General features: G+C 41.3%; 6 protein-coding genes across 7 annotated transcripts; 4 read left to right on the forward strand and 2 right to left on the reverse strand.

The window, feature by feature from the left end:
- The first annotated feature begins 18,629 nt into the window (after window positions 1–18,629).
- On the forward strand, window positions 18,630–25,849 carry LOC133966582 (intraflagellar transport protein 88 homolog). Its single transcript, XM_062401558.1, has 18 exons — window positions 18,630–18,698; window positions 19,326–19,421; window positions 19,972–20,074; window positions 20,221–20,567; window positions 20,761–20,828; window positions 21,103–21,189; window positions 21,649–21,748; window positions 22,137–22,223; window positions 22,404–22,590; window positions 22,917–23,025; window positions 23,190–23,340; window positions 23,591–23,706; window positions 24,077–24,129; window positions 24,559–24,624; window positions 24,728–24,825; window positions 25,048–25,120; window positions 25,440–25,538; window positions 25,773–25,849. Exons 2-18 carry the CDS (start codon window positions 19,377–19,379, stop codon window positions 25,847–25,849), a joined length of 1,866 nt encoding a protein of 621 aa, XP_062257542.1. The 5' UTR covers window positions 18,630–18,698; window positions 19,326–19,376.
- An 11,842-nt stretch (window positions 25,850–37,691) lies between these two features.
- opn3 (opsin 3) lies at window positions 37,692–47,224 on the forward strand. Its single transcript, XM_062401789.1, has 4 exons — window positions 37,692–38,143; window positions 42,833–43,152; window positions 45,776–46,027; window positions 46,421–47,224. Exons 1-4 carry the CDS (start codon window positions 37,825–37,827, stop codon window positions 46,691–46,693), a joined length of 1,164 nt encoding a protein of 387 aa, XP_062257773.1. The 5' UTR covers window positions 37,692–37,824; the 3' UTR covers window positions 46,694–47,224.
- A 2,134-nt stretch (window positions 47,225–49,358) lies between these two features.
- Window positions 49,359–66,285, reverse strand: LOC133966749 (kynurenine 3-monooxygenase). The gene is made up of 15 exons (XM_062401790.1): window positions 66,129–66,285; window positions 65,843–65,912; window positions 65,627–65,724; window positions 64,991–65,080; window positions 64,296–64,344; window positions 62,587–62,674; window positions 58,944–59,109; window positions 58,767–58,838; window positions 57,438–57,559; window positions 56,814–56,961; window positions 56,678–56,735; window positions 52,899–52,981; window positions 51,750–51,851; window positions 51,603–51,662; window positions 49,359–49,635 (listed from the first exon to the last, which is right to left on the reverse strand). Exons 1-15 carry the CDS (start codon window positions 66,189–66,191, stop codon window positions 49,492–49,494), a joined length of 1,413 nt encoding a protein of 470 aa, XP_062257774.1. The 5' UTR covers window positions 66,192–66,285; the 3' UTR covers window positions 49,359–49,491.
- Window positions 66,286–67,265: 980 nt separating this feature from the next.
- Window positions 67,266–92,300, forward strand: ide (insulin-degrading enzyme). 2 transcript variants are annotated; one of them, XM_062400452.1, is made up of 25 exons: window positions 67,266–67,394; window positions 69,006–69,190; window positions 69,908–70,115; window positions 72,029–72,198; window positions 73,344–73,466; window positions 74,274–74,386; window positions 74,492–74,654; window positions 74,991–75,083; window positions 75,198–75,289; window positions 75,627–75,707; window positions 76,139–76,242; window positions 76,949–77,051; window positions 77,161–77,283; window positions 77,666–77,748; window positions 78,303–78,447; window positions 80,743–80,853; window positions 81,072–81,192; window positions 82,136–82,227; window positions 83,097–83,208; window positions 85,904–86,071; window positions 86,531–86,803; window positions 87,836–87,897; window positions 89,917–89,989; window positions 90,081–90,148; window positions 91,281–92,300. In XM_062400452.1, the coding sequence occupies exons 1-25, from the start codon at window positions 67,309–67,311 to the stop codon at window positions 91,374–91,376; spliced, it is 3,048 nt and encodes a 1,015-aa protein (XP_062256436.1). In that variant the 5' UTR covers window positions 67,266–67,308; the 3' UTR covers window positions 91,377–92,300. The 2 variants fall into 2 exon arrangements, with proteins under 2 accessions (XP_062256436.1, XP_062256437.1); XM_062400453.1 differs by lacking the exon at window positions 78,303–78,447 and adding an exon at window positions 79,111–79,255.
- A 1,412-nt stretch (window positions 92,301–93,712) lies between these two features.
- marchf5 (membrane-associated ring finger (C3HC4) 5) lies at window positions 93,713–121,561 on the reverse strand. Its single transcript, XM_062400454.1, has 6 exons — window positions 121,126–121,561; window positions 112,160–112,362; window positions 98,472–98,602; window positions 98,069–98,252; window positions 96,904–97,070; window positions 93,713–95,475 (listed from the first exon to the last, which is right to left on the reverse strand). The coding sequence occupies exons 1-6, from the start codon at window positions 121,167–121,169 to the stop codon at window positions 95,359–95,361; spliced, it is 846 nt and encodes a 281-aa protein (XP_062256438.1). The 5' UTR covers window positions 121,170–121,561; the 3' UTR covers window positions 93,713–95,358.
- LOC133966662 (uncharacterized) lies at window positions 108,764–111,323 on the forward strand. The gene is made up of 4 exons (XM_062401672.1): window positions 108,764–108,857; window positions 109,488–109,633; window positions 109,876–110,144; window positions 110,313–111,323. The coding sequence occupies exons 3-4, from the start codon at window positions 110,012–110,014 to the stop codon at window positions 110,780–110,782; spliced, it is 603 nt and encodes a 200-aa protein (XP_062257656.1). The 5' UTR covers window positions 108,764–108,857; window positions 109,488–109,633; window positions 109,876–110,011; the 3' UTR covers window positions 110,783–111,323.
- Window positions 121,562–121,896: the final 335 nt, after the last annotated feature.

A 121,896-nucleotide genomic window follows, 5' to 3' on the forward strand; every position in this document is an offset into this window, starting at 1 on the left:
GTTGGTATCTGTGTGTATACCTGGTCCCTCATTAGTGGGAGGGGTGGGCTTGCTGGCCCCCACACATGTGGTGGCTAATGGAAGAAGAGATTTCATTCCTCTGAGTTTTAGATGTCAAGGTGGTATTCCGTGGTTGTGGCAGTTTTGCAGCTGAGTCATCTTCAGTCCGGTGGTCTGATGGTCTTTTTCTTTTTTTAAATGTTGTTGAAAAGCAGTGATCTTACGCACCTGGGTAACTCTGCCTCTGGAGACCAGTAAAGCTTCTGCTTCGTTTTGCTCTTCTAATGTTTCATGCTGTCCCAACTCCCTGCATTTGGTTTGATAGTGTGAACTATCCAATAAAGTGTTTTCACATTGCAAACAATCCAAACCATGATTCAGTTTGATCTGAACTGTGACCAGCACTTCTGGTCTGATTAAACATTTTCATCGTTGGTCCAGGACATGATCCAAGGCACCCATCACACCTGTTGTTTTTGTCCGTCTTCAGTCTAAAGCTATGTTACAATTCAGGGACCGCATCCTTTTGAGAAGCTATTATCTGGATCCAAAGCACTTAGAATTAGAAATAGTTATTTTGCTGTATGTCAAAGAAAGGTGAACTGTACATTTCAAAGCTCTCATCTTGTGAGTGTAATAAAGCCGCCAGCTCTCAGGGTCCAGCACTTCACCGCCAGTAGAATTGCATGTCCAGTGCTCGTCACATGACGTCTTCAGCAAATCGGAAATTTGTCAAACCCTCAATGAAAAGCTAAGGGCCGAGGTCTGATTCAGTCTGTCATTACCAATTCCTGTCACGACTTTGCTGTGATTGTCACATACCTCATTTAAATTCATCACGCGCAAACAGCATCTACACTGGATTTTTAAAGCCGGAGACGAAGACAGACCTCAGATATGGTGTCACTCTGTCCCTGTTTTTATCACATTAGCCTTATGAACACTGTTTTGTTGAATAAAAAATGAGCTGGAGATGGCAATCAATTTTTTTTTTTTTATCCCAGACTCTCACAAAAGGAAGCGCAAAAGAAGAGGCTGGACATAAATAAATGAAACTTCTGGCTCCCATGGTGACCACTACTCTGATTGCCCCCCCTGTCTGTTCATTTTCATGGATATGTCCGAATGTGGTCCACAACATCTGACAAAATTTATATGCTTTTGATGCTTTACGAAATTGACCATAAAAACGTTCGCCAAAGATTCGTTAAACTCATTATGAGGGCAACTTGTAATGACGTCTTAAGCACAGAATGTTTTTGTAAAAATGTATTTGTTTGACTTTACTGACACACAGCTGACTGCCTTGAATTATCACAGCCTGCCAATCCGTTGAATTGATTTTCATCTGCCAATCTCCCACACGTCCCATTTAGACACTGCGCTGTCACAATATTTCATCTGTCAAATACAGTGTTCGCCTGCAACACGAAAGCTCAGAGTGTGTTTGAGTTTTATTAAGACAAACTGATGTACACCTCAATACATGAAAGGGAAAATAGAGGGATTTAACTCTTTCAGCCCCAGTGCTTTCTTTGCGATTTTGTCATACTTAATATGTCAAAATGTCCAGCTATTGCTTACCAAACCTAGACAGCATCATACTTACATTATTGACAATATACCTAATTATTTATATAGACTATAAAGTCACCTAGGACATGCAATGCCCTACATTGCTGGTGGATTTGCATGAAGAGAAAAACAAGCAATTACTTGTAACAATGGCCTCTTATAACCAAATATAAAAATCAAAAACAACAGCCATCTGGAGGCAATGAAAAATGCGTTTGATGGATCACTTCTGAATTGCAGCGATAACAGCATGTTCTAGGCTGGATGGGAAAAATGTCTCACTCAAAACAAAGAGCGTGAAAATTAGGGTCAAGTTTAATAGCTTGCTTTCGAGCTGCGGAAATTTGATCAATAAATGTTTTTGACATGGACATGATTTATTTGCTTCCTTTATATTTTCATGTTTCAACATTGTGTCAGAGGACATTCTGCAGTGGATAAGCTGGTTGAAAGGTTGGTGAAGGACATAAAACAAGAGAGCAGTGTCCCCGTGGGCTTTAAAGACTGAAACAAGTCCTTCGGCAGCCTGTCGCTGGGCTGCGAGGTGAAGAGCAGGACCAGATAAGATCATTTAAACAGAACAGCGCTGATTCCTTGCTTCTCGGGATTCAGCTGAGCAGAAGCACTTCAGGAGTGATGGGGTCAGCAGCACCTGGGTTAGAGGTTCACACAGAGTTGTGAGACAGTTAGGAGAGCTAATCGACAGTTCCAGGGGAAATGCCACAGGATCCTCAAAGCTGCTCCTTACCACCATGTGCACCATCAAGTGTGACACAGTATTGATGCTGCTTCTCTTCAGAATTCATTGCTTTTGATTAACTGTCAAATTTGCATTCAGCTTACGTCTGTCGTACTTCACACGTCCTCACAGATGTTGCGGAGCCAGGTGCAACACCGAACCATCACCTTGTAGAAAGTGACGATGTTTACCTGATATTTCTCTAGGCTGGGATAACACTCGTAGCATAAAGTAGGTCTTTATTAACATTGAAAACCAAATTGAGGGACTTACAGACGGATATAAAATGATGTGGACATCATCAGAGAGAACAGACATATAGAACTCTAGTCCAGGCTTTCTTCAGAGTTTGCCTTTTACTCATAAACAACGCAACACGACATCCTCCCCTCAGACGTGTTCACAACACAGAAATCTTGGGAGAATTCCGGTGAGGGCTGGTGCTGCAGGCAGAGGCATTACCTAACTTATTAATTCCACTGTGGACATCACATGTTTTTAAAAAAACGAATCTTTGGCATTTCAGCCCTCATCATCATGCACCCACTCGCAGTGATTTCTGCAGAGGATATTCCACTGTGTACTCCCATCGCTCATTCAGGCATAATCTGGAGTTTTCTCTCGGGAACTGACAGGAGAAACTCTGGAGAATGTCTGGAGCCTCTCACCCAGACATTTGCGTTCTCACGTACAGTCCTTCTGGAGAATGTCAGGAGATTATCAGGACTTCATCACAAGTCAACACCGGTAGCAGCACACATCTCTGCCCTTTCTGAGTGACATTTCTCAGTGGATGTCTGCACACCACCAGAAAATTTACCTTGACAAGACTAGACTACTATTCCTTGCAGGGAAAGACTCTCCCATCCACAACCTGACTATTGCCTTTGACAACTCTGTGTTAACCCCCACTCAGACTGCCAGGAATCTGGGTGTGACACTCGACAGCCAACTCTCCCTTACTGCCAACATTACTGCAACAATACGTTCCTCTGGCTTCATGCTGTACAACATCAGGAGATTACATCCCCTTCTCAGTCAGAGGGTGGCGCAGGTTCTGGTCCAGGCTCTGGTCAGGTCACTAGTGATGGATCTTTTTACCGTGTCGGTCCTTTGAATCTCGTTCACTAGAATGAACGAATCTCTTTTTGAGTCATTCGTTCGATTCAACGGGGGGGGGGTGCAAACGATCCAAAGACTCGTACCCGGCAGATGAACGAATCGTTCACCTCCCGACCGTGTCTTCAGATCAGTGACTCGTTCTTCTGCCAACAGAGTCTTCGAATCAGTGATTCGTTCATCTGCCGGATACGAGTCTTTGGATCATTTTCCACGTGACCTGCAGCAGCCTATGCAACAGTCCCGACGGCGGCCACTAGAAAATGAACGAATCACTCTTTGAGAGGACTCGTTACTCCCGAGGCCTTGTAACGATTCGTTCAAAACGAACGAATCGTTCACGAACGACACAACACTACAGGTCACGCCTACACTGTAACTCCCTCCTGGCAGGTCTACCTGCTAGTACCATCCAACCTCTGCAGCTCATCCAGAATGCAGCCGCTCGACTGGTCTTTAACCTGAATTCACTCACACTACTCTGCTCCTCCGCTCCCTTCACTGGTTACCACTGGCTGCCCGCATCCGTTTCAAAATATTAGTACTTGCGTTACGTGCTGCGAACGGATTGGGTCCAGTCTACATCAAGGACATGGTTATTACCCAGCCCGTTTACTCCGCTCTGCTTTCTCTGCTGTCCTGGCTCCTAAATGGTGGAATGCGCTCCCCATCGACATCCGGACTTCAGAAAGTTTACACATCTTCCGCCACAAACTAAAAACACACCTCTTCCGACTAAACCTTGAATACAATTTTGTTTTCAAGTTTTTTCAATTTTTTGAAACTAGCACTTTAATGGCACTAACTTATAGCACTTTGTACTTTCTTGCTTCTTGTTGTTCTTGGTTTGTACCCTCATGGTTGAATGCACTTATTGTAAGTTGCTTTGGATAAGTTGGGATGGTCAGCTAAATGTAATGTAAAGTCTGAAATTGTAACATTTAATAACATGAGGCCGCAGGCTCCCTGTAAACTTCATGCCTTGTGAACAATGTCAGCTATAAATATAAATAATTATCTTGTTTGTTGACCATATGAGTGATAAATAATAACAAGACTATTTAAGTACATATTGCTGCCTTTGAAAGTAAATAGATGTTTAGAAGTGTGACGGATGGGATGGACACTGCAGCTGTGTCAGCAGTGGTTGAATTTGTCACAGTGTGACGAGTCCTTCCAAAAATGGCTCTGGTGTTGCTGCTGTTGCAGCACAATTTCACATGCATCGTAAGGGCAGCAGTGACAATTCTGTAATATAACCCAGGGCATATAAGGTTCACACATCAGCAGGTTCCATCCTCCGTCCTGACGTATGCTGAGGTTGCTCCAAAAGCTTGACTGCAGTCCCAATGTAAGGTCTTTTGATTAGAATCCAGCTTAACTGCTAAGAAAATCAGTATATTGCCATTGAGTTGATGGATTATGTGGATTAATCTGCCCATGACAAAGGGATTATGGTTGTATTGCACATCATATTACCTATCTTTAAACTATGTGTAGCATTAAAAGTGTCATTCACTCTAGGACCTATCTGCAAACGAATATTAAACAACTTTCCAGTTTCTCTTGGGCCGGGGGTCTTCAACCTGAACACACACTAACCAATGAGAACTTGTCTTAATGTGGGGAAAGAATGAGAGCTTCTCATTCTTCTCATTGTGTCTGTGTCTGTTTTCTCAGAGCACTCCAGCTTCCTCCCTCGGTATAACAACATGCAACTGAAATTGAGGTAAGGTTAAGGTTTCGACAGGAAGAGACAACTTTCTGAGGGTTAGGGTTACGCCCTGTAATAATTCCTCTCCCTTGGCCCTTACCCTGGATATGAAGTTCCCCTTCACTGGGAGAGTCCCCCCTCATCAGCTGCCAACCAACATTATTACAGTGACAGATGGGACGGACTGATCAATACATATACATTCAGAAATGTTAATTTACTCCACTGTTTTGAGGGGGGTCCTGAATAGAGGAATATGGTAAAAAGGGTGTTGGAAGGGCTAGATGGCCACTAGCCCTACATCACATACAGAGAGGGAACAACACTACCCCAAGTGGTACAGCTAACAAACGAATTGGGACAGGGCATTAGTTGTGGTGGTTAAGGTAAGGGTATGTATTATTTTACTAAATGTCTGTCATGGAGTAAGTAAAACAAGTTTAGTGTGAGTATATCTACTTGTTAAGTATATCGCTGATTTAAAAAAAAAATCCTTTAGCAACTCTTCTAGTTTACATAGCAACCCAATCTCAAGTCTGACAGACTGGGAAAATATTAAATTTGAAGGGGATTTACCTACAGCCATAAAATGAACACAACCCATGGACACTAGCAGTCCCTCATCAGAAATATATACAGGTGTCCAGACAACAGGGGTCAGCAACTATGAATGTTCCAGATGAGCTGCAGCCGAGACAACAGCAGATACAAGCTGTGGCTTGTCAGCTCAACACTTGTCCAGTGGGCTGCAGGTGGAGGAGCAGTCTGTATTGATCTGCAGGCCCCACTGGGCATCAGCTGCCAATGCCCTGCATATCAAACACAGGTTAGCACCATCAACATTATCTTGCACTGTTTGCTGCCTGAATCCTGAATTCATCTAAACAGACCAAACTGTGTCATGCGTCATCATGTCACATGTTGCACTCCTTCATGTTTTAGTGTTGTTAAAAAAGACCACAAAGCTGTGCTATACAGGGCGGTGGATTGATTGCTAAAGATAACTGCCCCTTAACTCACAATGTTTTCAAGATTGTGGTCTGTGCAGAATGGGCAAAGGGGAAGTTACAATAAACAATTCTTCTCACACAAGTACTGTGTTTGTGTGTGTGTGTGTGTGTTAGTCACAGTGTTGGTCAAGTTACTTCTAAAAAGTAATTAGTTACAGTTACAAATTACTTCTCCCAAAAAGTAATTGAGTTAGTAACTCAGTTACCACATTGTTAGAGTAATTAGTTAATCAGCAAAGTAACTGTGGCGTTATTTTTCATGTTTTATAACGCTGTTACGTTCTGTAACATCTTTAACGTCAAAGATGTTTATATTAACTGATTGAAGAATAAAAACACTATATACAGTATTTTAGAACATTTGGTATTTATTTGAACTCAATAGATTGCAGCCTGCCATATGATGCATAGAATTAAAACATATAAAAATAAATATTGATGTGTTGAATGTGTGTAAATAGCGTGTTTATGTTTACGGGGCCGCCATGGTTTGCGGGCTCGAGCACGGGGATATGTGGGATTGATGTGGGTTTTGTTTAAATACACTTATAATACGCAACCTTTTTGTGTCGAATTCGTTTATATTTATATTTATTTAATTAGGGGTTAGACCGATAACAAGGTCATCGGTCCAACCAGGGATCTTTCGTTTATAATAACTTGGTCGGGCAGCGCGCAAGGTACACAGCGGGTCGAGTCCGCCCGTGTCCTTAAAATTAAAAGCGTAGAGCATTTCCCCTGGAGGTTTAAACAGGGTGATTTGTTACAACCGCACCCTTCATTCAACCAAATTGTAGTAACGCGCCACTTTACATTATCAATACTGATAACGGCATTGTAACGATGACAAAAGTAATTAATTAGATTACTCCGTTACTGAAAAAGAACTCCGTTAGTAACGCCATTATACTTAAACGCCGTTACTCCCAACACTGGTTAGTGTGTGTGTGTGTGTGTGTGTGTGTGTCAATGCTTGTTACAAGTGTGAAGCAGGCAGCGACAGCAATCTGTCTCAGCAGTGCATCACTCTGCTTGTGCCGATTACCACCTCCACTAGAGTGTGATGAAGGAGGAGGATCATGGGAAGGGAAAGGAGGGAAAGGGAGGAAAGCCAAGGTGGCAAAAGAGACGGAAGACTGAAGACGGAAGACTGAACTTCAAACTTCAGAAGGATGAAAAAAAGGAATGCAATGAATAATGAATGCAGATGAAAAAAATATAACTGCATATGTCACTGACCACAGTTACTCATCTACACTATCAACAACAGCAGTGAAAAAATGCATATGAGGCTTAGCGGACTCTTTTCTGCCATGTCAACATAGAGTTCCCTGATGGCTGTCACCCTCAGCTACAGTGTTGGCCTTAGCTTGAGCCTGTTTGGCATTGTTTATTATTGTTGCCATGTAGCCTTGTTCCCTTTATATCTTTCTTTATATTTTCTTCATCCTGCGACCTCTTCTCTTAGTAGGGGTTTGGATCATATTGCAATGCCCAATGCGTTCACTCTAAACGGATTTGTGCATGCCCAGAGTTTATGCACCATCTGTGGAGGCCAACATGAGTATAGAAAAGTTACACTGAAACAAACTTTGTTTCTCTTGCTTTGCTCTTTCTCTCAGTGCACCTGTCTATTCAGATGGATACAATTTGTGAGGCTTGAATGTAGCAGCAGCAGTAGCAGCACTATTGTTCTCCTCAGGGTACACTAAGACAGTGTATGTTTTGCAGCGAGCCTTCAGGAAAATGAATGCGTTCCAATCGATAGCCTGTCTGCACAACAACCCCTCAGAAAGGAGACAGGAGAGACGGACTCTCATCGACATTACGAAAGAAATTAACATCAGAAAGCAAACAGTGCTCAGTCAAATGGCAAACCATGGGTTATCTTGCATAACTTTAATTATGTTCATGTTATTAATGTTAATGTTGAATCAGTGAAGCCTGATGCTGACTGAGTTACATGCTGACAGAATGGAAGACTGTAATTATTATCTTTCATTTAATTCCCTGATTCAGACATTGAGATTTGAGTTCAGACACTTGCATCCATTGCAGCTATGTGAGGCTTACACAAAGCTTTTAGGAATAAATAAAGACATATATAGTCATGTTTATATAATGATAAGAATGGCAATTTGATACAATGCTCCAAAACTCAGGGGCCTGAACTTTATTCTGTGATTTACCTTAATGTATGAAAAAAGTTTCTTGCTGTTTCCTTAATTATTTTGTCTTTCAATGTATGTTTAAAGGCCTAAACATACTCAAAACTCACAAAACTTTGCACACAGATCCAGTCAGTGAAATGAAGCATCACTTTAGTACATGCAGGACACAGTCCGATTTGCACAGTAAATGGTTAAGTCATGACGAAGTGTTCCTGTCTGAAATTTGATATATTATGGCTTTCAAGTATGAGTGTGGAGAAATTACTCAATTGCGCCCCCCCCCCCCCCCCAAAAAAAAAGTGACCAATCAAAGGAAGGGAACATTAGAAACTATCTTCCACTCTGAAGTCTCAAACTTAAACAAAAACAATATTCACGATTTTGGCTCAAGCGAGTTCGATTTTTACATGCATGGAGACTAAAAAAATGTCATTAGTATCAAAACTTTTATAGAAGCCAAAGCCAGTGGCAAAGGGAGTCATTATCTTCCAATTAAAACACTGAAGTCGCTGTAACACCTCATTAGCCGTTTTGGCAATGTTGCCATATAAACCAAAGAGGAAGAGGATGAGAGTTTGACAGTTGACTCCATCGGCAGCTGGGAGGCAGAAAAATGCCAACTTTTTGTAATATAAAGACCTTCAATCGTACAGGGGATATTTACCATCTTGTCCTATATTCTAAGATGATTGTAGCTGGATGCATCCAGTAAGCGTTATGAACAGAATAGCTTACAATAAGGAAAAGAATCGGCAAAAGTGGGGGCAGAAGCTGACTAACTAATGGACCACATGGGTAATGATCCTGGAATGGAAATAACAAAGAGGAATGCAAGCACAATATAAGAAGCTAAAACAGCAGTCTCTGACAAGAAGCACCAGATATGTCCCTGTGGCTGGGAGGAAATCAATCAATCAATCAATCAATCAAATTTTATTTGTATAGCCCATATTCACAAATTACAATTCATCTCATAGGGCTTTAACAGGGTGTGACATCCTCTGTCCTTAACCCTCAGCAAGAGTAAGGAAAAACTACAAAAAACCCTTTTAACAGGGTAAAAATATGTAGAAACCTCAGAGAGAGCCACATGTGAGGGATCCCTCTCCCAGGACGGACAGAAGTGCAATAGATGCCACGTGCAGGAGAACATCATCAATAATCAAAGTCTCTAGCAGCATTGATGAAGCACAGTCCATGCTCAGCAACCATCTAGACCACGATCCACCATCCAGACCAGACGCCACTTCAGTCCTCAGTCACCGTCCACCGCCGCCCACCAGGAGGACCCATCACAAGCCACCACTGCGGTCCTGGTCCACCGCCCGTGCCCAATGCCAACGCGACACAGGGTCCGCCACCAGCACCACGATCAGCCCACATGACTCAGAATCCGCCACACTGGATCCAACACTGCGACCCCCGGTGCGCGATCCACAAACCGTAATCCATGGTGCGGCCACAGAGGCCCTGGATCTGCGGGTGATAAAGCAAAGGGATTCCGGGGAAGGGGGATAGGGATGGAGAAGAGGAAGGAGAAGCTGGAAAGAGAAGCTCCGTGTGTCATGTGTCATAAAATAGAACAAGTAACGTTCTGGCGCACTAATTAGCTCTAACTATAAGCTTTATCAAAAAGGAAGGTTTTGAGCCTACTTTTAAACGAACAGATGGTGACTGCCTCCCGAACTGAAAGTGGTAGATTATTCCACAGCCGAGGGGCTTGATGGCTAAAAGCTCTGGCTCCTACTCTACTTTTAGAGAATTTAGGGACGACAAGTAGGCTTGAATTCTGGGAGCGGAGTGCTCTAGTGGGTTTATAAGGTATTAACAGCTCTTTAAGGTATAAAGGCGCTATATTATTAAGGGCCTTGAAGGTGAGGAGGAGAATTTTAAATTCTATTCTAGATTTAACTGGAAGCCAGTGTAGCGATGCTAATATTGGAGAAATGTGCTCTCTTCTCTTTGTTCTCGTCAGGACACGTGCTGCAGCATTTTGGACAAGCTGTAGAGTCTTTTACGACTTCCTGCTGGAGCCTGATAATAATGAATTACAATAGTCCAGTCTCGATGTAACAAAGGCGTGGACTATTTTTTCTGCATCTTTTTGTGAAAGGACATGTCTAATTTTTGAAATATTACGCAAGTGGAAAAAAGCGGTCCTAGAAATTTGTTTTAAGTGACTATTAAAGGATAAATCAGGATCGAAGATCACTCCCAAGTTCCTGACTGTTTCATTGGAAGCAAGGGCAATGTCGTCTAGCGCAGCTATATCATTAGATAATGCATCTCTAAGGTGTTTGGGGCCAAGTATTATAACCTCTGTTTTGTCTGAGTTTAATAAGAGAAAATTGCGGGTCATCCAGGTTTTTATGTCCTTGAGACATGTTCGAAGTTTAGTTAATTGATTACTTTGTTCAGGTTTTATTGACAAATATAACTGGGTGTCATCCGCATAGCAGTGGAAATTTACCGAGTGTGTCCTGATAATGTTTCCTAGTGGAAGCATATATAATGAGAATAAAATTGGGCCGAGCACAGAGCCCTGTGGAACACCATGATTAACTTTGGTGCGCACAGATGACTCATCATTAATTTGCACAAATTGGGAGCGATTAGAAAAATACAATTTAAACCAGTTAAGGGCGGTTCCATTAATGTTAATTAACTGTTTTAGTCTTTGTAATAAAATTTGATGGTCAATTGTGTCGAATGCTGCACTGAGATCTAACAGAACGAGGACAGACACAAGTCCCTGATCTGAGGCTATTAAAAGGTCATTAGTGACTTTTGCCAAGGCTGTCTCTGTACTGTGATTGGCTCTAAACCCCGATTGAAAGTCTTCATATATATTATTTTCCTGGAGAAACTCACACAGCTGATGGCTACCACTTTTTCTAAGATTTTAGAAATGAAGGAGAGGTTAGATATTGGTCTGTAATTGGCTAAAACCTCTGGGTCTAGGGTGGGTTTTTTGAGTAGGGGTTTGATGACAGCTATTTTAAAAGACTGTGGTACATAACCTGATGATAATGACAGATTGATAATGTTAAGTAACGAACTATCAATTAGGGGCAGAATGTCTTTAAGTAATTTGGTAGGAATGGGATCTAAGATACAGGTTGTTGGTTTAGAACCTGAGATTAATTTGGTAAACTGATCACGGGTGATCAGAGAGAAGCTGTCTAAGTAATGGGTAGGAGTTGGGAGGAGATGGTTGATTTTATTTCTAATAGTTTGAATTTTATCATTAAAAAAGGTCATAAAGATATTGCTATTTAGGGATGGAGGAATACTGGGTTCGGTGGAGGTGTGACTCTCTGTCAGCCTGGCTGAAATGACATTGGCAAGTTGCTTGACCGAACGAAAGCAACAGTATCGTATTGATCAGTACTTTCTGTACGAAGTCAATCAAGTCAGTCGAGTGAAGTCCAGCGACCAGACTCAACTCAATGTTTGCAGGACATCAGCCCCCCTGCATTTGAGGAAGTCAACTCAAGAACAGAGGCAGTCGCAGAAGACAGTATAGAGCCCCCTCAGCCAGGCTAACCAAAACGTGAGAAGAAGCCTTTACATTACATTACATTTCATTTAGCTGATGCTTTTATCCAATACGACTTACAATGAGTGCATTCAACCCTGAGGATACAGATCCAGGACGACAAGAATCAAGAAAGTATGATTTCTTCAAAATAAAGCAAAACTACAAAGTGCTATAAGTAAGTGCCATTTAAGTGCTACTAAAGTGTTAGTTTCAAAAAGTTGTGAGTATATATATATATATATATAAATATATATATATATATATATATATATATATATATATATATTTTTTTTTTTATTCAAGGAATAGTCGGAAGAGGTGTGTTTTACTAACCTTAAAGCTTCAGAACAAGCAAAAGGGCCATCAATGCAAACCTAAGAGGTATCCATGACAAGATAGAGGTCAGAGTTGGGACAAAGCTTGAGAGGATTGGTAACATAATCTAAAACTACGGAGCAGAACATTTTGGGGTGACACAGAAAGAACTGTTACCACCAACCCAGTCCAGAGGGCAGTTGGAAATATAACACTTGGTACAAGAGAGGAGGCAGCTTAAAAAGTAATGAAAGAAAGCCTCAGAAGTGCAGAAGGGGGGAATTAACATACTGCAGGAGAACATCAAGAGCTGACTGACAACCTTAAGGTGAGCAGAGCACTTAAGAACAGCTCAGAAAAAGAAAGAGCAAGAACTTGTTTCTTTATAGACCCCTTCAAGTTCGTGAAATCTCTCACCACCACAAAGAAGGGAGGAACCCTGTGGACTTCAAAGCAGGACTTGGAGGAGCACCTGGAAAGAACACACTCTGATCCAAATGATCTGATAGCTATTCCATCTCATATTCCACCGATTGAGGAACCAGAACACCAAATGAATATAAGAATGCTCCTGATGAGAAATTAATGAGAATTGCATGGGTAAAGCTATTATAGCCAAAGCCTGGCCTTGAGCTGGAAGAGTATTGATACCAAAAGAGGGAGAATTCTCAATCATCAGACAATTTCGGTCCAGCAGTCTCCTCAGTGTAGGGGTTTTTTTTATCCGTTAACATTGTATCCTATGTTGTCCAGATGAGAGACAGATTGGATAAAATGAGTGTGCTTACCCAATCACACATAGCAGAGTCCTGGTACGATAGAGGTAATATGTCTGATCTACTGAGTGGGCCAAATGGCTCATAAATACAGATCGCAGCTAAACGTGGAGAATGATCTCCGAGTGGCCGTCTTCAAAATAAAGCCCAGAATTGACTTGCTCTCCTCCATGCATATTGCCCACCAATCTCATTAGTGAGTTTAAGAAATGAGAGTAATGTGTAGGCTAAAATAAATAACCCTAAAGTGTCTGCACATGGCAGCAATAAGGTGTGTGCTGCTCATTATGCATACAATCAGACAAGCACAGACAAACACAGACATAATTTGCTTGTATACTTATATGTTCACTCAGACCTGCTGGTTATACAGGGAGATTCCCTGTATTCTGGTTATATTTTATTTCTTAAATAACTATAAAATAAGATCATGGCTGTAAGGCTGTTGTTCTTTTGTATTAATGTCTGTGTGTGCATAGGCCTAAATGTGCATGTGTGTGGCTATGCGCAACATTATATACCACTTCCAGGGTCAGTGGGGTTCGCTAGTCTCAGGCACCGTTATTTTGGCGGTCGTGGCCAGAAAAGTTTAGGAACCAGTGCCTTAAAGCACTGACCTGTACCCTAAAGAACTGACCTGTCCCCTAGAGCACCAACCTTATCAATGTGTATGTACATGCACTAATTGGTGAATAAAGGTAAAAAACAAAAACAAATTAAATATGACACTTTGTTGTTTTTAAACCTCAGGAGCACATCGCTGATCCTCCGACCATTGCAGAGAGAAATAAACTGCCAGAACTTTTATATTTTACCTAAAGACAATGTGACTTGCTCTATATAATGTTATGAATAAAAACAGCTGGATGGAAGGTTGAATTAATGGATGCATGCATGATAAAATGTCCGCAGCTGAGAGGATCATTAAGGCTTTGCTTGCATCCCCTCACACAGCTTGCGGCCTGCTGACAGAACATGACGGATTGATGCTGTGGTAAGATTATCTTCTCTAACGTTTAAATTGATTCTGAATAGCAATCAAGCCCTGTAACATTTGCTGTGGTAATTACTGTGAAAGAAGTAATCCTTCCTTCAGAAACTAAGACTCAATCTGAAATGACACTGCAGTGTGAGGTGAATACCTAAAATGAGAATTTGGAGGGATTATTGTCAATGTCATTATATCAATACACAAGAACAAGGAAGCTAAGAAATAAACTGAGCAAAGACACGTTAAAGTCAACAGGACCGTTATGTCTTGAGGAATTAATGCATTTCTAAGGACAAAGAAATGCATTAATTGATCACTGCTATCACATTCGACATCTATGTTTAACATAGCTGTGCTTCATGTATCAGTAATTTCCTGCACAAACTGCTATTATTTATCTGAACTGCTGGGAAATCATTAAGTAGAAAACAGGATGCACATTCTATCCAGCCCTGGACTCACAGCAAGATGCTGAGAGAGTGCCATTTAACTCCACCAATTCTATACCACCTTATTTAGATGTCTTTGTAGTGAGTATCTTCCACCGTGCGCACTTGCATGTTTTAATGAACATGTAGTAGTATTTCTACACATCAACTAAATTGCTGTCGAGGTGCAAAACTGAAGGGATTATGTGTTGATCCCTGATAAACTTGGGTGACCTACAATATATACATATTTTGTTTTGAACTTCTTTTTATTTCCTTTTATCAAATGCAATTATACACTACATCACATCCAGTCATTTTTAACATGAAATTAGGTGCAACAGGTACAAGTCTTAGGCTAGTGGGGTTAACCGTCCATGGATGGCTTGGGCTCAAGCCATCAGGATTCAGGCATATCAGAATTGAGTTAAACATTAACATTGTCCACAAACACAGTACATCACACATAACAGTATTCCGAAAGAGAAAGGCCTGCAAGTGTCCATTACTTAAAAGGAAAAAGAAAAAAAAAAGAAAATAAATATAGCTATATATTCTGCTTATCATATCAAATGGAAGTGTAGAGCAACACGGACCAGATGTAAATATAAAGTATTTAAATATAAAGGGCCCGTTTTACGGTAAATCAAACAATAATTCACTTTTAGATGACTACACACACGGGATAACATCACTAGGGTTCTTTTATATGAAATTTCTGCCAATAGTTCCCTTGAACCTAACTCTTTGACACGAACTTTACTAGAAGTAACAGTAGAAGTACCTATTTTTGTACATGCATTAAGTTTAAGATTAAGATGCATTTATTAGTCCCAAACACATGCACAGACATGCAAAGGCACACTCATGCAGGTAGGGAAATTTAACCTCTGCTTTTGACCCATCTGGTGCAGGACACACAGAGCAGTGAGCGACCGTGAACGGCGCTCGGGGAGCAGATGTAGGGGGAGTAAGGTGCCTTGCTCAGCGGCACTAGACAGGGTAGAGAGACTCTTGAATTTTTGGACAGATCAATCCAGGTTCGTCTTTTGTTGTCTCTCCGTGGAGTCGAACCAGAGACGAACCAAAGACCTTCTCTGCCCATAGTCCAAGTTTCTGCCACTAGACCACCGCCTCTCCAGTGGTAAGTATCTACAGTGACATCACATGTCTTTGATCTTGTCAATGTGACATTCCTTTGATATTTGTTCATATTTCTGGCATTTTCACATGCTGTCTTTTATGATCGTTTGACCCATTCCTTAGATCTTTTTAGGGGGGTTTAATATTTTGTTTTAATTCCCCAGATTCAGCAGCACTCTTTGAAAGAGTCAAATATTGTAGGACTTCAGCTCGATTCAGCAAAGCATTGCAGCAGCTTATGATTTGCAATACATTTCATCCTCAACGAAGCATTTCAGCATGTTCGTATTCACATGACATTTTTTGTCAGGAAATTCATTTTCTAGTCATACTTGTAATCCACGCCTCTTCACACGCCTTGCATGAATTGACAAGCAGATAAACTCTATCCCAAATTTAAGAAGAATTAAAAACTCGCACTAGGGTAAAATTGACAAATAAAAATAATAGCAGCAAATAAATACGATGTTGATAACTATATCATGCACTGCCTTACTGAAATCTATTAAAAACATTTGGCCACGTGAACACAATGTGTATTTTAATCTGCTAATAAGCTATTCGAATGTCTCTGATCTGTATATGCATATTATTGAATGAATTACAAACCCAAATTTGATCAATTTTTACGTACCAACAATGCTTTCAAATGCCTGAATGTTTGGATGCTGTCCAATAAAAAAAGGCACAAGCTTTCCCTGGCCTCTGATCTCTAATGCCCAGTCGTGGACACAGACAGATGTGCCTTAAATTACTGCTCCACAAATCCACAGATTATAATTAATAATTCATAAATTACCTGCCTAGTAAGCAGTACAATTGCAATTTTTCAAGAAGTCAATTAACAGATCATATAAGTTATTATTGATGACTAAGTTTAGTTGCATGACTAAACATGACGAAATCCTTCTTACATACCTTTTTCTTATTGTTTTATCAGGTCTCACAACCATAAGCACAATTCAGTGGCCAGTCCCATGACTGAAGCTGTGAAGGTAAGAGGCATTGACTCAAGTGTGTTTTTAAGGTCTAATATGCATCAGTTTGTGAACTGATGAATATTAATACCAAAACTAACTTGTTCAATGTGCATAAAGTTTTAATTTAGCAAACAATTTTGCAAACGTTTTCATCATTATATTAATGTATTCATTTAAAACACTATTAACAACCTCATGTATTGTGACAGAGTGGAGCCGACCCGCTAAACACTGCCTCCCAGCCAATGATACCCTCTCGTCCAATGACTGCCCCCCAGCCAATGACCCCCTCTCGGCCATTGACTGCCTCCCGGCCAATTAGTGCTTACCGGTCAATGCTTATCCACCAGCCAATGACTGTCGTTAGTAATGCAAGCTGCACCTCCTCAATATGTTATGGTGAGTTCTACAAAGTCATAAGCAAATTTAGTTTTTTTTCAGTTTTTGTTTGTGACTCATTCTTTCTACATATATGTTTATGATATGGTTATTATGTGATCTTGTATTAGCTTGTGATTCAGGGGCTGTTCATGTGAGTGTGTCTACATTGTAGAAGTTATTCTACAACAGAAACAGATAAAGAGAAAATTTGTCAGTGTGGTTGTCAGAGTAGTTAGTTGGTTATTACTTTATTTGTTAATTTCTTCCACCCACTGATTTCCCTCTGTCCAATAGTATTAATCATCAATAAAAGACTGTTGCTGTCTGACTTTGTAGTCAGTTTGGATCTTGCATTTCTAGATTCAACTAATGACCCTTCTGACAAGAACCCTTCTCTTGAAGCCGAGGATGAGGACATGTGAGTTGAACTTTCCAACGTTCTTTGAAGATAATCACTGTATAACCCAACCCAGCAATATCTCTTCAGTTAATTGTGAATTTAAAAAGTCTAGATATTAATTTATGTATCTGCCTTGATATAATGTGCATTTTTTCAAGAAGGCAAATGCCAGATCATCGAAGCTATTATTGATGAATAAGTTTAGTTGCATGACTAAACATGACTAAATCATTCTCACATACCTTATTCTTATTGTTTTATCAGGTCTCACAACCATAAGCACAATTTAGTGTCTAGACCCATGACTGGAGCTGTGAAGGTAAGAGGCATTGACTCAAGTGAGCTTTTAAGGTCTAATATGCAAAACTGATGCATATTAGTACTAAAACTAATTTGTTCAATGTGCAGAAAGTTTTGATTTAGCGAACAGTTTTGCAAACTTTTGTATCATTAAATTAATGTATTCATTTAAAACACTCTGAAAACCTCATGTATTGTGACAGAGTGGAGCCGACCGGCTAAACATTGCCTCCCAGCCAATGATACCCTCTCGGCCAATGACGGCCTCCCAGCCAACAAATGCGTCACGGCCAGTGACCCCCTCTCGGCCATTGACTGCCTACCGGCCAATTAGTGCCTACCGGTCATTGCGTACCTACCGGCAAATGACTGTCGTTAGTGATGTAAGCTGCACCTCCTCAATATATTGTGGTGAGTTCTACAAAGTCATAAGCAAATATAGTTTTTTACAGTTTTTGATTGTGACTCATTCTCTCTACATATATGTTTATGATATGGTTATTATGTGATCTTGTATTAGCTTGTGATTCAGGGGCTGTTCATGTGAGTGTGTCTGCATTGTAGAAGTTATTCTACAACAGAAACAGATATAGAGAAAATTTGTCACTGTGGTTCTCAGAGTAGTTAGTTGGTTATTACTTTATTTGTTAATTTCCTCTACGCACTGATTTCCCTCTGTCTGATTTTATTTATCATCAATTAAAGACTGTTGGTGTCTGACTTTGTAGTCATTTTGAATCTTGCATTTCTAGATTCAACTAATGACCCTTCTGACAAGAACCCTTCTCTTGAAGCAGAGGATGAGGACATGTGAGCTGAACTTTCCAACGTTCTTTGAAGAATATCACTGTATAACCCAAACCCGGCAATTTCTCTTCAGTTAATTGTGAATTAAAGAAGTCTAGTTATTTATTTATGTATCTGCCCTGATATACTATGCATGTCACTGTATTTTGAAGCAGGAGAATACGTTGTGCTTTCCAGCAACATTATCACACGTTGTATATCTGTGTCTGCGGTCTTACAGGTCTGAAATGCATAAGATCCTGGAGGAGGAAGTCAAAGAATTGATCAAAGAGAGCTGGCTAGAACAGAGCAAGGGAGACTCAAAATTGGTCAGATTCTTTACTACTTACTCTACTACTATAAAATGCAATAATGTAGGAAAGCGTCTGCTCATCCAATAGATGTTTAAAACCTTAAAAAAAGCTCAAAGGTTCAGTGGATAGAATTGAGTGACATCTAGTAGTGGAGTTGCATGTTGCATCAGAATACCCCTCACCTCGCCCTCCTCTTCCAAACATGAAGAAGAACCTGTGGCAGCCTGCACTTTTCCTAAAAACTCAAAAGGTCTTTAGTTTGTCCAGTCTGAGCTACTGTAAAAAAAACATGGCAGCCTCTGTAGAGAAGACCCATCCCTTATGAAAATATGCAGTATATGTATATATATATATACATATATATATATTTAAATAAAATGGCCCCTCTCTAGGCTAAAGAAAACAACAATTCATACAAAAGGTGATTTCACAAGTGAAAAATTGATTCCTTTAACCTAAATCTTACACACTGGACCTTTAAGTATAATTCCAATGCTTCAGTGCAGATGAACTGTATTTTTCAGCCAAAGGACAAAGTTAACTGATTTGGTATTGCTCAGTTTGGACACGGATGTAGATGTCTCTTCTGTTGGTGTCTCTTCTAATGACCTGTGCATGTATTTGTGTGTTGTGATTCTACAGGCTCTTGAGAAAGCCATAGAGGCAGTGAGGAATGAGCAAGCATTGGTGAAAATGTCTGGAAAGGAGTACAGAATCAATGTCGATCTCAACTTCAATGTAAGTTAGGCTGCTGTACCTCATTGGCTGCTGTAGTGCCTTTAGGTTATATGATGGAGTTTTACTTCCTGTAGGCCTACTCTAAAATTATATACCTTAAAGTTAAAATACTATCTTGGGTAACCCTTAAAATCTGGTGTTTAGTTGTCACATAAGAAAAGGACAATACCTGCCTTTTTCTTCAGCTAATGGCTCAAGAGTCTGGTGATTTAGTATAAAATGAGAGCACCTCTCATGTACAAATGCACCTAGGAGGGCAGATTACATTATTTGCATCTATTGTATGTGGCAGGGGGAATTTTCCCTCCGTTTGTTCGTTAGGCGTGATATCAAATTTAACTTTTATGATTAGTTTTCCCTGTAAATACGTCAATTTTCTTCAGAAGATAGTGGCAAATCTTATTTCATTTCTCATTTTATATAATTAATTTGTTATTATTTCCATGTTACAGGAAGATACATTAAATTAACTATATGTCAGGGTTTTAGTTTATTTAAATTAATTGACTCATTACTGTAAATATAAATATCATATTTCCATCATTACTAGGTTTTGTTTAACCTTGCACACCAGTTCGAGAACAACAAGATGTACCTAGAGGCCCTGAACACCTATCGGGTTATGGTAAAGAACAGGCACTGCAATAATACTGGTAAGCAGACTGCTATCTTAAACCTGTGAATGCATCCACCATCAGTAGTTGAAATATCCCCAGATACTTGGGAAATACTTGTGCACTGCTTTTTATATCAGTCGTACTAGATTTTTCTTAAAACTTTGTCTGTGATGTTCATCCAGGCCTACTGAGACTCAGCAAGGCTAACATCTATGTCAAACAAAAGAACTACCCCAAAGCCATCAAGCTCTACTGCAAGGAGCTGGATCGGACCCCAGGCTGTCACAAGGAGAGAAGGATGAAGATCAAGCAGAATATTGGCGTGGTCTTTGTTCACATGTGCCAGTACCGTGATGCCATCGGCTGTTTTGAAGAGGTCATGAGAGAGTACCCTAACGTCATCGTGGGCTACAACCTCGTCCTGTGCTACTACGCCATTGGTGACAAGAAGATGATGAGGAATGGGTTTGAGATGCTACTTTCGGCACCTCTGGGCACTGATGATGAGGCCAAGCAATCCCTGTCTGAGGTGCGTAGCAGGAAGAGATGTGTAGTCAAAGCAATTTCAATAAGTTGACTTAGACAGCACACCAGGAATAACAAATTCAAGTTGTTTGCTGTCTTTCAAGGATTACTCCTTTCTTTTGTTGGTCACTACAGACGATGCACAAAATACGATGCCAAACGTCTTAAATCAAACCTTGTACTGTTGACTTTTCCAGGGTGACAACTGTCCAAATGTGACCATCAAGTCCATGAACGACCAGCTTCACCAGACGAAGGAGGCACAGTAAGAACACAATGTCCGCACACTTGTCTTGGAACAAAACACTGACTCATTCACCACACAGCATTTTTATTGCAGATTTCACCCTTGATCTAAAGTTTCAGTGTGTAGAATTCTAGTTGTGAAGTAGCATATTGCAACAATTCGTACAATTTAGATAAAACATTTCTGCCAGTAGATCCCTTTCACTTAAATCTTACATACTAAACGTTTAATTTATGTTTTTATTCTACCCTTAATTTCCTGAATTCGTGTGCTTTCCTCTTTCCCTACATAGAGAAAAACAAGCAGAAAAGTACATCGTGACTGTTGCCAAGCTCATTGCTCCGGCTATGGAGACTTGTGCTGCAGCTGGACTTGACTGGTTGGTGACTACTGTGCTTTTGTTTCACATCTTACTGTTAATAGCAGATGACATACAGTGTATACAAGTGAACTCAAGTAAAATCAGCAGTTTCTGAATCAATATTTTCAATTTTGGTTCTGAAATCAAACGTGTATATTGCTCGATGTTTCCTTTTGGTGTGATTCTGCTTTTCCAGGCTTCATATTGGCATAAATTCTCCATGCAGCTATGTCCCTGTGCAAGCAAAAGTGAAAACAATAGTTACTGCTGGGTACTAGTGTAAAGTTTCATTTTGTGCACTGTTGAAGGAGCAGGCAGCAAGTTTTTTAAGCAGGAACCAAAATAATTTGTTACAATTGGGCATTTTTCTCACTTTTTTCTCTCTGCTTAGGAGGCATTGATTATTCATGTACCATTTTTGGTATAAAAAAAACAACCTAATAATCATACTGTGTTGGTTGTTTTCTTTTGTTTTAGGTGCATGACTAAGGTGAAGGACTCTCAGCATTCTGAACTCACCAGTGACCTGGAGTTTGCCAAAGCCCTCGCCCAACTCAAACAGAAGGATTTCAAATCAGTGAGTGTATTGTTATCATTTTTTATGCATTTTGGAAATAAACTTGGAAATAGGTGCATATTATCAAAATGTATAATATAGTTTTTAGATTTATGATGATTTCGGATCATCTTGTTTTTCAGAATATATATTATAATTCCACATTAGTCAAAGTTTGCTGATTAATATTAGTTAAACAAATATATTTCATAATTCAATGAGCAAGTGTAAATGTAAGTTTTTTTTAATTCAAAGTTAATAAAAACATGGGTTATAATGTTTGGAAGTATACTGCATGCTGGGGAAACAGGCTTTAGTCACAGTCAGTATAATAATATAGAGATAAACTAGACAAAAGCCATGGTCAAATGTTTTACGTATGTTTTTTTTTGTGTATATATCTTATCAGGCATTTGAAATCCTGAATACATTTCATTTGAAGGAAAACAGAGTGAAGGGCACAACAGCCAACAACCTCTCTTTTCGTCACTTCCTGGTAAGACTCTTCAATGACTAAACATCACAAACAGGACAAGGCTTGTTTGGAGATTATGCCTTATGCATTAGGTCAAATAGTTTTTCTACAAAATTATTCAAGTGAAATTTATTTAAGAATTACAGCCTGTGCCAAGCTAGTACCAGTACATGATTCCCTCTGATCTTTAACTTCTTACAGTACAAGAACTATGACAAGGCGGAGGAATACGCTAATCTCGCCTTGAAGGCTGATCCCCACAACCCGGCATCACTCATCAACAAGGGCAACGCACTGTTCGGCAAACAGGACTATGAGAGGGCTGTGGAGTGCTACAAAGAGGCCCTGTGGAATAATTCCACCTGCACAGAGGCCCTCTACAACCTTGGTAACACATCCATTTATGATATAGTGGTGGTACAAGGGTGGATTTATTGTATTGTAATTGTTAACTGAAAAAATTGAAAATTGCTTGTTGTGGCTGATGACTACGGCAGTGAAACAGTGAATTTGATGGCCGCACAAAAACAGTTGAAAAGAGTTGAACGTCACTGTGAAGCTTTTCATAGCAGAGAGGAGCTTTAACATTGACACATTATCATCAGACTTTCTTTTGACTCATCATTATGATACAAAATATTAACAGTAGCTGATTTAAATTCGCCCTTGAGCAAATGTTAATCAACAACTTTCATCTCCCTCTTTTTGTACCAGGTCTGTGCTATAATAAGCTGACTTGTCCGGAGGAGGCTCTGCACTGCTTCCTGGATCTCCACTCCTTTCTGAGGAATGACAACCAAGTCATTTATCAGCTGGTCAAACTGTGTCCTCCTCATAAGAAGTGTTTGTGGATGTGCTTGTGTTATGAGGTGTAGCTGCTTCAGTCAGTTATACCTCAGTGGTTGTTGCCTCATGTAGGAATTCAAATCTGCCACTCGCCCTATCGCCATAGGTGCATCTCTTGGTCCTTGACTCTCTGCGCCTCAGATATGAGCTTCTGGGGGATCACGACCAGGCGATAGAATGGTTGATGCACATCATCAGTTCAACTCCCACCGACCCAAGTGCTCTGGCCAAACTAGGGCAGCTGCATGATGCAACAGGAGACAAGTTGCAGGCTTACCAGTACTACTACGAGGTACAAGGTTTATGACCAAGTTTTTTTCTAAATTGACATTTCAGCTCTGGTTACATGAAGCCTCGTCCACTACAGAAATCTACCGACCTGTAACCTGGATATTCCTGTGGGTAAACACCTGGCACCAATGGGTGGATGCCCAGATACGGGCCAGGAGGCTCTGTAGTTGAATAGGTGTTGAAAAACCATAGGCACACACAGACAAACAAATGGAAGTGCTCTAAAATTGTTGTGTTATGTTGCTGTTTAGTCCTTTAAGCTCTACCCGTGCAGCGTGGAAATGATTGAGTGGCTTGCGAGTTATTACATACAGACTCAGTCCTTTGGGAAGGCCATCGAATCCTTTGAGAGAGCTGCAGTCCTGCAGTGAGTAACCAGTATTTACTTAACTTATGAAGACACGAGCATAAACCAATTATATCAATGTAAAATTTATAATAATTTAGGGATCATCGCCATAATACCAATTTATCCGGGACTATTTTTTGGTCCTAGGATTTCTTCTTTCATCTTTAATTGTTCTTGTTGGAAGTCTTGTGTAGCAATGTTCTCTCATCAACCACACAAGAGGAAGACATCTTTTTTACTCAAGCGAAAATGACAGATTATCTGCTGCTTTTGCCTCTCAGCTCATTTCAGAATTGGATAACAATTTAATGTCAACCAAATAAAAACATTTACCGTGCAGGATTGTGTGTTCGTACTCAGCAGACGTCTTTCTGTTTTGTTTTCTCAGACCGAAGCTGGTGAAATGGCGGCTCTTGGTGGCAGCCTGCTACAGGAGAAATGGTGAGAATGATGTTTTCTACTGAAAACCTCATCATTTAAAACTCCTACAGAATATAATCTAGGTACAGTTTACAAGATGTAGGGGAAAAGGATCTTTGGCAGAAGGTTAATATAAAATAATCCTACTGATGTTTTCCCATATATATATATATATATATAATTTGTACAATATATATATATATATATCGGGAGCGGGTCCTCTATGGAGCCCGCAATGTTTTTACAATAGCCCAAACTGGACAAAATAAAAACCTTTTGAGTTTTATGACTCCTGAAGACACCAGAGGTTCTCTTTCGAGTGGTAGGATGAGATGAGGTCACTCAATTTTACACACTGAACCTTAAAGTAGTCTTCACAGATTATGAGGACGAGCCGCCTGTTTTTAACTCAACATTTCAGAAACGTGCCTGTTTTTGCTTTTTTTAAAGGAGACTACCAGACAGCTTTGGAAAAATACAAACACATCCACTGCCTGTTTCCAGAGGATATAGAATGTAAGAAATCCGGTTTGTTTGCACAACTTTTAACCGGACAACACCACACAATCCACTGATGAGAGTGTAGAGAAGATAGCAATATGTTAATGTTTGTGTTCAGGTTTGCGTTTCTTGGTGAATCTGTGCATGGATATGGGACTAGAGGAAGTCAACAACTACAAGGGCAAGTTCCAGAGGGCAACGAGGATCAGTGAACAGGTACAGTATATATATGTTATACAGTACATCTCATGAATATCGCAACTCTATACTTTACTTTTAAGATAAGCATAGCCATTGTTGTCAAGTTGTCATGTAAAAAACCGTCTGTTTTGCAGTTGTGACCCTGATAGGGTTTCACCCTGTAGCTAAATTATTCACGCTTTTAAGCGGTTTTGTTCAGATAATACGTAATCAAATCCTCTTTGTCTCTTTCTGCAGAGGCTGAATTCCGGACAAAGACACAGTGTCCATGGCTGGAGAGAAAGCACAGAGGGTAGCGTTGCCAGTGCTGGTGAGTTGGTGACTATAAAGCACAAGATTCGTCCTGTTGCAGAAACATATAGTCCAAAACACCCAACACCTGTTTCCACACTTGGAATGTTTTTTGGACCTGTTATCTTTGAGAGTGCAAATCCAAAAATAACAAACATGTTAAATCAATTTTTTTCCTTTATGTGCACTTTCACACTGTGCATGAGATAGAACATGTTTTTTATTTTGAAAGTCAAACACATCTAACAGCCCTGCACATGTCATATGTGCTACCTAATATATATGTTTACATAAATTACCAATCACCAATTGTGTGTGTGTGTGTGTGTTTTGTGCAGACTTCAGCAATAGCATCAAACAACATAAGCGGACATCCATGATAAGGTCGATCACTACCTCCAACGAGCCCTACGAGGCCAGCGCCCCAAATGAACTGGGTAAGGGAAACTTTATTTTCATCTTAACCACTTACCTATCTGAAATCAATGTCATGTTTAAAGCTGTGTTGCTTCCCTTTCCATTGAGCCAATTTGTGTTCTCGGGGTTCCAGGACAACCCTGAAAGGTGTGTACAAACCAAAAATGCTCTTCATCACTAAGAATGATTGTTAAAAGGTTATAGAGCCCAGTGCATTTCATAATGATTAACTCTCATCTTGCTGTCATGTGTAGATGCGTTCTATGTGGATCCACTGGGGCCTCAGATGGGAAGACCAATGACAGGAGGGAACATGCTGTCGGCTGTCTGAATGTGGTCGGCCTCAATGCTGAAGTGGTGGGAGTAAACCTCCTGCCAACATCATAATAAAAAAAGGAATTTACTTATTTATATAGGTTTGAAGGTGTTTTACATGGGAATAAAACAACAGAACAAAACAAGGCAAAGCTAAAATGGAGAAGATCACAAAAGTAAATACAACAACTAGCAACTGATGGTTTGAAGATATTGGATTTCAACTTGGAGCACAGGGAGTTAGTTGCTCTCTAATATAACTTTGGGCCAGACTGTGCTGGGCTTTAAAAGTTATTTAAATAATCTTTTAATCAATCCTCAATTTAACTGTTCTACTCTTGGTGTTGGTTAAAATGTGAGGTGCAGCATTATGTACAAGTCGAAGCCGAGACACTGAGGATTGAAGTAACAACATTTAAAATACTTATTGATATGAGCTGCAGAAAGGTAAAAGACTTCAATTTTTATATTCCTGTGACACATTCAATTCCTCAGATGAGATTATTGTTTAAAAGAAAAGTTAACTTGCGCATCTCCTTCGTAGCAGTGATAGGAGGCTCCATTTTTTTCCTATTGGAAGAATATTACGGGGAATCTAAATTGTACCGTCAGAGCAGCTGATGATATAATTTGATTACCAATAGACACTCTGTTTCTTTCTTTTATAGTTATCTATCTGTAAAATATGAATGAAGCCACTGAAGGGCAGTTCCAGATATAGAAGTAACTTAATCTATTGAGAAGGATGTTATGATCAGCAGTGTCGTAAGCTGCACTGAGATTGAGCAGCAGTAAAAATGAGCAGTCACCACTGTCGGAACTCATCAGTGAGTCAGTTGCAACCATTGACATTTGTGAGTTTAGGAATAATCTCAAAGAGGACCACATGTTTTTTCAAACCTTTGATCTGCTCTTCTGCAGCTTTTTCATAACTGTATAAAATAGTTGTTTGGAGGTTTGACATGAGAGCTAGATCTGAGTAGAATTAGAGCAATGCCATCCAAGGTTTATTGGTAGAGTTTGATTTTGAAGGACTATCGTCGTGATCCTGAGACTCGGGTGTGTTCCCATAGTCACATTTTGCTTAGGAAGGTTAACTGAGCGAAATTATATGAAAATATATCAGTGGGCGCGGTAATAAGTCATTCAAATTTTCTCAATTTCCAATATGTCCTTTAGCATAGGAAACACTGGACCATCCTTTGTGAAAAGAAAGGAGAGAATGTCTTCCCCTAATTCAGAGCGGTAGCAGAATTCACAGTAATACAAGGTCTAGGCGCCTGGAAAATATAGTTTCATTCTCCTGACACGATCCGAAACTTATGGAAATCCTCAAATGATTGTCTGAGCTTCTGATTTTTGTTCTAATTGTCTTTTATCTTTGATGCTGTGTCCTTAGCTCTGGTATCAACATGCATCTGGGGTGATCTGATCACAAATAAACAGCTCTACATTTGTCAGTACACACCTGGTCCTGGAATGCGAATTTTGATCAGATTTCCCCTCCACACGGAAACGCAAATACACACGTACGTTTTGAAAAAGACCTGAGATGTTGTTGTTATGATATAAGGCCTTTTGCATTTGTTTGTGTGAGTCGTTGAGTCAGGCAACGTATGTCTACACACACAAGGAGTTAATTAACATCAAATAAGCTCAGCCGTTACAAGCGACGTCTGCTGGACATAATGAGAGCACCGGAGTCTTGTCTGTCCTTTGCCCTCCCTGGCTGACAACTCCAGCTCCCGCTGCTTTCCGAAAACAAAAAAATACTGAGGGACTCCTCCCTGCCAGCGCACCACCTGTTAGACCTGTTTCCCTCTGGCCGACGAGGAATGATTGTGTATGGTGTTTGATTTTTATTTTCAATTTAAAATGCATTAATCTTGAGGAGCACTGTTGTGTTGTGTATCATGTCAATGAAGCTTTCCATCTTCTATCTATCTATCTATCAAAGCACTGCTCACAACTGTATAATGCAACTATAAATCTAAACTATCCATGTATCCCCCAATTATATATAGCGCTTATACTTTGAGGGTCACCGGGGGAAGCTGGAGCCAATCCAAATGACATTGGGAGGTAAGGTACACTGTAGCCAGTACACTGTGTTTTGATGATGTGCGGATGTTTTTGAAGGATTATAGAACTCCTCAGGGACTTGAAGGGTAAAGTAATTGCCCACCACTCTACTGAAATGTCACCGACTGCCAGCAACTGTCTTTCAATGGCTGCAATCACATGGATCAAAGAGTTCCAACCTGCGAAAATCCCACAGTGGGAGTAGGTTCAGGAGAGCCGACATCAAAACACTGTCTGATTTGAAAGATTTTTATTAGTTGAATTGAAAAAGGCTTACAAACGTTAAACATGTGTGTTTGTGTGAATGACTTCACAGTCACAATGGACGCGTCTGCTATTAAGAAACACACAAACGGAGCAAACGTCAAAGAAGCCTCCAAACCTCCTCCTGAAAGGTCTTAGTCCTCACCGATTTGCCGAAGACGAGACCGGATTCCTAATCAGCAAACCGATTTCTAATCAGGTTGGAAGACTTCAATCAAGGCTCTGACTAAGCCCTGCCCCTCAAAGACGACAAGTGATGCATTAAAGATGAATGGAGCTGATCTGCTTCCGTTCTCTGCTTCTCATTTCCAGACCCATTCACAGCTCCAAAGTCAGCCCTTTGACCCAGCTCTTTGCTTCATTCATAAGATTCCTGGGAGGGGATGATTGAAATACCGTCACATGCCTTTGTTTGTATCTGATTTTCAGCATTAGGTAACCAGGACCACAAAGACAAACGTGATAAAATGAAGAACCACACATATGCAGACTGTTGCCAAATGGATCTGTGGTTAAATCGCTGCTCATTACATATCTGGAGCCAAGCTGCTAGCAGGGCTGAAATCTCTGAATGTGATGAAAGTGTGAGGACCCGCACATTGTTGATGAAGTGAGTATAAGAGTATATGACACAAGGAAAAGCAGCACAAGAAAACACAAACAAAAGTTTGTAAAATACCACAGATTCAGGATAAAGCCAACATGACATGACCCTAACCCTAACCCAACATGGAGAGCTACAATAAGGAACTCAGACTTCATCATCTACCTACTAATTCCATGTTTATCCGTCGCACATGTTTTCTTCTATGTCTTTGGATAAACTACAGCAGTGGTTGGCAACTGGGTGAAACCGCGGATCAAAATCGACACTGGATCATTTATATAATTTGATTATTTTAAACCAACGATATAAGACCGACACAGACACGGCAACCAAATTGACAGCATCACCTTCATTTTAATGTAGTTGTAATTATAAAGTAGTCTTTGAGGTAAAACCAATAGTTACTGTCATGCTTTTTATGAAGGGGAATAAAAGAGTTTTTATTTAGAAAGGTTGTGAAACTGGGTCTGAAGATGTGTTGCTTGCTTAACAGACTTCTCAAATAGCCAATATGCAATGGATGAACAAATAACACCAGTTGAGTCAATCATAAACACTAAAACATGTACAATACATTAGCCACACATGAACACTAATGAAGCAAATTCATTTCAATTTGATTACAAAAATGACTTTAAAATCTTCACCGCAGATAAACCAGGTAGGATGAACACAAAGTTTACTAACCTCACTCAGCACCATAGACTCTGCACATAACGTTACACACACAAACAATAAAAAGTGACAGTATATTGTAGAACTGTTTGAGGGGGACTTACTACTGACATGGAATTATTCTGAAGTAGCTCCGGAGTACTAACATGTGGCGGCAGCTAATCATGTGTAATGATAACAACTAGATTACTTAGATATAAAATATGCCAACTCACATATACTTCTGTTATTAGCAAAACTGTTATTACAATTGTCATACTTCTCCAGTAGCTCATTCACACATTTTCTTTTGCATGAATACAAAAACAATAATACACCACTCCATTTATGTTATTATGATATAATAATGTTATAAAATATAGCTATTTGATTGACAAGCTCAACTACATCTTTAGTACTTTGTGGGAGAGAAGGTTTCTACATTTTTTGGTTGAGGGCAGACAATGTAGCACATTGGCAGTCTTTTTTAAAGTAAGTGATGAAGTATATTGTTTGAAAAAGTAATTGTTTCAACACAATCTCCATTGACCTCAGTCCACCTTAAACCTGGACAGGACAGAGCTGCAGGTCTGCTGTCACCATGAGGAGATTAGGTTAGACAGGGATGGGGACACAGTGAGGATCAAGTGGCCTCTGAACTGTCACCATCCTGTGATCATGTTATTTGGTTTCACCCCCACCTGTCTATACGTTTTCAGGCTGTGCCGGGGTCTGCAGAATGGGGAAGGAGGTCTGAATCGCGAGTTCTTTTCATCATCTGTCATCAGGGGCCAGGCGGTCGTATCAAATGGCCGACTGGTGCCCATCCTACCTGTTAGTGAGGACTTTAATGTATTGGGTCAACAGTAAAGTTGTCGTTCATTTTTACTTTAGGGCTACATTTGCTCAGTTTGCATAATTTTTTCTCTGCATCAAACTTTGAAAACCATTGGTCAAAACTTGTTGTCTTTCAAACAGTAGGTTTGAAAGTTTCTCCCTAAAAGTAAAAGATTCCAATAATTTGATGGTGATGACGGTGATTATTTATGCTTATGTTTAATTTATTTAATACATCTCAGTCCCCAGAAGTAGCTGCAGAGTGAGCCCTTCGCACTTTCACACAGCACTCCAGAGTCAAATCCGTCAGGTAAATCAATTAGTCGGCTTTGTGAGGCAATACATTACATTACATTTCAGCTGCCAAGAAGAAGAGAGGCTTTGTACGGTCGGGCTCTGATATAATGTTTTCTTCTGCCTTCTGCTTAGAGGTGGTGAATTTACACTGCACTACTACTGCAGTGTACATTTTATACCTGCTTGTTCTCTTGTCCTGTTTTGATGCTCCAGAGCTACTTCCTTGATACTTACTTAATTATTTCTTGTCATTAGTGAGTCCTCCTCAAACAGTTCTACAAAATACTATCACTTTTTATTGTTTGTGTGCTGGACTTTGTGTGCAGAGAATTTGATAAACTGTCTATGGTGCAGATGGGAAGTTAGAAACTTTGTGATCATCCTACCTGTTTTACCTGCAATCAAGATTTATAGTCAACATTTTCTTTAAATGAAATTGAATTTGCTTTATTACAGTTGCATACATTTGTGTGGTTTATATATAAGTTTCAATGACTTACTTAAATGGTGTTATTTTTCATAGATGGTCTATCAAGTAATTGATATAGAACCCAACCTTTCAAAGTAGAAGCAGGGGAATTCAGCTGTAAATAAAGAATTGCCGCAAACTTCCCTACTGACTACTACAATCCATTTCTTTTTTTATTCAACTCACAAAGTCTTAGCCAGTAACCTTCCTGATCATTTAATGGCATTAATCAATCAGCAACATTTCACCGTCTCATTGTAATCTAAAATATTCTACATGCTTATATTGAATACAGAACAATAACGTCAAACATCAATAGAATAAGTGATATATTCTATGCAAAGCAACTTATGTGACCTTTAAAACAGCAGAGCACAATTTCCATTTTAACAATGATTTCCAATTGTCGGCTTGATTTCCCCCCTGGATTCCAAGTTAAAAAGAAAATACAGGGTTATTATACAGTCTGACATTGAAGTACACTAATCCTGGATTTTGTTGTCCCAGGACACTGCTCTCTCTCATCTTGTCTTCTGTGACCTTTTATCGTCGATGCATTCTCAATGCAGCGCTTTCCTTCTGGAAACTACTGTCAAATAAGCAGTGAAATATAATAGGATGTCTGCTAGCAGAAACTGAACTTTATGCATTCTGCAATTTGAGTAAAACATGTTAGGAGTCATTGGAAGTTGAATAAAAGATAACAAATCTGTGTAAAGGATTACAGAATGTTGTGCACTTGAACAACCTCGGAAAATATCATGACTTGGATGACGGAGAATCTTCACAGAGGGAAATTTGCAAAACATGAGTCCAAACATGAGGCAGCAAATAAATTGCTGCCAACAAAATGAGCAGCGTACCACTCCAGCCATAATGTTATTAATTTACTGTGGTGCTCAGCTTCATGACACCACTTTCCCAGATGCCATCATGTCAGACTATGATTGATGTGGGGTTTAATTAAATGAAAATCTTCAGCAGAAATCTTAAACAACAGGGATCCAGTGAATAACCCCATTTTGGCAGCTAAAGCACTTGGTAATTAAGAGAGACTATATGCCCACTCACTTGTCTATAAGTAGTGTAGGGTTCTCAAGTAAATGGGAAAGTGGTCCCAGACCTTTGGACCTCACTGTACAGAAACAGAAGCAGGCAACAGATCAGACAATGGCCTTTAATGAGTTCACACTTGACTAAGAAAAGGATTTTTCTCTCTGACAGAAGAACATTTGTACGTACTACACATGACCTTCATCTTTGTCTGTGAGAGCAGTGAGTCGTTTGAGTTGACAACAAAAACAGAACAAAGTACCTGACCCCTGAGGAAGATTAAAACCAAGGTGGCATTTGGGAGAAGGTGTCAATCAAGGGGAAGCTTGTGTGTTTGTCCTTGGACTGAAGTGTAGTCTCCTCAGCCTAATGTGTTTTGTCACACAACCAGGATCAGCAGAGACCAAAGCTGGAGCACAAAGAACAGAACAGGCTGCTGAGAATTTTGTAAAGCTGAAAAATTCAGCTTTACTTTATTATACTTGATGAGATATTTGTTTCACGGGAATATTATTGAACCTGTAAGAGCAAAATGGCTTTTATTCGTTTCATCATCCTCCATATACAACTACAACTTGTTTATCAAAGTAGTGAGGGCTACACGAACAGGGGCGGTTAAAGGGATACTTCACTGAAAAATGTAAATTCACTCATTATCTACTCACCACTATGCCAAAGGAGGGGTGGGTGTTTTGTGAGTCCACAAAACACTTTGGGAGTTTTTGGGGTTAACAATCCAAGTGACCATGTCTTAATAAAGAAAAAAACAAAACATAAAATGCTCCTGTGGTGTCATCCAAGTGTCCAGAAGCCCGACATTCAAATTTGACTCTAACAGTACTTTACAACGTTTCTAGCCTAATGTCCACTGTGATCCTGAGTATCGCTGTCACGTGCCCCTTTGGCTAGAGCATAGAGGCGCAAGCATATGCGGTGTGTGCGATATCCAATACTTCATGTGTTTTACCAAGTGAATCAATTGAAAGGGAAAAAACTATTTCAAGGGGAATACTGTCTTCAACCTGAGAACAGTCTTTATCAGTCCACACTTCAACTTGTTTTAACATTTTAGATTGTAAGGCTTAAATAAAATATATACAATTTCTGTGGTCTTAGTTTATTTTTAGTTGTTGTTTTAATCACACAACAATATCCATAGCTTTCTAAAACATACTTTTTATAATGTTTCCTCCAAAACATGTATTTTTTACATTTTTGCTATGTCTGCAGCAATGTTTACTAGGTCTGAGCAGGGTAAAACTCCAAGTTGAAAGTTATTCAGATGGACTGACAGTTAATCAGATAGATATTAATTAAGCACATCAATTGTGAAATACCAATAAATTGGTTTTAATTGGCCACAATTTATCAGGGGATGAGGCTCTTCTGGTTTGAATTTGCTCATTATAATAATGTGCATACATGTGCCTATGTGTGTGGTGGAGGCCATTAGCGTAAGTAATGTGATGAAGAGGACCACCAGTTGTTTATGAATCAGTATGTCTCACTGTGACAGCAGAGGACATTGAAGATGACACAGAGGTTTGCTCGAAGTGCATGTTTCAGAGGGAGCTGAGGCGACATCGTCAGCAGAGCAGTTATTTATAAAATGGCCAGTGCAAAAAAGTTAGTTTGAGATCAATACAAACACTGTAATTCTTATAGCAGAAAGCAGCACTAGACTGGCAGGACAATTTCTCAGAGATGGTTTCTGTCATTTTTGGTGGATCTTATCAAACTGTTACTTTTTCCCATTAGGTCTGGTCTTACTTAGTTAATTGATGGTGTAAAAACGAGATGAAAGGATTGACAGCTGACCCTTAGCTGACAATAGCTAAAGGAGGCTAAATAGTCCAAAAAGCTGGGGGCATATTTGTACATTATGATGTAATAATTGGGTGGGTTCCTTGTTTTGAGTAGTACTTATCACATTACATATACTTACTATGGCTTGTGTTAATGTACATTTTTTGATTATTGCATATCTGCTTTCTTCTTCCAGCTTCTCTCAGGCTGGGAAACAATGGATGTGAAACCAGACACCAGCCCGACAATTAAACCTTCATGACATCATGGATGCATGACTCCTCTGCCGAGAGAAACCCCCCAGAGGTGGAAAATAAAAGCATCCAAGAATACCTCCGCAGCTCCTCTGTTGCTCCCAAAGCAAAATACCCTGAGTGTCAATGATAACCTTCTTATGTCTCTCACTATGGTATGTTATACTCATAGTTGCTAAATACATGCACGCTCACATCAATCTTATCCCATTACTGCGAGACGAAGATATGCTGTATTGTAATGAATTATTCATAAATCAACACGACAAAGGTTAGTGTGTTAATCTGGTGTCTGTTCCTCTGAATCCCTTTAAAAGATTATTTCTTGAATTCAGCTTGACATCAGGGCTTACCATAATGAAGTTGCTTTTTGCGGATTCAGAATTGGGCCAGCAGTCGGTGACTTGCATGTGAGTAGAGTTTAATTCTGCCTGCCCTTGTGCCTGCTTATGGAGTTTGTCTTGTGGCACATTCAAGACAAAGTGACTAAACTAGATTGGAGAGAAATTCCTGGCATTGTCTTATACAGTGTAGATATGCACATTATATGCACAAGCCAATGGTGATCCGTTCTTCAGAAGTGTTGAAACAAAGATACTTCCTGCAACGTCTTTATCTTATCTTATATATCATACAACCTTGGATGTTTCTTTTACATGTGAAAGGCAATGTCACTGCATAACAGAAACATTCACATTTTTAATTAGACAAGCTCATCTGACAAATTCTCAAAGACACTCTGCAGTGACAGGGAAGTGGAATGATGAAAAAGACATTAAAGGCCAAGTGTGAAAATAACAATAATAGATGCTAGAAATGTTCTTTAAAATGTGCAGAATAACTATTTGGCTTGATTAAACTCAACATCGTTAATCAAGCTGCAAAAAGATAGCTCTAAAAAGATACATAAGCATTTGTGACAACAAATTTATTAAAATCACAGGTTAACAGATCTCCTCTCTGTTAATCCCTCTGAGAAAGTTGGGGATGATATGACACAGCCACTTGAGAGAAGCAGATTTTCAGCACGTGCATTATTTCCACTGAATATGTCTCAACTGCTACAGTGATGAATGTGTTGAGGGTCTGTCAAGGACTTGTGCAGTAGCTCATTAGGATCATCTAGCAAGTCTTGCCGGGGTTATATCCGGACAATTTGATGAGTAATGCTTAAATAAAAGGTATGTTTCGGTGAAATTCATGCACTGATCTATTTTGACCGAATGAATATGATTCACCCTCTTGTTCTGGCTTTCGTCTACACAGTGCTTTGTACATTTTAGATCGTGAGTGTGGTTTTAACTTCCAATATAAATAAACCACGACTACAACTGCCTTTCCAGCAAATTGAGAAAATCAACACGTCATGTTCACGTTAAAAAGGCAACATGTTAACAACTTAATGTTTGTCTGCATGCATAACCCTGGTTCTGATCGGATGGGCCAACAAAGCCTTTATATCACCTCTTTTCTGAAGCTGTTCACAAGAGACAGGAAGCTGTTTACTCAGTGAACCGCAGCACCATGACTGGAGATTATCAGCAAAGATGTAATGTCATTGGATTATGCGTGGACATTTGAGTGGTGCTGGTGGAGCGGGTACAGAGCTCGGTCATGTCTGAAGTGCTGATGGTTCTGACAGTGAAAAGCCACTTAAAAATTCATCAACGAGCGAGTTCACAGCAGAGAGAGTGTATTTCTATAGTAATTGCTTCTATAGCAGACCTTGTTGCAGAAATTCTTACCAGAGATAAACACATTTTTGAAATATACTAGATCATTCTTGAACAAAACGTTACAGACACTTCAGGTCATGCGAGAGCTTGTGTATTTTGTGGGTCTCATGCATGGGCATGGCACAATTGCCAAATGCACGTATATTAGACTCCAAATAAAATAATGAAGTATTTTACTTATCCACTGCATCCTGCAGTACTTCATGTGTATGTAACTGTATAAGTCAGAACTATTTGTAATGTCTGATATTGTTCGTATCTTTGTCTCTCTCTGCCTTTTCCTTTTCTAACTCCTTTGTACACAGCATATTGAGCTATTTTCAGTTCTGCACTGAATTACAGACATTTTTATGAAATTTTCTGGAGCGCGCATGGTGGGGAATACGCAAACGTCTCTGGCTCCTGACATTTTCCCCAACATTTTTATGCCAACCCCCCCACCTACATGCAGGCTGAACCTAAGTTGAACTCTAAGTGCAGCTCTTTCTCTATCATCCATGCACATCCGTCAGTGTCCCGAAATGACTTTGACACATGGAAGGGCAAAGACTGGGATTGAACAAGCTGCTCTATTTCCTGAGCCACAGCCTGTGATACATTTGTGCATGTGTGACCCTGGTGCCAAAACTCACAAAGTCACAGGGAGCAAGTGTGGATGATGTTTCTAACACAGGATGGAGTCGAAAGTGGAAAAAAAAGAATAGAAATATCGCAGGATGACAAAAGAGGTTTCACTCATGTAGAGGGCTCAGACAAAGACGTTGACTTGAAAAGATTCAAGAGCTTGTATCGATGTGATGTAAACAAAAAACACGAGATTTATATATTATCTTTTGCCTCCTGCATGCTCTATAGAGGCATCATCCTTCGCGAGAATGTTCCGGCCACTTTCCTGTCGATGTGAACACATCTGACCAGAACAATCTTCTGCTGCATTCTTTATATATGAGGAGCAAACTCCAGAAAAGTTCAAGTCTGAAAACAGCTTTGTTCTCCATTAACAAAGCCTTACTCTTTCATAAAATAGAATTTATGTTCACCCCCTTCATGTCAGAAAGAACAATCTGCTCCTTCATGCACAAGGTACGAGGGCCCTTCACTGCTCCCTGCAGCTTTAATTGCACTGAAAAAACAATGGGATTTCTTCATTTTCATTATTTTCATTCATGTTTTATAATCAAAGCAAATTAACCAAAGACCTCAGTGTCCTTTTTGAATGCCCTTTGGAAAAGGGTTAGGCTAAAGCATAAATCCGGGTAAACAAAAACAGGCTGAGTGTCAAGTTTAGTTGAAAACTTTAGTGAAATACCCTCAAACCATGAAGGCGATTCATTGGATGAGCTGCAGCCTGTAACAAATCAATCTTCGAGTCAGTTTGTCATTCGAGTCTTCAACGTACACTCTCATCTCTTGTGTTGTTGAAGAGCTGGCTGCTATATATGCTGTATCAAGCTGATAATTGAATTTAATTCTGTATCAATTCACTCACTGTTAGTCACAGTAAAACAGGAAATGAGTTGTCGACATTAGTTTCAAAATAAAATCCAAAATAATCAACCAGAAAAAAAATGCAATACTGGATAATTTTGTATATATTATATAGCAGAGATTACTTTACAGACGTTATTCCATATGCTTCTTCTATGCATCATACTTTAAACATTTGTATTAAAACTCGCTCAAAACCTGTGTTTGTCGTCAAAGATGTGGGAGGAAAAGAAAAGAGTTTACTTTGAAAGGTCATCCGGATATGCGTCGTTGGTTCCCTGTGTGTGTGGACAGTGGTACATTGACCCACTTTCCACCGACTGTGAGTGGAATGGATGAGCGGCGCGTGGCGCGCGTGGAGCCCGCACTCCTTTCGTGTGCGGGACACGCGCCGACACACTGCGCGCACCGCAATGCTGGGACCGGAGTTGGTGAGTTCACGCAATGAATCCCGCCAACGAGACCAGAGCCGAGAGAAGTGCGGAGCGCCTCCTGTTCGCCGCGGGCACCTACAAACTTCTGGCTGTCACCATCGGGACCATCGGGTTCTTCGGCTTCTGTAACAACGCGCTCGTCATCGTGCTCTTCTGCAAATTCAAGCGGCTCCGCACGCCCACCAACCTGCTGCTGGTCAACATCAGCCTGAGCGACTTTCTGGTGTCCGTCATCGGGATCAACTTCACGTTTGTTTCGTGCGTCAAAGGCGGATGGTTCTGGAGCCATGCGACGTGCGTGTGGGACGGTTTCAGCAACAGCCTGTTTGGTGAGAAAAGGTTTAGAAACTGTTTACTCACACATGCTGCCTGCTGTGTCACATTCATCATCAACTTTGTTTTCCTTTTTTTTTTATGAATCCAAAAGTAATTCATCAAAGTGTGTGCCCTCCCTGACCTGCCGTGGGTCTGTCACCTGGTGTAGCCCAATGTGGTTCTGTAAGAAGCAGAGAGGCGCTTATCCTCCACTGGACTTTTCCACTACGCAGGAGAGAATGATGCTGCGAGTGGAAATGGATTTTTCTGAGAAAAGTGTTTAAATTCACAAGTAATGGTGAATTATTAGTCCGATTGGATTTGCGTGGAGCTGGTATTCATTAATATTCATTTGTCTCGCGGGGCTGAACAAGGTGCGACATCCTCTGCCCTTGTGGCGACACATTTTCTGTTTGCTCGTGTTGTGAGCACTTCCTTGCAGAATATAAAGAGATATCAAATTATAACAGTTTATCACCCTCTATAGTTTGCCTAGTGGTGGGCTGCAGTGATATGTGACCTTAAAGAGCTCTCAATCCTGTGTGTTAATGTTCCTATCAGACACTACAGAATGCTTGTATATAAGTAAATAAAAGACGATTTACTTATGTCCATCGCATCCACAGCTTCCCTCATGACTATAACATTGTCCTTTTATCATCAGCGTCACTGTGCCTGGCAATGACGTGTGACAGACACTGACTGGGGGTCACTGGGGAGGCCCCCCCCCTGTAGGAATTGCTGCTAAGGAGGATAGATTTGTGGGATAATTAGCTCATTAGTGCCAACCTGCAAGTCTTCAGCTGCATTATCAGCAAAATAATCACAGAGCTGAAGTGGAGGGCTCACTCCTGATTGATCCTTATCTGCCCCAGCTCTCCGTCTTTCAAATGACATTGTTTTGTTTTTTTTGCACTTGATCTGAGGAACACGTGCACCTTTTGTTGACGTGGTTTGGACTAGTGGCAGAAACTTGGACAATGGGCAGAAAAGGTCTCTGGTTCGTCTCTGGTTCGACTCCACGGAGAAAAAACAAAAAGACGAACCTGGATTGATCTGTCCAAAAATCCAAGAGGATTCTCCCTGTCCTGTCTAGTGCCCCTGAGCAAGGCACCTTACTGCCCCAACATCTGCTCCCCGAGCGCCGTACATAGTCGCTCACTGCTCTGTGTGTCCTGCACCAGATGGGTCAAAAGCAGAGGCTAAATGTCCCTACCTGCATGAGTGTGCCTGTGCATGTCTGTGCATGTGTTTGGGACAAATAAATGCATCTTAAAAAAGAAAATGGGTCATGCAAATGAGAGAGACGAATCAATTCATGCAAAACTGTGGCAGCACGTTTGTAGTTAATATGTCGATTGGCAAGCGAATGTCCTGTCATCAACTATAGGAGATGTCCACAGTGAGTGAATGTGAATGTCGCTGGTCACAGTTTACCAAAGTTCAGCTCCACGTGAAGCCACTCTGCAATTTGCCACGCCACAGGAAGCACATGTCTGATTGGCTCGCACAGTTTAGAAGGGAACTGCTGCGCTCATGATGGTGTGACCTTGCCCTCAGAGTGAGATTTAACACCTTACAAAGTGCGGATTTTTAAATAACTGCAGTTTTTGTGTGTGTGTGTACTTTGAAATCAGATCCTTTGGGAAACAATGACCCGGGAGCTTAACTACGTGCATGCCTGCTGATGTTTATGTGTATCAGCACTTGGGCCATGTGCCAGAAAGGCCTTGCTCTTGGTTCAGGGAAAAGATGTCAAATATCCACAATTAGAGATATGAGTAAAAAATTATGAGATACGTTTTTTTTTGTTTTGAAGTTACGACCACCGAAGGCAAATAAGCTGACTGAGCATGCTCACAGTGATGTTCTCTGACATTTGACGGATTGTTGAACTTATTGCCACCGACTGGCTTCACATGCTTGTTGTTTCTGGTCCTTTCTGTCTTGATAGACATATTTTGCCAGAAGAAGGTTGTGTGGACAGAGATCTTTTCAAACGCAAAGCGTAAAATATCTGTTAAAAAGAAAATGTCCTCAGTATTGTAGAGGTGGCTATAGAGGGACTTGCTTTCTCATTTGGGTGACATTGCACAGAAAGGATGTGGCGTCCGGCTGCTTTGGCCCACACTCAAACGATTGGTAACAGAAAGGTGATGCTGATGACGGACATTTTCAGCTACTGGGACACATCCTGTCCTTCCCTAGTTATTTGCAGTGCAGTGTTGCAACGATACAAATTGAAACGTGTTGTACATGACACACTTGATTTGGTGGATGCACCACAGGGCTTGCCGCCCCTTCTGGTAGGACAAGGATAATATATGTCTTCCTGCTGACTCAGGTTTGTAATATAAAAGTGTACAAACAATAAATCGCACAGCTGTAACCCTGACACAACATCATTTTTGTGCCTTATCATACCCACTGGAGGCCGTTGTCAGTGTGACCTACACACACACACACACACACACACACACACACACAGGCTACTGGGCCGGAGCGATAAGCCCCAGCAGCTCTATCCTTCCTACTGAAATTCTATCTGGGCAGCTGTGGCTCAAGCTGAGTGCTTCATGAGAATCATCCCCCTGTTTTGTGTGTAGGGGTGGGCGATATAGCCTCAAAATGGTATCACGATATTTCAAGGATTTTTTATGAAAACGATATCTGTGACGATATTGACACAAAATACTGAACAACATTTCATTCGTGATTGCAGCTTGTAGGCAGCAGCAGCATTAATCAGTGCACACAAAATGAAGGGAAATTTCCATCAGCTGGATCATCTTTTGTCTTTCTGTGACCGATTTGTGCTGAGGTAGTCCTATTGCCACTCGAGCATCTCTGAGTGCCTGCTGTCCACTTCCAGCGGTTAGCAAAGGCAGACACACTCTTTTTGTTCTATCAATCCTGGTGTCCTTCACACTCGTGTCTCACTCTCACTCTCTCTCTCTCTCTCTCTCTCTCTCACAGTCTCTCTCTCTCTCACTAGGGTGACCAGTTGTGATTTTTAGTAGATCAGATTGTCATAAAGCTATAGGTGCTTACAAACCCATTTTATGATGTTTTTAGCACAGATTCAGGTTTAAAACAAATTGAAGCAACAATGAATTATATATGATCATCTATTCCGGGAATAGACAAAAATGAAAGCACATCAATAACACTCATACATATTTTACAAAAAGGAGAGGGAGATTTTTAATAACTGAAGGCAGAAATGATTGCCCATAGCAATATCCCATGAAAATAATTGTTTTGGGACTGCCTGCTATTAAGAATAGGCATGGGAGAGGATTAGGATTTGGGGATTAGTTCTTACTTGATTTTGGTGGGAAAGTCAAAGGCATTTCTAATATAAATGAATTACAAATGAGAATATTTTTTTAATGGTAAATGAAGCTCACAAATAGCAATGTGCAGACGACGGCCAAAGAACGACAGTCTGGTCCAGTTATTGAGAGCGATGTCTTTGACAACATTGGAAAAAATCTCGCAATATTTTTGCCAGTGTTATCCTTGGAAAAGAAACTTGTCTCAAGGCATGAGGTGTGCAGCTTCCAGTCGTTGTCGATGTAGTGCGCAGTCAGGCTTAATGTATGGTATTGTGGTTCGGCTCGACCACAGGTCCGTGGTTGAGGAAAAAAACTCCACTGACGATAGTGTAGTTGCTTGTTGGTCGCGTCATGCTTCATACATTGCAGGCAAGAATATGTAACCGCATCAGTGCTTTACATCCACTGTTTGCTCTTCCTGTCATATGAGGAGCAACTAGCGAGAGCAACTAGCGGGGGCTCCTCGGTTGAGTCATTTGTTTACTTTTGGCTGCACATTATCAGCTGCTCATGTCTCCTCCTTGCGTGCCCAAAAGGTTCAGTGTGTAAGATTAAGTGACATTTAGTGGTGAAATTACATGCTGCAGCTAAAAACCCTCACCTCATCCTCCTCTGCCAAACATGAACGAGAACCTTGGGCAGCCTTCAGTTGTCATAAAAACGCAAAAGATGTTTAGTTTGTTCAGTCTGGGCAACTGTAAAAACATGGAGGCCTCAGTATAGGGGACCCTCTACCGATGTAATTTAGAGTGTTTAAATATAAAGGGCACGTTCTAGGGTAAAGAAAACAATTTGTACAATTTAGATGAAACACATGGGGGGAAACGTATAGCAATATTTTGGATTCTATTTCTGCCGGTAGATCCCTTTCACCTAAATAATACAAACTGTACCTTTAACAGCCTGGTTGAACTCGACGGTGCGTTTTTGCTTAAAGTGGTGAAACAAGTAAGTTGTGTTTCCACATTTAGCAGTAACAGTTACTTTCATATTGTGAACTTTGTCGAAGGTCTGGCCTCTTGTAGCCAAACTGCTTCCACACTATTGAAGAAGCAGTTTCTTCTAAGGTACTAAATCATCATTGGAGGCTGATACACTGCTCTCGCTCGCAGACATGTTACTTTGAGAAGAAAATCCAGGCTGTACAATGCAGACGCAGGTCCTTGAGGAGTCTGTGTGTGTGTGTGTGTGTGTGGGGGGGGGGTTTGAGTTTTTCATCGATTCAACAAAAAAATGCTGGAATTTGATGTTCAGTACCAAGATGATGCTTTTAAATGGATCACGATGAGATTCATTCAGTCTTAAGAGATGCTGAGTAGCGCTCGCTCTGCATTACTCAGCGTGGATGTCTCTCTCCTTCACCAGGCATTGTTTCCATCATGACTCTGGCGGCCCTGGCCTATGAGCGCTACATCCGGGTGGTCCACGCCCAGGTGGTGGACTTCCCCTGGGTGTGGCGGGCCATCGCCCACATCTGGCTGTACTCCCTGGCCTGGACGGGGGCTCCTCTTCTGGGGTGGAACCACTACACTCTGGAGATCCACCAGCTGGGCTGCTCTCTGGACTGGGCATCGAAGGACCCGAATGACGCCTCCTTCATCCTCTTGTTCCTCCTGGCCTGTTTCTTTGTGCCTGTGGGCATCATGATCTACTGCTACGGCAACATCCTCTATACAGTGCAAATGGTAAGATGTTCTCTTTACTGTTTTGTTATCAATCTATAGATTAAAATCCTGTAAGAAAAATTAAACATGAGTTTGTTAGGCTGCTTTTTGTTAATCGATGAAAAATAAAAAGCTAAATCATTTGCCCAACCAATAGTCCCAAAGATCTTCAGTTTACTACTAATGTAAAATCAGGACATTTTCAAGCATCAGGATCTAAAATTAGTTCTTGTGACATGTATCAATGAATCAATGACTTTACTCTTCAACAACTTCAAGATCTGACATCTCTACAGTTCTCTCCTCTTAATCTTCAAATAACTGTTCAAAGCGACTGCAGTTTGAGTGACACTTTAAAACCTTTAATATTGAACGTATCACCTGTCAAATTCTCATCATGTTCAACACTATGGCAGGGTACCGAAATTAGGAGTCCGTCAGGCATCACTTCCTACACAGGCGATACTAATCGGACCGAATCACAGATTTGCCTCATTTTGGTGCATTAGTCGCCCTGCTAACAGGCAAAAAGGAAATCGCTGCACAAGTCTGGTTAACATTCCACTTAACTTTGGTGGCAGCATGTAATGTTGACCTTCTGTTAGCTAGTGGCTGCCTCAAACCTGAGCTGACACGACAATAAAATGCCTGAAGCTGGACAGTCACAATGCTGATTCTGACACGTGGACCTGCAGCAAATGCTTGAAAACAAGTCCATGTTAAGGGAGGAACATAGCAAGACTTAATGATGCAACTCAAATCTCATCGGATACATTTGAAAGCACAGGGATGTTTCTTGTGAGACAGATTGTTGAAAGATATCAGACAGAAAAAAAATTAACTATTTCAAATGTTACAGCCTTGATTTCTCGGAACACACTCTCTTGATTAAATGTCTCCTTTTCTAAATACAGATGTGAAGTTAAGTTTGAAAATTATGCTACAAATTAAATCAATCTGCGTGCTGTTATTACCTGCAGCTGTACAGACTAATTTTCATTTTTTGATAAAAAGAAACTGTTTGACCTTCTGCAGACACATGCTGCCTTTCACTCCTCTTTCATTATAGACTACATTATTGTAATATGTGTCTGTGGCTATAGTGCTTGTTCTGTGCAGTGCAAATCGTTGGAAAGCAAATTGTGTCCTTGAAGTAGAAGTGTCTGTGCTGGAAATTAGTGAATCTATGTGTACGATCAAGCAGATGGTGACTGAAGTGTTAGAATAGGAAAGTATGGAAGCAGTATTTAACTGAGAAACACACTAATCGAATGAGGTGTCTGTCTGCATCACAACTGGCCACAGCTGCTATCTTTATGTCCTCAAGTGTTCACAACCTTGTATGAGCTGCTACTTTCTCACCGCCCCGAGCCCGAGTGCACAAGACACTCAGCCCCTACGCAAATTCCCAGAACACATCAGAGGCCTGGTAATACTCATCGCATGTCACAGCATTTTGGGAGTTGCAGTGAAAACCTGCAAAGAAACGTACGCTGAACCCTACAGAGTATATTTTGGCTTGATACAGAAGAAAAGAAGCTTGAAACAGAAGAAACTTGTGAATTCATGAAGACATTTGAAAGCTTGCAGGGATTTAGTCAGCTGCTGTCAACTCTCCTTAGGGAGTCTGTAATGTAGCCATATGCTTTAGCATCTCATCTCTTCATCTGAAGGGTAGACTCCACAGTGTCAGTCACCCACTCAGATTATTGCAATGTTATTTGCATGTGCTGTCAGCTATTGCTAAGCTTTTGGCAATAAAGCTCCACGATGCTGCACTTATAAATAGTTGATTGGTTTTAAATAGACATAGTCTAATTTACTACATTCAGGTATTGCTGAAAGAGTCTTACCATATATAAACAAAGCTTTTCCATTTCTTCCCACTATTAAAATATGAAGGCAAAATATCCTGGATATGAATTCTGGCATCTTGACCAATTGGAGCCAGAGTCTGCGCAGTAGCGATCAAGTGTATACATGCTCAACCAATCTTGAGTCAGTCTCAGTTGTCAATCATGATGTTTCAGCCTGCTTTGATAATGTCAAGTAACATTACCTGAAAAAAGATTTACGAAGTTATAAACTTTTAAATGACAGCAACCATCTTTAAAACATTCTTTGACATTGAAATTTTTTTGGGAGCAGACCACAAAGGCCAAGCCGAAATAAGATGGTCTGGTCTAAAGAGGCTTTCCATGATCACCGTCACCAGCAAGTCCCACCCTTATTGCTGTTGCTTAGCAACAGAGCTCTAGCTGGACACATCCAGACATTTTTAATGCCTTGTGTTTTTTTGTATGTGACTGGGAATTGTTCAGTCAAGTTGAAGCCTGCTACTCAAGCACCGGACGTCTTGTCCATTGCCAGCATCATTACCTTCCTTATCCTGGGATAGGTTGAGACAGTAAGAATTCACCCTTTGTTTCTCTGGGATAGAGGGATGAATTTGTTGGTCGAAGCAAATGAGACACCCTAGTCACACTACTGTGACCCAATTGGTCATCAAATGCAGCCTCCAAAGGATGCAGCCCCTGGCTTGAGACGCGGCTTATTGGTCGGGTATGAGCATTTGGTCATTCGTCTAATTGTTTGGCCAAAGTCTCCCTCATGGTGGCATCTCACTTTCACCTGTTTCTCCTAGCTGCGCTCCATCCAGGACCTCCAGACGGTTCAGATCATCAAGATCCTGCGGTACGAGAAGAAGGTCGCCGTCATGTTTCTCCTGATGATCTCCTGCTTTCTGGTGTGTTGGACACCCTACGCTGCTGTGTCCATGATGGAGGCCTTTGGCAGGAAGAGCATGGTCTCCCCAACAATGGCCATCATCCCCTCGTTCTTTGCTAAGTCCAGTACTGCCTACAATCCCCTCATCTATGTGTTCATGAGCAGAAAGGTTTGTAATAGTATCTGCTTGCAGGAAGGAACATTCAATTCTGGGAAAACTCTGTACCTCTCCAGCACGAATATCTTGATCAATGTGGCTAATGTTGGGGAAGTCAGTAAAAAGAAACTAGTATTTTCTTGAAGCAATTTTAGTAAATTAGTGCAGAATTTTATTTGAGAAGAAGTGGAGATAAAGGGCTGTAAAGGTTTGGAGAAAAATATCAGCAATAAGTGCCTTCTGTGTACTTAAATATACAGAATGCATTTACTGTGTGTTGAAGTGAAATTGCTGGCATCCTGATATCTTGTGTGTTTTATGGGAAAATGAGTGAGGAAAGGGTGCTATTTCATCCCCTTGTTAAATACCATGCTTTAATCTTTCGTCCTCTTCCTCCTCTCACAGTTCCGCCGCTGTTTGCTGCAGCTGCTCTGCTCGCGCTTCTCTTGGCTGCAGCGCAGCACTAAAGAGCGCCCCCTGGCTCCGGTCGAGCGTCCCATCCGGCCGATCGTTGTGTCCCACGCTTGCGGGAGCAGAAACCGTCCCAAAAAGAGGGTGACCTTCAACTCCTCCTCCATAGTCTTCTTCATCACCAGCAATGACTTTCAGCACCTTGACGTGCCCTCCAAGTCTGGAGGATCCTCCGAAGGGAACGTCATTCAAGTGAGACCACTGTGATCCCCAAGGACCGGACTTTTGACCACACCACTCAGTATGCCTTAGGATGTCTCATGCAATTCCAAGCCAAAATAACCCTGTCTGACCTCCTTTCTACATCTACACACAGTTACAGACTGGTTACCAGTTAACTGTGAATATCCAACTGTCGGGCCGAAATCTCAACATAACCAATTTCCCAACAGTCTAAGCAGGTAGGATGAAAGTGTCCAATATCATCAAACATCATCAGCTGTGGTGACATTAGCACATTATGTTGTAGTCCACATTGATGTTTCCATTAGAAAGAGAACCACAGCTCTTTGTTAAACATACCATGCAGTGTAGATGACAACTACTGGACTGTATTGAGCTGCCAGCGGAGTTATGGACCTGTGCTTGGATCCATACATTATAGCAGATTGTTCTAGTTGGTACCCAACTGCAAGTTTGTAAAATGGGAAATAAGCCTTAGCCCCTTAGCCATATACCACAGTACACAAACTGACTTTACTATGTATGGATTCAATAAAGAGATCATATTTTAGGCTATCAAGCTTGTGTGCCTTTTGTTATTAAATCGTCCTGTGTGATGAGTCGCCTGAGGATGAAAGCAGAGTAATCAGATAAGGGGATGTGAGCCTTGGACCTTGTATGCTCCAGTGGGAAGATCCTTTCATTACCCCCTTGGCTGTCGGCTATGAATAGACTTGATGAACAGATTTCCATTTCTGATAATACAGTGAAGATGGGTGTGAGTTTTTACATGTATTGTTTCTTTCATAGTATAGGTTGGCATTATGGGAAACATCCTTATTCACCTTGTTGCTAAGATGTGAAGATTGACTTGATTCTCATCTGCGTTTTAAATAGATAGCTGATGAAGAGACACATTTAGCAAAGTTGAGCATAAAGACTGGAAATTGGCCTTGCTGAAAGTTAATAATACAAATAATAATAAAATAACAGCATTACATGAAATTGTGATTAACCTCTTCAAAAACCTGAGAGTTGTGCTGGGAATTTGTACTTAATTCCCTGGTGAGGAAATAAACTATCAGACTGAGTGATCAATTCAATGATATCAAAGTATTTAATTAATGGTCAAGAAAAAATTTACAGAGAATATATTTGAACTCAAACAGAGTTACTAAGCAAACACTTGGCCAAGCTTGACAGAATCCTCAATACCACTGCAGGTATCAAGGATCTGACGAATGGCGAGGTGAGATGTGCCATCTTTTATGCACAGCTCAAGGGTTCCACGTCATCCTTTGATATCCTGTAGGCAGTACGTGTCCAGTGCTCAGACATTGGCAGACAAGGGGCGAAATGCCCCCCTCTCTCCTGAGTGTATAGACACTGGGCAGAAAATCAAATAGTCACAAGGACGATTAGGTTCAAACTAACTAACATTTCCTTATATCAGGCAGATGCAAACATTAAGTAGAATTTATATAATGCTGTTATTCAGGTCAATCCAACTGAACTTTGAGCATAGCTATGTCAGGACAGAAGGATCTGTTACATTTTACAAGAGGACAGTTAGATTCAATCATTTCCATGACAAGAGTAAAAACAAGTTTTTACAATAACGTGTCTGCACAATGCTAAAAAAATATGACAACGTGAAAACCCGCTGTCAATCCAAAATGTTCGGTTTTACATCAATAAAAAAAGAATATTATGAAGTAAAATGTAACTTGATAAGCTGAAGAGTTAGATAGATAGATAGATAGATGGATACTTTATTAATCCTGAGGGAAATTCTGAAAGAGAGTTGACCCATAATAAACTTTTTGAGTCATTATTTTAATGAAGACAATGAAATAAGAGTGAAAATAATGTGACGCCGTGAGAGGAGTTACTCCGTGATGAATGCAGAAATAATTTGGACAAGAATATGCAGCTCCCCTCCAACTTCATTTTTGTGGGGTTTTCTAGGGGGTTTTCAGCTCGGGTTTCCTCAGAGTTGGCTAGATAACAGGACCCCTGATTGCAAGCACAAGCTAAAATGCAGCTGAAACTAGAGGTTTGACTCTGTGTGGACAATGAACTTCACAACACATGTCAAATAGCCCTGCACACAACTATACAACGTGGCAAAGGAGAAAAACACCACGTGACTCTATGTTAGAAGTGTAAAAAAAAAAGAAAAGTTAGATTAGAGCTGATATTCATATATTTTCCTCAAGACCTAAAACGGAGCTAAAACTGTGAATATTGTATTTGTCATGCGGTGAAAAACACTGAGTGCTAATTAAGCTTTGTAACTTTTGCATTTGTAAATAAGTAACTGCTAAAATGTTTGCCTTATCAAAGGACTCAGAACTTACTCCTCTGCCCCCTTGTAACTGAAGGACATTTGTTGTTGCAGGTTTAAGAATATTGTTGATACAGAGTTGATATTTGCCCAAAAGGCTGTTATTAAACACCATTAATATAAGCTCATAAATGTAGCATAGATCCTGCCTGTGACCCTGAGTTTAACACTTAACTGTTTTCACATTAAAGTTGTGCTAATAATGACAATGGCATGAAAACAATCAAATGTAAAGACTGAAAAGATCAACGTTTGGACTTCTTAATTTAAACCATTATAAATTAGATTCTGTTAATCTCGCTAATCTCTAAAATAATATAATCCATCGTTATGACAAGTTACCACAATCATGATCACAAGAAATTAATTTGTCCAGCAGAGCCTTTATTTTGAAAAAGAAGACTCAATCACACTCTAATTAAAATGTGAGACCCCCTTGGTTTCTCCTCATGTTAATCAGTCCAGTCTTAACACTTGTCTGTCAGATCAGAGTATGTCAGGTCCTGAGGGCCACAACCCTGCTCCACAGTTTCTCAGCGGGGAGGATGAGCTTGTTGATTTCCGGAGGATTTTTAATCAGCAGGTAGGAGCCTCCCAGAACAGCCCCGGTAGCACTGAACAGCAAGCCACGGTTTATCACCTGTGAAATGAATTTAAAATAAAGTCTCAATCATCTTTTCAGTGTTATGCACACAAACACATTTCTCTCCTCAAACCTTTGGCCTTGTTGTCCAGGCAAAGTAACCCATTTTGGAGCCAATAATAGAAGTAATTGTAAAATAATTTTTTTCAGCATAGATCATTTCTATGAGGTGTCCAGAACAACATACTAAAATTCCTAAGAAATCCTAGTTGAGGAAATATGTTTAATTCTCATCAATCCGAGATGTGTGCCAATAAGGTGATGCAACAACAATTTTCTTTACTCCTATCAAAATGAAACTTTACACACTGAAAGTACCCATGACAAGTACATTTTTTGTATTACAAGTTTCTTTGCAAATTAATTAGAATATGCAAATGAGCCATACACAAATCGAATATGCCCAAAATACACTCAAATAGGCTTAATTTTTTCCTTTACTCCTACCACAAAGAAAGTTTACATGGTAAAAGTATACATGAAAAGAAACTTTTTTGTATTACAAGTTTCTTTTGAAATTAATTTGAATATGCACATGAGCTACACACTTATTGAATATGTCCTAATTTGCATAGGCAGAAAATTCATATGTATGACAAATAATCTTCATCCAATCATCCTACTGCCAATGGGTGATGTCAAAGTTGCTAACCTGATAACTGCCTGGCTTGGTAGTACCTGCCAGGGGTAAAACCCCCGCCGGTAAAGTCTTCAGGGACACGGAGGCACACAAGCCTCCCCACCATGAAAGGTTGAAGAAAATTTAACATATTTTCTCAATGAGGATTTCTTAGGACTTTTAGTATGTTGTTCTGGACACCTCATAGAAATGATCTATGCTGAAAAAAATTATTTTACAATTAGTCTGTCGTAAAACGCTACTTTGCCTGGACTATTGTGAATGAATCCCACTGCAGATGCATGAAAGCACATCATGACTGAAATCCTTTAAATTGTATCCTTGGTAAGTAACACTGGTATTCAAGTCCCACTCATAGAAAGGACATTATTTGTTGCTATAAACTTATATGAAGGTTCTGTAAGAAAAAGGCAGCATTGTTTTATCTCTACATTCTAGTTAATTACTTCAGAGGTACGTATAGATCATCTTCCCAATTTTGAGAACAGAGCAAGATAAAAAGCTATAGTTATATGGTATTTAAACTGATACGAGAACATTTGGAAAATGTTAAGCTTAGTGCTAATGTCAGTAGTATGTCAGTATGCTCACATTCTAACATGTTCTAATGGTAAGTCAGTTTAGTGCATTTGCATGCTAACATATTTTAATAAGTAGCTAATTATATCAAAACATAATACATATTTAATTGTGTGACTCCATGGTATTGTATTACATTTAATTCAATTTGTATTGTTTATAACCATGAGGTAAAGTTGAATGCCTTATACATTTTCCTATAGTGGCTACAGCTATACTTCTACATCCTCCCTGCACTCACCTAAGACACAGACAATGTCCTCTAAGCAGCTGTTCTCTATGAGTACATTTCAATTTCACATCCTTTTTAAACACTTATGCTCTACTACGGTATGTTCTGCTCATACAGTAGTTCTACTTCCCCCCATGGAGGTAATTTCGTCCTTTGTGGAGTGTTTTAACAACTTACAGCAAGGGAGGCTGTGAAAATCCCTGCTGCCTATTTGACAGTGGACCAATAGCCATTAACGCAGGTCACATCACACAGTCCAGCAAAGTGCTAACAACCGTGTGTCTCATAGAGCTAAGTGGGAGAAACCTTTGTGGAGCAGAACTGTTTTTGTGGCAGAATAAATCTAGTGGATTTTCCCCCGTCAGAGCTTCATTCAGCTTTCATGCTCGCTGCTGATAATACGCCGACTTCAAAAGAGTCCCAATTACAGTACTAGGCTCTTCAAAGGTATGAAACATCCCCACAAAAAATGAAGTGTATGCATGAGGGAAGATGACACAATGGTGCCCTTACTTTGTCCTGCCAATGCCAGCGCTCCACGGCTTTGTGGTATCTTGTCCGAGTGAAGGTGACCTGCAGACAGTGACGGACAGAATGATTTAGATCTTGTGGTAGACAGAGTGACGTGTCTGGGACTATTTTGTTTATTAGGATTCTCACCATCGTGTAAAGTGGAATGATTGTCTTTGGCATGAGGAAGTGGAGGAAATTATCAACATGCTTTCTGAAAAGGAACCATGTGGAGTTCACATGCGCTCGCATCTGCAAAACAAAACAGTACATGTGTTAGTGAAGCAGAACCATCTGTGATGCAATGTCATAAAACACATCTTACTCCTGTATCAGAGAGGCCACATGGTTTCCCCTGCTGCTCTCTTGGGTCTAGATGCAATAATGGAGGATTAACTTAACACAAAGGGATGCGGCCAGGTTTAAGATCTGTGAGAATAACAACAGTGCTGAGACCAATTACTGGCCTTTTGAGTGCACACATTTCAATGTGCAGATGGTTGCTTAGCTGTGCAGCTGTCAGGTGTAAATATCCACTGGTAATTGGAGTCAGTACAAGATGACCCCTCTTGACAATTAATGGCTTTTCTCCACACCTCTTGTACAAATGGTATTTCAATTATAAGTGGAGAATACCTTTGAAAATCATTAAATCAGGTTACACTGAAAGAATAAAGTTTATTCAACTTAAATGTATTATTAATATTATTATTATTTACAGATATTATAACTGTAATTTGGAAAAATTATATAATTTGAGTGTTATTAATTGAAGTGTTTTTATTTTAAGTTTTCAGTTTGAATGCCAAGAAAGTTCAACATTACAGTTAATAACAAAAATAATTTTTAAGTGTGATTATATTAGATTCTTCCTGCTGTGGTCAAAAACAAGGCTGAACCAAACCAGTAAAATTCAAGGTGTGGAAAACAAATAGCAATGCCAAGATTCACGCAGAGATGTAGAGTAATCGTTAATACTAATGATAGTAATGATTAGAATAATAGTAAATGTAGCGGGAGGTGTTAATCAAACATGGGGCAAAGCGATGCTTGCAATCAAACTACAGACTCTACAGCTCTGCAGGTAGAAAACCCGCAGAGAGCAAAGAGAACAAGGGATAATAAAGAACTGTATTGAGAAAGAGAGAAAGGGAGAACAAGGCACACAGCCTTGGCACTCGTATGCTCAAGGGAGCAAACAACCCCAGTTTGTTTGGTTTTAATGTTTGGCTTTTGAGGCCTCAACAGAGTCAGACAGATGGAGGTTAAATTAATCTTATTTAAATAAATATGTATTACCTCAATGTAGTTGTACATGGCCAGATCTGCAATTGCGTGGTCGTCTGGAACTCGCACTCTAGTATACTCAGGCAGTACAGCACCTGCGCAGATACACAAAGGGAAACATCGGATCTGATAAAGAATTACGCCCGATCCTCAGAGTCTGTGTTTATCTTTTCATTTGAAATCCCCATGACCAGAACCAGAGTTCAATTTGATTCTGCATTTACAAGTTCTCTGTAGAAAGACAAAGCCATGAAGGGAACTGTCACGGATGTTGTTTGACATGTACAGAAGTCATTAGCGCTAAATGAGTAATGAGAAATTTGACCGTAGCTAGCAGCTTTGAGATTATTCTACTTTCTGTTTTAGAGGACTTCTTGCCACCACCATTGCCACGACTGATGATTTTAACCACTGATTCGGACAGTGATGGAAATGAGGATTTGATGTCAACACAGTACAGTATAATTTGTATGCATATATTTAGTAGGGGAAGGAGAGGAGACGTGACCCAGCCCGGAGGAAGCCCGGGGCCCCCGTCTGGAGCTAGGCCCAGACGGAGGGCTCGATGGCGAGCGCCTGGTGGCCGGGTTTGCCACGGAGCCCGGTCGGGCATAGCCCGAACAAACTACGTGGCACCCCCCCTCTCTTCATCCCATGGGCCCACCACCTGTGGGAAGACCCGTTGGGGTCGGGTGCGCAGCCACATGGGTGGCAGCGAAGATCAGGGGTCTCGACCGACCAGACCCGGGCGGCAGAAGCTGGCTCTGGGGACGTGGAACGTCACCTCGCTGTGGGGAAAGGAACCGGAGCTTGTGAGGGAGGTGGAGCGCTATCAGTTAGATCTGGTGGGGCTTACCTCCACGCACAGTCTCAGCTCTGGTACCGTACTCCTGGATAAGGGTTGGACTCTATTCTTCTCCGGAGTTGCCGAGGGCGTGAGGCGCCGGGCGGGTGTGGGGATACTCATAAATTCCCGGCTGAGCGCCGCGGTGTTGGAGTTTACCCCGGTAGACGAGAGGGTCGCCTCCCTGCACCTAAGGGTTGTAGGGGGGAAAACTCTGACTGTTGTTTGTGCGTATGCACCAAACAGCAGCTCAGAGTACTCTGCCTTCTTGGAGACCCTGAATGGAGTCCTGTATGGGGCTCCAGTAGGGGACTCCGTAGTTCTGCTGGGTGACTTCAACGCCCACGTGGGCAACGATGGAGACACCTGGAGAGGCGTGGTGGGGAGGAACGGCCTCCCTGATCTAAACCCGAGCGGTCGTTTGTTATTGGACTTCTGTGCTAGTCATGGATTATCCATAACAAACACCATGTTCGAACATAAGGGTGCTCATAAGTGTACCTGGTACCAGAGTACCCTAGGCCTCAGATCAATGATCGATTTTGTGATTGTGTCATCTGATCTGAGGCCGCATGTTTTGGACACTCGGGTAAAGAGAGGGGCGGAACTGTCAACCGACCACCATCTGGTTGTGAGTTGGATCAGGGAATGGGGGAAATTTCCGGATAGACCTGGTAAGCCCAAACGAGTAGTGCGGGTGAACTGGGAACGTCTGGAGGAGGCCCCCGTCCTAGGTATCTTCAACTCACACCTCCGGCGGAGTTTTTCTGGCATTCCTGTGGAGGTTGGGGGCATTGAGCCAGAGTGGGCGGTGTTCAAAGCCTCCATTGCTGAAGCTGCGGTGGCTAGCTGTGGCCTCAGGGTCTTAGGCTCCTCAAGGGGCGGTAACCCTCGGACACCGTGGTGGACACCGGTGGTCAGGGAAGCCGTCCGATTGAAGAAGGAGGCCTTCTGGGATATGATATCCTGGAGGACTCCGGACTCGGTTGCAGGGTACCGACAGGCCCGAAGGGCTGCAGCTGCTGCCGTGTCGGAGGCTAAGCAGCGGGTGTGGGAGAAGTTCGGAGAGGCCATGGAGAAGGACTTTCGGTCGGCACCAAAGTGTTTCTGGAAGACTATCCGGCACCTCAGGAGGGGGAAACGGGGAACCATCCAAGCTGTGTACAGTAAGGATGGGACTCTGTTGACCTCAACTGAGGAGGTCGTCGGACGTTGGAAGGAACACTTTGAGGAACTCCTGAATCCGAATAACACGCCCTCTATGTTGGAGGCAGAGCTCGAGGTTGATGGTGTTTCGTCGTCAATTTCCCTGGTGGAGGTCACTGAGGTAGTCAAACATCTCCGCAGTGGCAAATCCCCAGGGATTGATGAGATCCAGCCAGAAATGCTAAAGGCTCTGGGTGTTGAGGGGCTGTCATGGTTGACACGCCTATTCAACATCGCGTGGGAGTCGGGTACAGTGCCAAAGGAGTGGCAAACCGGGGTGGTGGTTCCCCTGTTCAAAAAGGGGGACCAGAGAGTGTGTACCAATTACCGGGGTATCACACTTCTCAGCCTCCCTGGTAAAGTCTACTCCAAGGTGCTGGAAAGGAGGGTTCGGCCGATCGTCGAACCTCAGATTGAAGAGGAACAATGCGGTTTTCGCCCCGGACGTGGAACTACGGACCAGCTCTTCACTCTCGCAAGGATCCTGGAGGGGGCCTGGGAGTATGCCCATCCGGTCCACTTGTGTTTTGTGGATCTGGAGAAGGCGTATGACCGGGTCCCCCGGGAGAAACTGTGGGAGGTGCTGCGGGAGTATGGGGTAAGGGGGTCTCTTCTCAGGGCCATCCAATCTCTGTACTCCCAAAGCAAGAGCTGTGTTCGGGTCCTCGGCAGCCAGTCAGTTTCGTTCTCAGTGGGTGCTGGTCTCCGCCAGGGCTGCGCCTTGTCACCAATCCTGTTTGTGATATACATGGACAGGATATCGAGGCGTAGTCGTGGTGGGGAGGGGTTGCAGTTCGGTGGTCTGAGGATCTCGTCACTGCTTTTTGCGGATGATGTTGTCCTCATTGGATCATCGGCTTGTGACCTTCAGCACTCACTGGATCGGCTGGTGGCCGAGTGTGAGGCGGCTGGGATGAGGATCAGCACCGCTAAATCTGAGGCCATGACTCTTAGCAGGAAACCGATGGATTGCTTACTCCGGGTAGGAAATGAGTCCTTAGCCCAAGTGAAGGAGTTCAAGTACCTTGGGGTCTTGTTCGCGAGTGAGGGTACTATGGAGCGTGAGATTGGCCGGAGAATCGGAGCAGCGGGGGCGGTATTGCGTTCGCTTTACCGCACCGTTGTAACGAAAAGAGAGCTGAGCCGCAAGGCAAAGCTCTCGATCTACCGGTCGATCTTCGTTCCTATCCTCACCTATGGTCATGAGGGCTGGGTGATGACCGAAAGGACGAGATCGCGGGTACAAGCGGCCGAGATGAGTTTTCTCAGAAGGGTGGCTGGCGTCTCCCTTAGGGATAGGGTGAGAAGCTCAGTCATCCGTGAGGAACTCGGATTAGAGCCGCTGCTCCTTTACTTAGAAAGGAGTCAGCTGAGGTGGTTCGGGCATCTGGTAAGGATGCCCACTGGGCGCCTCCCTTGGGAGGTGTTTCAGGCACGTCCAGTGGGGAGGAGACCTCGGGGAAGACCCAGGACTAGGTGGAGAGATTATATCTCAACACTGGCCTGGGAACGCCTCGGGATCCCCCCGTCAGAGCTGGTCAATGTGGCCCGGGAAAGGGAAGTCTGGGGCCCCCTGCTTGAGCTGCTCCCCCCGCGACCCGACCCCGGATAAGCGGATGACGATGAGTGATGATGATGATGAGTGATATTTAGTATTTAACAAAAGATATCAACGGGAATAAAACTGGGAAAATGTACAGTGAATTAATTTCACAGGGCATTTGAATGAAAAAATACTTACTGAAATCCTCATTGAACTGATCCATTACTTCGTCAAACACAATGCAGTCCTCAAAGCCCTATGAGGCAGGAATGAAATGAGTAAGTCTTCATTTGATTATTTTCTGTCTTTTCTTCACCTCAGTTGAGTTACTTACAGCATTCATCCCCTGCCCGTAGAAAGGCACCACTGCGTGGGCTGCATCGCCCATAAGGACACATTTGTCTCCAATGTGATACGGCGAACACTTTATAGACACCATGGGCAGCGCAGGCAAACGGAAATAATCCCTCTTGAGAGCATCACTGCAAAGTAAAAACAGAACAATTACAAACTTACTTTGAGCACTTTACTTTGAGAATCGCATTTTGAACTGAACAGACTTTTTTGTTTACAACAAAAGCGTTTGTCACATCTGAATAAGCTGTAACAACCATGCTTTGTCTGCTCTGATTAAGCTAAACAGCCAAACAGAAGAAGGGAAACAAGCATTCAATTGTTAACGCCTGAGCACTTCAAATAAAGTCTACCCAAAGAGCGAGTACATGAAGGAGAGCCTGCAGCGTTTCTGCAGCTCGTGCCTCTGCTATCTGACCGCCACCATCAACATGAGTTCACCTCTAATTAAAAAACTCACTGCACAAAGCCATGTTGCTGTAAGTCTGCAATTTCACACTTCATGGATTGTGGTGCTGGATGTGACCGGAGTAGCTGGGGAATGAAAATGTTGCTGAAATGGCACGGCAGGTTGGATGAAGAGATAAAGGCAGGGGGCACTTACAGTCCTATTAGTGGTATGGTGTCCAAGAAGTACTTCTGGAAAAACTCAACGACTTCATCTCCTGTGGTGATCTTCTCGAAGTCATCGAAGGGCATGAAGAGGGTACAGGTGAATGTCTTGTCCTAAGTTGGAACAAAAAAGATCATAATAAATAAAGTTAATCTTTTATGGCATACTTAAACAGAGTCGCTTTTATTTACACAAATACATAACACCTGTAAAACCCTAATACATTAGACTACACTATATGTTTCACTGCCTCCGGAGACATTAACAATGTGTACAACCTTTAAAGAATAAAAAGTTATAGGGTTAGATAAGATTGAGGATTGTCTTTATGGTCATTTGTGGTCATTGTCACCCGAAAAAAAGACATATAAGAAATATCCCATTCATTGACATGGAGGAGGCCGGATCTATGACCCATACTGCAGCCAGCCACCAGGAGGCAACCAAGACAATTTGGCTCCGTATTTGGTGAATTGTCATGTGGTGCATTTTTTTTTACATAAATATTAGCATCTAATTTAAATTACCAAAAAAGTCACAGCTCGAGTGAGTGTGTTTTTCGCTGTGTGTAATTTATAGAGATTCATTCTTCCGAGGTCAAGAAGGAACACTCACGAATAAATATGCATCCCTGCGTACTGACTGCTTCCCATTTATATGCAGTATATTCTTTTAGTTTGGCATTTGAATGCAGAATCAAATTGCTTTTATGGATCTGCAGGTGCCATCCATCAACATCCAGATATCTTCCCCAAGGACCATTCAGCACTTCCTCTGTTACCTTGGTGTCCAAAGTAGCAAGGGGCTTCTGTCTTTCATTACTGGGAACTAGGGCAATGAGTGACAGTGTAAATGCTCCTCAACCTCAGCTTCCTTAACTTGGTCTCAGAGAAGAGCGTGAACGCTGCTCTGCTGAGTCGGCCAGGCATGAACAATCATTGAGGGATTACGAGGGACATGAGAGACAGAGAGACGTCAGATGGGGAGGACACGACTGCTGTGTTAAATCTAGGTTAAACCTCCGGAGCTGAAACACTTCACAGACCACGATTTGTGATGATTAAGCATCTACTGGCTATGAAGTGCCTGCAAATTAGGCTAATTAACTGTATGGGGACATCCCAGAGGTCGATCCTGCTCTGAACTTATTATAATGCTTGTGTGTGTCTGAAAAAACAGAGTGGCTGACAAAGTATGTGACGCAGTGACCTCACACAAACCAACATGCGTCTTTGCTCCATTTCCTGGAATGTTTGGGTTAAACAGTACAGCTACAAAAATAAAAACAGGAGAGAGAGGATGTACAAAATGTACACTCACCAAGTTGGGAAGGGCTATCATCATGAATGTGTTCCTTGGCCAGATGTGCAGATAATTGGGCTTCATGGCAAACTAGGGGAGGAAAAGTGGGTCAAAGAAAAATGTGTCTTCTTCAAGCAGCATCTCCCTCACCTCCAGTAAACAACACAAAGAGAACATGTACAGAGGAGCTCTGACCTCTCCATTGATGGGAGGCATGGTGAGCTCCATGTAGCCATGGGGGATGTACGTCTGGCTGTAGTTGAAGCGGCTGCGACGCGTGAACTGCTTGCGGATGGCAGAGAAAGCTCCATCGCAGCCCACAATCAGGTCTGCCTGGATCTGGTCCTGGGATCCATCTGATCTGGAGACCATACCAGCAGCATGAAAATTCCACTTTAATTTACTCTGTACTTTAAACATGTATTTTAATTATTAGGGCTTCACAGTTCAGTATTGCCATTCACCCAATCACACACACATTCAGACACATTCATACAATGCATTTTTCAAAGACGTCACAACCCAACAAATTTGTGGTGAGGAATCTTGCCCAGGGACACTTTGGTACACAGAATGGGGGAAGACGGAGATTGAACCACCAACCCTCTGGTAAGTGCACGATCCTTTCTACCCCCTGAGCCATAGCTGCCACAAATATAAGTGAAATACCTCAAGACTTTTAAGTTAATTTAAAAGTTAATTATTTTCATGCTCAGCCTGAGGATTCACGAAATTAAAAAATCCGACACACAATAAATTATTTGAAGAGAAATGGCAACATTTTGGTGACAGATCTTTATTATATTTCTTAGCACCAACGTCCCTGCACCTGCAGCCCAGACTGACACTGAGTTGTGTTATTGATTTCCTCCTTATAAGGCATTCAAATATATGAAGTGCTGCTCTGGGATTGATTCAGACACAGAGGTAATGCAGAGTGAATGCTCTGTGTTTTTAGCTTCTCTTTCTCACACTATGCTACTTGATAAGACAGAAAACGTCTCTTCCTCAGCTGGGGTTCACCTAAAGCTGCTGCTTACTTTACCTCTACAGTGGGAAATTAGAACACTGACGTTTTGGATTCCAATGTCTCACTGTCTTTACTCTTATTTAAAAAAAAATTGTATTACACACACATATGTTTAATATCTTTTGCACATGGAGATGAGAACAAAAAACTGGTCACTTTAGATCATCTTTAACACTACAGCTGCCTCATTGAATAATTATGTTTTTTTCTTCATAGACATTTCACTCTCATGTTGGTGATAATGATTTTAACTCTAAATCGCTATGGCAACAACAATAGCACTATATTGCTTAGCGTTTGCTGACTGTGTTGAAGTGCTCATTCAGACATTAGTATTCTCAACATCTCCACATGCAGTCTGATGTGCCACATGAACCTAGTTGTCACGGTGCCTGGAGTTACATGGGAATTAAAGATTGGCACTGATATCTTACACATTAATCGGAACACATTAATGACCCGAGTGGAAATGCTGGTGCATCTGTTCAACTCAATACTAAGTCCATCTGAATATTTTCTTGGAACCCGATCATAGTATCTAGTTAGCCTTTCAGAGTTCATAAGGCTCTTTGGTGTTGGCAGATTGCTTAAAAAACAATTCCAATTATTTAGTTATCCACAAGCAACTTTGCAGAGTGTAATTCTTTAAAATTACTCCAGACCCCAAACCTTAGTCTAAGTCCTGGTCTGCAAGGTGGGGCAGGTTATTACCTTAAGCATTGGACACCACCTAAGTTTGAACTGGGTCCTTGAGGATTTGTCATGCTGTCGGCTCTGTGAGGCTCATCCTGAAGGAGGACCTCCATGTGTTTCCTACATAAATTCTTCACACAAAACAAAAAATGGCAATCTGCCACCAGAAGAAACCTGTGCAGATCGCCTCGGTCTTTGCAGTTTATCCCTTAAGGACAGTGAATGTTTTGTGGCAATCCATCAAAGTCATGAGATATTTCAGCCTGGACCATAAACTGTATGTAAATCAATGGAATGATGCTCCACAAAAAGTGAAGCTAAAGCGTCTTGATCTCCCCCTGGTGGCTAGCTGCGGTTTAGGTCATAGACAATGCCACCTCCATATCCAACAAATTGCTCAGTTTGGTTTCAAATAGTTATTTGATGCTGTTAAAATTTAGTGAATCATCATGATTGACAGCTTAGATTGACTCAACACAGACATTGGCACCAAATTGCATCATTGGCACAAGATGGTGGCATTCGTAACTCTTTTGCGTATTTCAGCAGTGGCAAGATGTAAGGATACAATGTGATTTAGGAATGCATACTATAGATTTAACTATCCAATAGCTTGCGAACACCTACTGGTAACACAGAGCGTGACAGCAACTCTAGCCATTCATGGATGTGCTGTTAGAATGGGTGACACAAGTAGAGGAAGATATACTGGGATGCTGTGGGAGACATCTTTAGATTTGGGTGTGACAACTGCTCATGTTGCTCTATTTGTATATTTTCTGGTCTCCTTGATGCATCAAGTCTAAATTAAAACTTTCTGATGGAGACATCAGTTGCTGCCTGAGTTCTCCTTTCACCAGCTTCCACAGTGAATGATAATTTAAGCAAAAAACTATTTATAGTGATCACAACTGTGGTAAATGTTATTTTGACTATTTGAGTGAATTGTGAATTCACTGTTTTACAGTGCAATAACTAGCTTCTTACATCACATGAAATTTAAAACATGCATAGCGACCAACACATTTGTAGATGGATTCAGTATATCTGACAATTTCTTTTTTCCTAAATACAATGCTTTCTTTCTGTGCACATGCCTGCATCATTGGAAAATGATTTCACAGTGTGTCTGCCCACCACTGTATAACAGTTCAGAATTCAAATATAGCAAGTGTCACAAAATTAATCTGATATTTCAAATTGTGATATTTTCAGCCTTCATTAAAATGTTATTAGATTTAACTCAATAAGGTACAATTATAGCCCAGATGAGGGAGAAAGGAGGTCATGCTCATCTATTTCGTGCTGATGGCTATCTCAGAACATTTCCTGGTTACTATGGAAAGAGGCTGAGGATTGCGGCAGCATCTCCGGGAACAAGTAATTAAACAAGCAGGTGAGAACAAATATGAGCCGTCACATTTCAACTACAGGGGAGGGGGAAGGATGTGTCCGCGATGTGTAAGGTTCTCGCTGGGGTGACATTTGGATTCGAGGCACACTCACACAAACCCTGATTAAATTAAAGTGCATTAAAGTGTTCACTGCATCGAAAACAACACAGTGACTCATTCCGAACCACGTTTTTACCCACGCAGGTACAGCTTGGACCACCGGGCATGAGAAATAAATAAATAAATAAAGCAAAGTGATATCATGCAGGTCAATGGGATTTTTACGCCTTTTGGATAAGGCTGGGTTCAATTAAAACATGGCAATAAAACGAAATGGACTTTGTGCTCTTGCATACTGGGCTAATAATTCACTGCACTGATTCTATAATTCCCAAGACTAAAAAGACCTGGACGTTTTTCGGTAATTGGGTTGTATATTGTGTGGCACATTCAACTCAAGGACGATCGCACAAGTCTTCAAAGGCTACGTTTTTTGTTTTTATCAGCAACCGGGCCTCTTGCAGTTAACATATACAAGGACACGTGTGTTGACATGGAGGAACACATGATCAATAAAGTTAAAACAAAGAATCCAAACGAGTGGATCATTCTCTTGGAATACCCTCATATAATATGTACACTGTGTGTGTGTGTGTGTCTGTGAGTGTTTGTGGGGCTGCGAGTGCAAGGGTGCACACATTTAAGATCGGTAACTATTTACCTGACAAAGGTCATTAGCCCTGTTTCAGCGCTCCAGTCCTGCAGTTTGTGACCGAAGTTCAGCTTTGTGTTTGGATACGTCTCGGCCTCTGTGGGGGTGAAATGTTACAAAAGGAGCTTATATCACAAATGATATAACACGAGAAGTTTAATAGGACAGTACAAATACATAGGAGATTTTCCCATTTCTAATAAAATGTCATTGGGACACAGGACTTCGCTAAACAACTAAATCAGCCCCCCCCCCCCCCCCCCCACTGAAGGGGAATGATGAACGCTGATGATCACAGCTCAGAGGGCTTTGTTTTGGGAAACTGATGTTCAGCCTGTCACACATAACCTCTTTATCTCAGTGCTCACTCCACAAGGTTGGGTTGTCCTTGATAAGAGCTACAGCTTTACAATCAGCCTCTCTGTCAGCACACTCAGACAATCTAATTAAAGACAAACCCACACTGTCACACATTGTCTCCAAGCATATACCGAGGCACTTCATTAAATATTAGGCAAAATCTCTTTTAGTAATCGGCAGATGTTAACTAAATTGGCGATGAAGAATATGTTGGGTTCAACATGGGGTTGACTGTCAGCCATCGGCGTTGGGCCAACCTTAATCCCTTTACCCTGAAAAGACGACTGCATCCTAATAGCCTGGCATGAGGCTAAAGCACAGGGACGATAAGTGGGGGGAAGAGGCGATGTGTTTTTAACTTAGAGCTTAGTGCAGAGCTCATGAATTAAGAATGAATTGAGAATTCAGACACAGCACTTGATTGAGGCTCTCAGGGATCATGTGTAAATTTACTGTATGATATGCTGTTTGTAAAGAGGGAACACTTTGAACTGATGTAACTTATGAAAGTGACTCCTCTTCAAACAAAAAGTTGGATTTATAAGCAATAAATTGCAATGTTTCCAACTTCTGTGCACATAGACGGTTAACTGCTTCAGTCTTAGTTGGTCTCGGTTGAGCCAAGAGCCAATGTCAGCTTCTTTTAGCTACTGTTAGCTAATGGGAGCTACTACATCACTCACTGACTCACCTTGGACACTTCTGTATCCTCACTGACACGTAAACCTTTGTAGAACTGAAACTGAAAACAGTACCTGCTGTGGACACTTTTTTTTTTCATCCCGTTGGGTTTTGAGGAAATTGATGATTTCGGTCACATCCTATGATTCTTCTCCTCTCGTGCTTCACACTTTGTTGTAGCATTTAACATTATCCTGAAACTTGTGGCCGCAGCAGCAGAATACAGTGATACTCACAAAGTGTCACTTTAATTATCCCCAAAAATGTAAATCAATTAAATCATTGGGCAAATTTTGACAGGACTTTATATATCTTTAGTAGTTTGCATGCTGTTTGGAAAATGCTATGCCAGATAATCTATGAATGGAGTTTGTTGGCAGTGTTATATAAATGTTACTCAGTGCGACCTTGTAACATTGTAACATTTACAGCCTGTTTATTGTGGCTCAGGTGCTTATTCACACATGTGACGGACATGTTAAATGGCCATTAGGTTAATATACAGGGGTGTGTGACTGGGAGGGACCATGAGTCAGTTTTGTTTTTTGAAAAATAGATCATTTAAACTGATTTTCCAGTTTGGCTTCAATTTGGTTATTTCACCAGACATTCTGTGATATTGCATAAGACCCCATGGCAATATTTAACAAGTTCTAAATCGCTATTCATATTCCTACCTGTTAGCAGCTGTTTGTTCAAGTTGGCTCGGTCAACTGACAGGATGTACTGAAAGGAGAACAATCAATTAAAGTGCAGCTCTGTGAGTCCTTTGTTAATTTAAAATGAGAACAAGAAGCCTCTTGGATTCATGCTCTCTGTTTGCTGTCTCCCCAAGTTCTCACAGTTTGTCTTGTATATTTCTGTTCTATTTAATCATGTAAATACATGTTTGACTAATCTCTACGGAACTGGGGCAGTTGTTATGAAAAACAAGTATTTGCAGATAAACTAATCATACAAATAACAGAAACACGTTTATTAATGTGACAAAACTTAATTTAGTCTGACTTCTAATGTAACGCCACCGTGACGGAGTTGTAACTCGCACTGATCATCATTTGTTAATTCCTGAGTCATTTGACATCTTTGTGTGTCTGTTACTGTGTGCTTAGAAACACACTTGTTGTTTCATATAGTCAAGTATATAATCAATATTTCATTTACAGAGTGACTCAGTCGACGTGATGCAATTATTAGAGTATGTTTCCTCACAACAACACAGTAAATTATGTAGTGGAATATCTCTTACATTATTAAACAGTGGTGATGCTGACAATGTACCAGTCTTACTGTTATACCAAATTCTTACTGCTGACCAATTGGTTGTTATAGGGTTTTAAACAAAACTGAGACTTTTTCAATAGCAGCTTACCTGGCCTTTCTTGCCATAAGGGATCGTAGACTGTTTCCCACTTGGTGAGTGGATCATTCTTGCATGCATGGGAATTCCTTGTGAGGTAATCTGAGGAAAAACAGGTAAAAAGATAAAAATAGACATTTATTACCATTTCGAATGAATAAGTTGGTATAGTTTCATGATTTGCATTGACTCTTTTTTTTCAGGATCTGGATAAATCATAAGTGGAAAGAAATGATATTGTGTCAAGGACAGTCCACATATAACTCAGTATCTATCTATGAGAGTATATGAACTCCTTAACCTTGAAAAAACTTGATTTCTCAGGCAGAAAGTTACTTAAGTGTAAGAAAGAGGGTCTGATGCAGGGTTCTCAGGCGTGCATAACATGCTCAGTGCAGCAAATACGGACCAACAAAAAGAGACTGCTGACCTTAAATTACAGCGGGAAAAGAAAAATTGTGAACTGCAAGATGAAAAAACGGGTTTCCGCCCATCTGCCCTGATTCAGTACATCAATGTTGGGTTTGAAAGGACTTACATGTAACAGGAATATTGGATGACCTACATAATTATCTAATACCAACCTGAGGGAGCCTCTTACCTCATATGCACTTTACTTTACCGTACTTAACTATCCAATGAGTTCACCTTCTCCTCCATCCCGACATGTTTCAGTGCTTCTCGGCCTCTGTGAGACAATGCCAGGTTGATGCTTCTCCCCTTCACAATTTTGGCTTGGCGGATATCTGACCGAAAGCACACAAGACATCTTAGAAGAATGTTTTAGTTCGGAAGCAGTGTGGATGCATCATGAGACAGGGGTGATGTGTGAGCTACTTAGAGAGGAAACTGAAGAGCTTTTACCTTCCCTGGTTTCAAAGACTTCGACTTCAAAGCCTCTTTTGGCAAAATAGCAGGCGTTCAGTGCTCCAACCTGAAGGGGTGAAGAGGAATGGGGACAGTCCTGTGAATATTATACTGCCACACATAAATAATGATCTGCTAACTATTTAATAAGTCTCACTTTCCCCTCGCATTTAAGATGAACTGTCCCCTTCATAAGAGGACACTAGCCTTAGTAAATGTAAAAGGTTGAGCAATCAAAAGTCAAGATCTGCAGCTTGATAATTCACTTCAATCTTTGTCTTACCAAACCACCTCCCACCACTGCCACAACTTTCTTCTTGGTTGGTCCCTCTGCTGATTTCTCCATTGTACCTCTGGTGTGTCTGGTGGTCTGACCGTCTCTCTTCTCAGGTCACAGTGATTTACACAACTTGTGTGTTTGGTCTGTTTAAAGAGGAGGAGCAGAGAGACATGCACTCTCGAAATCAGTTCCCCTTTCAAAGTAAACAGGAGACTGATAACAGCTTCTGAAAACACACAGTGCTGTCAGAAAGCCTGAAGGAGTCATACTACCAATTCACTCAATGAGCAGATCTCACTGCTGTGGTCTAACAACAACCTGTTCTGTTGGACGTTAAACCTGCAAGAAGAGAAACAAGCTGTTAACAGACAAAGTGTTTTGTCGCCATCTAGTGGTTGTAAGATGACCCTACACACTCAGCGGATACATCGGGCATAGTAAAACAAAAAAACAGATAGTTTTAGTTCATATAATTTAAACCAGTTCATATATTTTACATATTTGTTTACTTGGTTGCTTTTAAAAACAAAGATAAACTGAAAATCATTCTCTTCTTATTTTTTAAACAAATGTCAGAATCGGTTAAAGTAAAACTCGAACAAATGTTTCACTATTAATTCACAAACAACACAAAAGTTCAAAATCCTGGTGCTACATTTCATTTTATGTCTTAAAAGTGGAATAAACTAAAAGTGAAAATAAAATCACATTAAGAGCACAATATAAATAACTAAATATGGTTTTGACAATAAAAACAAAATAAATAATATAACTTTAAAAAACGTGTCCGTACGACTCATCAATTCATATCTCTACAGATGATTTTTCATTAATTTATTTATTCCAATGTTGGATTGGATCAAGACTCTGACCGGATCTGACGCACTGAATGCAAAATTGTAATCCACGCGCAGCCTAAACAATCGATTTCAGAATCAATGACACGACTCGATTTTCAGAAAAAGCTTCAGCGATCTGCGAAATGTCAGTTTATTAAAATGTCCGTATGTGTAGAGTTAATATAATTAGTAGACTTTGTCATGAGTGTACGTATCAGTCGCTTAATTTATCGGAGAATCAATGGACCAATAGGTTGATCACGTTCCGCTCCGCGTTCGATTGGCTGGGTCTATTCTAAAATGGCGCTGTAAGAGCGCAGGTTTGTTTTCCATGGGTGTAAAGTATGTTTAAGTGCATTAACAGGACAGCCCAGTGTTCCAGATACCTCCAGTCAGCAGGCAACGGTTTCTGTTTCGATCAAGGTTTTAGGTGAGTGTTGCCACCCAAAGGCCGAAACTCTTTAAACCACGGAAGTATTTGCCACGACACGCAGCTGGGTAGTTAGCATCAGAGCTTACGTTAGCAGCTTGGGCTGTTAAAGCCGGTTTGTTGACCGGCTAGCATCACCGGTTAGCTTTGTTAGCTAAATGCTTTGCGTGCGGCTTGCCTATATAACTGGGTTATAGTAATAGTTTACTTTACAACAGATTGCGTTTTTGTATGTTAGCATCAAGCTAAACAATCTGATCCCACTGCCACCATGACGCACGTTATCTTCCCTTTTATCTTTTTTTTTGATAAATGAAGCTAACGCTAGTGTCCTTCCTGTGAGTGGGATTAATGTCCTCTTGCTAGCGAGCTACCAACGCTAATCTCCACTGGGCTCGATGAGAAGCACCAATATGGGTCATTTTAATTCACTATATAACAGGGAATTGAGAATTGTACGCATTTTTGGCCAAACATTTCTACAAACCTAGTCAGGCTATAGCATGTTCTTCATTTTAGTCGTGCCTCTATGTAAATATACAAACTGTTCGAAAATGTTATTTAGCTGTATTTCTGAAACCGTTCCCCACAAGTGTATTTGCAGCTGTAAATAAATGGCTTAATTGTATTCCTTTACAAAATGGGCTACATCAAACATTCAACAACAGCACCGTCTCTCACAGTGATGTTACCGGCTGCATGTCATTGTTGCGCTGTGTCCTGAATGTCGCCGTCTACCTCACTTCTGACCTGAAGGTAGTGTCTCCCCAATTCTCCCCAGTTGGCTTTTTATCAGGTACACTTAAACACTGGGATCAGGGAAGCAGCTGTCATAAAACCTCAATATGAAATTGGTTATTTTTCACAAAGCTTGAGAGGTATATAAAATGTTTCAAAGAATTCAGGGCACGCAACTGCAAAGACCATAATGTGAGGCAAGATTGTGTAGTCTGATGAGACCAAAGAAGTTATTTGGTTGTAAACTGCAGAGGTACATGTGGGAGAGATATCATTTCCAAAGTCAAACCCAGTGGAGGCTCACTCAGGTTTTTTTTTTTTTGGGGGGGGGGGGGTTGTTTTCATTTGGCACTTGAACTGTGCATACATTCTAAGGAAGAATGAAAGCAGACCAGTATCAACAGATATTCAAATCAAAGCCTCTTCTCGTCAATCAGAAAATGGCAGCGCATCCGTCAACAAGGAAATGGTCCAGAGCGCGATGCAAAGTCAACTCAGGAACGGGTTAAAAAGAATGAGGTTTTTTCATGCCCTTCCTTGTCTCCAGACTTGAATGTGGACATTCTTCATGAAGTTAGGATTTTTAGTAGCAGTGCTGTGTCCAACAGCATTACATTTAGCTTGGTGATCTAAGTGAACTGCTGACTGACCAATATATCCCTGTATGTACAAGACGCACAATATTTTTCTTTAAGGTTTTCAGAAATATACCTGGATGTCACTTGTAATTATTTGGACCCAAAGCAGGGTGCATCTGGTTTCCCTCGGCTCTCATATCTCATTCGGCCATCATGTTAGGTTTGATCAGAGTGAGGACATAAAACAGGAACATGGCTATCTGCATTCATCTTTTGACTGTTTCCTCCACTACAGGCTGGTGTCATCCTTACCACTCAGAATGACTGACCCGGCTGTGCAGAGGGTGGTTAGAGACATAATTCGCTCTCCAGAAGACAAACGGGTTTACAGGGCCCTGGAGTTTACCAATGGCCTGAAGGCCATGCTCATCAGTGACCCAACCACAGATAAATCCTCAGCTGCTTTGGATGTTCACATAGGTGAGATATTGTCTTGCCAGCAAGTGGCTTTCGTCCCCATGGGGACCTGTATTTTACTGGTTTAGGGCATAGAAGTGGAATACAATGGGACTATCTTGCCCCATAGTCTGTTATGATCATCAACTTAATATAAAAATTCCTTCAAAGAAATTTATTTTACAGATAATAATCGCATGTGCAGAGTGAAACCAATGCTGGTAATATTCTTTTCTGTGCTTTGACCACTGCTGCCAATTGTTCCTGTTGCTCTGAATGACAATGTAAACAAATTATTACCGTCTACCTCTCATTTAGAGTTAAAACTACTAATTTGCAAAAACTTTGTTATGATTTAACATGTAACTCTCCTCAGATTAAGCCATAGTATGTTGAAAGGAGGGAGTAGTGATTCAATTCTCAACACTACAAGCTAAAATGTGTTTGTGGACAGATGTTTCATAGTTGAAGAGGTACTGATAATTTTGATTAGTACATCTTTCAGAGTAGTAAATTGCATACACTTCATTATTTAAGTCTCATGTTAAAGAATAAAAAGATTACTGAAATGACAATTATAACAACTATTGTTGTACACCCTGAATCTTTTTGGCTCTTTCCTTTCTTCCCCACTCTGGTTGACCAGCTCGTCAATCTCTGACACGTATCTGTTAACATTAATGAGCAAATTGATATAGCTTGATTACATTTTTTTTGTGATAATTTCTCTTGAATTCACAGGTTCATTATCGGACCCAGGGAATATCTCGGGCCTGGCACACTTCTGTGAGCACATGCTCTTCCTGGGAACAGAGAAGTATCCCAAGGAGAATGAGTACAGCCAGTTCCTCAGCGAGCATGCAGGCAGCTCCAATGCCTTTACTAGTGGAGAGCATACCAACTATTACTTTGATGTGTCCCATGAGCACCTGGAAGGCGCACTTGATAGGTACGTTCCTGTAATTTTAATGGGATTGCTTATTCGTTGTCCTTCCTTAAATGTAAGCCTTAATTAGCAAACCTGAAAGTAACTTTTAGACAGCTGATCAGTCTCACTCCACTCCACTTACATAGAGGAGACCTTTGTTCAATTAAAGTACTTGACATCAGTTTGTTGAAGTTAGGCTTGGGGAACCTGTCAAGAGCCATTTCAATTTGTGTAACATCCGCCAAGGTCTATACTAAATAATTGAACTTACATCACACTAACCTCTCTGATGAGAGGACTGTAACTGTTCATTTATGAGGGGTTTGATGTCAAATGATAGTGTTGATGAGACCAGAGAGAAACTATAAATATTTTGTGGATTCCTTCAGACCTTTTTTACAATAACTAACACGTTTTACTTTGTCTGGTTTTAGCAACTCTGTCCACTCTACTCAAAGTCTTACAAAACAAGTGTTTACCTCTGCCAAGACAGTTATGTTTTCAGCCCTGTGTGTGTTTGCTCTTGGTTTGTATGTTTATAAGCAAGATTACGCAAAATCTACTGAAGGATTTCCACAAAACTGGGTTTGACAACAAAACTATTGGGTCAGCTTGCCTTTCTGCCAGAAAAGTTTGACCTGTGCTACATGTGTGTTAAGTTCACCCTGACCAAGAGTTTTTTTTACGTGTCTGGTATCCTTTTTTTAAAGTTATTTATGAATTTTGTTATGTTCCTGTTTAAAGTCTTTCAGGGATGCAGGATGTCTCACACACCTGGTCTTAGTGGTTGTATCAGTATACAATTCTTCCCATGGGAGCCGAGTTGTTAATTCAAGAGCGCTGCCAGGTCATTGTCTGTCCGTCTTTGGTTACCAGATCCTGTTTCATTATGCTCAATTTTGTAACCATCAGCACTAGTTCCTACCCCCCTCAAACTAGAAACCTCAGGCACAGGGTGAGACTGATGTCCCCGGCCTTGCTGGGGAGCAGAGCTCACCACCCCAGTCAGCTGTGGTGAGAGGACAGTCAGGTGGTGTCAGAATTGAACCTATAGGGATAAGGTTACCTACTTATAAATGAATGATAGTCTAGCAAGCACCTGTGTCTGTAGCACAGGCTAATTTTTCCTCTGTGCCAGTGAATTGCGAAGGCCATCTGGATGCTAGTGTGGTGGGAAAGAACATTACAGTGTTATGAAATATTGATGATTGTCCCTCTTTGAAAATAGAGCAGCAATATGTCTGAAAGAATAATTTGTCATCTACGGTTTGAATTATGTTAACCATACTTATTATTATTATTATTATTATTATAATAATAATAATCAGTAACTCTAGACATTTGATAATTTAAAATAATGTGATTTTTTTATACCCATCATGTTATGTAAGTCGTAATACAACCCCAACCCAATACTAAATGCAAACACCTAAAGTGTAGTTCATGTTTCAGAATAACATTCATGATGTGATTGTTATGCGAGGAGTCTTAACAGATTTATCATCCAGCTGGGACGGCAACATTTTAGTTCAACAAGGATTTTTGTCTGGACCTTGAACAATATGCCATCTGTTGCTTAAATCTACAACAGCAACTGATCTGTGGTGTGGCTTTAAAACATTCAAATTGTCTGTGTTCTTATCACTTAGAATTTACATGGCAGTTGCTCACACTTAATGTTCATGCAAATTTTGTTTTTCCCCATTACAGACTATATATTTTTCTGTTTCTTAAAATTGTACTGTGCACAAAACACATACGCACTTATACACAGACGACCTTCATTTATCCCTGAATAGCATTTGGTTACCAAGTGCACATCTTTTATCGTTGAAAGTTACAAATCCCTGGCTCTTTCATTGTAAATGTAAATGGTGATTCTACATACTGTAATGTGTTATGTTGAATTAGTTGTCATTTTTTTATCTATGTAGGTTTGCCCAGTTCTTCCTCTGTCCACTGTTCGATGAGAGCTGTAAGGACAGAGAGGTGAATGCTGTGGACTCTGAACATGAGAAGAACCTAATGAATGATGCCTGGAGGCTGTTTCAGCTGGAGAAGGCCACTGGCAACCCTAACCACCCCTTCAGTAAATTTGGAACAGGTAGAAACTCCATTCCCACCATTGCGCGTTACATTAATCACTTATGTTATAGTAAGTCATCGTGTCAGTCTCTCTCTGTGGTTACACACCGAACACAATTGAGAACAATAAGTATTTAGAAACTAATAAAGTACTAAAGCGGTGTAATATATCTATATATATATGGTCCTATGAATATGTCTTATTAATCAGCATTTCCCACCAAATCCATTCATCTATGATTGTAATAAGTGTACACGCATGAAGGTCACCCTCACAAAGAGCAGATTTTGAGTGACCGGTTCACAGGCTAAACGGTTAAAGATTATCTCTGGCTTTACAGAAAGAACTGCATCACACTTACAACATAAGGACATGGTTTTCTAAAGCTATATGGGCAATAAATATATTGATCACAAAAATGTTCAGTTGACATTTAACTGTTGCAGTAAAGCTTCTCGTATCATGAAGGGAGCATACTGTATTTAACTGAATTGCCGGATTAGAGTAGCATTGGCGCGGAGTAGCTCCATGCTCAAAATAGCCACCTGATGGCAGTCTTGAATTATATCGTCTTTATTCCAGTTGAAAATAGAGGAGGATCAGACCGGCCCTGACAAGCTCTTAACTGACCATCATAATCTTCTCCACATTGAATCCTATTGATTGTCTCAAAGTTTCAACCAATGGCACCTGGCTTTCCTCAGAGGTTCTGCAGGCAAGCAGCTTGTTCATATACTTTAAAGACCATTTTCACTTTGAAGCCATAAAATGAAAATAAAAAAGTGATCATAAAAGTGAATCATAGTCATAGTGATCCTAATCCCTTAGCCTTTCAGGTACTCTGCCTAAACCACTCACATGTTTGTAATGCAGCAATGAATAAAATCTTATTCCAAAAGGAGGCGTATTCATTATTTCACCCTTTTCAGTGATCGTCACCTGTCCTTCTTTATAATACATTTAAGGAAGTGTCATTCGGCACTGGTCATATTTTTTAATCTTTTCATTTAAACAAGGTTTTTAATTGAAGTTGAACTATGAAGAATAATGTAGTTGCAAGGATTCAAAGATAGATTATTGTTGTTCTTTTCATGAAGTAGTGGCATTTAAAATCAAAACAAAGCATATACTCACTCAAAATATATCCCTTATTTCTCCTACAGGTAACAAGTTGACCCTTGAGACCAGACCATGTAAAGAAGGGATCGATATCCGTCAGGAGCTCCTGCAGTTTCACTCCATGTATTACTCCTCTAACCTCATGGGATTGTGTGTGTTAGGGAGAGGTAAGTGTTCATGACTCATAATTAACATTTAAATTGAGCAAAAACATCACTTGGCTTAACAGTACTCGAGACATTAAAGGGAAACAAACAATACATGTCCCATATGACTTGGTGCATTGGGCAAGAACCATAGAATTTTATATATTTTTTTTAATTAAGTTTAAAACTCGTGAAGCCATTTTGGCTGTTTATTCTTGGAAACAATCGTTATGAAAAAGAAGCTTCTACCTAATTCTGGTTGTGTTAATTCCTAAAGGTTTGTCCACATGTTCTATGCCCTACAGCTGATCATAATGTATCTTTACTGCCTGTTTATCTATACTGAACATTGTGGGATGATATATTTATTTTCTCATCTCTCTCTCCTCCTTCTAGCCTTTCACGCTTCTTACTCGTAGTAATCCCTTATCGTGAAAACCTCTGCTTCCTTTGTGGTAGAAGTACAACAACCTCTTCCTGTTAAGACATTTACAAACACTAGTGATGTAACATAGCAAAAAGAAAAAGTTAACAGCCTAAATGTTTCACAAATGGTTTCAATAGCTTTCTAATTACACCATTAAATACGATAAGCCTATGTAAGGATGCATCAATCAATATCATCAATTATATATTCTCATCAGCTTCTGTTCATCATTTATTGTTAAAATAAATTATTGCTGACAGACTGATGTGAGCATTCTGGAAATGAGTAATAATTATGAAACAGCTTTAGAAGTTTTTATTTAAGTAGATGAGGGCATTCAAAGTCAAATCTTCTGCTAAACAGTTAAACTGGATCATCTTGTCCTTCTTGGTTACCTACAGAATCATTAGATGATTTGACCTCCATGGTGGTGAAGCTGTTTGCAGAAGTGGAAAACAAGAACGTGCCTGTGCCAGAATTCCCCGAGCATCCCTTCCAGGAAGAACACCTCAGAGTGAGCTGCTTAACTTATCCCCCCAGGATTTATTCAACTTTATACCAAAGAAGTTATGTAATTTCCCAAGCAACTTGATTTAATGTTCTTTGTGTTCTGTCATAGCAATTCTACAATGTGGTGCCTATCAAAGACATCCGGAACCTTTATGTGACCTTCCCCATACCGGACCTACAGAAGTACTACAAGTCTAACCCTGGACATTATCTAGGACATCTGATTGGCCATGAAGGACCTGGAAGTTTGTTGTCTGAGCTAAAATCTAAAGGTAAGATGATACGTAAAGCAACCAGATAATGACAGACATGTTTGGAGCATTAAGGGATTGTAATAAGTTGAAAGTTATCTTTTTCAAAAGGAAAATTTAAAATGGAATTAAAACAAAAATGAGAATTTACCATTTTACTTTGTGTAGTTCCCATTTTATGGAAAAACCCTAAAATAGAGTAATTACCCAAGAAAGTATACTTTTCTAATTCATAATCCAGAATTTTTTTTATGTCAAAATATACTATCAAGCATATGCAGAGATTTCAATTTTCACCATATAATGAATTTAATAATTATAATGCTAAAAGTGATCAATTTGATTTATGATTTTTAGGTTGGGTGAACACGCTTGTCGGAGGGCAAAAAGAAGGAGCCAGAGGATTCATGTTCTTTATCATCAATGTGGACTTGACTGAAGAGGGCCTTTGTAAGTAACACACCTGACTCTACATGTTTGTAAATATTTTCCTGCACATGGTTGTGATTATTTGTTAATGAGGCTATTCATTGGTAAAGAACATTAATCTGTGTGTTGATGCAGTGCACGTTGAGGACATCATCTTCCACATGTTCCAATACGTCCAGAAGCTGCGTACAGAGGGGCCTCAGGAGTGGGTGTTTGATGAGTGCAAGGTAATGAATGTTCTCTACCCAGTGACAAGAGTTCAGGTGGAGGGTCACGACAAACTGGACCCACTTAGTTCTGGTTAGCTGAGACACTAATAAAGCAGCAGAGACACTGACAGCTGAGATTGATGGATTCAAACCTGTCAGTTACATTCATCATCTTCTCTGCCGTGTCTCTCTATGCCATATAAATGAAGCTGCATTATATACATCTATTATACTGCATTGTAAAATCTTTCTGTGCAGTTCTTTCCGTCTAGAACCTGGTTAGACATTTATGAAGATTTTATCTGTGTCATGACTTTGCCTGTTTCAACCTCTAAATCTGTCTCTCACTCTGTAGGATTTAAACAAAGTGGCCTTCAGGTTCAAGGACAAGGAACGACCCCGAGGTTACACTTCCAAAGTGGCTGGCTTACTACATGTAGGTCCCCTCTCCATCTGTAAAGGCTGTTTCCATGGCAACACAATGCAGCTCATGGCGTCTGTACCTGCTCTCGTCATTAGGCTGCGTGCTCCTCAAGTTGACTGCATTGAGAAAATGAAGATTTTGCAGAGTCACAGTCAGGATTAGTTAAAGCTTTTGTTTTTATTTATTATTTCATAGTTTCTGCAGATTGTCTCCTCAAGGCTCATGTACTGTTTTTTACCAATTCACTGTCACTTGCAAAATTAATGAAACCTACAACTAAAATGATAGATTGATTCTCACCTCCATTGGCGGTTGAATCATTCAAATATTTTAGCTTTAAAGAAAATAAGAATTGATATCTCTGTCGTTGCCTCAAATTTGTTACTATTTATTTCCTCACCTTTCGCTATACAGTGCTATCAACTGTCGGCTCTGTGTTTCAGTACTACCCCCTTGAAGAGGTTCTAGCAGCAGAGTACCTTTTGGAGGAATTCAGACCAGATCTGATCCAGATGGTGCTGGATAAGCTGAGACCAGAACATGTCAGGTCAGTGTGAGCACATCAGTCTCAGGTCAGTTTCAGAACCACTGAGGGACGCTGTCAATATATAAGTATAAAATGTTTTTTTTGTTTTGTTTTTGAGGCATGCTCAACCGAAGAGTGTTGACACTTTAGCCCGAATGAAATTTTTCACCTTTAATAATATAATATATATAAGTGGGAGTGGACGGGTTTACTGGTGGGACCTCAATTCCGCAGCTCAACTCCCTGAACGTTACTGTGCACATTCTAGCTCTAAATGATGTCTCCAGCACAAGATGGCTGCACCCGTGTTAGATATATTTTGGCTTCATTATTTGAAGTGGGAGCAAGTACAGCCATGTCATCCATCTTTGTGTACAATCATTGCACAGATCACAATCTACACCATCACGCTTGCATTGAGTCATCATAGGTTGTTTAATAAGTAGTTATCTACTGTTGCTATTTTTTTTATTGTATAAATGTTTAGGTTACCAGTGAAGCACAAACTCCAAATGCAGGACACTGAGGGCTCCAGTCTTTCGTATAGGAATTCTAAATATGTCTTGACAGTTTGAGGCAAACATGTGTTCAAATGGAACTCTAATAGCAAACCACTTTCATCTCATATTGTGGAGTAGTGGCGTACAAACAGTATCTAATATGCTTGGTAAGAGATGTATTTGTATCATGTTATGTGACATGGTTTTCTTTCTTTTTTATTTTCCAGGGTTGCGGTGGTGTCAAAGTCTTTTGAAGGGCAAACAGACAAGACAGAAGAATGGTATGGCACACACTACAAACAGGAGGCCATCACTGAAGAGACCATCAAGGTGATCAATGAAGTCATTGTGGAGTCTGTTCTTCTTATTTGGTGTGGTTGTATGACTGCTGTGGAAGTCCTAAGAGACGCTGCTTGCTCAATGTTTTCCTGTCTTTCAGAAATGGGAAGAGGCAGACCTCAACGGCAAGTTCAAATTACCGATGAAAAACGAGTTCATCCCAACCAACTTCGAGATCTACCCTCTCGAGAAAGACTCTCCATCAGTACCCACTTTAATCAAGGCAAGATTTGAAAAGCTGCTCTCTCACCAAAGTATTGTTATTTTCCTTACCTCAAGACAAAGTCGCTGCTGCACTGATATAGTTATAAATCTCTTTCATATGGTGATAATGTTTTTCCTTGTGATCAAGAGATACTGTTGAATTCATTCGTTTTACTTGAAGAACAGCACACATATTCCCTTTTGTGAAAGAAAGACAAGATAAGAGCCGCTGTCTTTTTCTATTAGTACTTGCATACCAAATTTGTAATCGGTTAATATCAAACTAACATGTTGTCCATAGTCTGAGCTTTTGCTGGCATTTCCATGGACCCCCGTGCAAATGCTGTGAATGTTAAATGAATCCAAAAATGATAACTGCCTGCTTGTGGTGTTTCTTACAGGACACTGCCATGAGCAAGGTGTGGTTCAAACAGGATGACAAATTCTTCCTGCCCAAGGCTTGTCTGAACTTTGAGTTCTTCAGGTGAGTCAATAACTATGAACCTGTGTAACTCACCTAGCACCAAGCCCTATGTCAATGCAAATCACATTTAGTTTGGTAAAACTAAACACCTTCCAACCTTTTAAGTAATGGAAAGGAAAAAAATCACTCCGCGAGATGTCACAACAGGATTTCACTCGAAGATGAATAGTTTTGCACCAACTGTTCAGTTTTCATATAATTAACTTTGAGCTTCCAAACACAATCTTACTTTGGAGGTTTCCTCCCCTGTTCATATGTCTGTATTTTGGCAGATAACACTCTATTTACACAGTATTAGTCCATTAGACTGTAATTAATCTGTTTTCACCATATCTGTAATAAGCTGCCAAACCGAATCTTCAGGGCATTGTGAAAACTGTACTAACATACTGTGGCATTACACCCTTTAATAACTGCAGCTAATTGTTTGTTTATTTGTAAACTCATGTACTGTACTTGTGTTCTCTTCAGCTCTTACCATGAGACAATGAAGAGACTAGTATCTCTATGCTCTGTTTCTGTGCTTTGTTTAACCACTGCCATTTCCTCTACAGCCCGTTTGCATATGTGGACCCATTGCATTGTAACATGGCATATTTATACCTGGAGCTCCTCAAGGACTCCCTCAACGAGTATGCATATGCAGCCGAGCTAGCTGGTTTGAACTATGACCTCCAAAATACCGTCTATGGGATGTATGTAAGTATTCAGAAAGGCCTTCCCAGTGCCCACACACCACATCCCGACCTTACGTCCCCTACTCATCACCTCAGACTGAGCTGCTGTGGCTCAGCCAGGCCACAGGTCATTTGAAGCTGTTTACCTGGTCAGATTGGAAGGTTATCCTTCACAATCAGATGAATGGAAATACAGTTTCAGAAAACCACTTATTTGTATTATCAAAGTCATTCTCAATTTGAGACATGTGGTAACTCTCACCTATATTGCTTAAGAAAAATGCAAATAATTTACAAAACTTTCTGACCTAGACCTGGTTGGTCTCAATGAAGGCTCTGTTCAGTCTGCGTCTTGTTTGTCATTCCTCATTATTCCCATCTCACCCATGTTCCATGAAACCTCATCATCTGAGGAGGTTTTTATTCTCTCACACTTTTGGGTTATCAGAGGTAATTGCATACTTGCAGTTAACACCATGAAGTATTTAAATATGGTGATTTATTTTGTAATTGGGCTTGCGAGTCATCTCTAGAGGAGTTTGTGCCTGTCAGGACAGACAGCTGGTCACAAGGCTGCATATACATACTCTTATTATCATTCTTCTTATACTTGTTTTCTTTCCCCCTCTGGTTGGCGACCCCTCATTCCCAACATTTTATCTGTTCTTTTTTTCCCTCCCATTAGTCGCTACCTATACACAGATCCTCTGCACTGCAACATGACCTACTTGTTACTCAGGTTACTGAAGGATGATTTAAAAGAGTATACATATGCAGCCCGCCTGGCCGGGCTGGTGTATGGCGTAGCCTCAGGGATGAATGCCATCCTCGTAAGTAAGCTGTTTGAATTTTGGAGGGAAGTGGGGCACCAGTAAATGGTTTGTTCTGCGGCTGCTGGAAAGTGGAACTGGCTTGGTGGTCTGCGCTCTATTTGAACATGAGCAGTGCTGTGTGTCGTTTGTGCAACCTGCGAGATTTACTAGAATCTGTGATTGCTGCTGTTGTATCTCAAATTAAATGTTACTGTACGATAGGTATCCTATTATATACTTTTTCTTAACTAGACAACTCAAATTAACAAGGCTTTAATTTCTAACATGAGCCTATATGAAATTAATTTATTTTTGAGATTATTTAAAGCACTGGCTTTTTATTTTATAGCCTTGAAAATAATGTGAGAAATGTGTTCAGGGTAATGTCTTTAGGACACATATAATAAAGTCAGAAGATGCAGATGCAGATATTTTCAGTAACATTTCTGCTGTTAGTGCAGAAAAGATGATGGAAGTGAATGTGTAACCAGGAGGTTCGATGGACATGGTTAGCTGCGATGGTTACATAAGTTTACGTGTATAGCTTTGTGCCTGTGTGTCAGGGATTTAGTGTTCCATAGCAAATTAGCAACCTGCTCACGTATGACTGATTTGCGGTGGTGGTGCTTTGGTTTTTTCTAACTTCTAACTAACACTCTGCATCCTTTTTTTATATGACCAAGTAACCTGCATTTTTTTTTTTAAGCTACTCCCAGTAAATTTCTGATTGCGTTGTGCCCTCCGGCACTGTTCTTCAACACACTGTAGATGTGTGATTGTGTTTGGCTGATTTGAGTCAGCAGTATCGGTGTAGCTGGCTGACCTCTCTTCAAGGTTAATGATGTTAGAAGAGATTACTTTTAACAGGTGTCACCTCTGGGGCTTAGCGACGCAGAAGCGTGGAATGGGATGAGTATGAGAGGGAGCATTGCCATGTAGTTGCAAGTTTTTGCTGAATCATGGAAGGGCCATAAGGTTTGAATTACATTGCAAAGTGAAAGCTTTAAATAACCTTCACTGTTCTCAATTTGTAAGATATATATTTGCACAAGAAAACGTCATCTTCCTGAGAGATGACAGTGAAATATGTTACCAGAGATGATGAAGTGATTCTTCCTAATTTAAATCAATCTTCTTATACATATATTTAATCATTCTGTGACATTTCATATTTGTTAATGCACAAACACGCCAAACTATACAATAAGTATGTTAAATACTTTCACTCATTAAATTAAAGTGGAATGTCAGTGTTTATTAACCGTACTGGTTTATGAACTGTAGTGAAGTTGACTCATCGATAGATGGGGGATTTTGTTGAAACTCATTTGTTCTGCCAGAAACCAAAGCACTAATGTACACATTATAAATGGATCCCTCAAAACTTAAAATAAACAAGTGAAGCTTCAGTTTGCTCTGTCACACACTGATCACCTTATCTAGCATCACCTTATCTCTGTGTTGTTGATAACGTACCATGTGTCCTCTGTCCATGTCTGCTGCAGCTGTCCGTTAAAGGTTACAATGACAAACAGCACATCCTGCTGAAGAAGATCATTGAGAAAATGGCCAACTTCGAGATAGACGAGAGGCGCTTTGACATCATCAAAGAAGCGGTAAGGTCTGACTGCAGCGCATCATCATCATCATCATCATACAAGTTTATGATGACTCATGGTTGAGGAAAAATCTCTTTCACCAGTTCACTGAACATCTTTTGAATCTTTATTTTTCCTTCCAACACAAGAGCAGTGATGTAGCATTAGAAGTTCTTTTGACTCTTTCAGTCTCTGGTGTTAAACTATCTTGACCGTCTCTCTCTCTTTCCCTGCAGTACATGAGGTCTTTGAATAACTTCAGAGCCGAGCAGCCTCACCAGCACGCCATGTACTACCTCCGCCTACTAATGACTGAGGTTGCGTGGACCAAAGATGAGCTCAGAGAGGCCCTGGATGGTGAGACACTGTTCTTAATCGCTCTCTTTCTCTCTTTAGTGCTCGTCTTTAAGACCCAGTCCTTATTCCTTCAATCTCATTTTTCACTTTGTGCTCATTAGCACCTTTTCTACTATGGGCCAACTGAAATTCGCATAGTTAATCCCTTTAGTGAGGATTGAACTGAACAAATGAAGATTGGCCTATATAGCTGGTTGGTAGAACGAGTTTGTTAGTGAATAGGTAGCAAGAGGTAAGAAGGAGTTAGGATAAAGTTTGAGGTGTTTGGTGTTCAGTCCTTCACTCCTCCTCCTCGTCCTTTGAATCCTCATTTGAATGCTAAGGCTGATTTCCAGCAGATGCCTCCCTGGCTGCAGTCCTTCCTCTTTGCAGTGCCAGTTTGAAACCTGAAGGGAGGATTGTTATGTTTTTACAACAGAGCTTAAACACCTTATCCCTGGATTCACATGAGACTCGATTAACCTGAAGGGTCAAAGCCTTAAGCCCCGGCAACACGGCCTCCAATTACCAAGGCTTGTTCTCTTGTCAGTGTCCCCACACTCACACGTCCTCTGTCTGGGATCTTTGGAACAGTTTCTCTTGCTTTTGTGTGTTGGTGCAGCTATGGACAAAGAATAAATTATATAAATCGTGTCTGCGTGTGTATCCATGTTGTAGCTCATCCTTGTGAATGTAGGTAAGACTTAGCTTGAATTCAGATTGGCCAGCCCACATTGAGACAGACTGGATTTTGTGTGCATGTGTAACTAAATGCTTTGGGTGTTTGTTGTTCCAGGTTTGCATGACAATCTATCACGTGACCCTGTTTATGTCTGTGACCGAGATGCTGTACAGTGAAATTGCCACACAGCATTTATTTACCTTTTTTTACAGATTCAGTATTGATAGCAGCTTCTGAAATCGCTCTTTGATTAATTGCTGTTGTGTGTGATCTGTTTTCCAGATGTAACGCTCCCACGCCTCAAGGCCTTCATACCTCAGCTGTTGTCACGGTTACATATTGAAACCCTTCTCCACGGAAACATCACCAAGGAGGTTTGTCTGGAGTTATTTTTTTTTTTGCGGCAGATGAGTGAACTTGACTTTTGTGACACTTTGTCTCTTTTTCTATCTAAAGCTCAGTAAAAGTTCAGTGAAGCAGCATGACAATGTATTTTACATTTTTTTGAAAAGCCCACTCAGAGCTCAGACCTGAAGCCCTTAAGATGCTGTGGAAAGAGTTCAGAGCCGTTTATATTACATGTCTTCAAAATATGAATCAGCTGAAGTAGTTCTGCAGGAAAATTGTCTTTTTTTTTCTCAGGAAAAGCCCCATTACTTACTATCATAAAAAGTGGAAGACTTTTGAGTGTCCACACTGTTTGGGATTAACCAAACTAAGTTGTACCTTGTTTTTAGAAACATACAATGCTGTGGTCCTGTTCGAAAAGATTTGTTTCAAGCCCTAAGCACAGCAAATATAATGACATTCACTGCCTTTGTGTTATGGTACCTGTAGTAGCCCCAGTAGACAATGGATCACAATTCCTGCTAATGAAACAAACCATCTGCTTAGAAAGTTGATGAAGGGGGAACATATCCAGTGAATATCAATCTACCCTCACTGAGTATTAGTGTTGGTTGAGAGCAGTGTAATGCCCACATATACCATCAATTTGCTTTACAAGGGGGAAAGGTTCAATGTCAAGCAAACTTAATTCTGGTCTTGTAGAGCTCAGAGATTAATGCAACCTGTCATGCTGGAAGCAATTAAGGATAATGTACATAGTGAATCTAACAAAAAAGGAGCCAGCTTACGGGAAACCGTGCACAGTAATTGAATTGTAAAACTTTTATTGTACGATTTTATCTTGAAAATACTGTTAAAGTTTTTGTGGACTAAAGTGTATTTTCTCTCTCCCCAGTCTGCTCTTGGCATGATGCAAATGTTGGAGGACAAGCTCATTGAGCACGCTCACACGAAGCCCCTCCTCCCGAGCCAACTGATTCGCTACAGAGAGTTGCAGGTTCCAGACGGTAGGTCCTGTACTCCCACACACACCGCTCTTATTCATCAGCGGCCAGTCATGTCGGTCTCCATAGCGACTACGCCGAAGAGTTCTTACCCAGTGCCTCTGCCCTCGTCATCAGTGACGCCTTCTTACGTTTGTTAAGACTTGATTAAATTCAATATCCCTCGTTCCCAAAAGAGGAACCTGAGTAGAAACGAACGTCATCCGGCAAAGTACACACACAGCCTCCTCTACGCACTACAGAGATGACCGCTGACATGCAAAGCCAAGCACCTGTGCGACCCGTCTGATTACATTAGGAAACTTGAGTGATGTGGAGAGGGAAAGCAGAGCCGTGCAGGGCCACCCGGACACATCCTGTGTGTCACCGAGGGATTTTCCAGGTTTGGCTCCAGGCTGCCAGTCAGACACAGAGCAGGGGCACAAGAGAAGGACGAAAAGGACGTAAACACAAAATTGGCTTAAGAAATGACTGGCTGGTTGTCCTTAAAACACATTACTCTCAGAGCTGAAAGCTTTGGAGCAGTAAGTTCAAATTAACCTGCAGGCGTTTATACAGGGATCTCTGTGAGAGCACGTGATCTTAAATGAATCATTTGACTTTTTAATACAAGGACTAACGCCTTGGCCAATCTGGCTTGGGGGGGGGCAGCATCTGACGGCTGCATCGCTGATCTGCTGTGACTTCTGCACGTCTGGAGTGTGTCTGCAGTGAAGCTGCTACGTGAGGTTTCTCCTCTGACTACTTCCTTGAATAGAAATAGGTCTGTGCTCAACTAAATACCAGGACTCTACGGTACGAAACCCTGACACATTCGACAGACTTCGGTAAAAGATCATTTTCACTGTCTATGTTTCTGTGAACCACGAACGATACACAGAGAAAATAGGACCCGTCCGTGTGGCAGATTTAACCCGATAATACAGGGGCTGAAACGATAACCAAGAGGTTCAGCGACACCCCCCTGAGTGGCCTGGGTTCAACTCTAGAAAATAGATTACTCGACCACTTATGTTCTTAAAGTCTTCTTTTACCTTAGCAAAGACTCAACAACCTGGCATATCTTTTAAATGCACAGAAAATGAATGATTGGGTACTTGACACAGTTCGTACTTGACAAGCAATTGTGCAGTTTTATTGTATAGTGTTTCATGGTTGTTGTTTATGCCACACTGACAGCGTGACGCTTCACTTTTGTGCTTTGAACAATCAAAGTTGTCATCTATTCCTTATTGTGTTTTCTAAGTGAACCTTAGTGCGAAGTTAGTAGAAGAATGCGAGGGGAAGTTTTTAAAGTCTGTGCACACACGACGCTTCCTGAGTGCAGGGCCGCAGTGCTCAGTCAGCATGTGCATAAAGCTACCTGCATTACCCAGCCTTAACTTCTCTTTCATTCAAAGTGAGCTTGATCACACTGGACTCAAACAAACTGAAGCAGAGCGTAAAAGAAGCTGGTTTTCCCCATGGATGAATGGAGGGCTCCTCAGCAAGCATATTTCAAGTACAGATAAAAGGCTGGAGGAGGCCAATTTGGAGCCACTCAGCAAAAAAAGCACAATGTTGGTATTCAGCAGAACATCTCCGCCTTTCTGAAGAGTCTCCCCACTGTCCTCCTTCTGAACCTCTACTGTTTTACACTCAATCAGTGCCTCAAGCAAAGTGCCCAGGCTTGGCTGGCTGTGTATCTATAACAGCAACAGCTCATCACTTGTGCAAGGTATTTTACTTAGACTTAATGATGTAGTTATTTTCGACACACTCTTTTTTTTTTTCAAAGGGGAATGGATTGTATCGATGTGTGTATCCGAGCCGGTGAAATACATTTGCATTCTTATCTCAGATGATGGATCATTGTGGATTTTGGTTTCTACTTTAGCTCGCTGACTGCATTACATGCTAAGTGTAGTTATCAACATATCTCACCAGGGTGCAGTCATGTTTGAAAGAATTCTTTGAACATTTACAGGCTTTATAATCTAAATTAAATCTACACACACAAAGCAGAAATAAATTAAAGTGTTTGTTATCTTCTTCTGTCTTCCATAACCTCCTTCATTATCTGGGTTATGTTAAACTGAGCGGCACAAGACAGGGGAGGGTTTTTTAAATTATGAAAGCGTTTAGATTTAAATGACTTGAAACTTTTCTTAACTACCTCAGTGACTGTGGCAAAGAGACGTCTACATAAAAAAAATGCATGGATTCACTTTCAGTTGTGTTGCTTTCTGTAGTCTTGGGACAATTATTAAAAAGTGAGCTGTGTTTTTCATAAGACGAGAATATCAGCACAGCAGTAAATGCTCCCATGAACACATTTTACCTCCCAGGAAAGCAGGCACTGGCCTTTCTTCTGACAGAGACACCACACATATACCGGCACTGAAAGGTCACCTGACAGGTCATGTTAGATGGTGCATGTTTCCCCCGAAACTTCACCTACATTCATTTTTTTCTGGGAACATCGACTGGTGTGTGGACATTCTTGTCTTTTGATTTTTGTAACTTCTGCCCAGCACCCAGTGTTAATCAAGTTCGGATGTTCTGTTTTTTTTTTTGTATACCTTGTGAAAGTTTGGTTCCCAGCTCAGGAGCCCTGCTTTTTTTATCTGCATCAGTAATTCATTTCTAAGTGAATATGTTTGCATCTTCTGATTGATGATACTGAAAGAGACGACCCACTTTCTCTTGTTCCTCTCAGGTGGCTGGTACGTTTATCAGCAGAGGAACGAGGTGCACAACAATTGCGGCATTGAGATCTACTACCAGACAGACATGCAGTCGACCCGTGACAACATGCAGCTGGAGCTGTTCTGTCAGATCATCTCCGAGCCCTGCTTCAACACACTGAGAACCAAAGAACAGCTGGGTGAGTCCGAAAATATCATGTCCAACATTTCGTCTATTGGATTTTCCAACCTACTTTTCAAGTCACGCAGATGCAAGAAAAACTGCTGGGACTAAGTGAATTTGGGCGTTTTTCTTAGAGGATTTTAATTTTAATCTGATGATGGTTCAAAATTTTAGGAACGAGTGGATTGTGGCTCGGAACCACATTTCCTTGGCAGCTGTTCTATAATAATAGTCGCAGACCTAATGTGATTATCAAGATAAAACGAAAGAAGGTGCTAAGAAATAAGTGAGGACCACACTTCACTAAATCCTTCCTGTAAAATGCTTCAATCTAAACACGTATACGGTTCATGTCTGTTAGTGGTTGTGAAATCCAGAGTTCGGAACCAAATTACCTTTGAGCAGTTTTCTCTTCGCAAACCAAATTGTCTACCTGCTGAGGTTTAACATATCTTCCTTGTCTCCACCCCCACAGGATACATTGTGTTCAGTGGGCCGCGGCGGGCGAACGGCGTTCAAGGGCTGCGCTTTATCATCCAGTCGGAGAAAGCGCCGCACTACCTAGAGAGCCGCGTGGAGGCCTTCCTCTGCACCATGGAGAAGGCTGTCGAGGAGATGAATGATGAAGCCTTTCAGAAACACATCCAGGCCCTGGCCATCCGCCGCCTGGACAAGCCCAAGAAGCTGTCCGCTGAGTGCGCCAAGTACTGGGGAGAGATCATCTCTCAGCAGTATAATTTTGACAGAGGTGAGGTCCTCGTCATGTCACCGCTCACTGTAGCATTTTTAAAAAACCCTCTCCAGATCTACCAGCTGTTCTGAAGGGCTTGTGTTGCATACAAAGCCAGACGTACTGTAAGTTCTGTGGTTCTCTGTATTTTGGTCCGTCCCAGAGGTGAGCCCGATGTTGCTTAGCCGATTGTGCAAGTTTGGATCGATTAAAGCCCGTAATAATCTGCTGCCGTAGCACACCTCTCTGTTGCAGCGCTCTCCTGAGTGCAGTAATGGATTGTAATGGGCCTGAATCACTAGTAATCTGCCTAAAGCCCTGAGTGATGGCAACACTGAGCGGCTGCCTAAGGGGGAGGTTGTGATTACTGATACTAGGAGCGGCGCAGGAGGGCTGGGTGGGCGGCTGGCGCTCAACGCCAAGGGCACAGAAAAACATCCAGCACACATCATCACTCAGGGGCAGCAGACGTTTATTAGACTTTTTATTTAGAGACAGTCTTCTCTGTGAATTTCCTTCCTTGTGCAGCTCAGAACTTGGAGACAATATAACAAATAAAGTCAAACAATAAACGAAATATAAAATTAAAAATTAACTTGACAACATCCTGATATCAGAGCTTTTCATAAGCAACTAAGTCGGAACAGCAATTTAAAGTGAGTGTTTTAGACACACATTATTTTGCAGCAATAACAGCTTTGACCTAAAATAAAACTGCTTTCACTTTAAAAAACTTTAAAATAGCAGTTTGACAATTTATTTTTTTCTATGTCCATTTTATTTCATTATTTATCCACTTATTTCCTACCTTATGTTATTTTACTTAAACCTTTTTACCATGTGCTTTTATGCAAGGAAGGGTAGGATGGGATTGTAGAAGGGCATTGGTTGATTGAATCTTATGAAACAATAACAAACAGTACTCATTTAAAAAGACATATGTGTTTAAAATAGACCTCATGTGAAGTCCAGGCTATTTCCTCTGGCTGAGCAGTGATGTGTCTTGAACAGATTTATGCTGACACTTGTGTTTCCCTTGTCCTGTTGCAGATAACGTTGAAGTGGCGTATCTGAAGACTTTGACAAAAGAAAACATCATGGAGTTCTACAGAGTAAGTAGTTCAACCCTCTGTCACATGATGGATCTTCTTTTGACTACATGTGACAGTGGGAGACACGTCCCTGTCCTCTACTTGTCTTCTCACTCAGTCCCCTCCTGAACTTGTGGACAGGGTATTGTACTCAGACTTAATGATTTTTCTAGTTTTCGACTCACTCAATGTTGCAAACAGGAATGGCTTCTATCGATGCATGTTTCTGTTGCATAAATGTTGCTCTTATGCGCAACAGATTCCGAGTTACAGGTACACAGATTAAAGAGTGAAAGACAAGTCCTCATGTGAGTCTTGACTGTCCAGTGAACATGTGGAGAATCGTGCTGCAAGTAGAGCCTCATGCTGTTTTACACTGGAAAAAACATCAAGTTAGAGTTTGGTTCATTTGGAAACTGTGACAGAACAAATTAGAATATGGTGGAGCCATCTGCCTTGATGGGGATATGTACGCTCAGACCACTCTTCTAATTTTACAGTCATTTTTACCTGAACATAGTTGTATAAACCAACCCCATCATGTCAGGGGCAGCTCAGACTCTTCAGATGTCTATTTAAACCTCTTGTTAAATATCTTTAATCCTTATTCTCACTTGTTGTGAGAGGACAGTAAAAACCAGAAACAACACCCAGATCTGAGTCTGAGAGTTTTAGCTTATTATTTCAAATGGAGATACCAACATCATTTTGAAGGGAATGAACATAAAATGGCTCCCTGGGTGCAGTTGTTGCTCAGAGCGCCACCATTTTATCTGAGCCTTAGATTCTGATTATGTTTTGACCTAAATCGTGGGACCTTGCTGTCGTGGTTAACGCTGTACCGACTGCAGAGATGCTGTTAAGAGGCAGCTACCTGATTTACCACAATAACCCGACGTTTATGACCTGAGCATGAACTGTTTCACAGATCTATAAATCCCTCCACACACTGAGACGCTTTATTTAACCCTCTGATCAAACGGTTTCTGTAAATCCGAGAGAAGGATCAGTTGCTACAAAGTGTTTCAGTAGCTTCTTTTCAGATGACACTGATATTAGACCCATTTTACTGTCCAGTCATGCTTTACCTCCCTGATACACATGATCAGGGTTGTATTGGTCAGCTGTACTGTCTGAATGATATCTCTCATATCACTGTTACTCAGCACTGACTGCATGATGGGTACGTGTGTGTGTGTGCGTGTGCGTGTGCGTGCGTGCGTGCGTGCGTCCGTCCGTCCGTCCGTCCACATGCACACATCGTTTTACTGGACTCAGTGTTCCCCCCCAGCTTTCATCTCCCTCCCTGCTTCTATTCATAGCCGTGGAGGTGACACTGACACGGGGCGCTCTCAGCGTATCAGCCCCCGTAATGACAGCCAGCCTGTTTCAGGAGGATAAAGGGCCGAAGACGTGCGGCCGCTGAAAGAATTGGCATTATCTCCGCCCGGCAGAAACCATTCCAGGCCCCATGCAGAATAAACCTAATGCATTTCTAATGTCATATCGGCTGCGATCACTCTCCCCCCCACCCATGTTTTTTGGTCAGCAGAGCCGACGCTGTGTGACTGCAGATGAGCCAAATCTCCACTCTGGTATAATCCTACATCCAGAGACAGTGATGAGGCCCGACTGCGGAGCTGAGTCTCCACAGGACTGTCACAACTCATCCCAGACTGGGGGAGAAAAACACGGCCATGTGGGCCACACTTTACCAGAGTTTTGAACCCAAAAATACACCAAAATTAGTGGGTATACACCAGTTTATTAAACACAGGTCAACATGCTAAATGGAAATCGACTCCTTTCCTGTTGCCAGCGGAGGAGTAAGCCTCTTTTTCTTTTCTGGTGCGTCTTGTTCAACGTCACGCTTTCACCTCCCGGTCTTGCCAGTGGAAAAAGGGCTTCAGTCTTTAACGAATTACTTTTACTCAAATGTGTGGTTCTAGTAATGATGCGGTCGTCATTTAACAAAGCCGTTCCAATGTTTCCCGTCTCCTTCCCGCTCATCAACTCACCTGTCTGTCTGTGTCTCTGCAGGAACGACTGACTATCGAAGCCCCGAAGAGACACAAGGTGTCTGTGCACGTCCTGTCCAGAGAGATGGACTCCTGTGAGTGCCTGTAGACGTGCTGGTCAGATTGGATTCAGTCAGGTTTACCTTGACGTCAACCTTACAGTGTGTGTGTGTGTGTGTTCTCCAGGTCCCGTAGTGGGAGAGTTCCCGGCTCAGAATGATGTCAACCTTGCTCCTGCTCCTTCTCTGCCACAGGTAACAGTCAAGTTCTGTGTTTGTGCTCCGTCAAGCCTTCTGAACTAATGTGACAGGACATCAGTGAACTGCACACAGCACGTCCAGGCTTATTAAACACTAACTGCTTTGTACAAGAGGACGGAAACTAGATCCTTTAAAGAACTAGTCCTGCTCCGTGTGGACAGAAGTTTGTGCAGAGGTATAATGTGATAATGCCAGTCATCGTACCAGACCCTGTGTTTTTAGCAATAGTCTGTTTGTCAAATCACCTGAAAAAAGCCTAAACTAACAATGTATGGATTTCATTAACATGTTAGTAACACGAGTGACATGTTTCATCATCACCATGGACTCACTGTTTATTTAGACTCAGTCCCACATCCACACCCTGAACAACATTAGATCACACTGTTTAAATATGCAGGTAAATGTTTCTGAACAACTGCACCACGTCCTGCTGTTTGAGTAAAGTTAGTTCAAATCCAGTTTTTGAAACATTAAAATCTACATTTACTGTACGACCTGAGGGTTTTCACACCCTATAGTATGAACCAAGCTTCATGTCTTAGTTGTTAAATGTGATCCAGATAGTTTTGGTTTCACATTGTAGTTTCAGTTGCGAACAAAAGACTTTGGTACGATATATGCACCTATACTTGACACTGATTGGTTCGTAGAGCGACGTGCTCTGTTTAAACAGGGAACATGAATGAACCATTTCATTGCTGCTCTAGTATAACTATGGTGTTACTATTAGCATCACCAACTAAAGGTACAATACTTAAGACGAGCACAATATATAATCAGAGGTGAGGACAGGCAATCCCGCACGCTGCTTCCATTTCTTTTCAACTTCTGAACTGTCCACAAAGATTTTTCGATCTGCAAGCGAACAGAGCCATTATTTAATTTGTCTTTTAAACTGCGTCTAAACTCAAAACTTCTACTTTAAGATGAAGTGATAGATGCTGAGTGAAAAAGAACCAAAAACATAATGTGTGCAGCTGCTGTAACAGACTCGAGCAAACTCACTCGTCCTCCCAAGTTAGAAAGTGCTCGTCGTAGTTGCCATAGAAACAATGTGCTTACAGCTCTTAGTCAGGTGTGTCGGTCTGACCTGCTGTTTGTTTGTTTGTTTGTTTGTTTACAGCCCACGTTGGTTGAGAACATGACGGAGTTCAAGAGGAGCCTCCCTCTGTTCCCGCTCGTCAAACCTCACATCAACTTCATGGCTGCTAAGCTGTGAGCGAGGCCTGCAGGTGGACACGCAGACGGGGCGGCGGCGGGGGGGAGGGCGCCTGCTCTGTTCATCACACCCCCGCTCCTTCCCATCAGGAAGACTTTAATCTGACTGAGCCTGCATGTGTGTGTGTGTGTGTGTGTGTGTATGTGTGTGTGTTTGGCTGGGTGCATGTGAGTGCGTGTGGGTGGACGGGTGTGGCAGGCCGGAACCACTACAAGAAAAACCAACGCGTGTATTTGAATCACAAACAACCGTGGTCGTCGACGTAGCTGCGATTTAGAATTCACGCCAGACCCACCAACATGTTCAAGCCTCTGAAAGGAGCCACGACACTCACGCGCATCACGACACTGTGTAGGTCCTAGAGGAAATAGAAAAAAGCTAAAACAAAAAAAGATGAGGGCCAGATCCCCTTTTTAAAGAATGTGTACTGCAGAAGCTTCACACTAGGAGGTAATTTTATTTAAATAATAATTTGAGAGTGCGCTTCGAGAAGGGAGAGCGGGGGTATTGTGATTATGTGCAGGCGGACGACAGTAGCTCCATGAAGGTCTTTTCTCTTTTTACGTTTGCCATATAACCCCTCGGAGGCTCCAAGTCGCTCCTGAAAACGTTATCTCAAAAGACGCACTCGGTTGAACAGAACATTTTGTTCAACCTGAAGAATGTTTGCCTTATAATTCTACTTTTAATCCTCATAATATTTGACATTTCTTTGTTAGGAAACTGGTGAAATGTTGGGAACCTTTGAGGAGCTGTTTTAATTTCACAGAGAATCATACCTGTAAAAATAGTTTTTATTTTGTATTGCATTTTCCAGTAGTGTGTAATCCAGACATCTCAGGGTACATCCATGCTGTTTGTTTTGTTCTTTCTCATTGAATTTTTATTAGTGAAGAATTAAAATATAAAACACTTTTATCAGTCTGTCATCCACGGTCGTGCTTTTGTTCACTTCACTCGAGCTGCTTTCAGACGTTCTCTGTAAGAACCGAGGTGAGAACGCAGCAGGAGATACTCCACAGGCTTCACGAGCGAGAGGGGCGTTCAAGACATTTGTAATTGAAGGAAAACAAATAATAAGATGAAAAGTGGAGACACAGATGAAGGGCGGAGACCCGGCGTCTGTGCTGTAAAACAAAAACACGTGATATCTGCGTATCACCTCAACACTGGCGATTTGTCTTGTCTGAAAACAGCTTAAATGCGATTAGTTATACTTTGTAAAGTTAAAAGCTGCTGCAGAAACGAAGTGCACTATTATTATATTTTTCATTTTCTCCTCCATTCTGTTTTGCTCTGTGAGAAAAATGATTCTCACACTGTCTGCAGGTGAGACCTTGTGCAGCTTGTGCCTTTCCAGGGAGGTATCACTCACTGTGTGGCTGCACTGAGCTGCGCTTGGTCTGATCCAGAGCAGAATCCTGAACAATCCCACACCCACCCACCCAAAAATGCTGGACTGTGTCCTTCCTCTTAACATAGCTTAATAATGATAATAAAGAAAGAAGCAGCTCGCCTTCTTCTCTGAAAAGAAACGTGTGGATGTCTACAGGGAGTTGGAGAAAAGCTCTGGTCTGAATATATGCACTTCTCTCTCTCAAAGCAATAAACCTTGATGTTGGACAGTGTGACGCAGAGTGAGACGTGGCCGCAGCTCGATGGAGACGACTGTCCGCTCTGAGCACAGCGATGTCAGCGGCGTGCTCTCAGGTGCTAACCAGCTCTGCCGTGTAGAAGACACAAGCTGACTAACGGCCCCCAAAAGAAACAAGTCCCCTCCCTCCCTGGCGACCCTGCTCTCAGGTCTGCTTCATGGCTCACAGAGTCTGAGGTTTATGAGGGTGGAACCTTTTACCTTCATACTTATGCTGTTAAGCTTCTTCAATGTTTTCCAGCATTTCCTCACATCAAAACATTTAAATTTCTTTAACTAACGAGATTCCCCCTCATCACAAACTGCTGCTGTGTTTAAAAGGCACTATTTTCTTGTCCAACAGCAGGTGGTGCATCCCCCCCCCTCAGGCTGCAGCTTGGCGGAGTGGTTTCCTTGCAGTGTTCAGACTAGCACCATTAACATATCAGGCTTGGACGGGCCACGCACTGTTAACCTTGTGAAGAACCTAGTGACTGGTTTACATTTAATTCATCTGAAGGTTTCTTTGACAATTTCTCTGGCGACACTGGACTGTGATTGGCCGATTGGGTTCATGAGCCGATGACGACGCGAGTGTGGACGTTTTGAGTTTTGTTTCATTGTCTCCTTGTGTGTGTGTTTCTAATTAATAAACAATTAAATGCAAGCAGGTTTGTGTTTCTGTTACACACACGACTCAGCATTTGGAAAAATACATTTATTCACAGAACTGAAACCATTAAACTCTAGAGTCAGAAGAAACAAACACAGTTCACACTTATTTTGGCAGAGTGGAGACTGAACGGTGAATGCACAGGGTTGGGTTTGGGGGGGGGGAGGGGGGGGAAGAGAACATCTGTTAAACAGGCACAGTTTACATGTGCACGTTAATTATTCCGCGTAGGACGCCAGGAAGTCCCAGACCACAGGCTGTCACGTGTCCTCAGTGGCATAAAGCAGCACAATAAATCCAAGTGATCACATTACACTCCCAATGATCTACACAAACATCTTGTCTCATGTTAAACACTCAGCACACTTGAGATCAAACTACTTGTGTTCACCAGTACATCTATGCTGCTGGTGTGATGGTTTGAATGGTGTCTCCGTCTACAGTCATACCAGAGATGGCATTTTTATAGGTGATTTTTCATCTCCATGGTTGAAGCGGAAATTAAAAAAACTAAAATATCTGCATGGCTTCGCGCCACTAGAGGAAATATGGCTCGTCATTGGTGTGACTGTCCAAAGCCTCGGCTGCTTCCATGACTCATTTCAAATCTGCCACTCGTGTCCAAGCTGAGCCGCAGCCCGAGGGTCACATGACAGAGGAACAGGAACCATGAAGAAAAGAAAAGGATTTTGTTAAATAAAACTAAAGAGAGGGAAAGAAAACTGTTCAAGTTCCCGAGTTCTTTCAGCGAAGTGTCACATCGCCAACGTGCTGCGAACGCAGCCGTAGGGGGGTGGGGGGGGTTGTCATGGCAACAGGCTGGGCACCTGGACCACTGTGGTGATGGCCGAGATTTAAACAACCACAGAAGAGCTTCTTTGGGGGGGGAGTGGAGATAAAGCAACAGGCGTGAACACTTCCGGGGTACGAGGAGGAAGCAAATAAATAAAAGGCTGTGCTTTAGCTTCTGCTCGGTGGTCAGTGGGTTTTCGTACCGTCAGATGAAACCTCGACACGCCCCCTCCTGGCTGCGTTGACGCACTGCATCCTGTCTGCACAGTTGTTTCCTCTTTAATACATTCCAAACACTCAACATATTCCTCTGTCGTTATAAATCCTCCAGCATTGGCAAAGGGGACTTTTCAAAATCTGCAAAATTAACATTATAAAACATTCATTTATTAATGTTATAAAACTTTGTAATTACACATGCCCCACATATTTGATGTCCTTTAAAATACACTTATGTTTATAATAGGTGTTAGTTTATGTGACACATCCAATCGGCACCGGTTCTTAGAGAATAGATGTGTGGCCTGTGTGTGTGTGTGTGTGTGTGTGTGTGTGTGTGTGAAACTGCTAACATGCTCCGCTCTGTGTGCGTCAGTCTGATCCGTCTTCACCCACTGAACACGTCGGAGGTTAAAAGTGAAGCGGCGGTACTTGGGATCCTTGTGATGAATGTTGGCGGCTCCAGGAAGGGGGAGAGGGGTGAGGAGCAGGTAAGTGCGGGTGACACTGATCCTGAGTCTGACGTGTTCATTTCCTCCTCCGTCCCCTGACCCCTAAAGGCAGAAGTGTGTGTACTGTACTGTAGGTGGTTGAGTGTGTGTGTGTGTGTGTGTGTGTGTGTGTGTGTGTGTGGTTCATCCGGTTGTCCTCCCTCCTCCTCCTCCTCAGGCCTCCTCCTGCTCGGGGAAGTTGAGGATCTTGCGGTGAGCTTGCCTCTGGTACTGCTGCTGTTTGAAGTACACCTTAAACGCTCCCTTGATGGCCACGAAGGCGATTCCTCCCTGTAGAGTAGAGATCATTTTCAAAAAGCGCTCAAAGACACGTTCTGCTTAAAACATTAAAGTCTCCTCAGATCCTTTCCTTCGGCCTCGTCGACACTTCTGCAGATATTTTCCTCTCTCCGTCGACTCAACCTTCGTTTTACAAACAATTCAGTCAACATCAATGATCCGTCAGACACCAGAGCAGAGCTTCGTGAGCATGCTCAGTGAGCTTGTAACTTCCAAACCAAGTTTCCAAAGTGCTGATATGCACAAAGTAAGCTTTGATGTCATCGCTTCCCAAACACTGTGTTCCACGTACACACAGTCAGTGGAAGCAGTTTGTGAGAAACTGGTTTAGTGACGTGAACGAGAGGCACAACATATCTGCCTTTGTGTGGACGAGGCATGCTGTAGTAACACATCATAACTCATATGACCCTTCTAACATTTTATATATATCTATATATATGTTCAAGTCGACTCGTCGTGTTTCCTGCACATGTGACACTATATATATATATATATATATATATATATACACATTTAAATACACACGGAATATAGAAAGTCCCTGTTATTTCACTCATTCTGCAGCAGATTGTTTCCACTCAGGCTCACATTAGAATGTTATTTGTTATTGATTTAATATTACCGATGAAGTAAAGCTGTTAAACTAAATGTGGAGTAAATGATCTGACAGTTCATTATGTGGGGTAAATATGTAAAGTAAGAAAACATTTAAATATGCCAGAAATTGAACCGATCTACAAGGAGGTTACAAAGATCTGACTTTGTTCAATGTGTGGTTTAATGTGTTTTTTCTATTTTTGAGTTGAAGAAATGTTCATTCTAAATCATTGAAAATTTTACCTGTGCAGTAGCTTAGTAAATTTGAAGCATCAACCATGTGATTAACATCTCTGTCATTTAATTGTTTTTTTATTAACAAAAAAACACTTAGGTTGAGAAGTTTTTATTACTTGACTATTCAGATCAGTTTATCACTTGATTCTAAAAAGAGTCTTGCAGCTGAAGCCAACAAGTCGACTCGTCGTGTTTCCTGCACATGTGACACTTTATCATGACCGAGAATCTGGCCAGCAGCAGCATGCGTGTCAGAGTATAAGGACACAATGTTCAGTGGTGTCAGTGCAGCCTGGATCACATGAGCCACTCGGGTTACCGCTCTGTCCTCACCACCAGGTGAGAGTGTGTGTGTGTGAGTGTGTGAGTGTGAGTGTGAGTGTGAGTGTGAGTGTGAGTGTGTGAGTGTGAGTGTGAGTGTGAGTGTGAGTGTGAGTGTGAGTGTGAGTGTGAGTGTGTGTGTGTGTGTGTGTGGACTGTTGTTACTTTAAGCAGACTTGACTGTATTTAAGGTGAATCTGAAATAACCATGCCTCGCCCACCACAGCTTGATAGGCTGGTAGTAATATGTTGTGTACCCACCAGGATGGTCCTCTGTAGGTTGGAGTTCACACTGCTGAACATCAGCTTCCCCACGATGGTGGCGATGGTGGGGAAGACCAGGGCGCCGCACAGGATCCGTGTGGCCGACACGTGGTCGGCCAGGGGACTGGCCTCTGCCGGGATCCGGGGAACTGGACAGCCAATCCCTGTGGAAACAGAGAATCAACAGCAGCAGTGAGGCAGTTGAAAAAAACAAACAAATTATTGTTGTCATGTGTGTTTACAATAATTACGCACCCCTTTTATCCGTCACATGACTTTCTAAATGACTGACTCTTTAACAAATTATAACAGCGCCCACAAAGCTTCTGTGCATGAAGTTTATTAAATCCATTCATGATATTGTTATAAAGACGACCAGGGCTGTACAGCGCAACACCTGAACGTCACACATGTCTGTGCTATGAACACATTTACTGCTGTAGCTCCTGTGTAATACAGTTGTGCGTCTGATTGAATCCCAGTCACTTGTACTCTGATGTGAGGGTTGGTGTACCTGCTTGTGTGCGAGTTGAACTGATGATGCATTGCTGTTCTACTTGGTAGTTTATGTCTGTTGTGCAGGTAAACACATGTGTCTGCGTTGAGTTCACACAAACACCAAAACCCACAACTCCAACCGAACAAGCCCTTGTGTTCTCAGTGGGTCGAGCAGCTCGCTCAGACAGAGAGCTGAACTGCTTATTTGAATATTAATGTTTTTATACAGATGTAATATCTCTGCAATAAAGACGATGTTCGTCTGAAAACATTACACGTTCAGGTTTTGTATCCAAGCTTTGTAAAAAATATTAATAACATACAGTCCCCATAATCCATTGAAAATGTTATGTTGAGTTTGAATATCTTGTTCATTTCCTATTTTTTGTGGCAGCAACAAAAAAACACACACACCTACACTTACACCTCAAATATAGCTGCTTGAATTGATTTAACACAGAACATCTGAATTCTAAATACTCAACCACACCAAGGCAATTTCCTATATGTGCAAATATACATGGCAATAAAAATAATTCTGATTCTGATTCAAAGCACAGAGCTCAAGCATAAACAACTCAAACAGACTAAGATGGCATGTACACCATTCGGGTTAAAAAGAAGAGACACGTTTCCTGGATCCAACTTGAGTGCGTGTCCTGACCTGGGAAGATGCTGTTGAGGATCTGTAGTTTGGTGGAGTACTTCCTCCACAGACGCAGCACGTAGTCCTCCCAGCGGATCATCTTGCCCAGGATCAGCATGACGGGGATGGTGGGCAGGCCGATTAACAGGAACAAAGGGTCGGCCCGCTCCATAACATCCAGGCCCTCCTTATGTCCGACCACCTGGAGGGCAGAGAGAACAGTGTGAGTGGAAAACTACAGCGAACAAGTGAAAGTGCTAGACTTTTATTTGAATAACAACCTGAGGAATGGAGGAACATAAAAAGGCCACAATGGCTTCACCACATGCACATTATTTGCAGAAATACATGCTTCATGGTTCCATCATACAGGTACAGTCAAATCAAAACACTGGAAGGAAGGAGGGATCACTGGTCTGACCTGCATGACGGTGACAGCTCCATATGTGACGGCAGTCCAGTAGATGGAGCCCACCATGATGCCGGCTGCTGCAAAGGGTCCGGCCTTAGAGATGAGCCGGTCGGCCAGGTCCAGCACGTAGACCACTGGACCTAAAGGAAGAGAAATCACTGAGGTAAGAACACGTGCAACTTCTACGTCAGAGTTCTTCTCATCGGTGTGTGTGAGAATTTAACTTTTGACAGTTACATCGCCAACCTGTGGCTCCTTCCTGGAGAGCTGCCACTAACTAGTATTAACGCCTCGGTTTTCATTTGCATGTGGGTGTCTGTTAACGCAGGGTTACACAAACACTACTGGACATGAAACTTGGTGGAAGGATGTGGTTCGGGTCAGGGAAGAACCCATTAAATTTTGGTGTGGAGCCTGATCAGGGGGCACAGCAGAAATGTTTTCCCCACTTTAACAACATGAGATGTTTTTAAATCAAAGAATTATAGAATAAATACAGTTTTATAAATGGGAGCAAATATTTCCTGAAAGACCTGAGGCCTGTGTGTGTGATGATACTGAAGCCAGGTGTGAGGTGCTGTGGGAAACACACAGACTGGACAATCAGCTAATGAGTGTTTGTACAGCAGGGGTCATCAGACTCCTGCTGCTAAATCAACCACTTGAACAGGAAATGCATCCGAACTCAACACACATCTCTCATCCATCGACAAACAGAGAGAGAGCTGCCTCGTTTCTTTATGTCACCTGCTCTTTATGGAAAAGTGTTATGGGAAATAAAGCAGCACTGTGAGTGAGTTTCCTTTTCTGTCGACAGGTTGAATTACCTGGTTTTAAGATAATAAAGGAACTGGAGACAAGGAAGTGCACACTAAATGATCATCTGATCCGGTTGAATTCCATTACCTGAAGGCTTTGCCAGCATTTGTAAAATGTCAGGTATGGTGCACACCTTTTGTTGTGTTGACAGTCAGGGAGCAGTCTCTCAGGCGAGTCCCACCCAGATTAAAAATAGTTGGGGCTGTTTCTCCACATGCATGTAATAAGTATTAATCTGCAATTCAAACTCGCCTTAAGCAGAATCTCAACAACAAAAAAAGATGGGTGGAGAAAATTCTCTGCTGCATACTCGTCTCTAACATTCCAGGCCCGCTCGAGGGAAATCATAAAATATTTACAGCAAGAGAACCTGATTTCCTCACTCAGAGAGACCCATCTACATCCAGGTAATAACCCGCCCCGGAGTCAGTGGGAGGAGAGCGGGGGGATTCTACCAGAGGGAGCCAGCACAGAACCCCGGGTCTGGATGAGTTGAGCTGGAGCCAATGTAGGTAGAGTCTTGGGTATTTCACATTGGAGATTTCTGTAACTGACTGATCACGAATCCCCTTAGTTACTGTTTATAAACCTGTCAAGCTTTCCACTCTCTCAAGGCACATGTGCTGTTTACAGTGATAACACTGGCAGCTGTGCTAAAATACATCTGTTTTATGAACATTAAGACCTACATTTCAGAGCAAACAACCTAAAACCCGAATTATTTTGTGAATTAAAATGACGGCTGTCAGTAGCAGATGCTATTAGCTGAAGCTAGCAAGCTATCTAAGCTAACATGAGTTCAGATGGGTAAAAAGGTCTCTGGCTGATTTCGATATTAGATATGTGATGTATCATAAGGAAACATGTCAAAATCCTGTATTGGCAACTTAGACAGTAGTTCAATTTGCTGTTCATGCTCAAACAATATGTCTGACTTTTCACAATACAAGTGGCTAAAGGCTTTGAAAATTTCAAGGAGTTAATGTAACATTACTTTAGATAACTAGTTTGACTGGAGCTGCTCATGTGTAAACTCTAACACAGAGCTGCTACTGTAATGTTGAAACAGTGGATGAGCTGGTTATTAACAGGACTTTTATTAGGAACATGTAATCCTATCAACTAATTTGGTAACTTAATGAGATACTTGTTGGCATTTTGTGTAATGAATGTACAACAGTATGTTTGTTAGCCTTGTAGTTAATACATACATTTTAAGCCAGGTTTTCAGGTGCTTAGCAATAACATTTGAGAACCAAAACAAATATTCAACAGGATTCAATATCAAGATATTTATAAATATGTGACTAGGTGGACACTATAAAGTCATCCACTGGAGTGCTTTTATTTTCGAATGGTAGGCTGCAGGAAGCGTTGTAAACATTTACGTTTGTGAGATATTCGACAGATAAGAATTGAAACTGTTCTGCAAGATCATTTTCTCTGGATATTCAGCACTGAATCACGCAAGGAACGTGAAAAAAAAAACGGCACAACCTCAAAGTGTGTTAGCTCTTATCTGCTAACATGGGCGCGGAAATGAAAAGCAGGTCGGTCTGCAGCCGTCCTGCAGCTGGTGTGCCCCGGGCGTAATAAAGCTGTGAAGTGGCATTAAAATAATGCTGACTCACTGGTCATTGCGAAAGCAGGACTTGGTTCAAGAACACTTTCTCCTCTGGGCATGTCAGCAGTGGACTGGTATATAATTATCCTATTCATTGAAGCTACAAGGCTGGAAATCAACCTCGTCATACAGAAAATGATCACAGAGAGTGGTGAATGTTTAAAGCGTCATGACAGGAGGGATTAATGACGGAGATGCCGAGCCATCTCCAAGTCACCATGTCCAGCGAATGATTGCCTTAACAACTCAGCAGGTACAAGTTCATAGTCCCTGCGTAGGAAACCAAAGTTGTGAGAACAGACAAACATCTACAGCTGCAACATTAGCCCACACATCAAGTGTAAAAAAAGCAGCAGATTTCCAAAATAATTCTGAGGCTCTATGGATATTTTGGGGATTTGGGTTTGTACAGTTTGAACATAAGACAGACTTTATTAGGCTGTTTGAACAGCCGGGCCACCGTCAGGCTGTTACCCATAAGTACCTTCCACAAGCTGTATACAATCCAGCCACTGTTAGCTGCACAGCTATTTCTACAGCTGAGTACATTCAGTCAATAAAAGCTACAAGTTTAGGGCTCAGCTCTGTGCAGTATTTTAAGCATCTCATGCTAGAGGGCTCTCTCTTTTAGACAGCAGCGCTCCAGCCCACTTGTGGAGGAAGGTACCCAAAGCAAGCAAGAAGCATTTGGCACTTTTAAAGCTACTTGACTCACAACGGAAATATCACACTTTTAGTTCTAAAGCTGTCATAAACACAGTGGCTCTGTTTTGACCACTGCCTGCCAACCTTCTGATGTCTTCTAAAGCTCAGTTTTACTTCACCTACATTCACCAACCACATTGATCCTGCAACGCTTGAGCGCATTAATATAGCATATTTTGATGACAATGTTGGAATCTCTTCCGCTGGCTCCCGGCCGAACCATTACAACATCGCAGCTGGAGAGAACTGGGTCGCCATTAATGGCCACTGGCAAGTCAAGAGAGCTGAGCAATTCATTTCTGCTACTGGCAGCAGATTCCATAATTAAGATAATTAAACAGGAGGGAGGGGAAAATCAAGGAGAGAGGGGAAAGGCGCAACCGCAGTTCTTCAGTAGTAGGCACGCAGGCTGGCAAGCTGTTCCAGCTGGCTTGTTTACTCTTTCTAGGTAGAGGGTCCATAAAGACAGAGCAGCAAGGACACATCGTCCTCAGAGTTACATTGGCTGCCAAATTAGCATGATAGGCTGGCTTTGGCTCTGCTGCAGGTGCTGCTGGGAATACAGCCAGAACAGAATATACCCTACTCTTTGTGAGCTGCGATATTGCAAGCTTTTGCCCAAAGTCATTGGTCAGTGCAAACAATCAAAGCCTAGGTTAATGGAAAGAGTGATCTGTGGCTCCAAATCTAGCCCCTATCTAATCTGGCGGTGGGGAGGGGTCCCAGCCTGCGAGCAAAACGTGAGTAATGCCTGTCAAGCCTGTAGAAATGAGCTGGCCACAGCAGCAACCCTGAGATAATAACTACACAGGCAGCTTCCCAACACGGCTCTCTGTCTTTACCTGTCCACAGCTTCACCACCATCTCCCCAAATTGAAAGCTGTCATCAAGTGTTGTCGCTAAACTGTGAAATTGCTTTTATTCTGACGGGCTGATTAAAGCTGCTGCAAAACACCACAGGATGTGAAGCCATGACAGAAAAATTACAGTATATATATATATATATATATATAGGAAAGGGAAATACATGTTTTTGCTTTGAAATAAAGATGGTACAACATCAAACTCACTGTGGAGCAGGTAAATCATGAATATAATATAAAAGGTATCGCTGGTGTCTGTATGGCCATAATAAAAGGCGGCACGGCTGGAAAAAAAAAAAAAAGGAACACTGCAGCAATGATGCAGCAAAACAGACAATGGTGTACTCCTGCTCACTTTGAAGCTCACTAATGCCAAGTGTATCCTGCAGCGAGAGACAAACCCCTCAGATGGTACAGACATAATCTCAGCTAAAATGTAGAGAAACCTACTCTTCTGTATCTTTAAAAAAAGGATCAAGTTATTTAACAAGTACAAAAACAGGATACTGATAGTCATACCGTCTAACTGCCTTTTTTGTAACCAAGGTATACCAATGTGGTTAAATGCGTTTCTAGACATTTAAATCTGATCCTAACATAATCATCTGGAAGTGGCTAAATCTATGTATATCGGAGTCCAAGTAACAAACCCCAACACTTTGAAATTACATTTTGACCTCTAATATCTTGCAGCACCATAAAATACTGAATTAGCCACTCAGCCTGCAACGTTTTCACGGCGAGCTCCGCAGGAAGGGATCACATCTTTGGGCACATCCTGTTTATAATCCAGAGGCTTAACTAACTGAGCAGAGTTCTAATGAAGTGTGAATGTGATGTTAAAGTCACTGGAGGAAACACTGGAGGACAGCTGTGATTTCCAACATTCATCAGCAGAGTGGCGGCGTCACTCCACTCATCTGCTTTCGGCCTTTGATGAGCTCCGTCGGCTCTTCCCGTGACCCACTTTCACTCCCTATCCACCTCTCTCCCAGACATATTCAGCATCCCCGCACAGCCCCCTCACCATCTCTGTCTGGTACTTGCTAATGGGATTAGGGAGAAAAGACCCTGTGGTGGAGGAGCCTCTCAGGTAAACCCAACTGGCGCAATGCATATAATGAACCACCGCTCCACTACCTGCCTAAACACATTAATTGACATTCAGCTGTTTGGAGGAAAAATTTACTTTTCTGTCATCAGAACATTATGGTTAAAATTACTTGACTAAAAGTCCTGTTTTTTTTAGTAAAAATAGAATGATGTAGGTTACCTATGTCAAGTGGGATATGAAGGAATATCGCAGCCTCAGAATTACATACACTTCCACCTAATCAGAAATAAGGGTAAGCAGCCTCGAAGAGAACAACCTTGGAAATGCAACTTTATCTCGCATGCTAGTTGTCAGTTATCAGTCAACATTTGAAGTGCAGTGTCAATACAGCGTGCTAATATCTGTATCATTGGCAAAGATTTATATCGCGCAGATATTAAACTCTTTAAAAATACTAATCTTAAAAAACTAATTGTTAAGTTTAAAGAGAATGAATGTTCACATAAAACGAGCTACCTAAAGTATGTAAGACCTAGTGTGTCATATTTTCACATTATCAGACTCTTTAAGGCTTAAAATTCTGATTGTTAAATTATAAAATACTTTTTAAAGCCATGCTGAAAAATATAATTTGCATGCTGTAAATAACACAATGACTCCCAGATTGCTCCAAGCTCTACCAGACACGCTCCTGTCTTTTTCAATGTTTCTCTTCAACAGATGTACAGCTAGATGTGCAGCGTCCTCCCACACATCCTCACACTCACATAAACATGACTTAATAAAAAGGCAACACAAGCCTCTGTATGCTTATAAAAAGAGTCTAAATAAATGATGAGTGATCGTGGCTGAAGCCTACTGCATTATTCTCAAAGCGCCTCATCACTCAGAGGATCAACCACAGTAAAGAGGATGTTCCCTTTCAAAATAAACCACTGGACAATTCATCAAAATACTCGTGCAATTGGCCAGACCACTTGAGCTGTCGCACATATGAACACAAACTTTGGCGTGGGAAACAGGAGCTTTTAGCTGTCTGTTATGAAAAATTAGAGTTGGCCAAGAATAACTAACCTCAAAGACATCGTGATGATGTGTCACACAGAGAAAACACTGACATAATATGTCTCAATCGTGACCTAAAAACCTGCCGTGTTAAACAGAGACTCCATTCATAATGTGTCTCTTGGCAAAAACTTGTGTATGAGAAGAACATTGGTTAAGACAAACATGTACATCCTTGTCAGATGAGTCAGCGGAGTTCTCTTGGACTCAAATTAATCCATTTTCAGAAAGGTTGTCTTGAGTTTAAATATTAATAGATAGTTTCATTATCATATTTTATTTTTGTAAAGAAGCAAATATAATTGAATTAAATTATGTTGCTTGCCAACCATTCAGAAGTGACTTCACTGTCATTTCACTACATCTCAACACTTCATCTATGCTCTTCCTAATTCTGAAGTACCGGACTTATTAGTGTAGAAAAACAAACACATGGCAACAAACCCATAAACACTTAATCGTGTAGTTTTTTTAACTGAAACTGAAAATCTTTTCTTAAATACAACAGAGCTCAAAATCAATGATCAATATTTTCAAGAAACAGAGCTTTTCACAGCACACATTTAGAACAATCTCAAAACTCTCAATGGTGTTAATAAAAATATTAACCATGACTTCATTCTGTTCCAGTGTCCCAGTAAGCCATGACAGAGTGACAGCATCGGCTTTACCAAGACCATGAAACTGAAGCAGCTTAATGTTATTCATCAATCATTGATTGCAATATTTACACCATGGCTTTTCATACTGAGACATAATGTGATCAATGAAAAAAGTTAACTGCGAATAACTAATTTAACTTGGGACAGTTTAACATTGTAATTTACACTAAATACCTGAAAACACAAATTAAATAAGTAATACATATATATTCTGAAAGATATTTCTCTAACTTTTATTTGATTATACTTTGTTCGTCCCTGATTTTAACAGTATCAGTGCAACCAAAGCGCCACAGGTCTGACAGACACTGCGGGTCCTTATTCTTTTATTTGTCATCTGTTCGGTTCTGACACAACTGTTTCAAAGATCAAAGTGCAGAATAAAAATCTCAAATTCATGGAAGGGATTTGGCACAAGTGCCTGCCAACCTTCTGATGTCTTCTAAAGCTCAGTTTTACTGCACCTACATTCAACTTGACAAAGTGCATAAGAACTATCCACCACCCCATCTTAGTTAAAATCATTTTTTATTAAGTAATGCAAATATATTTCTAATTTGTGACCCAATAAATGTCATATATTAATAAAGTGTCAATAATGACTTGCACATTTGCTAGGGGGCCTGGGCAGTTCTATTGGACATTGTGTTTATATGCATCTAACGGTTGATACAGCACTAATTAACATCCCTACTGGGCCCTGAGAGCCAATCAACATGTCCTTAAAAGACAAAAAGAAAAGAGCCAGACAGACACATTTACAAATACTCAGCAGCCGGCCAAATGCCAGGGATCAGCACTCAGAGAGAGATACAGACGTACACAGGGCAATTTAGTGAAGAGGAGGAAGTGCCTAAAGAAGCTGTGCCACCTTCTGCTTATGGCACCAGCGTGAGTGACAGGGCAGCCTTGGTCACTATAAATAAACATTAACATGTTTACCAGCCAGGCATGGCCTCCTGCACACTTACATTGTCTTAAGGCCAGCTACTGCCTCAAATTGCAACTTCTTTTTATTTGAGGTCAAAACACCAGTTAAAATAATTTATTTTCTTAATTCAGGTTCTAGCTACTACTGAGGAATCCTTGCAATTATTGAAAAATACACTCACCGGCCACTTTATTAGGCAAGCCTGTTCAATTGCTCTTTAACACAAATAACTAATCAGCCAATCACATGGCAGCAACGCAATGCATTTAGGCATCTAGACGTGGTGATGACGACTTGCTGAGTTTCAAACCGAGCATTGGAATGGGGAAGTAGGGGATTTTAAGTGACTTTGAACGTGGCATGGTTGTTGGTGCGAGACAAGCTGGTCTGAGTATTTCAAAAACTGCAGATTTTCACACAAAAGAGAAAAAATCCAGTGAGCAGCAGTTGTGTGGATGAAAAAATGCCTTATTGATGTCAGAGGTCAGAGGAGAATGGGCACAGGGGTTTGAGATGATAGAAAGTCACCAGTAACTAAAATAACCACTCGATACAACAAAGGTATGCAGAATACCATCTCTGAATGCACAGCATGTTGAAGCAGATGGGCTACAGCAGCAGAAGACCACACCGGGTGGCACTCCTGACAGCTAAGAACAGGAAACTGAGGCTTCAATTCGCACTGGCTGTGACATTCAGATGGTAGGGTCAGAATTTGGCGTAAACAACATGAAAGCATGGATCCATCCTGCCTTTGATCAACAGTTCAGGCTGCTGGTGGTGGTGGTTGGATACTGAACTTCCTGACGGACAGACCACAGGCGGTGCGGATCGGCAGCACCACATCGTCCACCCTGACTCTCAACACCGGTGCCCCCCAGGGCTGCATGCTCAGTCCTCTTCTGTACTCCCTGTTCATGCATGACTGCGTGGCCACCCACAGCTCCAACACCATCGTTAAGTTTGCTGATGACACCACTGTCATAGGCCTGATCACCGGCGACGATGAGAAGACCTACAGAGAGGAGGTCAGAGCCCTGACATCTTGGTGCCAGGACAACAACCTCCATCTCAAAGTCAGCAAAATGAAGGAGCTGATCGTGGACTAAAGGAAGAGACAAGGAGTGGAACACGCCCCCCTCCATCAACAGGACCACGGTGGAGCGAGTCAGCAGCTTCAAGTTTCTCGGGGCTGGAAGAAGAGCAGCCGGATTATTAAAGACCCCTTTCACCCCAGCCATAAACATTTTTGCCTGCTGCCGTCTGGCCGACGGTACCGCAGCATCCGGGCCCACACCACAAGGCTCAGAGACAGTTTCATCCCCCAGGCCATAAGACTTTTAAACTCCTCTGAACTGCAATAATTCCACCAATCTAGCACCGTGATATATTTGCATATTGCACATAAATGCACTATTGTTGTTTTATTTTCTCTTCAGCGATTTATATATATATTTAGACATATATACTTTATTTCTATTTTAAATTTTGATATTCTTTTTTATACCATTTCTATTTTATTTTATAGGTTGTAATTACTTGAGCATTGCTAGAAGAGAGCCTGTGACTCAAGCATTTCACTGCCAGCGACTGCTTACTGTTATTGTTGTGCATTTGATAATAAAAATCTTGAATCTTGAATCTAATGGGATATTTGCTTGGCACACTTTGGGCCCCTTAGTACCAATTGAGCATCGTCTAAACGCCACGCAGGCAGTTCTGAAGGCAAAAGGGGGTCCAACCCGGTCCTAGCAAGGTTTCTATCAGGAATTTCAGTATCAACCCCCAAAAAGTCAACGCAAAATCCATGTCACAAAGGTTGAGGACAAGATGCTGTCTTAGAGAGATATGAAGGGATTTGAGACACAGAAACTGAAAAGTGAGCAGTATCTGGCCACATAAGTGTGGCCGTGTGTGGTGTATTTTCATAAGATGAGTCATAGCTGGTGTTTGGGAACAACTGATGCCCTCGTCACTCTGACGCGTTCGGATAATTGAGGCAGCCGCTTCTCTAAACTACTGCTAATCAATCTGCCAGGAGCTGGGCTGTGTAACAATTGGCTACCCTTCTGTTCTTCGACAGGCTGGAAGGAAATATTTACCCAGATCACCAAAGAACCTATGCTGACTCCACAGTAAACAAACATGCACTCAGGCAAGACAAACTGTATATTTCTCAGAGCTTCGGGTACAGTTAAAGGCAGCAACTATTAAGAGGGCCCACAAGAGGAGCTTCAGCTGTTTACTTGGAAATTTGCTTAATACTGCTGCTTTGATGTTGACCGCTAGCGGGAAATTAGGAGTCATTACATTTTTAGAGTGTAGTAAATTAAAATACAAAAATTACAAACTGTTGGGGGTGGGGTCAAATCAGTGAGGGTTGATTACATGTACTCTTTAATGTAGCTTAATGTTGAACAACTAAAGACGCAAGTGGCTGGTGATCCCAGTCCCAAAGCAGGCAGGCAGGATGATCCCATGTGGTCTAGCATGATTAACCGACACGGAAACGATACAAATTCACTCACATTGAGCCATGCTTGCTCTTTATAGCTCATCCCATAGATATATATAAAGACTAGATGTCTTCCGGCGGAGTCTAGAACGTCATCACTGGCGGCCATCTTGCCACAGGCAGGCTTTCTGGAAGGATCTGTGGTACCTGAGGGAGGGTCAGTGATCTGCTCAAACACTTATACTCTTATCTCTCTGAAATCTTGACGGATTTACAAATGGTTTGGTTTCTTACAAACGTTATTAATGTGGTTATAGTTCTGGATGCTTGAACATGTTGAAATCGCAGCTTTTCTCTCCGAAAAACGACTTAATCGTGCAGCTTAGTTGTGTACCACGGCTAGGCTAGGCTAGTACCGGGTAATTTTATATTTATAGGAGAGGCAGAATTGTTCTTTCTTTTCAATATAACTTAAGCTGCACATGATTTAACTGAGGTTTCACATGATTTCAAATTGGGTTGTTTTTTAAAAAACATCTTGCATTATGATTTCTAGAGGAAATTGCTGACTTTATTGACAGTGGACCCCCCATCTGTCTTTGACTCATATCCCCAGGCCTCAATTCTGTGTTACATTTAAGGTCAGGGATGCAAACTAGTCAGTTTTAACCCCCCCCCCCCCATGGCAATGAAGTGAATTGTTTGAAATGTGGATTTGTGTCTGCCTTGAGAAGTGCTGCACTGGGAGCATTCACTATTTTCAGCCTATACTATTTGTTTGCATCCCTGCTTTCTTGTGTCCTGTTTTGGCAGAATCATCATAGTAATACAATATTTGCTTTTGAAGGTTCCTCTCTGTCCTGGGCTACATCATAAACATTGACACGTTGCTGGCGATGGTTCCTGTGCTGATTGAAGGACAGCGATATGTCTTGACCTACAGATTCAGCAAGGACCACTTGGAACTGCTCTTTAACTCCATCAGAGCATCCGGTAGTGTTCATAAATTTTATTTACCAACCGCAACACTTGGTGACACAAAGCTTATATTGTTTTCAGTTGGTTGGTCCATATGTTTTTTTTTTCTGAATTGTTTGATAATGTCATTCAACTTAATTTATTTGGAAAGATCATTCAGGGGTGGCTAGTTTTTTTTTTTTTAAGCATCAAACATTTTATATTATATCATATATTGAATATCTGTGTAATATACTTGTATATCTTGTTTTTTTAAGGTGGCTGGAATAACAACCCTAATGCCAGCCAGTTCAAGTAGTTGTTAAACCATGCCGAGGCAATGTGACAGCGCAGGATGAGACAGAGTCCCTACCAGCGGTCATCGACACCTCTACAAGCCTATCGGCTGTAGATATGTCCTTTGCAGCAGGAGGAGAAGAAGATCTTCCATCCCCGTTTGCTGACATTCCTGCCCTAGTACATGACCACAGCTACCTTCCCATCCGCTTCGATGGTCTTGTGGACAACGCTCTTGTGTACATTTCCGGTAAAGGCTGACTGAATGTCAATTTTGCCTATAACCGATAGAGCCAATAGTCAAATCTGTGGGAAAACAATCTGACGATAGTCCAAAAAGAGAAATGTCCCCTTTATTTCTCCACGCTTATTATTTATTATTATAAGTTATGATATTATTATCCAACTCAAATTTCAGGACTTGGTGTGCGACGGGCTCTGAAGAAGCTGTCCTGTGATGTCTGCCGTGCCAGCCTTGTGACAGAGGCTGCATCTGCCATCAAGGACCAGAGCTACCACCTGTTGTCTCTAAGAAACAATGGAGGCCTGGTGATTCCATCAGAGGGCACAGTGAAGGTCGTCAGGGCAGCAGAGTGGGTCATTCGCCAGGCGTCATCGAGTTTCGGACGATCACGGCCCATCAAACTGCTGGAGGTCATGTACATTGTACGGAAGAGGATCGGGTCAGAGGATGTGTTTGTGCTTGGGGAGCACATCGTCGACACGCAGTATGGCATAGACAGCCACCACCAAACGCTGCTGACATTAGTTGTGTCAGTGTTTTTTAAAATAAGGCTACACCACATCGCTAAAATTACTACACTGAACTTACAGAGCAACAACATGCGACAGCAGCTGAATAAAACAGTCCTTTTCAAAGGGCATTAGCCAAATGTTACCACGGTTTTACCACGTCTCAGTCAGACAGGAAATAGAAAAAATAATGTTCACAAACTTGATGCGACTCACCTAAGAATCACCATTATCATATCATATCAGCGTTTTAGGCATATATCACCAGCCTCTTCAGAGGTTAGTAAATATTATAGATTTTCAATTGATTTCACTGTTTTTTTTGTAATTTGTTATGTCGGTCCTCCATCTGTATACCTCCGAAGTAGTCTAGTTCTCTCTAGAGGGTGGGAATTTTCAACATGCAGCATTTCTTTATGTATATTTGTAAATGGAAATCTTACACCTTTTTTTTACTGCAAATAAATGTCACTTTTATAAAAAGAATGTTACTAATATAATACAATAATTTGAATTATTACTTGTTTAAACTAAACATGTGATAATTCAAATTATTGTATTATATTAGTAATATTGCTATTATAAACGTATACATATATCTCATGTTGCCATTGTGTATGTTGAGTTTAAGTAGCCTATATATTGATTTAACATAAAAACCTTGTGCATGTGTGTATTTATTGCCCCTATCTGTTCTGTTTAATGATATTTCCATATGAAAACCCATGGTTATAATTATAATTAATCATAAGAATACATCTCATTTGTAGAGGGAAATCTTGTACCTATTTTTAAGGACATTATTCTATTTTTTAGAACATAACATAATTACTAATAAGTATGGAGTGTCATAACTACATCTCCAGCATTTATAACAAACTAATCCGTTTAAAAATCGGTTGAAAATTGAGCAAGTTATAGTTAATTAAAAAGTACATGTTCCACTACCAACACAATGTTGTGGCTGAGCGAGCAGCCTGTGGCAAGATGGCCGCCATGTGCGGACGTTCGACTCCATTGGCTGGCAACGCGGACGAGACATCTAGTGTTTATATACATCTCTGGCTCATCCTATGAATATTTCTTGAATGTTTGCTATTAGTAGACATTCTTCAAAAATATAAATAAGTATAAGCACCTGCCAGTGTCACAGTAACTGGAGGATATGAGTGGAATCCATGTTGTAAATATAACAAAAAGAACAGAAATGTGAATGTGAAATAATGGCTGATCAAATAAAAGGGGGCTTCTTTCTTTTCCTAACCAAATAATGAATCATGACAAGGAGATGGATTACTTGCGATGAAACTTGAGGTGAATTTTATCCTTCAAATTGAAACTGATGTTTTTTTTATCTACACTGATCTACTACACTGCCTCTCTTAAATGTAATTGATAGGAATCTGACATACCAACAGAAAACTTTATCCCTCTTCAAGTTCAACCTCTTATTTCTAAGTCGACTACTTATCTCCCCATCACCAGTTTTATCCCTTGTGAGATGCAACCCACCAAGTTTGGGAAAGACGATGAGGTACTCTGCGTTGCACTGTGGGCAGGTCACTCGTGCAGTGCTGTTGCCACGCTGCTTTTCGTCCACCCAGCGCTGCAGGCAGGCCTGGTGAACCCACTTGGTGGAGCCGCGGCAGTGACAGGGACGCACCCATTCTGCTGTGCGGTCGTCTTCATCTGTGGCGAAGCACACCCAGCAGCTCCTAAAAACAAACACACATGAAGACGGTTAAACACCTACTGCGAACACACACAGAATATTACCGATAAGGTTCATAAATGAACTAGACATCAGTTTCCCAATTATTACCCTTATGTGTGAACCAACACAAATGGAGAATAGCTATGATACGACTGTTTACATGTACCATGGCTATATACACACTAATACATTTTAATTTAGAGATTGTGTTTTAAAAACAAATGCCCTCCATCCAAACAAGCATTTTAGCTTGTGATGTGTGGTATATGACGAGATAGAAATCAAGATGAAAGTAATTGTTTAATGACCCCTTTGAGTAGAAAACACACAGTCATCAGCACACAGTCACTTCAACCAAGAATCAAAGGTCTGTTCTTATATTGGCCAGCCCCAACACACAGTCTTCCTTTTTTGGTGGCACCCAGAAAAAAGCTTTTTGTCAAAGACATATCAACAGTCTCCTCTCCTCCCACATTATATCTGCCAACACTATACAGTATTTACTCTACCACTTATAAAAAAGGTAGTTCACTTCCTCCAATTTATGTGACCTCTCTTAAAAGACAAGTCATTAACCTGTTTAGCCTGTTTGGTGCCATCTTCCAATTACCTGGACTCCTGCTAACAATACATCCGGGCAACCCTCCTCTGTGAGTTTGGAAGGTAATTAGATATGCAAGTTCCCTGACCTTCAACAAAACATCTCCAACTGTGACATTATATTGCTTTTCCATAATTAATCAGCCGAGTGCGACTGGCTGGAAGGTTCACCCCATGTTTCGCTGCATGTGGCCAAGTTCAAGAATGTAGACAGTTAGATTCTTGTTTTAGCTGCAATATTTCAATCAAAATAGGCAGAGGAGAGATACAGTATGAACAATCGATTTTAACGCCAGACCATGACTACAGCAGCAAAGCTTCCAAGCCTTTACTAGAGAGTAAAACTGTTGTTTTACTAAAATCTGTTTTTTTTTAAAGCTTGTCAGATTACTATTCACAGAGTCCAGGTTACAGGAAACAACAACAAACTAATACAAACTGCACAAAGAGATTTGCTCTATGATTAAATCTACCGTGTTAATCATTTCAAATCAAATATAACTTTATCCATTCCATAGTTTGGTTTAAAGCTCGGTGTAAGGTAGGTTGAGAGGTACCAAACAGGGCAGTGTCTCTTCTTTGTCAGGGGACAACTATCTTCCCTAATCGGACCTGATAAAAACACATCAAGGGTTCAGTGTTCCGGTTTCTAATAGGTACGCCTGGAATGGAGGAAACCGGCAGTGTTTTTACTACCATTTTACAGATGTTATAAATAAGTAACTCTTGTATGAAGGACGGTTCTAAATCACACTCATTCCCAAAATCATTCCCAGCTTCTCAATTGTGATTATTCAGCCAGTTTAGTGATTCATCAATCATCTGTTTCATTCTTGATTTGCCCTGAAATCTAACAAAAAGACATCAGTGTGTCTGCATCTCTAATTTATTGCACACAGGTCTCTGAAGAGACAGTTTAAATCTAGTATTACTGCTCCTTACCAATTACTTTGAAACATGGCCATAGCATATGTCAGTGAGGGGAAACAATGCAGCCAAAATGCCTCCAATGAGGAAAACAATTTAAATCACCTGAAGACTTTTTATAGTCACTTCAGTACAAAGTCTATGCGTCCACCTTTAGCAGCTCTTTAACAGTGCCTTCAATATTTGTTTAGCAACTGACTCTCCGTAGTACAGGGTGTACATTTCAACCCTACTGCTCCCACAGCTGAATAATAGATTTAAAATCTCAGGCCTTCTGTCATCATACTGCTGAGGTCTAGGTTGTTACTGCGGCCACAGGGGAGTAGAGGGGGGTCCTCTGTGAAAGACCGTGGATGGCTAACTTGGATAATTTGCTCAGGTTGCTGCCTGCATGCCCTGAAAGATTTTCCAATACTCTGTTTAAACTGAATAAAACATGGCGACGCAGGAGGGGAGCGCTCGGGTCGAGGAGCTCAAGTAACATTGCCAGCTAAAAGGTCCAGCCCGGCACACATCACGAATCTGAGTCTGACGGAAACACTGAGCCTCTATTCACACTTCCGTCTTCTGTCCTCAGAAAAACTCGCTCTGTAACTTCTCACCTCTTTGCATCTGAGGTATATGGCAACTTACTCTAAGCTGTTTGACACTACATATAACACCTTTTTCAAAGCTGGCAAAGGGTGATAAAATAAAAAATCTTGTGGCCATCTCCAATGATGCCCGATGGGGCTTAATATCCCAAAAGACAGCACAAAAGATGAAAACTGAAGCTATGCTAAGACTGGATGAGTAGCTGGGTTGAACACTGTCAGATGTCTCAAGAGGAGTGCGACAGAGGAGAACAAAACCTAATGCTCCCATAGATTCACTGGCTCCTATTCCTGTAACCAAGCCCCACAGCATGACAGTATCTAATACAACAGCACCGAAATGCTATCCACTGTGAGAAACCTTAATCTCTAGCTTGATGTCGCCTCAACCCTGTTCAGCAGAACACTTGGGCAGATAAGCCTACGCTGCACATGTACACAATTGTCTCCTGCATATAGAGAATGCCTGCAATTTGACACAGATGTGGCTTGTAAATCTATACTTTTAAAACAATAGACAGAATGATGACACAAACTTATCAGGCGTTGTGAACTTTTCTGTTTGTAATTAGAGTGCTCGAAACAAATGATTCCAGTATTTTTATACTTGTCCAAAAAAACTCATACATGTGGGTTATCACCCCCCCAAAAGGCGATTAACTCTATTCCAATTGCCAGTAAAGGAATTTGCCTGTCTGTTTTTTCCCCTGTACATCAACGTCACAAAAGCACTGCACTGTCCGCCTAATTAGCACATTGACCCAGGTGTCAAATTTATATCGCTGTCTGAGCCGAATCCGATAAAAACACAAGTCTACCGCGGAATCATTTGACTCTGGAGTGAATCTAGAATGAATCCATTGCTGACAAAAGCCTGATGTTAGCAGGTGCTTTTTGACCAGGGGAAAAAGGGCTCAATACGGGCTGACATCCTTTCAATGTCTAGGACACTAGTTTTCCGGTTCCTCCATAATAATCATGCAACTGGTTTCTGGTTTCAACTCTACAAACCACTCATCAATGATGAATGATTAGTATGACTGATTACCATTATCAAGGGCGAACCCTGTGTAAAAAGATATACAGTAGCTGGCAGTACCAGCACCGAAGTGGACACACTGGTGAGGGGACACACACAAACATCCTGACGAAAGCCACACAGTTCAGCGAGCTAGCCGTCACGGAACACAGGGTAGTGTGTCCTGGGCATAACAAGGTCTGGAAAGGCTCCATCAAAATGTCCTCCAAGAACAGATGATGGCAACTTGCCTGAGTTTCACTGAAGCAAGGTGACGTGCTGTCTCAACGACTTATTTACATGTTCAAAAGGCAAAATTAAGTGTGGCTTTACAGTTTCCACAATGAGCTTTAATAAATCTAATGCGAACCAACAATATCCTTTCTGTTTTCTCAGATATTCTGACAAACCTTCAAGCTTCAAGGATGAAAATAATGTTCAGCAGAAAAAGGGCTGTAGATCTTTCCCTGCAAAGCTGGGCCAACATCACTTGTACCACTTCAGCTGTCAATGAGATGTTGGCAATCAAAGTAAGTGCAGAACTGTATCATAGTCACACAGACACAGGAGGGGTGTGTGAAGGAATACAGGATGACGGACACTGTGTACAAAGAGGAGTGGGACCGCAGAGCTACTTTCTCATCATCTCACAGGTCAGGCTCACGTTCTTTAAGAGGCGCATAAGCCACCCAATGGTGGCATTTACTCAGCAGCGGTCATGCGACTGTGGGAAAACTGAAGGGCACAGGCGCACCAGATTCAGAACAGGAATTACAGCTTCTAAAATGACCAGATTCTAATCAACACAGTCTTGTGTGTACATTGTATAACAGTTTATTATATCATAGCATATTGCAGTTTGAGACATTTCAAAAATGACAGCCCATTTAATGTAACGTAATAAACTAAACGTTCGGGTTTAAGTTTTGTTTAAGTTGCTCACTGACAGGTAAGTAATGTATTTTCACTCAGTTGACTAACACAGGAGCCTCCCATTTCTAGTAGAACTTTAGGCAACCTTATCACAAATTTGTGTACTTCTGCAATCTACAGTACAAGACACTGTGACCTTAGTTTTACATTAACAAGTCCACAGGAGTCCAGCAAAGGGATTTTGACTGCTCCCCGAAGGGCTGGCATCCATAGTTAGGAAGTCTATGACAAGTGGTGGATGGAAATGGATTAATCCAAAACGTTAATCACTAGATTCTTAGGCCATCATTTCAGATTCATATGTTGGGTTTGTCTAAAATATGGTGATTTTGAAGTGTTGCCTTTATGTCCACAGTATAATGATCGGTGTTTGGTCAAAGAGCTGTGAACCCTGTTCGAAACCAACAATGTAACAGGATGTCATTCAGTTTAGCTTTTTGGTTTAAATGACTCGAGCTACCACACCTATGAGGTTTCCAATAACCGCTGGTGCTTTACACCTGTCTCTTTACTCTAAACTAATGGGGTGGTATTTTAAAAAAATCTACCCGTTACATAAATCTATTTTCACTTAGATACAAACAAGAAATAAGTAGAGTATTGTGTCACATAACAGTAATGAAATCCCTTAAAGGGATAGTGACACTGCTACCCATGAAACTCCAAGAGGGATTTGTGGACTCCATCGCCATAGGGGTGAGAAGATAACGAGTCAATTTTCATTTCTAGGTGAATTATCCCTTTAAGAAATGAAAGACTACATGTAAAAAGAAGAACGTCAGACTGAAAATGCAGGCTTATCTCGTTAATAGAACATAAGATAATTATTAAGCCAACTTTAAAGCCCCTACAAGGAATTTTAAACTGGAACTGTCTTACTTTAATATTGCTGATTCTTAATGACCCAAAACAACAAATGAGACATTTTGGAAGAAAATTGCCTTTTTCAATCACTATTCTCAGTGTCTGTCGCAGATCACCTGCAAAGTCTTAGCAACGATTAACAGCAGTCAGGCTGGAAAGGCCTATGGTTAGATGGAGGAAGAAGAGAAAAAAAGCGGGGGAAGCGAGCCTGGCTACACGCTAGGCTATTCGCAAACTCGTACAGACCAGCACTCCCGAGTCTGTTGCTGGCCAACACCAGGTCTCTTACAAACAGGATGAAAGAGATCAGAATGAGAAATACTTTGCATTGTGTGATTGTCATCACAGAGACCAGGCTGAACAACAACATTGAAGTTGCTGTCTGCTCAGTTTACGGAGCGGACTGAACGTGGAGCGAAGGAGGTTGGGATGTTCCATTTGCCCACAATAAGAGGAGGGGGGGGGTATGCATTTCTCGTACATGTATAAATGTAAGCAATACCCAATGGTTATGTGAAATCAATTCTAATACTGATGATTGTCTTTACTGACATATTGTCAGTACTGAACTCTCAGTACATTAGCTGAGTACTAAACTGTCATATTTTATAAATGTAAGAATTTATATGAATATGAGTATGTTGAGCATTTTGATCGTTGAACCCGCTTTGATACATGCGCTGAGGAATTGCTCTTTCAATTTGCCTGTGGAGCAGAGACAGACAGTGCAGTGTTTTCATGGTGTGTGTCCTGAGCTTGTTACGCGTGTCTTTTTTCACCCCTTCCAGAACAAATGCACATGCTGTCTGGAGTGAGGTTTTTTTTAAGACAGGCGAGACTGGAAACACTACAGCTTTTGTCCACAGAGGCGCCAAAATCGACAAAAAGTAAAAGTTCCTCGTTAAGTGGCTTCACAAGGGAATTAAAAGTATTTTTATCAAACTCTCAGGATACAGGAGAAATGGCACTGCTAAATTTGAACCTCTTACTACCAAAGAAATCTAATTAAATTTTGAAAAATGGTGACAGATTTTACTTCCACTATGGGAAAAATGTTGACTAATAAAATTGACAGTGTCTGGTTCCTCAATTTAACTATATTACTATGATTCTGCAATTGAAGCTACGTACTTTTGTCCATCAGTATTAGTTTAGATGCATTCACACATGTACAGAAGATATTTATATACCCATTCATAGAAGCAACAGGGTTTGTGATCTGGACATCAAAAGCAGACCAGAAAAGAATAAAAGAAGGATGTTGTGTGAGAGCCAATAAAAAAGGTCAGTCTGGATTGAAAAGTGTCTCCTACACTTATTTGTGAAACACTGCATTGCAGGGGCAGCTGGCTGCTCGAGGCAAGCCAGATAAGAGCCTGTGGAGCCTTATGTTTGTCATTGATAGTGGCTGGCTACACAACCATGGGCAAGGGGACATGACATACATCTTCCTGCTATCAGCTCCTCAAACACTGTCCGGGTTATTGCCTCTGCCACACAACCACAGCAGCTCAAGCACATTTCACAAGCCTCACATGCCCTTCCTTTCTTTCTGCTCCCCTACAATTTGCTTAGGAAATGATTCCAAAGTGCATCTTCAATAGTGACAGAAAGTGCTGTGTCAATTTCCCACAAATACCTGTTAGTACAGACTGCACAACTATCAAATGCTGGTGACTATTCTGAGGGAAACGGTAGACCAAAATACTTGGATCTAATGCTGCTGCATCTGCTGTCGACCACTTAAACAGAAGATGGAATATTCTGCTCACACATGTGTCATGACAACGCTTGGGAAGCAGCAAGCGTGGCGTTACCCCTGTTTTATTTCTGCACAGAGGATAAAAGTGGGTAGAAATGAGCATGGTACCTCGTGAAAACATTTTCTTTGTCCGAGTTCAAAACAAGACTCATTTTGGTGGACGGCAATTACATTTTAGATTGTGTGGTCAATTTGCACTTACGTTTCATGTATTTCAAGACACATGAAACCTCTACCTCTACCTCATCAACATCTACTCACACCCTGATAGACATATAGTTTAGATTCAGATGAGGCAGATTCACTTATCTTGCTCTACAACTCCCCTCTGATAAATTAGACCACACAACATATAACTAATCACCTTATTTGGTTGTACTAATTTCAGCTATAAGATGAAAAACTATAAAAAAAATTGCACATCAACACAAGCTTCCAGTAGTCACAACATGCTGAGGCATGCGTTTATGTGAGCTGAACACCAACATCACGTGTTCAAGTGTGCATCACTATTTCTTCATTGAGCAATCTGAACGAAGATTTGCATCACAAGCTGAAAAAGTGACACTGGAAACGTTCACAGCAAGACCTGATGCTCCTGCTGAAACAACACAGGACGCCAAGCATAAGCAGAATAAGCCTTTGCTGAATGTGAATTCAACTCAATACCTAGAGAGGCTTGTTGCTGGCTATCACATATAAAAGATACAGCAACCGTCCATACATGAATTTGAAGCTGCAGTCTGTGGATTTTATGACTAGTGTGACTGTCAAAGTGACAAGCTACAGCTATAAGCAAGGTTCAGGACTTTGTACAACTCCAGGGGACCTGCAGAGTTGCTGACTGTGTGCACTGACATCCCCGTCAAAGTGTACTGAGGGAAGGATTGTATGTCTTTATAGCTCAAAATAATTCCCCACACTTCAAAATCAATTTCCCCTAAATGAGACCATGAAATTGTTAAACCTGTGGTTCCACGTTGTGCTAAGCAAAGCTTCAGTCTGCCCAGAGAGACTTTTTCTGTGTGCTGTAAAGCTTACCACTGCAACATTTCCTAGTGGCTTCAAAGGGAACACGTATGTGCAGGCCTTGATTAGCTTTGACATTTTAGCAGTGAGAAGAAATTTGGTTTATTAAGTGTCAAACCCAAAATTGGGTTGGTCATTTGTCATACATTTCCCCAATGACAACCTTGCCTTGGTAAGAGTTTCATTTCTTCTTCTGTTTGTTTGTCTTGCATTTTCTTCCTTCCTGATGCATGTGACTTGTACATCTTCAAGTCAATTCCCATGATGCTTTTTGTGATGAGGAAGTTTTCAACACCAATTTAAACCCACAATGCACAATTAGCACTCTCCTGCTGGTTTGTATTCCTCATTTACTAGTTAGCTAGTGACGGATGCTGATATCTGCAAGTACTCCATCTCTCATGAATCTCTTCCTAGCAGTGCCATCATGCATCACCCATGCTTGACTCTCAGTATAAGATGAATATGACTTTCTCCTTTAGGTCAACCTGGGTTTGTGCACATAATTCAGACATCTTGACATGTAACTTTGTCTTCTGTGAATGAATGTGCTCCAATAGTCCATACCCAGGGGAAGGAAAGTAAACTTGTCTGGGAAAAAGTTGTCAGTGTCTTTTTTTTAAAGCAGATAAGCCGACCGGTTACTGCTTCAGAGCCGTAATGATTGTTAGCAATGAACGTGACCATTTAAGAAATCTAACTGAGCAGTCATCTCGTCTAAAGGTCAATAGTTAACATGAGAGGTGTTGGTACAAGTGCAGCTGAGGCGGTTACGTTCATATTGATAGTGAACATTAACATTACTTAGTGCAGTGTTTCTGCTAGGTCAGCGGTTGTAGAGGACGTCCTGTGTTGACAGTGCAGACACACTAACAGAGTTTGAAGTCAGTGTTTGGAATAAAATGCTGAACTCAACACGTTTCTTCACATGTTGAGGCGAAGTGGTTTCACTTTCCCTCCCCATCTGCCAACAGTTGTAGGTTGACGTAAAACGCTACGTAGCAGCCATTAGCATGTTAGCCTTCAACTTGAACTCACCTGTCCAAATTCTGCTGCATTGCCACTGCGCCCTGTTCCGTCATTGTAGTGGAAAAGCGAGGAAACCCTCAAATGTCGTCGTCTCGGTGGAGGAGATTCACTACGCTACAAGTAAAACATCAAAAAATGTCACGCCAGTTCCTTTTGCTGCAGCAGAGGTTGGCGTTCTTCCCCTTGCTAGCTAGCTAGCCGAGGAGCTAGTCAGCGACATAGGCCTTTGTGTTGACACGGCGCGTCAGCTGCAAAAGAGAAGCTTGTTTAGCCTAAAACCACAGCTTCGCGGTCATGGCGGGCTAAAGATAAAGCCTGTGTGTGCTGCCGATGCACTCCTCCACATAAAAACCCCTCTTCCCGTCCGCTACGGCCTAGTGTGTCCCTGCTACCATCGCATTGGCGTTGACCGTTCGCCTGGTCGTGTCTGAGGTAACTGTGCGTCAGTGCGTCATCACAACAACTACGGCGCCACGCTCCCCTGACATGGGAGATGTAGTCCGGCGGTGCCTCCCTCCCTCCGATTGCCACAAACACCAACTTAATGTCCTGCTTCCACTCCTAACAGATGGAGGAGAGGGGGGGACCAGGGTTTATTGGACGTACAGACATCATGAAGATGCACATATGGCTACAGAACACTGTTAATGATGGTAAGGCGTTTTAATCAGGTTACAATGCTATATGCTCAAAACAAACCCCGACTGGCTTTGCTTGAGTGTTTTTTATTACTCATAATACAACTTGCTTGTCTGCAAATACATATATGTGAGGTATACA

This window comes from Platichthys flesus, chromosome 12 (assembly GCF_949316205.1).
Source record: "Platichthys flesus chromosome 12, fPlaFle2.1, whole genome shotgun sequence".
Classification (NCBI taxonomy): Eukaryota; Metazoa; Chordata; class Actinopteri; order Pleuronectiformes; family Pleuronectidae; genus Platichthys; species Platichthys flesus.

Bases quoted from the DNA above. Each gene is read 5' to 3' on its own strand.
- marchf5 (XM_062400454.1), bottom strand. From the start codon at position 121,169: ATGACGGAACAGGGCGCAGTGGCAATGCAGCAGAATTTGGACAG. The intron at 98,253-98,471 runs GTCAGACCAGTG...TCTGCCCTCCAG, and splicing joins GAGCTGTCACCGTCATGCAG to GTGGTCGGACATAAGGAGGG. The intron at 95,476-96,903 runs GTGGGTACACAA...TCTACTCTACAG, and splicing joins ACCTACAGAGGACCATCCTG to GGAGGAATCGCCTTCGTGGC.
- LOC133966749 (XM_062401790.1), bottom strand. From the start codon at position 66,191: ATGGAGAAATCAGCAGAGGGACCAACCAAGAAGAAAGTTGTGGCAGTG. The intron at 65,725-65,842 runs GTAAAAGCTCTT...GCTTTCGGTCAG, and splicing joins AGTCTTTGAAACCAGGGAAG to ATATCCGCCAAGCCAAAATT. The intron at 62,675-64,295 runs GTAGGAATATGA...TCACCCCCACAG, and splicing joins GAACAAACAGCTGCTAACAG to AGGCCGAGACGTATCCAAAC.
- LOC133966582 (XM_062401558.1), top strand. From the start codon at position 19,377: ATGTCTGGAAAGGAGTACAGAATCAATGTCGATCTCAACTTCAAT. The intron at 21,749-22,136 runs GTGAGTGTATTG...ATATCTTATCAG, and splicing joins AACAGAAGGATTTCAAATCA to GCATTTGAAATCCTGAATAC. The intron at 23,707-24,076 runs GTGAGTAACCAG...TTGTTTTCTCAG, and splicing joins GAGAGAGCTGCAGTCCTGCA to ACCGAAGCTGGTGAAATGGC.
- opn3 (XM_062401789.1), top strand. From the start codon at position 37,825: ATGAATCCCGCCAACGAGACCAGAGCCGAGAGAAGTGCGGAGCGCCTC. The intron at 38,144-42,832 runs GTGAGAAAAGGT...CTCCTTCACCAG, and splicing joins TTTCAGCAACAGCCTGTTTG to GCATTGTTTCCATCATGACT. The intron at 46,028-46,420 runs GTTTGTAATAGT...CTCCTCTCACAG, and splicing joins ATGTGTTCATGAGCAGAAAG to TTCCGCCGCTGTTTGCTGCA.
- LOC133966662 (XM_062401672.1), top strand. From the start codon at position 110,012: ATGTCCTTTGCAGCAGGAGGAGAAGAAGATCTTCCATCCCCGTTTGCT. The intron at 110,145-110,312 runs GTAAAGGCTGAC...CTCAAATTTCAG, and splicing joins CGCTCTTGTGTACATTTCCG to GACTTGGTGTGCGACGGGCT.
- ide (XM_062400452.1), top strand. From the start codon at position 67,309: ATGTTTAAGTGCATTAACAGGACAGCCCAGTGTTCCAGATACCTCCAG. The intron at 73,467-74,273 runs GTAAGTGTTCAT...GGTTACCTACAG, and splicing joins ATTGTGTGTGTTAGGGAGAG to AATCATTAGATGATTTGACC. The intron at 76,243-76,948 runs GTCAGTGTGAGC...TTTATTTTCCAG, and splicing joins CTGAGACCAGAACATGTCAG to GGTTGCGGTGGTGTCAAAGT.